Source organism: Agelaius tricolor, unplaced genomic scaffold (genome assembly GCF_023055355.1).
Source record: "Agelaius tricolor isolate 1412-34295 unplaced genomic scaffold, bAgeTri1.0.p SCAF_20, whole genome shotgun sequence".
NCBI lineage: Eukaryota > Metazoa > Chordata > Aves > Passeriformes > Icteridae > Agelaius > Agelaius tricolor.
The window spans coordinates 9,902,606-10,041,931 of NW_027269280.1; the positions used below are offsets into that span (position 1 = coordinate 9,902,606).

A 139,326-nucleotide genomic window follows, 5' to 3' on the forward strand; every position below is an offset into this window, starting at 1 on the left:
GTGCACAGTGAAGAAGCTCTTCCTCATCTCTAGGTGGAACTTCCTGTGCATGTTTCTGCCCGTTGCTCTTGTCCTATCTCTTGTCACCTCTGAGCAGAGCCCAGTCCATGAACACGAGCGCAGGTGGCCACAAATCGCTGAGGAGTTAACCCCCACGCCAGCACAGCCCAACCCCGTGCCACGCACCGGGCGGGGCCGGGACTCGAACGCGTAACCCTCGGACCCGCAGGGCCCGCGCTGGCCGGGCGGGGGCGCGGCTGCCCCAGCGCCGCCCGGAAGCGGAAGCGCGGCCGCGGTTCCCGCCGCGGTTGCCGAGCGGCGGCCGCTCCGTCCCGTCCCGCCCGCGGCCATGAGCGCGGCCGGGCTCGTGTCCGCGCCGCCCGCAGCCCCGCCGGGGCCGCCCGCCCCCGCCATGGCCCCCGCGCCCGACTACTACGAGGAGGAGGAGCTGGAGAGCGCCGAGGAGGAGGACGGCGAGCGGAGCGCCCGGGCCCGCGACTCCGACGAGGGTGTGTGGGGAGGGGGCGGGTCGGTGCCCGGGGCCGGGGGGATGGAGCGGGGGCTCTCCTGGGGGGATGTGAGGGAAGCGCTCCGCTCCGCACGGTGTTTGGGGAAGGGCTGCGGTCTTCAGGGGTTCGGGCGGCGAGAGCAGCCGAGGGAAACACGGAGCTGTCAGGGGGCAGCGGCTCCCCGCGGAACACTAAACCAGAGAAGCCGCTGGACAGGCGGAGTTGTGGCTTCCCAGGTGAGCAGGGGACAGTGGGACACGGGGAGCGCTGAGCAGGGACTAAGTGCGACAGCAGAGGGAAAACAGCGGAGAAATCTGGTGTATGGGTTCTGACTCCGTGGTGTGAACGGGGAAGGACAGAAGTGTAGCAGTGCAGGAGGATATGACAGCGCAAGAACCAGAGAGCGAGGGAGAAGAGCAAATTAAAAAGCCAGGGTAGCCAGGAGTGCAGAGGGCATGAAACGACAGATAAGGGAGGTGTAGAGGACTCTTGGGCAGTGCCTGTTACTGGCAGCAGAACCCCCTGTCCCTTCTGGCCTGGTTAAAGATGGGATAACATTAAACATGCAGAGGGAGACAGGGTCAGTGGGGGCTCTCCCAACAGAGCATGGAAATCCTTTGTGGTGGCCCAGACATTGAAGTATATTTCTTGTAGTTAAAATCTTGGTTTATTTTTGGTGCTTTAAATTTTACCTTAAGTTTAAACTGTTTGTATTTTAAGAAAAATCTGAGAAAGGTTTGATTTAAGGGGCTGGGCTCCCCTGCCATGTGTAGGGAATTAGCTGTGGTTCAGGTTTCTCAGCTCTACCCTGTAAAGTCTGGAGGCACTTGCCCCTCTTTGGCAAGGTAATGGATTCTTGGCTCCTCACATGTTACAAATAAAAGCCTGAAAAGTCTTAGCATCAAGCTGGCAATCCCACAGTGATTTACTTTATTTACAGTTTATGCTATTTATAAAGTGCAGCTATGTTTATGGCAGTGCTGGTATCTGAATATTGCAGTACCAAGTGAAGGATAGGTGAGAAGTTCAGGTCCCAGGCAGTAACTGCTCTCTTTGGTGAGAGCTTTGTGGTCAACCTGAGCAGCACTGAGTGGGTGGAACTCCAGTTACAGGTTTGTGAAACGTCTTTCAGGTCTTTAGGCTGTTTGTGTCTCACCTGTGTGTGAGTATTAATGTAGAGCCCCTCATCTTAAATGAGAAGAAATTCCCAGGCTGAGGTTGAAGCTGTTCATGCAAAACTCACAGTTGTAGGAACATGAGATGTTTCATTTCCCTCCTGAATTCATCTCTCAGGTTGTCTTTGATGCTAAATTGCCTGAGGTTTGGGGATTTCTTTTTTGCTTGCCTGTTTCCTTGTTTTTAAATAATTTACTACTGAGCTTGGTTTTTCTTTTTTAAATACTTTTTTCAATTTAAACAAGTTGTTTTTTGCCTTGTTTAGACACTGAGGATGCCAGTGAAACAGACCTGGCAAAGCATGAGGAGGAGGACTTTGTAGAAATGAAAGAACAGTAAGTAACCCATTCCAAATACAGATAAGGTGATGTTCTATTTATTTGTGGGTTTAGGGGTATTTATTGCCTAAAACTTGGCAAAATTTTGGGCCAAGACTGGGAGTTTTAAGTGCTTACCCCAGTGAAACAGCTCATGAGTCCATACACTTGTATTTCTGCTCTCCCAGTAACTTTTCTCTGTTCTGTATAAATTCAAGGAATTAAGGGCTACTGCTGTTTTAGGCAAAGAAATAATCATGAGTTCTGAGATCAGCTGCAAATGGATCCTGCTGCAGATAAATGCTTCAAATAAAATAAAGGTTCTGCTTTAGATAAGCTAAGGAAAAGTAAAATGCCTTTCCAAATGCCTTAAACAATAGAATTCTAGTCCTGAACCAGAAATGGACCTTTGGGAGACTTGAAACAGTCTGCCCATGCTGTGTAGGAGCATTTGCAGTATTTTGAGTTCTTGCTTACTGGCAGAGACCTGTTTTTATACAGGTCAGGAAGATTTGGCCAGTGTTAAACCACAGATGTGTGGTAAAAGAAATGCAAGTTTGCAGCAGCACCAGGAATAGACTTGAGTGTGTTTTTAAAATAATGTGGGGAGCTAGTACACAGCTAATAAAACTTGATATAGTACAAGAATGATTCTGCTGTAAAGCTTCTGATGTTTGTAGATCTAAATGTCATTTTAGGTTACAACAGCAACAAAAAACCCCTATTTTATCCAAATTTTAAACCCATTCTTAAGACAGAATGAGAACCTTTCATGGGAATAAAGTTCTTTAAGTTTGCAGTTCATTTGTTTCCTGAAGTTCTGAGAAGTTTTTGATTCCTTGTAAACATGAAACCTCAAGAGAATATGGAATAAGCGATGTGTGCTTGGTGTTTAAAGTTTCCTGCTGTGCTTGCAGGATGTATCAGGACAAACTGGCATCTCTGAAGAGGCAGTTACAGCAGCTGCAGGAAGGTAAGCTTAGAAGAGTGGCTTTGGGTTTTATTTTCAGCACTTTTCAAATGTCATAGAAGGATGGGAGCAGCATCTTTCACTGCGTGTTGGTTCTCAGCTGTGCTGCAGAGTTGAAAATGTCAGCTGCTTCCCATCCACTTGGAGTTAAGCCTCTCTGCTAAAACACTTCTTAAAAGGAGTAATCCACTTCTTACAAAAGCAGGGAATGTGCTTTGAGTGGTGTCTGACTCCTTAAGGATATTTAATACTTGTGAAAAAAATACAATGGGAATCTACAATTTATTTCCACTAGGTACTCTTCAGGAATATCAGAAAAGGATGAAGAAGTTGGACCAGCAGTACAAAGAAAGGATAAGGAATGCAGGTAAGTGGAATTTCTCTCTAAGACACTGCAGATAACTTAAGTGTGTGTTTTGTGTAACACTGAAGTAAAAAAGAGGTAATTCTATCCTAAAAAGAAAAGGACCTTGCTGGAGCAGAGGGATCTTTGGGTACATTGCAGGGTTTTCTGAGAGTCTACCAAACATGACAGGATTTGCCTTGATGATTTTCTTCCCTTGATCAGCATTGTTTGCTGCCTGATAAACAGTTTTAGCCTTCATTTGTGTGAAGCAGCACAAGGAGAAAGATGATTCCATTTCTGTCTCACCCACAGTGTCCCACTTTGGTTTTTTGTTTGGTGGCCCCAGCTGAAGCCTTTGGCTGCCCTGTCTCCTTCAGTTTGCAGGAGTGGGAATGAGGAGCACAGGCTTTCCCCAGGATCTGTCTCTGAGCAATGAGCCCAGGGGATTTGCTGCTGGAACTGTTCTTCTGCATGGCTGTGGCATGGAATGGGCTGCCTGGACTTTGGGTACTGCTCTGTTTGAAGGAGCAAAGTTAATTTTTAAAGTGCCCAGTGCTTGTCCTTCTGGGTGTTTTGTTATGTTGCTGCAGAGGAATGGCTTGGGAATCAGATCCAGCTGCTTGCCCTCTCTCTTTCATCTTCCCTTTTCAGTAGTTCTTACCTTGGATATTGAATCAGGGCCTTTAAAAACGGCATTGTGTGGATATAGGAAATACAGCTGCTCCTCCTTTAGCAAAAACAAGCAGTTCTGTATTTCTGAAAGTGCCTGGGAAAGGTAAAGGATTTGCTTCAGGAACTGAAGTGCTTTGAGCAACTTCTTGTTAACAGGAACCTGTCTCCTGAGATGAATTTTACTAATGATTTAGGTTGGAAAATATCTCCAAAAAGACCTTTCATATGCACTAGAGCTGCATCCTGACAAGCCTGGGCTGTTCTGATAAAATTAAGCCCCAGTGCAAACTGGTATTTCTGGCTGGCCACGAGCAGTGCTGCAGAGGCAGAGTTCTTCCACAGGAGGGCATGTGGTGATCACTTGGAATTTCATGAGTAAAAAATCCAGCTGCCTTGTACTACAGGAATAAAGCTCTTTTATGTTTGTCCTTGCCAAGCTGTGGTTTATTAAACCAACAGTTTCCATTTACCTGCATTTGATTATCTACATAATGCTGCTTTCATGCTTTGCAAATAGAAAGTTTGATTTTATTACAGAAAGTTTGATTTTTATTGCAGCATTCTTATATTTGGTGTATATCTATTACTGGTTTTTAATTTTTTTTTTTTAAATAATAGAGTAGTACAGTGTTGCTACTACAGCCTGAACTGAACTCAATAGTGTGGAATAGTGGAAGTTTTTTGAGGTGACAGTCTGTAAAAAAGCTCTAGTAACAGTGTATTTTTGTGAAACTTTTTCATAGTCACTTTATTTTCAGCATAAAGCTGTGAAGTCAGAGTAGAGATTGGATAGGTACATGAATTATTTGCTTCACTGCCTGTCTTGGCTGCAATATTCACTGGCTTAAAATGTTAAGGAAGTAATTTTGTGCAGCTTTGAAGGTAATAAATTAAGTCTTTCTTGTGTTTCAGAACTGTTCCTGCAGCTGGAAGTAAGTACTCTTAATTTATCAAAAATATGCATTAATTAGATGGAAGAGGCATAAACCTTGTTTCATCAGCCAGTGTTTGGGCTTGTTTTCCCAGAAGGCTTAAAGAAATTTTCTTCCTCTGGCTGCCTTGTTGCACTTGAGATGTAGTAGAGCTTACTGCTGGTATTACCTCAAGTAACTTCTGCACTTTGTTTTTAAAATAGAATTAAATTTTTGCTGTTGGGCTCTTGTATCTGGCTGTGCATTGGGCTGGCCAAAAAGGGGTGTTCAAGGTGATGAGTGCTGTTTATAAATCAGCAGAGCTCTCAATTTGTTGTGCAACATTAAAATGTCTTTTTACAAATCATTCTTTTGCCAATATAATAGCACTAAGTGGTATTTGGATGTTTTTCTGTAGATTGTGAATATTGATAATCTTTAGAACTTGGGCCAGTTGTGAACTGAAAAGCTGCTCAATAAGGCATTTGAAAAGCTGTTGTGATATCATTAATTTGAGTCCTTAATTAACCTCCTTGCTCCTTGGGTTTTGCATTAGACAGATCAGGTGGAGAAAAATTATGTGAAGGAAAAGAAAGCAGCAGCAAAGGAGTTTGAAGATAAGAAAATTGAGCTTAAGGAAAATCTGATAGCAGAGTTGGAAGAGAAGAAGAAGATGATTGAGAATGAAAAGCTAACCATGGAATTAACAGGAGGTAAACAACATAAGCACCTGTCATTTGTGTTATCCACTCTGCTCCTGCTTAGGAAAAGAGCTGTGAAGATGTCAGTGCTGGTTTACACAGCTGGTGGGAAATGCCAAGGGGTGCAGAGCATGAATTGATGGCCTTTGAATGGAGAAAGCAGCTCAAAATTCAGTGAATTGTTAACAGGGGAATCAAGCAGTGCCAGTGGAGCAGCAGAGGGGATGATGGCCTTGCTGATACATGGGAGAGAGGCTGCTTTGGTTGCCTGATGTAGCAATAAAACTATTGAGATATGTCACAATACTGACTGAACCAGTGATGCCAGTTTGTAAAGCTGTGTCCTTTCCTTGCTGCAGGACTGGGTGGTCAAGCAGTTGAAGAAAGCCAAATAATCAAGTTGAAACCTGCTGCTTAAAGCCAGAAAACAAAGATTTGTGGGTTACATTTGTGTCCAGGCTCTAGAAAATTTATACTAAATGGACAGACTTTTTTTGAGACAGCTGGTACCCCTGTTGTCATCTTGTTGCAGGGGTTCCATACTGTTGTCTCCTTATCACAAAAGTTTCACACCTTTTGGTGTTTCTCATGGGCATCTCCTCACAGCACTGACTCTTTCTTCTTCACAAAGCAGCCACTGACCCCAATTCCCCTCTCAAGTACCCACCCCATTCTTTTATAGCACTCTCCTTCTCATTGCTTACAGCTGTGGCCTGCTGAAGGCAGGCTGTTCCTAATCTTTGATAATTGGCCCAGCTGCAACTCCTTAGGGGTGAGATTACTTTCTTTTGTCATCTTATATTCTATCCCCCTATGCCCCTGCTGCCTTGCAGTGCTCTGTGGCAATGAACACAGGGGGGCTAAGTCAGGGTTGATTATTCCTGCAGAATTCTGTTGCTGTGGTACTGAACCAAAAATCTGGTTTGATGTTCTTTGGGAGCAGCTCCCTCACTTCATGGACTGATAATGTGGTTTGTTTGCTGAGTCCTGTCCATGAGTTATACCCTTCCTGTATTTCTTGCATAGTATCTACAGGTTTTATATTAACTAATAATGTAGTTCATATTCAGAAGTGAGAATTAAATCTTGTTTTGGTGTATTAAATGGTGCTCTTGGCTTAATATAAACTCTTCGGGCTGATGTGGACTGGAAAGCATCTTGAGTTGTGCTGTTTCCCTGGTAACTTTTTATTTATTTATGAAATCTGATCTCATGGTCATCCTTGTTCACCCTTGAGATGAGGAGAGAAGGAATTTGGTGTATTTGGCACATGCAGAGCTGCTCAAGGTTTTTGTGTCTAGTGGAATCCAAAGGAGCTTCCCAGATGGAAGTGCTTCCCAGGGGGTGATGCAAGGGTGCTTAGAGATGAGCCAGTAAATCTCAGCACAAAGAAAGGAAGGTGGGATGATGTGTTTGGCATTCATGGTGTGGTCTCTTGGCTGCCAGTTCAACATATCTTGATGAATTAAGGAATGAGTTGTGAGAGTTTAGTGCAGTTGTTCAGTAAAGGTTATCCTGTAGGCACTTGGACAAACCTAAGTTCAGATAATTACTTAGTGATGAGACTGGTGTTGAAGTTTTTAACAGACTTTCTTCTTTTTCCCCAGTGCATATGCTGCAATTTACTTCCTGTCAACTGCTGCTCTGTGTGTTATTAATTAGGCTCATTTCATTAATCATTCTTAGGTAATCTGAATTTAAATACTGTTTGTTTGAAATCACTCCAGCAGACTTGTATCAGTCTTCAATGCAGAAATTTTTTCTAATCTTTTGACAAAGCTGTTTTTCTGCCTTGAAGATGAGAGAGCAATTGATTTGTAGCTGATGTTTTACATGCTATTAATGATCTGAGTTGGGCTGGGAAAGAACTCCATGAGCTTGGCCTTTTAAATCTGTTCCCAAGCAGATAGGCTGAGCATGAAAGGAACTTGAATTCTTGTAGCATCATTGTGCTGCTTATCAGTACCTGGAGCAGCTGTAACCATGGCATTGCAGCACTGGCACTGAACAGTGACCTGATGGGAGAGAACTTGGATTCACTGTCAGCACTTCCATGCAGGGAGCTAGCACACAAACACACCCAAAAAAAAAAAATCCAATTTGCTGAATGAAAAAGGGAAGATTATTTTCTCTGTGCTTTGTGTAGAAAGCTGCTGCTTCTTACTCCTTTCTCTCTGGTCTTATCAGCTCTCCAACTTCATTTCTCTGCAGATTCAATGGAAGTGAAGCCCATTATGACAAGGAAACTGAGACGGAGACCAAATGATCCAGTTCCCATCCCAGACAAGAGGAGGAAACCTGCCCCTGATATCCTTTCCTGGAGTCACTGCTGGCTTTGCAGCCCCTGTGCTACCCACACCTTGGCTGTTTTGTACAGCAAAGAAAAGGAAATGAAATGCCAGGATCAGATTTTAACCTGGGAAAGAAATACAATTGTCATGTGTAATGTGTGCTAAAGCAATACCAGCAGTTACACAATTCTATGTATATATATATTATATATATATATATGTTAGAGATCCTTTGGTATCCTAATTTAATCCTTACTGTATCATGAGATAAATTATTCTCACTGACAAAAAAAAAAGTTGAATTCTACAGGCAATTTATTTCACAAAAGAAAAACTTTAGGAGAACGTTAGATATAGATATATATGCTGAGATAATTGATTCCATAGATAGTAAATGGCTTTTTACATGAGCCAGAGCTTTTCTCATTTCAAGACGTGACAAAGCATTTACCAGAAAGATCATATTTGTCATATCCAAATAGTTTTTCCATTTCTGATAAAAGCTTCAGATCTCTAATCCAGAGATGCATAGCAAAAGCAAAGATGCTAGATTTGTTCTTTGAATAAGAAAAGATGAAGATTCATCTTGTTTTCATGTATCACAAGAGACAGAAAAACATGTCTGTGTAATCCTTAGGATCTGCCTTGCTGCATGTCTCAAAATTAAAATGTTCCTTGGCTTCTGGAAATATGTTTTTAGCTCCTCTGTGATGATAGGCACTTTTTCTATTTGTGTATTAAATTCACCTGGAGAGGAAGGCAAGGATATTTGCTTTGCAGGGGTTTCTCATTAGATTCTAAACCTGTATTTCTTAGATTAAAAAAACTTATCTGAGTGACTCTCATTTTCTGAAGGCAATATCAAACCTTGAACTTTTGGAGTTCATGCAGGATGGTCATGAGCATCTCCAGTTTCAATTAACCTCCTTCTGGTTGGAGATTCTGTTCACTCTTTCAGGAAAAAAAAAAGTCATTTATTAGTGCCCCTATCTCATCCAAAATAAATGAGTTTCATAGTGAACATGACCTGCTAATTGAGCATGATACAGCAACCACACAGTAAAAATCTCTGCCTTTGCTCACTGGGAGAGGATTAAAGTCCATCAAAACCAAAATCCTTGAAATGCAGCCCAGCAATTGTTAACTTTAGTGTAATACTTTGAATACTTTTGGCTAAACACTTGTTATGAAGAAACAAAAGTACAGCAGAGCTCTTAATAAGACTGTAATACACTAATTTCTGTTTTCAGAAGTTTTGGGCTTGTTTTCAGGTGCATTGTAGGCTCTTATTTATCCCCAATCACACAAAGTTTTATTTAACTAGGTTTAGGTGGGATTTAGCTTCACTGTAGAAAACCTGAAGTGAGTCTTGTTTCAGCTCACAGATTCTTTTCCACAGAAATAAAAGATGAAAACCACTGAAAATGCTGGTGCTTGATGCTTCCATGAAGTAAATGTCAGTGCACTAAAGTCTTTTCATTGATGATTGTTTCTGAATAAATTAAAATGATTTTGCACTCTGCTGCTAAGATGGTGGGGATGGACTTGTATTAATTCCTCTGACATAAAAAACAGCTCAAGTAAGACATTTATTAAAATCCTGGAAACCTTTTGGCTTACATTTACTCGAGTGAAATGTCATTGACCTTTAATTTTTAGCCTTGCTTGTCAAGAGCTTATGGAAACCTTAATTCTGGATACCTCAGCTAAATTATTTGTTGACTGATGAGCAAATAATGGAGGACCTAAGAACGCTGAATAAGGTAGGGATTGTTGCTTGACTGTATTTCTTCATTTTCAAGAGAAGGCAAATGCTTTCTCCTGAAGAGAACAGAGCTCTCTTTAATGTTCATTTTTGAGATGTGGCACTATTTCATCCCTGTAGGCTTTCTGAAGTAGCACAAGAAAAGATTTAGCAAGATGGTATCTCCTCTTTTTTTATTGAGGTTTAATTAACCTAATTTAAATGACTGTCACCTAAAAATGTTACCTTTTGTGGGAACCAAGGGATGAGCTATGTTAAGGAGTTTCTTCCTCATGGCTGAGCAGATGTCAGTGCATTTTTTGGGAGATCACAAGCTGCCTTTGGATTAAGCCTTAGTGTGGGGTAGGATTTTGTCATTAATTTTGTTTCTCCCTGCTGTCACAAGATTTCAGCAAGCTGGATAGGGGGCAGTGTGCATGTTTAGAGCTTTTCTGGGTTTGATTAACATATTGTTTTCTTGCTGAACACTTGAAGGCTTATCTAATTTCTTAGAATATAAGCTGCTCATTAAGGCATTTTGAGGATGCTAGTGGAACATTGGTTTTGTGCCAGCTGTTGAGGTTTCTCTAATGATTTAGCTCCTGTATTTTGTGTACCCTGAGAAATGTTGTATCACATTCAAAAATAGTGTGTTAGATGGGTTTGACTCACTGAAGTGGGTTGGCTGAATGCTCTCAAGTTGTTTTTTTGGCCTTTAGGATCATTATACTGATTATCTGCACCTTTGGCTGTTTAGAGCACACTGGTTATGTGTTATGCCACTTAACAGAGCATTTAAAATAGAGAATAAAATATAATAATAAAATAGAGAATAAAATAAAATATTCAGAGTGTGGAAAGTAAGATACCTGAAGTTATCAGTGCAGCTCCTGTGGCTCCTGCCAGATCTCTAACACTGCTTTTTTCTCTTCCCATGTAGCTTAAATCACCCAAGAGACCAGGTGAGTTACAGATGCAGTGGAACTGGTTCATGGGGGGCTGCTCTGAGCAGAGGATGGTACTGCAGATGTTTGGCTGTGCAGTTGCTGTTCTTTGTGTGGTGCTGATGTTTGTCAGGGATGGGAGGGGGGCATGAGCATCTTTGGTGGCTGAAACATTTGGGCATGGGACAATCCAACTGGGAAATGAGATTTTCCATGATATTCAGGTGCATCTGGGCACCTTGTCTGATTGTCAGCTCCACTGAGGGATTGACCACTTGTGGTTTTATGTCTCCAGCTCTCTAGATGTGCCTATACACTTTGTTTCAAGACAGAGTGGGACTAACTTCCCTCAGTAATTTTAACCATATTTAACTAATTAACTGTGGATTATAACTAAAACAAAATCAAGGACATATTGTCCATCCCTTACCCATGAATGTTTTTTCACATAAATGCTGTATTTCAGTGAATATTTTAATTCAAGGCAGAGGTCACGTTACTCATCACAATATATAATATTTCCCTGATGGATATTTGAGTTTGCGGTTTTCTCTGCTTGCTATTTCTGCACACACAACCTTATGAACTGCAGTTTTGCAGTCAGATGTGCTGCTGTGAGATGGGCACGTGCTGATCTTTAACCAGAATGTCTCTGCTGTCCCCAGCCTCCCCCTCCTCTCCTGAGCACCTCCCAGCTACACCAGCAGAGTCTCCAGCACAGAGATTTGAAGCTCGGATAGAAGATGGCAAACTCTACTATGACAAGAGATGGTGAGACCTGGGGAGCTTTTGTTTCCATCAGTCTGTTCTGTGTTGTGTAGTGAGGAGGCAGAGGCTGCAGAGAGAAATGGCTTTGAGCTAAGAATTGGTGGGCAAAATGCTTTAGGGCAGAGGTTTGCTGCTCCCTCCACAAGCTCATCATGGGCCCAGTAAAGCAGAGGGGATGGATGATGGAATGTTCACACCCTGCAGGCTTTCAGAGATAACTGGTGCCTCCAATAAAAGGAGACTTGAATCTTTTCATGGCCCACTGTGGCACTTAGGAATTCAAACCTAATAAGAGATAGGAGAGGCAGCAGCAGCCACAGTGGGATGTGACTGAAGCTGCCCAGTTTGGACACGGCCACTCCATGATTTGCTGTCAGCAACACTCCCATTTCTGAGCTTCACATTTCTGCCCAGCATTCCACAAGGTGGCAGAAGAAATGTCATCCACCAGCTGCTCAGGATGAAAGATGCTTCTAATAAATCCAAATAACCTTTAAAGATCAAACCCACCTGGGAGAGGCAACTTCAGAATTGCTGATTGGATTTATCTCTGTTGAGTTTTATGGCCATACAGCTGTACAAGCTTCACAAAACACAAGGAAAATATTAAATTCTGCAGAGGAAACTTAGATCTTACACTTAATCCATGAGACTTGCAAACCTGGATAATCTAGGGGGCAATATTAAACTTGGGCAGAAAACAATTTGCTTTCAAAAAGTCATCTGCTTATTTGTAGCCTACTTCAGTGTTCTGGTGGCTCAAAACAAGTGATGAGGCTGTAATTTTATCATAGAAGTAGGTGTGAAGCTGGGTATTTTTACACAGCAATCCTCTTGGCCAGTTGGTCAGTTTTTCTTTCTGCCTGAAGTTTAATTGAGGGTTCAGTGTACACAGCTCTCATAAAAGCTGCTCCCTCAGTTTAAACATTCATGAAGTGTAAAGCAGATAGGAACTGAACAGGCTACTTATTCCACAGATTCATCAAGGTTTTTAGAGGGTTTTTTTGCTTTTATAATTTTTTGGTGTGTGTAAAGTGACTGTCCACAGGATATATTTGGATGAATAAACTCTTCTTAGAATGTTGAAGCATATGGAGTACTTGAAAAGTGTTCATGAGTAAAAAAAGAAAGGAAAAAAAAAAGGCATCTGAAGTAATCTGTCAGTAAAGCTCAAAACTTCTCATTAAATTTAAACCTGGAAGAGCTTCAGTGAGCCCAGAACCTCAGCAAAGCACCAGCTCTCTCTGAAGGGTATCTGGCTGTGGCATAAAGCACTTAACAGATATTTTCACCTTGCTGAATTCACTTGTCATGGGGGTCTTGCTGTCAGGAATTCCAGCTCTTGTCTTTCCTGGCTGCCTTTTTCTTATGCTGTTTTAAGATCAGTATCTTTTTTTTTTGTTGTTGTTGTTGTAGTAATAATCCTGCTTAGATTTTTTTTTGATTGATAATAAGTAACAGTACTTGTGCAAAGTAGCTGGTGCTTTAATAGAATGAAGTAACTGAGTTGGTAGTGGGAGGGTAATTCTTCCTAAGGTGCATAAAGAATTCTGGCATGCACAAAAATCCTAAACCTGACAGCCCAGGAATGACTTTCTCTGTTTCCTGATGCAGCCCTGCATGACAATTACCTGAAAACAGGGAATGTTTAATGCCAGTAATGAACCCCCTGAAGTCTTGCAGAGACATTTCAGACATCTCCAGAGTGGAGTGTTTCAGGTGAATGTGGAATTAGACTCAGTTTTTTAATGCTCAGAGCTCTGTGCTCCCCATCAAATCCTAAACCACAGTTCACTGTACAGCAGCCATCTTTTTGCTCTTAGCTTTGCTGCATACAATAATGCTGAGGGATTTCTTTCAATCTTCTGATGGAGTTGCAGTTGGAAATCTTGGCCTTTCAGTAAAATATTTTATAGCAGGAAATAGAATTATTTCTGCTTGCCTCCTTGGTGTGTTTTACCTGCTGCAACAGTGAGAGTTGTTTGGCTCTGCTTTCTTGAAAGCCAACTTAAACCCCATTGCATTTTTCATCTGAGGTAATTTCCTCAATCCTATCCCTCTGTGGATATATAAATTTGGCAGAAGGGTGAGACATGACCAGGGAACTGATGCCCCAGGGTGCTGTGCCTCCAGCTGCCCTGTGTGAGTGTGAGACAGGTGAGACAGCTCTTCAGGGAAACACTGCTGACTTGGCTCTTTGCCTTTTCTGGGCACAATTAGCATTCATTTACTGATGGAGAATCATTCATGGGGTGAAATCCAAGGGCTGAATGAAGTCTCTGACACGTGTGTCAACAGCTTTGGAATTCACTGGTAATCAGAAATTCAAAGTGGGGGAAATATTTCCTTGTCTGTGTGGGCACAGCTAACACTTGAGAGCTGTTGTTTGCCCTGGCTTCTCCTGCACTCCTGCTGATTGTATCAAGATCAAAACTCTTACCTAAGTACTCACAGCATGGCATGGTAGGGCACTGCTGGACTGAGATTCTTGTCTCATCTTAGTGAGGCCTGGGGTTTGCAGCAACTTATTGAGTTCCTCTGTATCATTTAATGACATCTGAGCTTCCTAAACTGAGATTTTTTTTTGTTGCTTTGCATTGCCCTGGAACCCACTGACATTGTTTCTGTCAAAATGAGGGAGAAAGACACCTGTGTCCAAGCATTGTTTTAAAGGTTGCAGGATTTGGGGATTTTTTATTCCCTCATCACCCCCATGGGTAATGAGTATGTTTGGAAGGCTCAAAGCTGACACTCATTCCAGCTACTGGCAAGCACTAAAAGATCTTAAAACAGCATAAAAAAAAAGGCTGCCAGGAAAAACAACAGCTGGAATCCCTGACAGCAAGACCCCCATGACAAGTGAATTCAGCAAGGTGAAAATATCTGTTAAGTGCTTTATGCCACAGCCAGATACCCTTCAGAGAGAGCTGGTGCTTTGCTGAGGGTCTGGGCTCACTGAAGCTCTTCCAGGTTTAAATTTAATGGGAAGCTCTGAGTGCAGAATTTTCCAGTAGGAAGAGATTGTGGAATAAACCATTGGAAGACTTCCACATGTACAATATGGTTATTGTAGAAACAACTGTAAAGTTTCAATAAATCCATGTATTTTGCAAATGGCAGTCAGGCTGCAGGGGGTTGCACTGGCTGGCTACTGAGGGAATATCTGTGCAGGGATTCTGCAGCTTGGATTGCCCAGATAAAATCATGATTAGGAGAAAGGTGGAAATACAGTCATGCTTTTATAGCTGTAAAGTATTTTGGTGTTTGCTTGATTAAGATGATTTCCTTGCAAATCACCTGTTCCAGTGTAATTAGTTCTGCCTATGGAAGAGAATGAGGCAGAATGAACAGAAAGTGGGGGTTTGGGGCTGGCACACTGCAGCACTTGGAGAAATGTGAGCTGTAAAGAGGGGAGTCCACAGAATCAAATTCAGAGTTAGGAATTTCAAAGTCTCTGTTTTATACACAACACATTAAGAACAATATAGAGCTTAAAAATATGATCTAAAATGGGATGAAATGGATATGTTTAGTTATGGACTCCTTATGGCAGATATTTACAGCTCATTACAGAGTCAGGTACCCATTAGTTACCATTTTGGGTATTTTCACACAATAGGGCAGCATTAGAAATTTGAGGTCTCATTAAACAATGCACAGGCTGCACTGATTGAGGGTAATTCACTTTTGGTGGTGCTCTGGTAACTCTGTATTGGGGAACAACTTGAGTGAGTATCTGTGATTTGCTCTGTTATATTTTGTCAGGCAAAATAAGGAGTTGCCTTCTGAAATCCATCCTGAGTCTGAAATGGGAAAGGCTGCTTGGATTAACCCTTGAGGGCTGGGTGTGTTGTCACTCACTGTTCCCCTGGCCTGTGGCTGGGGCTCTGCCTCTCCCCCTTGCAGTTGGGAAATCTGTTTTCAGTACCCTTCAGTGCAGAGTTAATGTGAGTTAAGACTCTCCTGCATTTCAAAATACCATTAATGCAGGATATGTGTGTGTGATCAGCTCACCACTGTCCTGCAAAGCCGGAGAAAGTGGTGTGGAAAGAAAGGCAGACTTCAAATTTACTCTGTCCAGCTTTATCAATAGTGGATTCATGCATTTCCTTTTTTTTTTTTCATTTTGCAGGTACCACAAGAGCCAAGCTATTTACCTGGAATCTAAGGAGAACACGAAGATCAGCTGTGTGATCAGTTCTGTGGGGGCCAACGAGGTTGGGGCTGCTTTTATTTATTTAGCAGAGGGGGGAGAGACATGGGTTTAGTAAGGGCTGAAGATAAGATACCTGTCTGGGGTGTAAAGAAAGCTGAAGTCAAGATAAAACTGATTTGAGAAATCTCTTTTTGAGATAGGAAGAGACTTGCTTTGTTTCTGAAGGATAATCCTGTGTTTTGCAAGCTCCTGCAGCAGTTGGGCAAAGGGAGCACTTTGGTTTTTGCTTGCAGATTCCAGACACTTCAGGGAAAGAAATAATAGATTTGAGTGCACTTCTCCTTAATCAGCCAATAAAGGAACTTTAATTTGTTGTGGCAGCTAAGGGAAAACACTTTATTTTCCCCAGAATGAGTTGCATGTGGGATCTGTTTGTGCCACAGCTGTTCCCTTGCAGTGGCAGTTGTGGCACTCACTTGTTAGATAAAAGCAGTGGTAGTGTACTTATGGGTGCATTAAAATTTGTTAAAAGTTGTTATTGTAATTTAGCAAAACTAATGTATCATTCCATCCTACTGTGGTAGAATATAAAATTGTACATGTTTGTTTCCTACAGTTGCTCAAAGTTTATGGATTTTTGAATTATTTTGGCAAGCAAAACATGCCAAATCCTTGGAAATGTTGCAGTTGGGAGATGATTATCAATGAATGTTGATTTTAATTTCTCTGGAGAAATAATTGAAGTAGAAATCCAGGCAAATACTAAATTCATTTTGTATTAAGGGGTCCTGTTAATAAAGTCAATTGATATCTAAAATAAATAGAGTTAAATCAATTTACTTGTCAGGCCTGTAACTAATATATGAAGAAAAAAAAGTTTTGGGTAAATCACAGGCCAACACAGCTTTATAATCCTTTGCATTAGGAAATATTGGACTTCCCTCCTAAAATACTGCAGTACTAAGGAGTGGATAATTCTTACTCAGTGTATTTATTTAAGTATGTTGAAATGCATTAGAAGGATATAATGCAGAGGAAATTGCTCAGACTTGATTTTTAAAGTACAGGTTTTTAGATCTAAACACCTTGAAGGTGATTTCAAAAACTCTCTGGAGTGGCTGCCTTGGTGGCAGCAATTTGTCTTGTGGCACGTGGTGTGAATCCTTCCGTGCAGGTGTTAAAAGAGGCCCTTTTATCTCCAGACACAATTTCTGTGGTACATTGTGGGGAATGCTTCATGGAACAGAATCAGAATAAGCTTTTCATTTGACTAATAGTTACTTGTCTGGGCAAATCCCAGGATAGATAATTTTATCATCTGTGGATCTAGAGAGACTTAGTCTTGATTAGGCAAAGCTCAGTGCCACGGCTCTGTTGTGAGCTGTGGCAGGAGGAACCTGCTTTCCTGATGGTGCTTGAAAGAGTCATTTTTCTCGAGGACTGTTTTGAGCAGGAAGTTAAGGAGGTGAAGTTCAACACCTTATTTCATTTTCTACTCAGGTTGCCTCCCATGGGGAGGGAGAGGGGATTAACCTCATTGATCTGTGCCCCTGGGGGGCTCAGCTCCGACACTAAGACACGGAGTTAATTTGTCTGTTTGCTGCTTGCTGTGAGTTTTCCATTTTTCTCCCCTAATTCATCTCTCTATCCCATTCTTTTTGCCCTTGCTGTCCTGCAGATCTGGGTGAGGAAAACCAGCGACAGCACCAAGATGAGGATCTACCTGGGGCAGCTGCAGCGGGGCGTGTTCGTGATCCGCCGGCGCTCGGCCACCTGACTCTGCTCTGCCCTGGCCTGGTTTCTGTCACATCACCAAACCTCTGCCAGGGGCTCCCAGGCTGCTCACTCCTCCCAGCAGCAGGGAACAGTCCTGACCTCTGATGAAACACTTTGTGGCTGGCCACATAATCCCCAGTAGTCCTTAAACCTTTAGTGATGCCCAAGCACTGCCCTGGACTATTTCTGGATTTTGCATCAAGCTTCTGTACGCTCTCTTTGTATTTTGGGTGACTGTTTGAGAAGACTTGGCATCATCCTCCTTTTTGTTGTTGTTTTGTGGTGCACAGATGGGACTCATGTGTCAAAAACATCATCATCATGTTTCTGTTGGGAGTCAGACCAGTGGAAGAAGCTTTGCTTGTCGAGACCTGAGGTTATTTGTGTTTTTTGGCCTTGTTTTCCTGCAAGGCTCAGGATTTTGGGCAAAAGATGAATCCTGCCAGATTTCAGCTGCAGCTGAGAGATGCCTCCAGAATACCTGGTGCACAACATCAGCTTTATTGGATGGACTCTTGAAAGACTGGAGACTTTTTTAGGATGGTGTGAACAGCTCAGAAACTGCAGAAATACAGTGATTTTAATGTAGCTCAGAGTCACGCGTGGTTAGTCAGAAGCTTCCGTTTCTCTTCACATTAAAAACCCCTTCAATGAACAAGCAGAGTATGTCTGTTTGCTGATATAATTAGCTGGGATAGGTGGATGACTAAATTAAAGGACTAATTACCTGGATTTTGCAGAATAGCAAGGCTGTATGAACTCTGTGTGTGTCTATAACCACTCAGAGATGTAAAGATGCAAAGGATCAATTTGACTTTTTCCACTGATGCTCAGAATCACAGGTTATGGTGGGATCCTGCTGACAGGAGATCTGTAGTATCCTCCCAAGGATCCTGGTACAGAGTAGGAAGTGGCCTTGTCATGCTGCTGGAACCTTCATTCCCTGAGATGTTCTGCAAGGAGCTCCTTTTGAAGGCTGTTTTAATTGCTGGAGGTAACACTGGGTTTCTACACTTGGCCTCCTGCAGCACAAGTGAAAATGCCCAAATAATGACATTAAAGTGCTCCCTAGGTGTTTAAAGATCTGCCTCTGGCATCCCTTTATTATTCCCAGTCCTTTGCTGATGGCTGGAAGCACCAATGCCAGGTATCTGCCTTGGCAGGAGCCACATGGTGCCCTGGCAGTGCTGTCACACCTCCACCTTCTGTGCACAACAAATTAGTGCTCCTTTCAATTACTAGTCAAAAAGTTGTAAATTCTGTCTTTCTCAATTTCTCTCACTTGAGGCATCTTCTGGTTTTGCTTTTGAGCTGCCTTCCTGTTAACACCCATCCAGCCCAGCCTTTCTTTGGTGTGTGGATCAATGGAGTCCCAGGAAGGGAGTTGCAAGGGCTGTGCCCATTCCTTTCCTGCAGTTGGGTGGCAGTCACATCCCAAAAACTGCTGCCTGTACGTGGGTCTGGAGTGGAGTGTGATGGCTCCTGATGTGACTGAGCCACCTGACTTGATTTTTGCTGAGTTTTGAGGATCTGGAGCTCTGGCAAGGCAGGAGAGGGTGTTTCCCACCCTTGACAATGTGCCATCCCTGCTGCAGCTTAGGCAGCCAAATGCAGCAGGCTGGATTTTGTCAAGTTAACAGCTTACTTAATATAACTTAACATTCTCTGCACATGTCACAGGTTTTTGATAAGGTGATGATGTAGCAGACAGGATTTGTCACTGAGTCTTTAAATGAACATCGTTCTAATAATAAAAAGTGCTGAGGAAGTAGCAGGATTTATTTCCTGTCTCCATCACTTTATCAATACAGATATTTGTGGGAATTGCTGGTAACTTGTGCTCAGTGTTGGGGAGGTGCTTTGCCACCAGCACCATCTGCTGCTGTGATGTTCCCTGTTCTGGGGGAATTTTGGGAGTTGACAGAAGTGTGAGATGTCGGTGTGGGACAGGAGAGGGGCTCCATGAACCCATGGTCAATCAGGGCACAGCCTCCAGGAGGGATGTGAGAGGTTTGTACAACTTCCTTCTGTCAGAATTCCTTGCCAGTTTCCCCAGTGCCCCTGACTCAGCCTTTGAACTGGTAATTTCTGCTTCTGGCAGCCCTGAGTAGGAGTTGTACTGCTGTAAATGGCTCAAAATTAACTGCTACACTGAAGGAATTTTGTTTATAGGCTGCTTCATCCTCAGTTTCTTAATGAAATGAAAGTCTGCCTTGGCTCTGTCGATCACCATAAAGAGTAGCTGTGTCTCACAGAGTACATGAATATTGTATCCTGGATTTTTTATCCTGGCAGGCTGTTCTGTAATGGCCTGAGCCATTTGTGAGGCTGGAAGTGATAAAGTGCACTGCCTTGCTGTGCACTCAGGGAAGCAAGTGCATTTTTATTTTTTTTTTAATCCTAAAAGGATGCACAAGTAGTTCTGTGGTGAGGATGAGGCATGTGGAGATCAAGAGTGGAGACATCAGCTGTAGAACTGAAGATTTCCTGCCACCGGTTGGAAAAATAGAGACAAGTTACTCAAGGAGATGGACAAGGTCTTGCTTGAATTCTAGGAGAAAATTGGCTTTTCTGTCTGCTCTTTGCCTGCTTATCATCAGTCTTGAAGGATCCCAACCCTCTGAACAGAAACAGCTTTGCTGCAGGTATGAAACAATTTAATCCTTGTTATGAACAGCATTCAAAGCAAATTCAGGAAATGGCTTTAACTCATCGTTACAGTAATTTTAAAGAAAGGTGAACCTTCTGCCAAAAATAGACTTTTATTGAGGGTTAAATTGCAGTTGGCTGAGTCATATTAAGCTTTTCTGGTTTTTATTGCCTTGAGAAATGGACTGTGATGTTGATATGTGCAAAATAAAAAAGACATTTCCCCCCCAGCCATTAGATGTTCCAATGGAAGGAGGCCAGATCAGGGAGCCAACTTCCAGGGGTTTTTTGACATCATTCTCAACAGAAAGGTTTCCAAAGAGGCTTTTTCCAAGGACAAATGCTAATACACAAAATTGGCTTTTTAGTTTATGTGCTCTGCCTGGAATTTTGTAAAGACACAAAAGGATTTAATGACAGAAACACTAATTGTTTGCCTGTTTTTTTGTAAATTTCTGGGGAACTTAAAGAAAATAAAGGCTAAAAGAGCAAGGAATAGCTTTGTGGATAACTGAGGTTCTTCCTCCTTTAGAAAAAAGGAAAAGCAGCATTTGTGTTCTTGTTCCACAGAAGCAAACACTGAAATATTCAGAAATTCTGAATGGGCGTCTCAGGTTTGCTGTTACTATTTTTAGTTTGTCCAATCCTAAAGCTAAGAATTTAATACACAGTGAAGTATTTAGAAAACACAAAAATGCATGTTTCTATTTTTCTATGATTTATTGAAAACCTGTTGTCACTGAAACCTCAAATTTCAAATAGTTAAAGAATTCCACTATTGTAATGTTTTGCTGAATGTGAGAAACTCCATTACTATTTGACATCAGCTCAAACTTAGGGGATGCCAAAACATCTTGTAATACTTAAGTGCCTATCACTTTACAGTGGAGTAATTCTGTTTATTTAGATTCCTCCTTTTTAAGCAAGACTGCCTTTCTGTAAAATATTGATTTCAATTTTTAAATAGGCATGAAGAACAGCTTGGGTTTATGAAAACCAAAACCCTCTCCCCAAAATATTTGGGAGGGTTTTTTTTTCCTCCAATGTGATGCTAATAAATAAGCAGAATGGGGAGAGTGCCTCAAAGAAGCCTTGGGACCAACATTAAAATAACATTTAGGTGACAACAGAAATGCTAAATATTCTCCATGGTGTATATCTAAACAGGATGGGTGTCTCACCTCCCCTCACATAATTAAAATGCTGAACAGCAGCACAGGAAGAGTTACTTAAGCCTTTGGTTCTAAAATAGCAATGCTCTGAGCAAAGCCAGGCATTTGTAGGGCTTTGGAACCGAGAGCTGTAACCCACAGGAAGCAGCTGCTGATTTATTCCATCAATCTCACATTTGAAAGCTATCAGTTCTCTGGATGCCTCAGGTAGCTTTGTCATTTTTCATTTAGTTCTAATTTGCATCCCCATGTTCTGCCCTGAATCCTGAGAGGGGAGGAAAAAAAGGCAGAATAATGATGAAATGTACATTTTTCATTTCACTTTATTAAGGCTCCTTATTTTTATTGAATTTAGGATTCTTTGGAGGGTGGTCACTGCCTGCAGATCTCTGCAGGTTTAATGGCCAGCCCAGGTCATGAGAGCTAACAAGCTTTAACAAAAAATAACTACAAATGCAAATCCAGGGGGAAAATTGGTATCTTCAGTCAAGGTTTCTGCTTGGTGGTTTCAATCCTGTTTGGAATTGGTGACTGAAGGGTTTTTAAGTGAACAGTCTGGTGCCAATGGCTCACATAGGTTTGGAGGACAGGCTCAGGACACATGGATGTCTGCTTCCATCATTAAATGAGGAGGTAAGTCAAGTTGTTTGTTTGTTTTGGGCTTTTACCTTTTTTTTTTTTCCAGAGTGTTTGATAAATGATTGATTTCTGTCACACAGTTGAAGGCAGCTGCTGATCATGTCAAGTTCCTGTTAACACTGAAAAATTACTCATTCTGGAGAAGAAATAGCCTTTTGCCCCTGATGTAAAATTTACAAACACTGCCTAATGGCCACAGGAATATCTTTTTTTTTCTGATGTGATTAGAGAAGAAACATTCCAAACCTCACACATCATGAGGCATCACATAATGGGGAAGGCTCTGAATACTGATGGTGCTAAATCATGTAAAGCAGTTGCAGAAAATGAGTAGAAAAGCAGAAGACAAATATTCTGTTGGAAAGGATTTCTGGGGTGGTAAAAATCTCATCCATTGAGATTGGAAATTGCTAAAACAATTGGTTCAAGGCTGCGTGGAAAACAGAGACACGAAGGAGAGTTTGACCTGGAAGCTGGGGTGCTCAGTCTGTAGTGGGATCTCAGCATTAGAATATTGATTCGGTCTCATTTTGGACCAAGCCTGGAGTTTTGCAGTCCAGGAAAGGGAAATAAAACATGGCAGGGTTGTTACCAGCCCTGCATCAGCCTCTTGGTCTCGTTCTTCCCTGAGAGAATTCAGAACTATGGATTTGTTTCCTCTTTCAGTGAAATAACAGCTTTGGGAAGAGCTTTGAAAGTCTGGGTGAAATACAGAAATACAGTGTCTGTCCCCTGAAGATGATAAACCCTTCTCTGTTCCAAGGAAGGGACAATTGGTGACAATCCAGTGAGAGGCTCTGCCACAGCAGGGCTTTGCTCCAGGAGGATTTAATCTGAGTAGACAGAGGTGCTTCTCTGCCATGTCCAGGTGCTATGAAGGGGGTATTTAGCAGATATTTTGGGCTGCAAAGCTACAGTGTTGGTGCTCTCATACCTGGGCTGCCTGGGTGGTGTCTGGGCAAGGCAGGTGGGGCGTGGAAGGCAGATCCTGGACTGTCCTTGGAGGGAATCATGGAACCACAGAATGGTTTGGGTTGGAAGAGACCTTAAAGATCATCTTCCAACTCCTGCCATGGGCAGGGACACCTTCCACTGTCTCAGGGTGCTTCAAGCCCCAATGTCCCACCTGGCTTTGGACACTGCCAGGGCTTCCCTGGGAATCTGTGCCAGGGCCTGCCCAGTGCAGTGAGGAATCTCTGGAGCAGTGAGCAGGGCTGAGCACCTCTCAGTGCTGATCTGGCTTTCTCAGAGAAATCTGAAGGTTTTGTGTGCTCTGAAATCCTATGAGGGATGCAGCAGGATGTGCTGGGCTGGCTCCTGCCAGCCTCTGCTCCCCCAGTGCTGATTCCCTGGGGGAATCTCATCCATGTGCCTTGAAATGGATGTGAACAGCCTCAAACACTGGCTGTGGCCTTCCTGAGGCCTGCAGTGCCTCTTTATCTTGTCACCCAAGCAAAGGTATCAATAACCCACCCAGAGAGCATCCATCCTGCCTGGCAGGTGCTCCATCTCGATTATGCCTCAGCTCTGCTCGATCTGTCATGTTCCTGGCCTGAATGACAGAGCAGGAAGGTGCTGCTGGTGGGAGCATTTCCTGCCTGCCTAATGGGGCTGTAATTAATGGCAGCAGCCAGCCAGCCAGCCGAGCAGAGGCACCAGGCCTCTCCTTCAGCACCCAACTGTGCCGTGTTACACACCCTGCTCCATGGTGGTGCTGCAGATTCAGGTAAATTCTGAGGCATTGCTACGTTTAATTAATGTGTCATAGTGAACCTTCTCACTGTTTCTGCAGCCTTTTATTGCCAAGTACCTGGCTGGGTGGATGTGGTGTCTCAGATGAAGGGGAATGTGCTGCAGGGCCAGGCAGGCTCTGGGTACATGGCATGTCACTGACCCGGAGGTGTCCCAGCCTTCCTCTCTGCCTGTCACTTGTTCCCTCAGCCAGCTGAGTGTGCTGCAAAGGGGCTGCAGGGACAATCTCAAAAATGGGACTGTTCAAGGGGCTGCTTTGGCTTTCACCCTGCTTCCCCCACGGTCTCCTTTGGGAGCAGACATGTCCCGAGGTCCTGCTGGAAGGCAGGCCGTGAGGGCGAGCTTTGCTGCCTGGGAGTTTAACCCAGCCATCATCACCATCATCATCATCAGAGCACATGGAGAGCCTCGCTGCCCATCGAAAATTGGGATTTTTACCATCTGTGTTTTTGGGATCTCCCCCCTGGCATGGCCTGGCTGAGGTGTCCCTCAGTGCCCCAGCCAGAGCTCGGGTCCCCCGGGTCGCTGTTACAGATGAAATTCGGCAGCCATTAACTGGCTTAATGAGCCTCTCAAATGGCTTTGGGGCGGAGCACAGGCTCCTGCTCGGCCTTCCTGCCCCTGTTCCCGTCTGCTCACACGGCTCGGCTGACGGTGGGGTGGGACTGCAGCACCGGGGTCTCATTTTGGGACAGCAGATCACCATAGCTCAGCCCTGTGGTGGCGTTTGGGGACAGAGGGGGTGAGCAGCCACAGCTCTGTGTGCATTAGTGACAAGGTTCCCTGGGCGCTGAGACTCTGCAGGGCTCCGATCCACAGCTGCCTCGGGTGTCCCATCCCCTCCATCCCCTCAGGTGCTCCCCTCCCTCAGGTGTTCCCATCTTCCACCCCCGAGCCAAACTCCTCCCGCGTTTCCAGCCTCACACCGACCTGCTCTTGACGTTTATAAACAAACTCTCCCATGTTCATCCACTTAAAAGCAACTGAATCCCTTCTATAGGAGCACTTTTCTCCTCTTTCCTGTTGCTGTGGCAATCGCCGCTGCTGCTGAGCAGGGCGGGCGGGAGGAGCCAGCCGAGCATCCATCCTCCTTTCCTGCTGGGGCTCTGCTGCCTGTCTCGCCGCTGGTTTTACCCCTGTAGTGGTTTTGAAATACGAATCTCAAAGGTTTCTACAGAGAGAAGTAAATGAGAACAAACACGATGACTCATTTGGGGAGGCTGAGGCATAGGAGAGCAGTGATGAGCCAAAGGCTGAGAGCTGGCTCTGGATCTCAGCTGGAAATTACATTCTCCTTCCTCAACTTAGCTTTTACTCTGGGCTTGAGGGCAACTTAACCTTCCTTAAGGCTTTGAGTAGGGTTTTGGCTATGTCAGAGCTTCACCCACACCTCTGAGCGTGTCATCTCTTGGGTGTCACGCTCTTGGCCCTTCTCCCTGCAGCTGGCCAGGCCAAGGCTCCCTCTGGAGCAGGTCACTGGCTGATTTCTGGATCACCAGCTACATTTGGTAGTTGAGTGTGAGAAGCTGGTTGCACAAACCATTGCAAGAGAGCACGTTTTCCTTGGCAGTTGGTGCAGATCAGGGGATGTTCTGTTAATCACATCCACCCGAGAGCAAGTGCTGGCAGATGGCAGCTCCCTGGGGATAATTAATCATTTGTTTGTCCAGGATGTGGAGTGTGGAATGGCAATGTTCCATACAGATTCTAGGTGAAGCTCAGAGAGGACCTGTGGCCCTTGGAAAGGAGGATCTTCCTCTCCAAGGTGGAACTCATTAGCTAAAGGCAATAAAATCCACCCTGAAGGGATCAAGGGCTTTCTCCCTGCCACCTTTGGCTCCCACAGGGCATCAAGCAGCTAAAGGATTGCAAAAGGAGAGGAAGAGAAACTGCCTGACATCTGTGGGCTTGATCTGTTGTGGAAGATTTCTCCCCTCAGCCTGGGGGGAGAGAGGAGTATATTCAAAAACCAAAAAGCAAATGCTTGTAGGTCGGGTCTGTAAGGAGCAACACCCTCAGTTGAATTTCCTCCTGGGGAGTGAGCAGCAGCAGAGTGACAAAGCTCTGCTGGCCACTGTCACTGGGCAGCTGAGCATCCTCTGCCATGGGCTCTGCCAGGGGGACACGTGGCACAGGTGCCATTTGCAGACAGCATCACTCTCCCAGCAGACAGGAAGGAGGGGAGAGGTCAGGCAACCTCCCTGTCGTGTTTGTTTCGCTTTTGTTTGTTTTTTGTAAGGCTTTTCTCTGGATATCTTCTCCAAATCCTCCTGTCCAAAGGCAGCTGGCTCAGCAGGGAGGTGGGAGCACAGGCAGGATGGGGATGATCAATGAGGGGAACCCTCTCCCTCCCTCTGAACTCTGAGGCCTCTGTGTGCAATTTAAAGTGGGGAAAGAAAGACATCTGTACCGAGGATTTGTCAGGCTTGTTCCTGGCAGATAAGCTGGTTTTACCAAGTGGCTTGACATGTAATTCCACACAGTGTGTAGATGTTTGTCTTATGTTTACCTAGAGGAAGAGATTTTCTATCAATCCTGAAAAAATTAACCTTGTGTAACGGTGCATATCCTCGGTGAAAAAGAGTGTGAGGATCTGTCAAAATGTCAGGCTTGCCTGGAATGAGGGTCCTGTAGAAGACAAGTGGCATTAATGTCTTTGAAGATGTTTCATTTAGGAGTAATGGAGTCCCCAGGCTTTTGGGGGCCCCTATAATTGAACTGAAGAGGTTATAAAGCCTAGAAGGGAAATGCTGGACAGGCAGAGACACTCTCAGAGGGAGAGGGTCAGATAGGTTATTTCTACTGTAAAACAGCAGCAGAAGGAGGTGAAGAATTGTTCCTAAATTAGACTCCTCTGCCTGGATCATTTTAGGGAAGTCAGTAAGACTTGGAGGCTTGCTTCTAAGGGGGAAAAGGGCTTGGGGTGAGTTTTAGTTTAATGGTGCTCATGGAAGGAAACACAACCCCCCTCTAGTCTCTGAACCATCAGGAAGGTTTGCAGGACCACAATTAGTAATTAGAAATTATTAAAAAAAAAAGAAAAAAAAGTCAGGAAACTTCTTGAAGCTTCCACATCTGTAGTGCTGCAAGTCAGCACACAGTGTCTCCTCTCTGAGGAAAAACCTGTGTTTAGAAAGTGCCTCCTTTCAGGGCCTGAAAATGGATCCTTTACAATGTGTATTTTTCCTACCAGGGACAGAGTGTTTGGATGGAGCTGTGTTTTCTGCCTCAGACACTGAGCAGAGTGTTCCTCTTGACAACTTCATGTTGGCTTTAAAATGCTTTTTGAAATAATGCCCTTTCTCTTCTGAAGGCTCTCCAGCTCTTACAAAAGTGGAGAAATTACCCTGTTTGTGAGGAAACAGCCACAGAGCTGTGCTGCAAACAGCTTTTTGCTGTTTGCCCCAACTTGCAAATAAACCAAATAAAACACCACCTGTTAATTGCCCTTTCTTTACAAAATCCACTTATTTCATAAGCACTGGGAGGGGGACTAGGAGGGTGAGTCTGCATTGCTCACGTAGGTTTGACCTTGTAAATCCAGGTTTCTTGCTGGAGACCTGCTGCTGGTGTCGGGTACCAGCAGCGTTTAGAGTTTGCTGTTTCATGGGAGGGACTTTCTGTTGTGGGAGATGTTGTTTTGGCCTTGGACACCTCCTCTTAACAAGCTCCTTCTCCAGAAAAGCTTTGAAACCCGCCTGAGGTTCTGCATTGGCTCTGAATAAAAGGTGTTGTGTGTCTGAAGTGCCCGGCCCAAGGGCTCTCCAGCAATCCAAACAGCCAGCACACAAAGCCATTCGAGCTCAAGTGCCTGGCCATGATTACCTGGAGACAGTTTGCAGCTGAGGCCCGCAGGAACCGGCTTTGTCTGAAAAACCACCCGCGGCAGGTGGGAAAAGTCCAGGTAGGTCTTGTTGATTCATCAGGGTGGGTGGTTTAGTCCTTCAGCCAGGGTGAGTGGGAACAAGCACAGATGAGATCAGGCAGGCGGCAGGGAGATGGTTTAAAGAGGATTCTGTGCTTTCCCCCTCTGCTGAGGCGCTGGAATTTCCAGCTCGCATGACTAAATGGCCCTGGTGTCTTGTATCCTGAAAGCAGATACACGGCCTGGAGGAGCCAGACCTGACCTGCTCGGGTCCATTTGCAGAGTGAAACCCCAGAAGTGCAACTCGTGTGCTGCCTCGGAGCTCCTCCATCTCCTGGCACCTCTTCCATGAGGAACATGGAGCTTTTATTTTTTATTCTTCTTATTATTATTTTTATTTTTTAATTTTACCTCTTGGTACCACACCAGCTGGAGCAGCTCCTTCCAGGGTGGGGAGTCTCCTGTGCACGCTCTGCTGAGCCAGAAACTGCTTGGAGTTGAACATGCACTTCTTCCCTCCTGTGGTTTAGAAAGCTGTATCTACGTTTTTAGGGATTTTTTTCCCCTCCAAGATTATGGCACTTGATGATTTAATCAACATAATCTCTAGATAAAACATGCTTATGTTATACTACTGGGAGATATTAATTTATGCTGGTTTGCTTCTCGAAAGGTAAATTAAATCATTAGTTTTTAGACTGGATTAGTTGCACATGTGCCCTGCCTCTTAAAAAGGCAGTTTAGGAGTTCTTAAAAGCTTCTTGGCTCGGCATTTCTCAGGAGTCACGGAATCCCTTCAGTGCAGGTGCCATGAAAAGTGGAACTGTGGTGCAGCACCTAAAGGTGGGATATGGGGACCTGCTCCTGCCCAATGCCCCCTTCTTGCCCAGGAGTGGTATTTGTCCAGCTGGTTCATTCAGAGAGAAGGCTTTCCCCAGCTCTGGAAACCAGAGCTGCTCCTTTGAGCCAGCCTGTGCTGGACCAGACCTGCCTGGAGCAGTGTCCACATCCATCTCTCCCTTGAGGGAGCACCGGGACACCCAGGAGGTGTCACCCATCCACCAGGCTGGGTGGGCTTGGAGCAACCTGCTCTGCTGGAAGGTGTCCCTGCAGGGAGAGGAGCTTTAAGGTCCCTCCCTACCCAAACCGTTCTGGGATTCTGTGTTGGTGTCCTTTGGGTGACCTTAGGAATTCAGGCAGCACCTCTGAACTGCCTGAAAATTCCCCCCAAATGTATCTCTGAAGCTCCATGAGGGCAGAGCAAGAATTAAGAGCAGGAGATACTCACCGAGGTGGCTGGAAGGTGTCACAGCTCTTCCACACATGCAGGGAAACTGAGGCACAGGGTGCCTCTCCTCACAGAGGGCAGCAGCAGCGTGCAGCGGTGAAATCTGGGTTCCTGATGCCAGAGCCATTGGATTTGGAGCAGATGTGCTGAGCTGAGCCAGTCTGTTCCCCTTGGGAGTGGCCGGGATGGAGGTGCCCCGACACTGGCTGCCCCCGACCCAGGGGGACAAGAGCTGCCAGAGGCCCTCCCAGCAATTTCAGGGCTATTAAGGATGTGCTAATGAGCTTCCTGCATCGTTTCCAGCACTCCACTCTGCCAGCTCTGCCCATGCATTAACACCTCCATCCCGGGAGGACAGCAAACACTCCGCTGGAGCTGTAACTCCATTTATCATGGATCTGGGCATCAGCAGGGCTGCTGCAGCTGCAGGGCCGAGGAGAGCACTTTTCTCAGCCCTCCATCAACACAGAGAGCAGGCGCTCAAGGCACCTCAAAGGAGCAATTGCTGTTCCCCAAGATCTGGGCAAAACCCGACAGAATTAATGAGCTGGTGCAATGCTGCTGTGGGTGAAGGGAGAGGCAGAGAGGGCTGCTGCAGGATGCTCACAGGCATCCCTGGGCTCTCTGCTGCAGGGTGCTTGTCACTGTCATATTTCCTGAAAAATCCCTTCACCAGGATTTCTTCTCTTGGGAAGATGAGAAGCCTCAGCTTCTCCATGTTTTGCTGCTCTGAAATGTGGTCTGGAGATTGTTTATCCAAACATGTGAATTGTTTTTAATTAATGACCAATTACCATCAGCTGTGTTGGATTCTGAGGGGTCAGTCACGAGTTTTTCATTATCATTCTTGTTAAGCCTTCTGATGGATCCTTCTCTTTCTTTAGTATAGTTTTAGTATAGTATAATATCATATCATATCATAATAAATCAGCCTTCTGAGAATATGGAGTCAGATTCTCATCTGTCACCTTGCCCTGGGGAACCTCACAAACACCACAGGTGCCCTCAGGCATCCCTGGGTGTGGTCTTTGTTGGGGTCCCCAGGATGAGGGAAGAGATTAACCTGACTTCATGTTCTCAGAAGACATATTATCATATCATATCATACCATATCATATCATTGAAAGGATAGAGACAGAAGGCTTAACAAGAATGATAACACAAACTCATGACTCCCTCTTCCAGAGTCCCGACACAGCTGGATGTGTTTGGTCATTAAGTTAAAACAATTCACATGAAACCAGGAGAAGCAATCAGATAATGATTGTTTTCATTTCTCTCTGAGGCTTCTCAGCTTCTCAGGGGAAGACTCCTGGGCAAAGAGGATTTTGCAGAAAACATGACAGTGACACCTGGGCTCTGTGCTGTGTGGGATGGTCTCCATGCTCCCAGGAAAGGCCACATCCATCTGCTGTGCCTTTGCTGTGCCTTTGCTGTGCCTTCCTGGTGCTGTTTCCCTGGTACAGTCAGTCCTTGGGGCTGGCTCTGCACGGCATCTCTGGGATGGTTGGTGGGATCTTCCCCTCCTCTGCTCTGCCTCTCTGCATCCTGGGGCCATCTGCTCTGCCTGGGGTGGGTGTGCTGGGGGCTGCCAGGATTGCTGTTCCCTGTGGGACAGAGGCAGAGCTGGGGGAAGGAAACGTCTGTGTCTCCATGGAGGTCAGGACAGGGATGAATTCACGAGGTTGTACCTCACATGAAGAGGGGGAAACACGTGTGGAGCTGCCCAGAAGCTTTTCCTGCTGTAGCTCTTCCGATTGCACTGCTGGACGTGGGTGCCTGAGCAAAGAACACAGAGAGCCCTTTTTGCTTCACAACTGCATTTCTTCCATTTGAATATTGAGAGGCATTTTTTCTTCTTGGCTATTTAGAGGTGAGTGTCTCCTCCTGTGTCTCCTCCTGTGCATAATTCCACCTGATTTACTGTGTGGAATTAAATGTTAACCAAGGGGGCTGATCCAGTCTGCTCTGAGCTGGACACCTCCTGGAGCTCCAGAGGCATTTCAGGAATGAAATCAGCTAATGGAACCTTTTCTCACCCTACAGGTGTGTGTGATGCTGTGTTCAGTGTCACCGTCACATTTTCTGAAAAATCTCTTTGCCCAGGATTTTCTCCTAGGAAGCTGAGCAGCCTCACAGAAAAAGGAAAACAATATTATCTCATTTACTTCTCCTGTGTTTTGCTGCTTTGGAATGTAGTTGGAGATTGTTTATCCAACATGTGAATTGTTTGACTTCATGACCAATCACAGTCAGGCTGGGTCAGGACTCTGGAAGGAGTCACGAGTTTTCCTTTAGCATCTTTTAGCCTTCTGTAAGTATCCTTTCTCTATTCTTTATATAGTTTTAGTATAGCATAATATAATATCATATATCATATCATATAATGAAATAATAAATTAGCCTTCTAAAAACATGGAGTCAAATTCATCATTCTTTCCTTCCAACAACAGGGGTCTCAGGAAATACCCCAGTTCAGCTCTTCTCCAGCCCCCTGGCCACAGGCACCCTTGAGAAGCATCCCTGGGGCTGAGCTCTTGCCCCTCAGTTCCTGTGTGACTCTGTGTGTGTGCAGCTCCTCAGGGGCTGAGCTCTGGGGCTGTGCCTCTCCCCTGGGTGATGCCTGGGCAGTAAAGCCCCACACAAGGTGGAGATCACCTCCCTGCCGCCATGTGGGGGCTGTCTTACCAGGAGAGGAGATGGAAAGGTGCCCAGCTGATACTTGTCACTTCTGACTGCAGGCAGCACGGATGTGTCACCGGCAGAGCAAAAGGGGAACAATGTTATTTTTGGCTGGATCAGGCTGTGTTCTCTCTCCAAGTTCCACAGGCTGACACGAGGTGCTGCTGAACACTCAGTCTGGTTTATCTTTGCCATGGTGAACAAGGGGGAAAAGCACTTTTTTTAATTTTAAAGAAAGTATTTGTAGCCTTTCATGCTGGCAGAGCCTTGGCAATGAATCTGGTGTGCAAGGTATATTTTGACTTGGTTTAATGTCTCTCCTGCATCTCCCATGCAGCCATCCAGGACTTGTCCTGCAGCCACAGAGGATCCAGGTCAGTGCTGGGGAGCAGGGACTGTGCTGCCACAGGGATCTCCACACTGCAGTCCTTGCTCTGCAGCCAAAGCAGGTGGGTTTGGAAGGACAGGAGAGGTGGGAATCCCTGGCTCCCAGGAAGGAGCAGGAGTGAGAGAGGGGGGATCCCACTGCTGCTGAGCCATCCTGCGCTGCCTAACACAGAGAGATCAAACCCAAGACAGCGGGATTATTTATTGAGGTGTTTGTTTGAAGTTGAATGGACAGGAATCACATCTCCAAACTGTAAAGAATGAGCTTTTTAGCCTCTTTCCTTTCCACAAAACAGCAGCAACATCTCGGCAGGGATGTCAGGGCGAATCTGTTTCACTGACAACAAGATTGTTCTGTCTAGACGGGGAAGCGCCGCCAAACCGAGGGAGGCTGCGGAATAATTTAAAGCCAAAATACTTTACAGACATTAAATTTAAAAATAAAAGCTGGCTTGACACACACGATGCTTGATGGATAGCTGGTGTGAGGGTGGGATGGCAGTTGGCTCTGACACAGAGCGTGGTGGCAGGGATTGGCAGGTGTCCCTCAGGGTGACCCAGTGCCTCTTGACCTGCCACCTTTTCTGGATCATTTCCACCAGAATTAGTCCTTGGAGGCCTCTGAGTGGCCTTTGGAGCTCAGTGCAGGGATTCTCTGCCACATCTTGAATTCTGTAGCTCTGAGGCAGCTGCCCAGCCCCCCTGCCCCCTCAGTGCCACCTCCTGAGTGGCACCAGGGGATGTTGGAGCAGAAAGGTCTGGGTGGGTGGGAGATGAGCCTGGCACTCTCTGTCTGCCTGGAGGAGCTGGCAGCCAGGGCTGTCTGAGGCTCAGGGCTGTGGTGGTGAGGCTGCAGCCCAGCCAGCATAAGGAATTTCCTTTCTTCTGGCAGAAAAATAAAGATGAAATATTAAAAGCATGGCTTAAAGGCTGCTGTATATACATATATATATATAAAAATATTTTTTTCCTTTCTGCTCAGCAGTGCTTTGGTGCTGCTCAGAGACAGCAGCCAGTCAGAGCAGGAGGGATGCCAGACTTCAGAAGAGAGCAGGGAGTGGGGCTGAAGCAAGGGAGAAAGAGGAGGATTGGCTCAGGTGGGTTGATTTCAGAGCTCAGGGTGAATGCTGACCACTCCAACTCCACCACAGCCTTCAGGACTTCAGTTTCCTGTTCAGCATCAGGAAACAAACCTGCTTTTTTGTCTGTCTGTACAGGTGAGGGCAGTGCCCTCTGAAGCAGGAGGACACCTCCATGTGGGCCACTGTCCTTGGATGAGGGAGGATGGGAGGAGAAGAGGGCCAAGGCATTCCTGGAGAAGTTCTGCAGGCTCCCAGCTTGCCATTTGTGCCATCCTGGTGAGTTCAAGGGTCCCTGACAGGTGTCTGACATGGTGTGAGGTTTATGTGAGGTTTCTCCAGGGCCAGGCTATTCCATTTGCTTCTGCTGGTGCCCTTGGGATCCAGGCAGCCAGGCACCCTGGCAGCACGTGCTGTGTCCTGCTCTCAGGAGATTGGGAGGCTTTCCAGCAATCCCAGCTGCTGGGTGGGCAGCAGGAGCCAGCAGCATCCCACAGTCTGGGACTGCAGGAGGAGGCTGCAGGGAGGGAAAGGGTTGGGTTGGACTTGATGCTCTTCCAACCCAGTCATTCTGTGAATTCTGTCCAGGTGGGGTTGGGCTCTTTCTCCATGCAGCACTGACAGAACTAGAGGACACAGCCTCAAGCTGCACCAAGGGAAATATAGGTCCTGTATATCCTAAATATAGGATATTAGGAAAAAGTTTTTAAAGAAAGGGTGATAAAGTTCTGGAATGGTCTGCCCAGGGAGGTGGTGGTGTTTAAAACAAGGTTGGATGTGGCACTAGGTGCCAGGGTTTTGTTGAGGCGTTGGGGCAGGGTTGGACTCCATGATCTTGAAGGTCTCTTCCAACCTGGTCATTCTGTGAATTCTGTGAGGGCTGAGGGCTGTTGTGTGCTGAGGGAGGAGCTGGAGGGATCCAGCTCAGGGTGTTTAAAGCTGTTCCTTCCTTGTTTCTCCTGCTCTGTGTCAGCAGGTCTTGATGCTCAGGGATGTGGGAAAGGGAAGATGCAGGGAGTGGGCTTGGAGCAGGGTTAACTTTCCACCTCTGCAGGCACTGCCAGCCAGGGCTGTTTAACTGCTGACCAAGGATGTGCCCAAAGGAAGCAGGCTGGGGACACAGTCACTTGCTGGAGCTCACAAACTGGGAGGAGCTGTGAAACACAGCTTGACCTCCACTCCAGCTCCAGCTGCTGCCTGGCCTCAGCCCTTGGCTCCTGTGTGCTTCTGGCAGGGCAGGGTGGGGACAGGCAGCAGAAGGGGGCCCTGATGTCCCTTTTCTCCCACAGCCTCGAGCATTCCCCTGCCTCCTGCTGCCTGTAAAACACCCTGTGATTAATTACAGCACTCTGTAGCTGCCGAAAATTTATTTAGAGTGTTGTGTTTGCTGCTGCTGCCACTTACACAATGGCAAATGTGCCGTGGCTGCTAATGGGTCACTGAAGGGGATCAGACCATTGGAGCTGCTCTGGGAGCAGGGCAGGCAGAGGGAACACTGCCAGGAAGGTGAGACAGATCTGTTCCAGTAGAATGGTGCTTGCAGGAAATTGCTTGCTTCTCTGATAGCATCCAACTACTTTAATAAATCATTTTTTCCACTAGTTTGTTTAGCTTAAGCCTTCTCCTCCCTGCATCCTAAAAATTAGACTAATAGGACGTTTTTTATCTCTGAGAGGTTTGGAAATTATTTTCCTTCAAGGATTTCACTCTCCTTGGAGTGCTCAGAAAAAGAGGGGCTGAGGGAGTTGTCAGCTGGAGAAAAGAGCCTCAGAAAGAGCCTCCCTAAAAATGCTACCAAAGGCATGCAGAAATCAGCCCAAGCTGAACCAGCTGATGGCCCTGCTGTTGAATTTTAATGTTTCTGTGGAGCTGGTTTGTGTGAACTGAAGCAGGCTGTGTTTATTCTATAGAACTCTGTGGGTATCTTGCACTGCATGTCACTCCCTCGGTGCACTGAGAGCAATTCAGCTCGAGGAACCATCACCGCCACCACTGTTATCTTTATTGCCAGTCCTGCCTGATAAGTCTGCTCCCTCCAGGATGGCTGAGCCCAGTGAGTAGCCCAGACCCGTGTGTGTGTGTTCAGGAGAAAGCAAAGCTCGTGCTCAGGAGCTGCTTGCTGAGATCCCAACAGCAGGAGCTTCAAACAACCCCAAGGGCTGCTTTAAAAACATGGAATTTGCAGAGCTCTGCACAAGCAGTCCCTGGGTTTTTCCAGCACATTGGGATTCAGGTGGTTCTCAGCTTGGAGGGGCAGAAATGTGCTGTAATTCTGTGGGTCCTGCTGTCCTTTCTGACATTACACTGCAAATTCATGGCAAAACTCAGCATGGAGTCAGTGACTTGTGCTGGGCTTGGGCTTTCTGACCCAGGGTTGCTTTCTGAGCTGTGTCCCACGTGGGAGGTGCCTGGGGTTTGGTGTCCTGCAGGGCAGGGCAGAGCTGCACAGGGTTCCTGGCACAGGGTGAAGCTGGGCTGGCAGCCTTGGTGCACAGATCCTTGTCCATGGTGGCAATGTCCTTGCATCTCAGATGGCTGTGGGAGCCAGGAGCCCTTGTCTCCCCCATGCCAGCTCTGGCTGCCTGCTGGCAGTGGCAAACAGCCATTCCCCTCCCTCCTGCTGAGCTGCTGGTGCCACTTGTCCCCTCCATTTCAGCTTGCTCAGGGACTGGGATTTTCTCCCAGCTCTGGGAACTGCTGGAGCTGGGATCGCAGCTGGCTCCTCGTGGAGTACCAACAGCTCCCAGGGCACCAGCAGCTCCCAGGTTTCTATCTGCTGTGTCTGGTGGCACCCCTGAGCTGTCCAGAACCACCCAGGTGCTGTGGATGCAGCCTTGGCTGGGAAAGGGAGGGCTCCTGGCTCCGAGCATCTGAGGAGAAACAGTTCCGGTGTTCACAACAAGTCAGTCATGGCTTCACCTGCTGTGTTGGCTCTTGCTGAGGGGTGGAAACACTTGGAGAAGGTCCCCCTTTGTCCCTCTCTCTGGGCAGAAGGGCCTTGGGGAGCCTGGCAGGGCTCTCTGGTGGTGTCCCCAAGCTCCTGGCCCTGGGATCTGTTGCCATCCTGGTGCTGCAGGGAGGGGCTGTCCCTGCCCAGCAAGGCCCTGGCAGCAGTGGGTGCTGGAGGGGCACAGGGCAGGCACTGCCAGGCTCTGAGCAGGCACTGGGGAAGGCAGAGAGCTCCTCCCAGCTCCCTTCTGAGGCCACAGGATGTGGGAAAGTGACTTTTAGAGAAATAAAGGAGACTTCCTTTTGGGTCAAGTGCTCTGGAAGGGAACGATTTTGAGATGAAAGGCTTTTTGCTCTGGTAATACAGACTCACATTGCCTAGAGGGAAGTCTGCCTTATGCCAGGCTGCTTTTCCCTCTGGGGGCATTGAGATTGCAATTGAAGATGAATTTTCAACATACAAAAGAGAAGAAGAAAGCTGAGAGAAGACTTTAAAACATATCAGGGGTTCTCGTGGTCTGTTTTAATTTGTCAGCTTGTCTCTCTCGCTTGTAACATCCCTGTTGGGGGCAGGGATTGTTCCTCCTCTTCCCTTTGTGACTTGCTCCTTCCCTCTGGCATCTTCATCAATCCCAAGCTCTGTTTTAATATTTTTCATTTTTTTCTTTTTTTCTTTTTTTTTCCCTTTTTTGCACCCACGGCTGGTTGACAGAGCAGCAGGAGCTCCTGTGTGCTGCCCTGGGTGATCCCCGGGCTGGAAGAGATCAGAGAATCACAGAATGGTTGGGGTTGGAAGGATCCTTAAAGGCCATTTAGCTCCAACCCCCTGCTATAGGCAGGAATGTCAGCCACTGGACCAGGGTCTTGGTTAGCAGGGGGTGAGGAGAGAGCAGCCCTCAGCCTTGGGAGCAGCCAGGTGAAACCCCCTGAAAGGCCTGGCATGGACCCTTTCACTGTCAGTTTATGATCTGAAGGGTCTCTTTTGAAAGCATGGTACATTTGGCTTTGGTAAGGCTATGGGAAGCCTCAGAGTGTTTAATTTCTCTGCTTTCTGCTGGTTTCTCCCCCCCTGCCCTGCAGGGATGAGGCACACGCTGGGCTCTGCTGCTGCTTAGTGTGAAGTGCTGTAAAACCCCAGCATTGATTTCTCAATCAAAGGTGTCTGTTTGCTCCTCGGTCTGTCCTTTAATGCCTGAAAATCCATTTTTCACTCCCCAACAGTTTGCTGTAAGGTTTTTAAATCAACTGTTGTGCTTCAGAGCTCTGGGAAGAGAATGGATTCAGTCGAGTCGGCTCACCAGTGAGTTTTGAACCAGACAGAAAACAGCCAGAGGCTGTCGGGGCTCTCCAGTCTCAGGTGAGACCTTTCCCTGTGCATCACTGTGGTTGGTACAGGCCAACATTGTTCTCCTTGTTCAGCTTTCTCTCTTTGGAAAGCTGTGGGTCTCCCTCCTGCCCCAACAGTGACCCTGGCTCAGCAGCTCTGTGCTCCCCAGGCTTTGGGGATTGTAGGCTGAAGTTTCAGGTTGTCCTGAAAACAGATGCCAGAAAAACCTCCAGACTTTTATATGATACTAAAAAGGAACAGCATGTTCCCACCTGTGCTTCCCATATTTTCTTGGCAGTCACAGCATTTGCTCACTGTTCCCAGAGCTGTTCCCACAGCTCTCCAGGGGCTGCACAGCTGCCCCAAGCCCTGCTGAAATGCAGCTGCTTTTGGGGAGGAGCAGAGTGGCTTGGGGCAGCAGGGAATGCTGCTGGCCTGGGCTGTGCTGCTGCAGGAATTGCAGCTGGAGACTGGGCTGGGACAGCTGCAGCAGCTCCTGCCTTGGCCTCTGCCCCTCCAGCAGCTCTCCTGGATTACAGTAATGTAGTAAAGGTGTTTAACCCCATCTTCCCCCTTGCTACAGGAGGGAAAATGCCATGGAAAATCTTTTCCAAAGGTGGGAGTGGGGTTGCTCTGCAGCCTGGGAGGTGCTGGTGGAGGCAGGAGGGAAGGGGAAGGCTGGTGAAATGCAGGTGATTCCTGGTGCTAATTGTATGCAGCAGATTTATCTGGAAGGAGCTGAAGGATGTGCATCAAGGATGTCTCAGCTATTCAAGTGAGAAATCAAATTAAACTTTGCATCAAACAGAGGAGCTGCTCTGTGCTGGGAGTTGTGTCGGATCCATTAAGGTTTTCCTGTGCCAGGGCCCCAGAGGTTGGTGGAGAGGAAAACCAGTGCAGGGGCTGTGTTTGCTGCTCACCTGGATGTGTTAATGATGTGGGCAGCAGGAAAGGGGATCAGGACAGCTTTAACCTTCAGGACAGCTGTGTGTGTGTGGGGAGGGGGACAGTTCTGTGTGCCCAGCAGGCACTGGGGGATCCTCAGGGCTCAGCCCCAGGGAGCTGGAGCTCTGGAAAACACTCTTATCCCAGTTCTTATCCCAGTTCTCTTCTCCTGATCTCCCAGCAATAGGCTGGGACACAGAGCCCCTTGGGAACCCTGAGGTGTCTGGGAGGCAGCTGGGAGAAATCTGAAGAAAAGCAAAACCATCAGCACCACACAGAAGCGTGGCCCTGCCTTGCCTCTCATCAGGCACAAGTGCACATGTGCTGCAGGCAAGGGGCAGATCTGGACAGCACATTGCTCCCTGCACAGGGACAGACTGCTCAGAGGCTGGGTGGAGCAGACTGGGCATGGCAGAGGTGGCAGCCCAGAGGAAGCTGCCAGCCTGGTGCCAGGGGAATCGTCTGCTGGGAATCTGTGCAGGATTTTGGCTGCAAAGTTATTTCCCCACACAGCACCAGAGGCTCCGAGTGCTCCCAGGTAACCAAAGCTCATCCAGCTCTCACCATGGTGATGGTGGGATGCACCAAAGAGCTGTCAGGAGGAGGAGAGGAACACTGAGCTTCCTCAAGTGCTGAGTGCCACAGGGTTCTCTGCCTCATGTACAAAGGCCCAGCTTGGCAGCTGCTGTCTGGTTTGGTCTCTCTTCAGCACTGCTGCTCTGCTTTGGAAGCTCTAGCTTGGTATTTTAAAGCCATTTGCAGCACTGCTGCTCTGCTGCCAGGAGTAAAATTGGTCTGACCTGGGATGTACAGACACATCCTGGTGCTGGAGCACAAAAACCCCCTGACAGGCAGGGCTGAGGCTCCTTGGGTGTCCTGCCTACTGCTGGGGCTGGATTAGGGCTCTCCAGCCAAGTAAATATCTTCCCTTCTTCCTTTTCTGTCATCTTACAAGGATTTTCAGGAATTTAAGATGCTAAACCCCAATTAGGCAGCACTTATTAATTTCCGAGCTGTAATTTATTTACAGAGTGCTGCCGTTTGCAGCAGCGAGCGCCGGTAATTGCTGCAGTTTTCTTTCCAGGCTGGGAGCTGAGAGCCTTGAGAAGCCTCAGTGTGGCAGCCAGGGCTGGTTCTGGGTGCACCCTGCCTCCCAGAGATGTTGGATTTTGGCCTTTTCTGACCCAGAGATGGGGCAACTTCGAGGTGTTTTAAAAACTTTTATTCCATTTTCAGTCTCATATGAAGGGTGGGACAATACAGATGTTATAATTCACATCATCACAATCAGAAGCCAACTATCTCCTAATTACAAAACATTATAGGTGTTTCTTGGCCTATCAGCTTTAGCCACGCCATGCTGTAGGCGCCTTAAAGCCAATCATCTAAAATTACCCCTTGTGGGTCCCACAACAATACAATTTTCACAGTTCTATTTCTCTAAAGTATCCAGTCTTATTAGCTGGGCCATCCTTTGAAACTTGCTTCTAGTTCCATTTCTCTCCCAACAATGTCTGTCTATTCCATGGCATTTCTAAGTCAGCATTTCTTATCTCAAAGTTTGCATACAGATGCACACTGCGTGAGCCTTCTTTCAGGCTTTGAGAATTCTCTACAAATTCATTTCCCACATTTCTCCCTCTCTCTTGAATGGAAAAAACTTTTTTGATGGGATACAAGGAGCTGAGGAAGGAGCTGATTCTCACCCGGACAGCCCAGCTTTTGCTGAAGGCAGTCCTGTCCTGGGGCATGGGGACAGGCCAGGGGCAGCAGCTCCATCCTCTCCTCTTTGCTGTCTCAGTGGTTCCCTTTCGTTTGTCCTGGAAGGATATGGGTGTCCTCATCCTGCTCCAGAGCAAGGCTGGACCAGGCACCTGGCTGTGGGTGTGAGGGCAGAGCTGAGGGAAATCAGTGAGGCCAAAGCAGATGAGACCCCACACGCTTGTGCTTGAGGCCGCCAGCAGCAGGGATGGATCTGTGCAGTGGGATGGCTCCAGGCTGTGCCCTCCCCTTCTCTCCCTGGCACAGCCTGCTGCTCAGAGCTGCAGAGGTGCTGAATCCAAGCTCTGCTGACATGTGACCAATTCCTCTAGGGCTGGCTGAGCTGTTTTCCTGGGGCACTGGCTCCTCCAGGATGAGCTGGAGGATTTTTCATTCAATTTTGTCTCCATTTTGTCTCCACTGGGGCTGGGTTGAGAGAGGGGAGCAGCCCCCTGTGGTTTGGGGGTGGAGAAGCTCTCCCTGCTCCAGCCACTGGGTTGTCTTGCCATCTACACCAGCAACACCTTCAGGAGTCTCCCTGATGGCTCTTTAGGGAAATAAGCTGGAGGTTCATCAAAGTGCCAAACCACTGCCTTCACCTTGTTGTGCTTCCCAAGGACCCCTGGAAAATGGGGGAACAGAGCTGCTCCCCTGCCCCTCCCATGGGATGGGATCTGCTGGGGCTGAGTGTGTTTGTGTGGGACTGTGAGGTCCTGGTTTTGGTTTGACTCCAGAGGCACTGCCAAAACTCCAGTGTTTCCTGCAGCCTTTGACAAATGACTGCAAAATATTCTGGTTTTATCTTGTAGCAGCCTCCTGAGAGGCTCCTCCTCGGCCCTGCTGAGCTTGCCAAGGAAGCAGTTGTACCGAGCCACCATCTCCAGTTGATCCATAGTTCCTGTTTGTGGGCACAGGAAGTGTTCCAGGCTCCCAGGAGGGGGTAGGGATGGGAGCCTGGATGGATTGGCCATCTGGAATGCTGCTGGGCCATTTGGTACGGAGGATCTTAGAGGAAGAGCCTCTGGTGCTGCAGTGAGCTCTGTGCTGTTGGGATAATTTCTGGGAGCTTGTGCAGGCAAGTCCTGGCTTCTGAAATGCCTGAAACCAGTGAGTTTGGACCACTGCCTGCTGCTGGGATGATCCTCTTTAATATCCCTGTCCAAGTATCCATGGAGAAATGTGACCTGCTTCTTCCTAGGCTGAGCATACCAGGATGCTGCCAGAGGGTTCCTGGGTTTGTTTCTTGATCCTCACCTCTTCCTCAAGCACTTGGTGATGCCCCATGATGTGTGAGGAAGGGCTGCAGGGAGCCTCTCTTCTCTCTCCATGGCTGACCTGCAGAGCAGGAATCTGGCCCTGGAGCATCCCCTGCCCTTTGTAGGGCTCGAGTTCAGCAGTCCCCAAACTTAAAATGCAAATGAAATGGAAATTGAAGGGCAAAGGGGCTGCTGACTCCTTCACTGCTGGGCTCTGCTCCTGCAGAAGTGTTCCTTGTGTTCCCCTTCCCCAGCTGGCCTGGGCGAGGCCCTGGCAGGATAAAGGAAGGCAATTTCCTCAGCTCCTGCTGAGATCTTACGTGTTTCTGTTAAGGCAGAGAAGAGAAGGGAGCACCCCGAGCATCCTGGAGCTGTGGTACTGTGGAGTTGTGCAGCACTCAGCCAGACTGAATGATCATTTACACTGCTCTTTCCCAGCTAACAGAATAAATAACACAGCTGCTGAGCAGCAGCAGAGAACCTCTTGGTGTGACAGCTCCAAGGGAAGCCAGACCCTTTTCCTCCAGCCCTGTGCTGTGACCCAGGGCAGTTCCCAGCCAGCCCAGCTGGGTGTTTGTCACCATCAGGGGGGTGGAAGGGAACAGCCAGTGCCGTGACACAGCTCTGAGCTGCTTGTGGAAGGAACGTCTATTTCAAGGAGTCAGAGCCTTTCTAACCTACCTTCCTTTGAAAGGAAAAAAGCCCACCTAAATATATCCTCCCAGAATTAGAGCTTTTAGCCTGCCTGCCTCCTGCAGCCCATTGTCCGGAGCACCAAGAGCTGTTTCCCTGGAAATGGCAGTGCAGGCTAATTGCTGTTTGAAGCCTTTCCTCCCACGGAGCAGAGCTCAGCCTGGAATACCATTCCCTTCTCTAACAGCTCTCTGGCAGAACAGGCTTCCCAACCTATTTCTCCCTGGTTTTCTCCCTGGACAAGCAAGATTTCATCAGAAGTGTTTCCCTGCAGAAGCCACCCGAGGGTGTGTGAGCAATGAGGGAGCTGCTGGGGACACACCTGGGGACTGACAGCTCCAGGGGAGCTCAGGGGACCCTCAGCAGTGAGATGAACCTGGAGCCTTCCCTACAGGTGAGTCAAGGCAAAAAAGAAATGTGAATAGGAGGAAAAGCACATCTGATGTATGTGGTTTTTTCACTTAAGCTCATGAAGAAGAGCAGGCTGTCAGAAGGCAGGACAGGCATTGCAGTGACAGCTTCTTATTTAATATAATTGCTACACCTCAGAAAAAAAAAGAAAAACAAAAAGCCTTCTTATGAGCTAAGATGATTTTTCCCTCAAGAAATCCTCGAGGTGGGGTGTTAGCATTGAACTCTGCAGAGGAGAGCCCTGCTCCCAGTGAGCCCCTGGGGCTGGGAAGGCACTGGGTGGGAAGGGAGGATGCTGGGGAGGAACGTGGCCCAGCAGTGCCCTCTTTGGGCACAGCACTGCAGGGTGTGCACCCACATCTCTCCTTCATTGCCTGGGACACAGCAGGACTTTGCTCCTTGTGCAGCACGGCCGGGCTGGAGATGCTCACACACAGCAGGAGTTTGCTGCTTTGGCATACCTGGGCCTGCTCACTTCCCCAAATCTTGCTGCTCTTGGTTACCTTGTGGTGTCCCTGCTCATGACAGGAGGGTTGGAAGCAGATGATCCTTAAGGTCCATTCCCAGCCAATCCGTCCTGTGTTTCTGGGAGCTCCTGGCAGCTGTTTGTGTCTCCCTGAAATGCTCCTTCCTCTGAACTCCTTCCACTGATGCTTGTGTCCCTTCCCTGCTGCTGTGCTTGGCCTGTTCTGCTCCCTCAGGTGTCCCCAGCTCAGCCATCCTCTCCCACAGCTCTGCTGGCCAGCACAGCTGGTTCCCAAGCTGGGAAGCTTCCCCTGGAGCAGACCCCCCCTGTCACACTCTGCCCTGTGGCTGTGGGGGCTCTGTGTTTGTCCCCCTTCCCCAGAGCAGTGGGAAGGGCACATGCTGTGCAGGGGAGGAGGAGCTGGGAGGTGGCACCAGGGTCCCTGTGACTCAGGGATTGCCATGAGCTCTGCACAGGCTTTTCCAGTGGTCCTGGGGAGGAGCTGCATCCTCTCTGCCTTCCCAGGAGGGCTCAGAGCAGGCTGCTGCACACCTTCCCTCCCCTCTGAAGGGTGGGGAGAATTTATTGAGGTTATTCATGTGGCTTTTGTAGTGTTTAGGCTGTTTGGCTGTTGTTTGCTCCTGTTTGTGCTCCACAAGCATCACTGAGGCTCTTGCTGCCCTCCACAACCCCTGTGCCAAACTGCTGCAGGGACAGAGTGAGCTTTGCCCTGGCAGAAAGGAGCCCCTGGCACTGGGTCCTTTCCCTCAGCTCCTCTTGGCTGTGCCCAGCACGAGTGGTGTTTGTTGGCCGGGCTCCCTCCCTGCACTGCTGCCTGCCTCGTGCTTGTCCCTGAGAGGAACCAGCAGCACATGATGGTTTGGAGACAAATCAGGCTCCCAGGTGTCAGGGCAGAGGTGAGGGATCTGGAAATCTGAGCTTCACCTGCCTGCAATTCATTCTGGGCTTTGCTGGAGCGAGCTGCTGATCAGCTGCTGTGGTGCCCAATTCCCTTTGCCATGGAACAGAGAGGTGGGAACAAACCTTGGCAAATCAGCTCTGCTCTTCTGGGGAAGCAGCACAGGCTGGGAAAACGCTGGGCATGGCTCACCAGCTGCACCCACGGGGCTGGCAGTGGGAGCTGGGGCTGGCTGAGCCAGGCTGCAGGGCTGGGAGGTGCCATGGCTGTCCTGGAGCTGTCCCTGTCCCCCATGTCCTTGGGTGAGTGAGGGGCTGGCAGGTTCAAACCCCAGCTCTGGCACTGCTGAGTGCTTGAGCAGCTGCCAGCTCCGAGCTGCCAGGGGCTGATCTGTCACCAGTGACTGTGGCCAGCCCTGGGGACAGGGTGGCTCGTGGTCCCTTGGAGAGGGGGCAGCCTGTCCTTGCTCCCTGCCCCACAGCAGTGCCCAGCCTGCTCACCCTGCTCACTTGGTGTGCTTGTGGAGGGTGAAGTCACAGATATTTCTGGGCAGAGATAGGATCTCCAGCCAGCTCTCCTTTAATAAGATCCCGGGCACTGGAGGTGCCCCATTCCCTTATCTCCCCTCTGCAGATGTACAGGGCCCCCCTCTCCCTCCAGACTGGGAGGAAGCAGCTGAATCACTGCCACAGCCCCTTCTCTACCCCTAAATAAAAGGAGAGGTTGGATGGATGGCAAAGGAAGGCATGAACACAGCACTGCCCCAGTTTTCTGTGGCTCCCAGCGCTTCCTGGAAGCTGCCTGCTGGAAAGGGAATGTCCCTAACCAGGGAAGTGAGAGCCAGAGCATGTCTCCTGGCCAGAGTGGCCACCATGAGCCAAAAATGTGGAAAAAATAGATAGAAAAAGGGAATGGGCATCACTTCATCTATTACAGAGCCTGGAAAATGCAGAAGTTGGGAAGGGAAGGGAACAATGGGATGGGAAACTTCAGTGGAATCACTAGCAGTGAGGAGGAGGAATTGATTTTTAGCATATGAAAAATGAAAGGGGGAAAGAAAAAAGCTCTCAGCAATGCTGTTGAACTTGGAAAAGCTGAGTGTGTGGTGTTCTCTGTGGAGAAGGGATGATGCCTTCAGCTCATTTGACAGTGACCCTGTGGGAATCTGTCCCCATTCCTGCCATGGCCCAGGGCAGCAGGGTTTGGGAGTGTGGGGGGCTCAGGGCAGGCAGGGCCCCAGCTCCTGCCCTGGGCTGGAGAGGAGCAAGGAGTGAGGAGCAGCTCTCTGGAGGAGCCCTGAGCCCTGCTCTGGGGGCTGGGCTCCTGGGAAGAGCTCGATGGAGGTTTAGTGTGAGGTTATGCAATGATTGACCTGACAGGAGCAGGTGTGACTGAGCCAGCTCAGCTCCCAGCTGGGTCAGGCTGTGGTGCTGATACCATCAGGGCTTAGAAATGGAGTTTTCTTTGATCAGAAAGTCTTTAACGTGGCACCTTGCTGTGGAAATTGGTCTGGGAGAAGCTCTGTGCTTCCCCAGGGCCCATCCCCACTCCCCAGGCCAGGCTGAGCTGTTGGAACAACGCTTGCAGGGCCATTTGGGGTCTGTCCATTTGGGGTGTCAGGCAGTGCCACCAGAGGAGCAGACCTACCCCTCCCTGCTGTTGGAATTCCCTGTTGCTATGGTGACTCCTCAGGTGTGATGCTCTGGGTGCTGTCTCCCTGCCAGGTCCTGCATGCCCAGCAGAGCTGTGTGTGCACCTCAGGGTGTCCACGTGCTTGTCCCAGCCTGCAGAGGTGCTCCATAATCCCCTTGGAGCATGACTGGGATCTCTCCTGAGCTGGGGAAGGGTTTACTTGGAAGGTCTGATCAGAAGGTTCAGGAGAGGCCAGCAGGGCTCACCCCACTGTGAGAGCTCCTCAGCTAAACTCAGCCCTGAGTCACTCGTGAGTCAGCAATTCGGGGGCAGGGAATCTTAATTTCTCTTTTCTTCCCCTTTTTTCTTTCCCCTTTTTAACAATGATGCCTACCCAAGGTAGGCTCCAGATTGGATGGAATTTGTTCCTAACCCAGCACGTTGCCTGCCTGCAGTCCTCTCCCCTGGAGCATCCCTGAGCCACCCCAGGAGAGTGAGCTCCATCCTGTGATGCCTGCTGTGGCCAGGGCCTGTCTGCAGCTCAGCAGCCTCCCTGCCCATCATTAGTGGCCCAAGATGTGGAAAGCTCTGCCTGGCCAGTGAGGGCTCGTGCTGGCAAAGCTCTGTCCCAGGCTGTGGGCAAGCAGAGCATCCCTGGAGCTGCTTGGAAACACAGTGAGGGAAGATCCACCCAGATGCTCTTATCCCAGCATGGTGCACCAGTGCTGCAGCACTGCCAGCAGCAGCAGAATGCTCTGAGAAAACCACGTGAGGGTTAAAACAAAGAACACCAGGAGATGCAGATGTGCTGGGCCTCCAGACCAGTCTGAGTCAGAGCCTGAGACAAGAGATGCAGGACTACAGGGGGCTCTTCAAAATGCAGTTTATCGTATCCAAGATGTTACAGCAGTCCAGGGTCATGGGTGACAGAGCTACAGCTGTCAGCCACAGCTACAGGCAAGCCTGAAGACATTTTAATTTTGGTTACAATGCATTATATACTTTTCTTCACTGTGCATCTTAATGCATAACAACCAATCAGTACCTTTACTATTACCTACAGCCTATCATAACTACTATCATTACCACATTATGGTCATTACTAATCACATGAGTTAGTATGGTACAGTTTAAACTTAAAGTTGTTTTTCAGTTTTCTTGCAGTGCAATATTCTTAGACCTTTTTTCTACTTGCCACATGGACACATCTTGTTTGCCTGTGGTAGCTTTCTGCTGGGTAAAAACATCTTTTTGTTTGTGGTCAGCTTATCCTTTGCTCTAAGTCATAAAATCTCTTTCCAACTCGACATAACCTTGGCTTTCTTAGCTGTCCAGTAAGGCTGGCTGAGCAATCCTCAATTTACACATATCAAATATATATCAAAACTTGCTTCCATCTCTGTTTTGTTCTCAGGTTCTACATTCAGAGATCCTTCTGCCAAGCACACATATCCGTGAGACTTTCCTGTCAAACTTTCATCCTTCCCAACCAGTCTGTCCCTGTGCCATGTGTGCCACCAGCCAGCCCTCCCCAGAGGAGCTGCCTGGGGGCTGAGATGGAGCAGAGCTCTGTGCTGAACACCCTTTCCCAGGCTGGAGCAGCCTGGCCAGGCAGCTTCTCACAGTCCCTAGAAGTAAATCCTGGGAGCAGAGTCCCCACTGTCGGCTGTATTCATTTGTGTGAGATCCCACTGAGTGTGTTTTGCATAATTTGTTTCCCAGAATGAAGTGTTTTACAAGTGCAGCGTTTAATCACCTTGCAAAAAGGGGACGAAAAACCATCCCGGTGCCTGGGGCTGGGAAGTGGCTGGAGAGGAATCTGGAGGAGGGACCATGAGCTCACCCCAGCGTGTGAGCTGGGCTGTAGAGCCCAGAGGAGCGGGTGTGTGCTGGCAGAGAGCCTGGGGCTGGACAGGAGAGCTGGAAACACCAGACATGGAGATACCTGCAAGGAGCCAAGCCCCAGCATCCTGCCCAGGGGCTGGATCTGCTCCCCAGCCTGCCGTGCCTGCCCTGACTGGAGGAGGAGATGTGGGTGCTGTGTACCCCAAGCCTCTGCAAGCCAGCCCCATTGCAGCTCCTGACACACAGCTGGGGCCTTGGCACTCCTCCACCTCTGTTCTGGGTAGAGACACCCCAAAAGTTGGCAACTCAAGTATCTTCCCAGCTGAGTGTGTGCGTTTCTGGCAACAAGGGCAATCCAAGCAAGGCTGACAACACCTGAGCCAGGAAACTACTTCTGGTTCCTGCACAGAACCTGGCCCTTCTTCGAGGCAGAGGTACCTCTGTTTTGGTTAAGGATTGCTGGCCAGCATCCTTCTTTTTGGCCCTAGGGATAAATCAGGATAAATCAGTGGCTTGGTGGACTGTGTAGGGCACAGTGAGCAATGGGTGCTCCTGCTCTGCTCTGGGGATGGCAGTGGGTGTTGGCCTGAGGGGCTGCCGCTCTCACTGTCATTTATTTTTTATTCACAGCAGGTGAAGGATGAAAAATCAAAATAATGGCCAAGAATCCAGCATCCAGCATCCACTTGCCTTCTCTTGCCCATGGCAGAGCAATAAATCCAGTTAAGGCATTGCAGCGGGCGAGCACAAGGTTACCCAGCCCAGAGCCGAGGCTGATGCTGCCCAGCAGCCTCAAGGTGCGCTCTCCTCCTGTCCCTACCTGCCTTTGATGCGCTGCTGGTGGCGATCGCCTCAGCCGGGCTGGCAGAGCAGCAGGAGCCTGCCCATGACTAATGAGCCGTTTGTGCTGCTGCCCGGGCCGGTGGGGCTCTGAGAGCCGCGCTGATAAACCGAGTGCCTGCTCCTGCTGCGGGCATGGCCCCCGTGCCCTCCTATCCAAAGGAGCTCTGCTGCGAGTGCTGCTCCTCCTCTTCCATGGCCAAACAGCCTGCTGAGGGCTGAGGGCCCCGGTGCTGCTGAGGGCTGGTCCTGCTGAGGGCCGATCCTGCTGGCCAATACCACAAGCAAGCCTTCGCCTTAAGTAATGAAAACAACTAAATTACAAAAGGCTATCACACCACATCCATTTTCTAGCTAGCGTGGCAGAGCTTGGAAAATGCAAAAGGCTTAAGTCCTTTAATTCAGAGGTTTGGATCCTCTCCCTAGCTTAAATCATCTCCCATGACTAACTACCCTCTCTTAATCAACCTTAATCAACCTCATCATAGGCCTCTCCTATGCCCTCCCAGTCTTAATTGCAGGAGGCTGAGGGCCAGTCCTGCTGAGGGCTGATCCTGCCAAGGGCCGGTCCTGCTGAGGGCCCTGGTCCTGCTGAGGGCCATGGTCCTGCTGAGGGCTGAGGGCTAATCCTGCTGAGGGCCGTGGTCCTGCTGAGGGCTGGTTTTGCTGCTCGGCATTGTAAGGTGGGGATGACAGAGTGTGGGTGGTCCTGAGCATGGCCATGGGCTCCAGGAGCCTTCTGGCCACCCCTGTGCTGTGGGCATGACAGCCTGGTCAGAGTGAGAAAATGAGCTAAGTTTTCCCAGAATCGGCCTGAAAGAATTTAGGGAGTTGGAGATAAACAATGATGTCCAATTATTAAAAACAACCTGCAGTTGTTTTCCTAATGTCTGTTTTCTTGTTATTGTTTATAAATGAGCATCTTGTTAATTAGCCCATCAGGTGTGAAATGCATTGATTAAATGACCAATCAAGTCCACCTGTATTGGACCAGTGTAATAAAAGAAGTGGTTCAAAGTAAAGACTTGTGCTTATGCTACTCAGCCTTCTGATTGTCTTTTTGTCATTTCTTACTAAACGGTGACCCTGGTGTGGCTGTCAGCTTCACGGAGAGGGTCTGAGCTTTGAGCTTGGGCTCTGGGAGATGCTGCAGGAGCAGCACCATCCCTTAGGGAGACACATGCCCCTCCCTTGGCTGTGAGAAGAGAATGAGCAGCAGGGAAGGATGGATTTTGTTGGTGCTGCTGAACAGGAAAGGGAAGGAGCCTTGGGAGCAGGACCTCCTGTCCCTCAGCCACGTGTGGGGTGATGCCATCCTGGCAGGAGATCTGCAGGGTTGGGTTGGAGCAGCACAAACAGTGCAGAGTGGATGGGTGCCTGCCTCTGCCCCGTTATTTATTGTGCCATAAATCCGAGGCAAGGAGCAGCAGTGAGCGCTGTGAAGGGTTTCACACATGTCACATGTGTTTGTGTAATGGAGCAGATGCTCTTCTGAGCCCAGGGGCTCTGTGAGCAGCGGCTGCTGATGGATGGGGCAGCATTCAGCTGCCTGTGCAGCAACATGGACCTGCTTCCACATGAGCTGGGACAGCAGGGACCCTCCAGGAGCAGCGTCCCACCTGTGAGGGCACCTTCTGTGAGGGTGCTTTGTGGCTGATGCCATCCCATGGAGGCAGGGACCACTGAGGGGTTTTCTTTGAGGAGCTGCTGTTGATTTTGTGTGTGTGCTCATCTGAGAGCCCCTGAGCCCCTCGGATGGTCCTGGCCATGTGTGACAGGAGAGCTGTCACCAGTGCTGACAGGAGATGTTCCTAGGACGTGCAGCCAGCTGGGAGAGGCTGGGGTGGCACCTCTGCAGGGGGACAGGCCAGCACACAAACCCCCAGGACGTGCAGGGATGAGTCTGATGTGTGTGGCCCACTCGTGGGTGAGAGGCTGAGCAGGCACTGACAAGCTGGACATCAAACCTGGGTCAGCCAGGAGACATAAATCCTGGTATTTGGGATTAGTGCAGGTAATTTGTTTTAAAGACAGACAAATCCCTTTCCTGGAGGTGCCTGCCTGTCACGGGAGACGTTCCTTGTCTCCAGAGGAGTTACTCCAGCTGAACAGCTTCTGCTCTTTCAAGGGCAATGGACTCTGGAGTTGCTAATCACTGGGCTGAGGGATTTTTTCCCCTAACACTTGTTGGTGATTGCTTCCTCCTCCTCCTCCCTTTTGTGTTTCTGCAACACCCCAGGCTTGGGAAGAACCATCTGCTGATTTGATTAATGGCCCTCTTCTGAAAAAGCAACGGAGACAAATGTCCTCCTGAACATGGCAGAGAGAAATGAAGAAACAGGCTGGCTAATTTTCAGCCATTATTTTGGAACCCAAACTCCTTCCCAGTATCAATTTAGCTATTATTTCGAAAACTAATTAATTTTCACTCAGGCAGCTCCAAGAGACCTCAGTTTAGATAATTAAGAGCCCATAGATTATGAAAATTCCTGCTTTTGGATCCCACTGCACTGCTTGCCTTCAACAACACTCCCACCATCGTCCTGCTTACCAACTCCTTTCATCAATCCCTCTCTTTTTTTTTTGACAATCAAGAGTAAATAATTAGCTATGATGGATTTTGCTGCTTTCTTGCAGCTCCATTCCCTTTGTTTTTTTGGTTTTTTTAGTCCTTAAATGTTCTCCAACCAGGCAAATTTTGAGGTGGTTTTGCAGCTAATTACAGCAAGCAGAGAAAATTGCTGCTGCTGCCTGGAAGAGCTGGGGAAAGGTTGGATTTGGCTTACAGAAAAGTTGGGAGATAAGGTATGAGAAAGTAGATCCTAGAAAGTTAGCGATGGGATATTTTTTCTCTCTTTTTCAGTGTTGCATGATGTAACCTGAATTTAAAACACGAATTGCTGGGCTGGGCTGACCTCCCCTGCTGGCCTCTTGCTGTCACAGCTCTGGTCCTCTGGGACACCCAGTCCCTGGGAGATTTATCTCACCTTTCCAGAGTCAGAGTGATCTATTTCCCAGGCATTTCCCGGGAACTGAGCCACAGGGAGAAGGCTTCGGGTGTGGGAAGGGCAGAGAGGTGCTGGTGCAGCGAGGCTGTGGGGTGGGGATGCTTCTCCCACACCGGCCGGCGTTTATCTCTCCAGACCGCGGGTTTAACAAGGCCCTGCCTAGAGAGGATCTCTGACAATTTCATTTCCAGCGAGCTGTGAATTAGGAGACAGCCTGCACAACAATGCGGAGCAGGAACAGGCTCGTCAGCTAATTACTGTCCCCGTGTCCCCGCAGTGCCACCGCTGCTGCCCCCGACTGCTGCCTGTCCTGGCCGCATTCCGCTGCTGGCTCAGGCACAGCTCTTGCCTGGCTCTCAGCGGCAGCTCCTGCTCTCTCTGCCTCCCCCACCTCCCTCAAGTTTATTAATGAAAACCTTATCTGTCTGCGCAGATAATGCCGGGAATAATTAGTACTCAGTGAGCTCTGTCGGGCTCCTCAGCTCTGCCACCCCCTGCCCTCACCTCCTTCCTATTTGCAGTTTCCCAGGTGCTTGGTTAGTGATGGGGATGTTTTGGTTTAGAGTTTTTGGGCTTTTTTGGTGGGGGAAGGAGGGGTTTAGATCTTCCTCACCCTATGCAGTTTTCAATCTTCTTGGCTGCATCCACAATCCCCATTTAAAATCTGTGACAGTGGGATTGGTGTCTGTGCTCTCCACCCAGTGCACCCTGAAGCAAAAGCAGCCTCGTGGCAGGTTGATCCTTAAAGTCCTTTCCAGCCCATCCCACGATTCTGTGGAAACCATCTGAGTTTTCCTTGCTCAGGGCACACCTGGTGCATGTGGGGAGCTGCAGCCAGGGATTCTGGAAGGGCTCAGCCCCCAGAGACCCGGAGGGCTCACAGCTGCCCCCGGGTCCCATCCCTGCAGGGGAGCAAGGGACAGCCCCACCTCTGCATCAGGGACCCGTCCCAGCTCTGCTCCAGCTTTTTTTTTTTTTATTATTGTGCTTATATTCGTTGTTTCTTGGCTCAAATCTTTCAGCCTGATAAAGGATGACAGCGCTTCTCGAGTGCCTGGGATGGCATAAATAATTCTGGTGCTGAGAGCGAGATTTACAGTGATATAAATGTCAGGAGTGAGCCCACTTTGTATTAATGGCCTTATTAGTTATGTTGCTGTAAAATACTGATACTCCAGTTGTTAAGCAGCCATGGCTTTGCTCTGCAGCATTAATTCAATAAATTGGGCCTTTTTTGATATAAATCTTAGAGTCTGCTGTGCCCCATTAGAAAATCCTTCATGACGTGTGGGAGATCTTGAAATGGCTTTGGCTGAGGCACACCTGGGAATAAAAAAAGCTGCTTGGTGTGCAAGTGTGAGGTGAAGACACTGAATCCTGTGCTTGGGTCGCAGCTCAGCATCTCCTGTGGGCTGGGGATGTGGCACAGGCTGTCACACAAACACCTCAGGGGCAGCCCCTGGAGGTCTGGGGGTTTCCAGCTACCAGCTCCGTGTCCAGCTGTGTCCCCAGAGGCCAGGGCTGGGTGTCACCTGTCACCCAAAGCTTGACTTGGCTGCAACCCCCAGCTCTGGCTCACCCAGGCACCGAGAGCAGGTCCCTGGAGGAGAGGGGAAAGGAGAGGAAGGGCTGGGAGGGTGGCACTGGAGGGAGGAGACGCCCCTAGCACTGCTCTCATCGCTCTTTGTGCCCTCCCTGCCGTGTCCCTGTCACCGCCTCTGCTCCGCTCGCTGCTGTCACCTCCTGCGTTAATCCGGAGGCGAGCTGGCAGCCGGGACACCTCTCCTCGCCTGACCCCAGCCCCGGGCTGTCCCTCCCTCCTGCCAGCCTCCTCCGTGGGACAGGTGCCACTGCTGTCCCCATCTGTCCCTTCTCTGGAGCCGCCGCTCCTGCCAAGGCTCTTTTGTAACTCTGCAAACTTTCCACCAGCGAGAGGCGCAAGGAGGGGGGAAAGCACCACGATAATTGAAAATAAATGATGCATTCTATGAAAGAAATGTTCTGGTGCAGCCAGCTTGCTGCAGACGGGGTATTTATTTATTTATTTAGTTAGTTAGTTAGTTAGTTAGTTAGTTATTCTTTCTAGAGGTCAGAGGTGCCTGGGAAAAGGGGGTTTGGTAGGAAAGGAATGGCACTCCCAGGCTGGTGGGGATTGGATTTCCAGTTGTGGTTTGGGCTGTGGCCTGCAGTGGTGGCCTCTGGGAGTGGGATGTGAGCCTCAGGTGGGAGTCCAGAGCAGGAAAAGCATGGTTCTGAGCCGTGCAGAGGGGCCTGGGCACAGTGCCCACGTCAGGATGAGGCAATGGCAGTCCTTTCTCCTCCTGCCACTGCTTGCATGTGAGCATTTCCCAGCTCTGACACAGTGTCCCTGTATTTCATGTCCATCCTCAGGCCATGGCCATGCCTCTGCTGGGCCTCCTGCCCCTGCAGCAGCTCTGACCCACCAGAAGCTTTCTCCAACCCACTGGTGGGAATTTGGGGTGGCCTTCAGTGACCAGAACTCTGCTGCTGCCCTGCCCAGGGTTAACACAGGTGAAGCAAACAGCCCCTCTGCCCCAGGTGAGTTTGCTTTGAAATGCTCCTCTGGTGAGGATTGACTCTTGACACAGCTGTTTGTTATGGGAAGAGGCTGCATTTTCCTGGGAGATGTTGGATTTAACCAGGAACATGAAACTTTCTCCTGCCTTGGATCCTGCACATCACTGCTGACCATTTCGTGGTTCTCATGCCTTGGTAAGACTTATCCTGGATTATTATTTAGCTGCTAATTAATCTGGAGAGCGATGTAAAGGCTTTGAACTGCTGTTTGAAGATTTGAGTGGATGGTTTTTGCTCTTGTCAAGGAAGGAGGGATTTGGAGGTGAGATCCCAGCTCTGAATGACATTAAGTTGCTCTGCCCTGACAGGTGGGAACAGCTCCTGGCTCCCTCCTGCCAGCACCTGTAGGGGCCCTGCAAGACAAATCCCCTTGGGAATCAGGTGCACAAAGGTGCCTGGGGAGGGATGGCAGCCAGGGTGACACTGCCTGGGGATGGGACACTCCCTGTCCAAAGAGTCAGTCACCAACAGGAGCCTCCGGGAGAGGTCTGGAGTTACCAGCCCAGCCCATTTCTTCTCCCACAGGCATTTCCCCTGCTATCTCTTGGTGCTGAAGGACAGCTCAGACGTCTCGTTAATCACTGCTGATGACAGAGCTGTGGCACTCAGGCCCTGCTGGCTGCTGCTTTCCCAGCCAGGGATGTGTTGCCAATGCTGCTCCCTGAAAACTCCAGCTGAAAACTGGGGTAAAAATTGTGTCCCCCTCAGAGCTGTAGCTTGTGGAAGATGCTCCTACTCTGTTCCAGCCTCTCATTCCTGCCCATGGGGCACACAGTGAGTTGTGCCCTTGCAAACCTGCATCTTTTTACATTTTTCTTTTCTCCGTGCTTGTCAGGATCGAGGGCAGCTCCATGGTGGGCTGATCTGCTGCTGCATTGATCTGGCAAAGGCTGGGGGTGAAAACCCCACAGCCTCCAGACGAGGCCATAGAGCTTTTAGGATGCAGTTTTCCTGAATCTGTCCATCACAAAGCAAACAAACACCCCCAACCTGGAGGCAGCTGGCTCGGGTGAGCATCGATCGCTGGCTGCTGGGTGAGACCCACCCGAACCCCACCGGTGTCAGGAGGCAGCTCCAGCCCTCCCAGCTTCCAATCACAGGGCTGGGAAGGAAAGCCAGCCTGCTCAGGAATCAATCGTTTGACATCTGCTGTCAGCCTTCTGACACCCAGCCCCGCCGGTGAGGACCCCAGCAGGAAGCCTGGTGGATCTCAGCTTGTTTTGGTCTTAATCTGACCTGGTTTTGTGATAATGTCATCATCCATCACTGCCCGGGCTTGTGGGGAGGGGAGGTTAAACTCCTCCCTCACATTCCACTGCTCCCCTGCCACTGCTTTATCTCTGCAGAAGCTGCATTCGAGTGCAATTCACTTCGTTATTAATTTCTTTTACACAGAGGCTTTTCAAGTGCCCGGCAGCGGGGCTGGTGTCAGGAGAGGCTGCACAGCCTGGCAGCTGCAGTGCTGGAGTGGTTTGAACAGCCAGCTCCTCCAAGGGCAGCAGGCAGAGAGCTGAGAGCCTGCTGGGGCAGCCCTCCTGCCTGCATGGTGAAACTGCCCCGTGGAGATGGCTCTGGACTGCAGCAATTCCTCCTCAGCAGCTGCAGGGCTGGACCAGGATGGGATTGCATCACCCTGGCACCCATGGAGATCTGCTGCCCCAGGGACAGTCCAGCTCAGTGGCAGGGGCACATCAGGGCTGGGTGGCCGTGGCCCGTGGGTGTCCCTTCAGCAGGTGACATGTCTCAGTGAGCCCAGTGCTGGAGAAGTGGCTGCAGGGCTGCTCTGGCCCTTTCCCAGCTGCACGGATCCCCTGCCTGCCATCCCCAGGGAATCCACACACACGGGGCTGCACTCCCAGCTGCAGAAAAGCTCCTGGAGGACCAGCAGCCTGTGTCCCCCTGTCCCCTCTGTCAGCCCACCCTGCCATGGCTTGTGCTGCTCTGGGGACTGGTGTGCTGGGACCCTTCCCGTGGGTTTGATGTACGTTTAATCTGGCAGTGAAACTATATTGCAAAATGTAATAAATCAGACGTTTAATCAAATCCAGCCAGCCAGCACTGATGGAAACTTGGTGGCAGAAGAAAATATTGCATTTGTGTTTGTTTATCTCCCCCTGTGCTCCTGGGGCCACGTCCTGAGTCTGGTGGAGAGCTCCCCCTGCTTGGTGGCACCGGGGGGCACAGCCTGGATGTGAGGCCACTGCAGTGGGGTCACTGCCAGCCACTGGCTCCCAGCAGTGGGATCTTCCTCCTGCCACTGCCCTCCACAGCCCCTTTCTCATCAGAACAGGGTCTCACAGGGTACCCCCATTCCAGGAGCTGGTGTGGGGCTCAAGCCCTCCATCCCACGTTTCCTATCACCCCTGATGGCACCAGGATCCAGTCTTAGGGTATCTCCCGGTCTTGTCTGCCTAAATCTTGGGCATCACAAGGGAAGATTGAGCATCTCCCCAGGGTGGGAACGGCCCTGCCCAGGGTGGGAGTGAGGATAAAACCACCAGGTTTCTCTGGCTCTGAATTGGGTACAAAACATCCCAATATGCAGCCAGTTGACGCGGCTGGGGATGAGGAAAGACTCCGCATTTTCCCTGTGCATCACAGCCCTGGGAACGCAGCGGATCCCGGAGCTGCGGAGCCAGCTGCTCCCGGCGCCGCGGCTCCGCTGCCGCCTCTCTCCAGATGGCTTTTCTCAATGAAGCCTCTCCCAGAAATAGCTGCGCACTCGCTCTGCAAATAGCTCCTCTCCTGAGCAGGGGAGGCAGCGCGCTCGGAGCAGCGTCCTCTGTGTCCCTTCCACCCTCCGGAGTGCCTGACTCTGACTGCAATTCCCCTGCGGCCCCTCTGCCTCCGGGGAAACGGGGATGTGCTGGACCCTGCCTTGGAGGAGCGGGCAGGCTGCTCGCTGAGCCTCGGGCATCCCACAGCACACAGGGAGGGATGGCTGGTGGCCTCCAGGGCAGGGCAGGTGGCCCTGGGGACACAGCACATGGCCCCTGTGCCCCTGGCCAGGCACCACCACCCGCGGCTGCTGTGCTGCCTTACGGCCCTTTTCATGTGCTTATTGTGCCATGGGGGGGAATACAATCTTCTCTGTAGGTTTAACCGATTTATTAATAGTCTGTGATGTCAGTTATAGCTCATCCATAAATCTGATCTTAAGAATTTATGGGGCAAATATTCCAGCGCCGTATTAAAGACACAATTCATAAATGCCTCTAAGTACCAGCTCGGAGGCAGCAGGAGAGACTTATCCTGGGGGAGGGAAAGGCGGTGAGCTCAGCCCACCACACAGAGCCTCCACAGTCTTTGAGAAGAAAATTATGTGAGGGACTGTCCCCTCCAGCCGGGAGGTGCCTGTAGCCCCCGAGGGTCCCATCCCTGCAGGCTCCCGGGGACCCCAGAATGTGCCCAGCCCCGGGTGATGGTATTTACCCCTGAAGTGTAATTGCTAATCAGCTACAGGCAATCAATCCCCGCTGCCGCCGCTGGGGAGGGGCTGCTTCCCTGCTGAAGGTGACTCCTGCGGGAATTCAGATTTAAAAATAAAGGCGATAGTCATCAGCAGTTCATTAAATTGGCATCAGGCTCATTTGCACTCAATGAGGGGATGAGGCAGAGGTGGCTCTGCCGCCTCCCCTGCCCTCCCTCTGGGCTGTCCGCCGGCACAAGGCTCCTGGGAGCCCTTTCTGATTTATTCCTGCTGTCCCGGTGTTGCTGCAGTCATGAGTCAGGAGAACGGTGCCTTTAGGTGCAGACCACCATGATCCCCCATTAAAAGCTCTGTCACCCCCCAGCCTGCACGGAGGGGGTCACGGTGCCACCCCGGTCCGGGGACACGCGGCATTCCCGGCCCTCCCGCCCCGCAGGGATGTGCCCGGGGGGGCCTCTCCAGGTCAGGAGGTGACATCCGATTGTCCCTTCGTGCTGGCTGCAGAGCTGGGAGCGCAGGTGCGGGGGAGCAGGCCTGGAGGGCACGGGGTGCCGTGGGGCAGGAGGGATGCGGGCAGCGAGGGATCCTTAGCACCACACGTGCCGAGGATGCTCGAGGGTGGGCTGAGATCCCGGAGCCGGTGGGGGCTGCAGGGCCTTTGTGGACTCACAGCCCACCGTTCCCAAAGATGGACCATTTCCAGCAGGGTTTCCCTTCCCTGAGAGCGGGCACAGGCAGAAGGGTGATGCCTCTCCAGCTGCCCCATGTCCTCCATCAGCTGCCAGGGCCCAAACTGGCTGAGAAATCATCCCACAGCATCGCTCCCTGCTCCACACCTGAGCCTGGGGTTCATGTTTCCTCTTCATGAGCCCTGCAGGATGCAGCCCTTGTGTTCTCATGGAATGCCAGCATGAGCAGAGCTGCTGTTTGCCTGTCACTCTTGGCGGTTCTTCTCAGAGAAGGAAAGTGAGTGAGGCAGAGCAGCTTTGGTAGTGGTGTTGATTCACGGCTCGTAATTTAATTAAGAGAGAAACGAGATCAAAAGGGGACGGTGTTAAAAAATAAATCAGGTGAAAGGAGTGGAGTTCCTTCCTTTAATTACAGCGTGGATTTGTAACGGAGAGAGACTCAATCACAAAGGAAAGAAAAGGTGTCAAGTGGAGAGGCACCTTCCCTGGGTTAATTACTGCTAACGGGGCGGGGATGCTTGGGCTGCGTGCTGGTGAGCTGGACATCCCCAGTGATGCCCACGGTGCCTGGGGGTGCAGCCCAGGATCCTCGGGGTGCTGGGCAGCGAAATGGGGGGGAGAGCTGAGAACTGTGGGGGCAAACAGCTCCCGGCCTGGCCTGGCACGGCTTGGGGCAGCGGTGGCCAGGGCTGTCCTGGTTTTGGGGACCACGGGCTGTGCCACCGGCAGCGCCGGCAGGGACAGGGGCCGGGCTGGCAGCAGCCCGATTTGTGCAATAATTAATTCTCCTTTGATCATCTGCTGTGTAAATCATCAGTGGCCAGGAGTTAATCATGCATATGAAATGAATCCTTCTCCTGCCTTAATGAGCGCTGAATCGTGACCGGCATCTGTTTACTCCTGACACTTTCATCTCTTTGACAGTCTGAACAATCAGTTGTTTCCAATAATCTCCTTTTTATTCTATTAAATATATATATATATATATATATATACACGTCTGAGAGCAAGCAGCCTTTTACTTCATACTCCTGCTCCCACCTTTGTCCCCCTAATCTTTGTTTTTTATTTTTGTTTTTTTAGTGTCAGGCAAGGATTTATTTCTGGGAGCAGTGCAGGGGCTCTGCAGGCACCCAGCTCCTCGCTGTCCCACCGAGGATGATGCTGGTGGCAGGACTCCTTCCTCCCCAGCTCTTCGAGGCCGGGCTGGGCACAGTTAACAGCAAACAGAAGCCAGTTTGAGCGTTTCCACCCCCACCTACCTGGAACGAACCGCAATCAATCCACCGGTTGCGCCGCCAACGCAGTGTTGTAATTGGATTAATTAGAGCGGAGCTGGCGGCCGCACTGGGGAGGTTTGGCCTGGCTGCAGCTTCCAGAGCTGGGATCTGTGGGATCGATCCATGGGATCCGAGCCTGCGGGGCGCTGGACCGGCAGCACGGGGGATGCCGAGCATCACTGGCCGCGAGTGATGGAGCTGCCTGAGGCTCAGGAACGACCTGCCCGCTAATTGGAGCTGATGAGGCGCGGCCTGGTTAATGGGGCTTGTCAGAGGCAGCAGGAGCAGAGGGGTTGTGGGTGGCTCTGCTGTCACCCACCCCGGGTGGGTGTTAAGGGAGCACAGAGTCGCCTTCCCCACCAGCCCTGGCTGTCTGAGGGGCAGTGGGTGCTGCTCCCTCTGCCCCAGGGGTTGGGGAGAGGCACCGAGGAGATGAAAGGGGAGCGTGAGTCCTGCAGCAAGGCTTAGCAGGACAGCCCTGGCGATGCTGGGCCCTGCCGTGCTGCTCCTGTGCCAAGCCTGCCCATCTGCCTGGGGCAGAGGTGGGGCACAGATCTGCAGGGACACGGTGCCCGTAGGCACCAGGAGCATCCCTAAAGGCTGTGGGAGGATGCAGCCCTGCTCTCCCTGAGCTGAATTGGGTCTAACCTGGCTCAGCTGGAAACCGGTGGCCACAGGGGATTTACAGCAATTGCCTAAATCAACTGGAAAAGCCCTTGGGAAAGCAGCAGTTCCTGTGCCGGGGGCTGCAGGAGCCCTGAGCTGGCTGCTGGTGCTTTTGAAACCCTCAGAGCAATCCTCACTGGGCAGGGCCACCCTCAGCTACTCAGAGCAGTAAAAAGCACCCCCAAACTGCTGAGAACAGGCTCTGCACCCTAAACCATGCAGGATGTGGGGCTCCATCCCTGCTGAGGGGAGCCAGGACCCAGCAGTGCAGCCACCAGCTCAGGATGCTACTGAGGTGATATCAGTGATATCAGCAGGCACGACACAGCCTCTAGGTATTCTATTCCTTCCTTTACCCAAAATGAAATGCTCTTTTCATTCTCCAGAAAAATCTGATTTTTGTTGTGGTTTTTTTGGGGTTTTTTTTGGGTTTTTTGGGTTTTTTTGTTTGCTTTTTTGTTTTTTGTTTGTTGTTTTTTTTTTCCTGAGGTGAATCAGCCTCCCCAGGAGGCAGCTGGGGTGAGGTGTGGGATGCAGCCTGAGCATTCACCAGGTAATTGGGGTCTAAGGAGATGTCCCAGGAAGGACACCAGGGCTGCTGCAGGGGGGAGTGGGGCTCTCTGGCCAAGCAGGAAGGGTTTGCTACAGCCCTGGGCTCATCCAAGCTCCCAACAACAGGGAAGAGGACCTTTCCACGATCCAGGCACATCCAGATACCCCCAAAAGCTCTGGACCACTTGCCCCACCCTGGCTGGAAGATCCCACTGTCCTCAGGGATCTGCCGTGACTTTTGGGTGAGCTCCAGGAGCTGTCAGTTCTTGACCCAGCCTGCAAAGCAGCCTGAATGGTGACAGCAAGGTCAGCAAGATTTGGGGCCCCTGGACACGTCCCTTGTCACATCAGTTCCTGCAGTTACTTGGCTGTAATTTAGCCTGGTTTAATTGTGCTTAAATTAGCCACAAATGGAACAGCACTGCAGCTGCTCTCAAAAAATATATAAAATTACAGCACACTAAAACATTTTCACGTTTCATTAGTGCATCTTAATGGGAAGTGTCTGCTCCCCAAACTCTCTGTTTACCCTCCAGAGCAGTAAAAGTTTACACATTAGCAGTTGTGCTGCCCATTAACACTGCAAAATGCTCTGTGTGTTTTACAGGGGCAGTGCTGCTCCCCACACCGGTGGGAAACCTAAAATTTAGGGTTCTCCTGAGGCCCCTCTGCATGGGTGGGAGGGAGCTGAGCAAGGAGCACCCTGAATGCCAGCTGGGAGCAATCCCACCCACAGGAGAAGCACCAGAGCCCCTTTCCCAGGATGGGGCTGCCTGTCCCCCTGGCTTTATCAGAGTTCCAGCTTTCTCCCAAGCAGGGTAATGCCTCCAATCCAAAATAGGGAGCTTTTTCAGTGGAAGCAGCATTTTAGCAGAAGCCTATTTAACGCTTAGGCTGACGCCCTCGAGTGCTTTATTTTAAAGCCTTTTTGTTCTTCTCCATTATCAGTAATAGTCTATAAAAGCCAAAATGCAGCACTTTGCTCCCTCCTGCTCCATCCCCCTGTGGTGTGGGCAGCCCTGCATGGCAGGGGCTGAGGAGGCTCCTCTGTCCACTGCTCCCACTGACCCAGCACAATCATCCAGAGAGGGAAAAATCCAGGGAAAAAACTCAGTCAGAGGTGATTGCACGGGGTCAAACCACTTGTCCCATGAGTGTTCCTCAGGCAGATTTGATTAAATACCTTTGGTCTTCCTGGGGGCTCATGAAATGAGTTTTAAGATCTGAATCCCAAGTGAAATGGTGGGGATTTTGCCCCTTGTCTCTCTCCCACCTTACCCAGATCTCAGCTTCCCCAGGGAGATGGGGAAGGGATGCAAGGGTTGGTCAAGGAAGGGTGAGCTCGAGCAGTCTGGGAAATTCATACTGACTTGGTTCAGTGCAGGGAGGTGCTGGAGAAGGGAAGCAGGAGCTGGGCTGAGCCAGGAATGGCAACATCTCAGTGCTGGCTTGGAGGAGGGTGCACATCCTGAGTCTGACCCCTTCCACCGTCCCCAAGCCAGAGGCCAAAGCCCGCTGCCTCCCTGCTCTGCATCCCAAACTTGTGCTGAGCCTCCCCAACCTGCCCCCTCCAGCCAGACCCGAGCTGAGCCTGGGACCCGGCCGAGCTGCCAGTGATTCCTGCCCCATCCAGCGGTGCTGTCCGTGTGACTGGAGGCTGCCAATTGCCAGTGGGGAGGGCACAGAGAGCCGAGCAGCCTCCCCAGCTCCGGGGGGATCATCCTCGGGGCCCCGGCACCCTCTGCCCGTGCTCGGGGGCTGCCTGTGCCCCCTGCAGCCCAGCGAGGAGCCCTGCAAAGCCGAGCCCTGTCCCTTCTGCTCGGACACGTGTGGCTGCGGGCTCTGTCCCCTCGGTCCCCCCGTGCCAGCCCTGTCTGGCCCTGGGCGGTGGCGCTCGGGGAGCAGCGGCGCTGAGCAGCTTTGCTGCAGGCTCCCCGGGGCCACTGCCGCTCAGAGGGGAGGAATCATATTTTCAGCTCCAAGCCTCCATCCCCTTTTTCCAGTCTGGAGCTTTTTTAGAGCCACGGGGAAGAAAAGGACATGGCCTGGCTTCCCTGCCTCCCTCTGCTCCTGCTCTTTCATTCCGTTCTTCCCGGCGGCTGCCAATGGCTTTGCCGGGGAGCGCTCACAGCGCCTGTCCCTGCGCCCTTTTTTCTCCTTCTGCCTAAATACCCGGGCCCGGCGGCTTCACTGGGTAAGCAGGGAGGGAAAAAGGCTTTTGTTAGAGCAGACGTGTGGGCAGGTGAGCTGCAGAGCCCCCTCCTGCCCACAGAGAAGCCGGCTGCTTCCACGGAGGCCAGCACAGAAAGCCAGGGTGGGACACACCTGGGCCTGGGGAGGGGGACACAGGCTTGGCAGGTCCCTGATGTCCACCTGGAGATGATGGAGAGGCATCCAGTGTCCATCTGGAGATGATGGGGAGGTATCCTGAGATCCAGGGCCTGGCTGGGGGTGTCCCATCCTGTGCTGGTCCCTCTCCCATCGTGGCTTTTCACACTCAAACCCCACAGGTTTCCCCTTTCCCTGCCAGGCACAGTGGAGCCAGTGCTGATGGAGGGGATGTGGGCATCCCCATCCTTCATCAACCCAAACAAGGGGAGCACAGGTCCTCACCCCAGTACCAGCCCCAGGAGCCCTGTCACACCAGATGCAGCATCCTGAAGCTCCCAAGCTGGGCACTGATGGATGGCCCTTGTGGGCAGTGGATGCACCCACAGCCTTGGCACTCTGCAGGAAAAGCTGCAGTCCCATTTCCCACTGCCTGGAGAAACTTGGGCAGGGTGATGGAGGGAGGGGACAGGGTGCTCGCTGCCACCATCCTGTGCCCAAGAGACCAGAACAGCCTTGCAGCTGCTCCAGGGCCATGGGCTGCCCTGGGTTTTCAGTGGGTGGAAGGACAAAAAAAAACCAAAAAACAAACCAAAAAACACCTCTAGCGAGCACCTTGACCTTGAGTGCACCTGGATGTGGGGATGGGCAGAGTGGGACACTTGGGTGCTGGGCTCTGCCCTGAGGGGTCAGCCAGGAGCCTTGCAAGGAAAAAGGCCATAAAATAGGTATTTACCCCTAGAAAGGTGGTGAATTCCCTCTTGCAACAGTTTGATTCTCCTAAATGCATTTACCAGGCTAAAGGTGCTCCAGCAGCAGCGTCCTGCCCCCATCTGAGGGTTGTTCCCAGCTTGGCACACAGTGCACATTGTCCTGTGGCTGTTGCTGCTTCTTCACCCTGCAGGCAATTCCCTACTCATTCCTTTCTTGGGAAAACCAGCTTGGATCCAGCCCTACTGGGGTCCATGGCCAGACCAGTTCAGTGTCCATCCACATCTCCCACAGCTTCCAAAGCAGAGCATCACCCCTTCTTCTTCTCCTCCTCCTCCTCCTCCTCCTCCCTGTCCAAAGCAGGCAGTGTCTTGCAGGCTCCCCCTCCTGCCAGGCAGGGCAGAGCCAAGGCAATAATTGGTAGGTGCTTCTGGAGTGCCACGAGCAGAGGGCACTCACAGCCTTTGTTTATTGACTCTTGATGTAATGAATACTTCCAGAGATAATTACTGACTTTCTGCCCTCCCAGTAAATCTGTTTGGGGAATGGGTGGAGTGGTACCATGCCAATGGCACGGGGGAGTGGGAATGGGGTAGACTGAGCAAAACCAGGCTCTGGCTCTTCCCACTGGGTACAAGCCAAATAAGAAGAAAAACCAAACCAAAACAACGCTCGACATTTATAGAAAAATATTTATGTAGCTCCAGGACAAGCCCAGCTTTCTTCTCCCTACTAGGGGGAACAGATTAAAACTTAATCCTAGCTAAACACATTTTCTCCTTTCCCTCCCTTGGGGTACCTCCTGCACAGACACAGCTTCTTCCTGCTGATCCCTGCTTCCCTTGGGCTTGTCCTCCTCAGCAGCAGCCCAGTGGGTGTTCACCAGAGCAGGGACCCCTCTCTTCTCTCCATACCCTCAAAATCAAAGCCTGTGTGTGGGAGGGGGTGAGGGCACAGGGCCCTTTAAATGTGGAAGAGGGAAAAGCAGGAGAAGACATGGCTGGAGTTCCTCTGTCCCTGAGCCAGGTGGGTCCCTCTCACATTTCCCAGGGGTTTGGATGCTGAGGGGAGGTTTGGGAGGTCAGGAGGGTTCTGGGTCTTTAACTGTGGGGTACAGTGGATTGTAGAGCTGCAGAGCCAGGTGTGGCAAGCAGGGCTGGGGGCCAGCAGCCTTGGGGAGAGCCTGGTCTGCAGCACCCTGTGCACAGGGGGAAGCCCTTTGTGTCACTCAAAGAAACCCCAAATAATGAGAGCAGAGCTCTTTAATGACAGTTTTTTATATTTTATTAATAGGTCCTGATTAAGAGGAAAAAGTGCAATTATCCTTTTAGGCCCCAGTTTCCCTGTTCCCATCCCAGGACTCACTCGCTCTGCTACAGTTTATAGCAAACATTTGAACCTGGCAGAGCCCCACGTTACTGCTGCAGCTGTAAATAACCCAGGCTGGCATTTATGGCACTCCCATGGGTGACTAACTGAGGGCTCTGTGCTGCTGGCACACAGAGCTCCCACAGGGCAGGCAGCACCTGCGGGGGCTCCAGGGATGCTGTGGCCATGCCCACCCCCACGGGACCAGTCCCACAGCCCCCAGAGGGACACCAGCCCCAGTTCCATGGCTTAACAGACACACCAGATGCACACAGCATCCTTTCTGCCTGTGATATAGTGCTTTTCCTGGGTATCTTGTAATGCTTTCTCAGGCTGTTTATTTATGAGACAATTTATTACTGCGCAGTTATTCTATAGCAGGGGAGTCTATTCCTGGGAGCCTCCGTTAACCAAGCCAATTGCTTAATTGGCTCGCTGATGTCTCCACAAGGTGTGCCAGGAGAGAGGCTCTTGTAATGATGGCAGCCTTCCTCCTGCCCACACACCACCCGTGCTGCTAATTTAATAGTGCAAACATTTATTATTCCTTTTATTTGGGACTTAATGTTAGGGTGATTCGATGGAGCGCTGGTGGAAGGGGTGAAATGCCCCGGAGTGCAGCTGGGGGTTGGTTGGGCTCATCCTGCAAAGCCCAGGGGATGGTGATGCCTTGCAGGGTGTGTGGATAATGAGGCACCAGAGGAGGGTTGGGGCTGACAGTGCCGGTGGGGCTCCTGCCTGACCCTCACCCCACGATTGGGTCACTCACCAACAAATCAGAGCAAGACTGGGGAGTGTGTGTACTTAACACCTGATCTCTATTTATTGACTTTAATGTGCTCTGAAGGGGAAACAGGTTCCTAATGAACAGCCTGTGTTCTGTGGGAATGACTGGAAGGGCCAGAGGAAAGCCAGGCTTGGATTTGCTCGGGTGGGGAGTCCCTGTCTGTGCCCAGCTGCAGAGAGGAGCGCTGGGCCCTGGGGCTGCTGTGTGTGCCCTCCCCAGCCGTGCTTTCACAGCCTGGCAGCTCTGGCCTCTCAAACCCTTTCTCCTGCTCCTTCTGCCCTTCCCTGCCTGTGGCTGTCCCTGGAGGATCCCTGCTCTGACATCTGCCCACGGCATGTGCAGCGTGCCCTGGGCTGGAGCAGCAGCTCCGAGCCGGCCTTTCCCTTGGGCGCTTTCCCGGGGGGAGCAGCCTCCCAGCCAGCATCTCTGCGCCGTGCCTGAGCGCTGTCCTTCCCTGTGGGGCTTTTAGGCATTGTTTGGCAGAGCTGACAGTGTTTCTATAAGCCGTGCTGGATGCGTGCCCGCTCTCGCTGCTGCCCTTCCCCAGCATCCCCGTCCAGCCGCCCGTGCCCGCGGCACAAAGCCCGGCCCGCGTGTGCCGCCGGTGCCGCTGCGGGGACACCGCTGCTGACCCCGGCTCCCGGCGGCGCACACGGGGCAGGGAACGAGGAGTTGGCAAACAACGCCGCCAGAACGAGCCTTCTGCTGCTGTTGTGTTTGTCGCAAAGAAGCGATTAAGTTTCCCCATGATTTTCCTTCTTCTCCGGCTCCCACCGCCTATTGTTCCCGACTCCATTATCCCCCCGCCGCTTACATAAGCGCATCGTGCGGGTTTCTGAGGCACAATAGAGACAGTCTCATTCATCCAAGGTCACCAGCTTTTACTTGCGCTTCAAAGCATGTGGTAGAAGAAGCGTTTTCTCCTAAAGACGTTTTTATTGTACTCAGCGCAGAGGCTGAGGGAAATCGCAGCGCTGCACTTGCACCGCCCCAGCTCTTCCCTCCCCACGCGTCCGGTCCTGGCGGGTCAAATCCTGCCTGGAAGGAGAGGAATTGTTTTCTGCGCTGCTTGGGACCCCACTGTGGGATTCCCAGCCTGCCACTGCAGTGGGGCCGAGGAACTGCATGCTCCATCCCTGTCCCTTCCCAGTTAAATGGGAAGAGAGGTGGAGAAGGGTGGAAAAGCGGTTGTATTTCGAATTCTCTGTCTCATATGGGTCTCGGTATGGACGAGTTACAGAGCGGTCTCTACGGCCTCCTGCTGCTTTCTCCCTCAGCTCCAGGCTCTCCCGGTCGGGGCTGGGCAAACACGGAGGCTGCTGGCAGCCTCTGCGGGGGCCGGGGACTCGCTGTGCCCTGGAGGCTCTGTGCCCCACAAAGGGCAAAGTGCAGCGGTGATCCCGCAGCGAGCTGGAAGCGGCCTCTCGGCTGGGGAAGGAAATGATGGGGACGGCACACGCACGGTCCTGGGGGCTGCGAGGGGGTGGAAGCCCCCTCAGCTTCACCCAGGCGGGGTGAGCGCTGTGCGGGGGAGCGGACACGGCCCCAGCGGGTCGCGGGTGCCCCGGAGCCGCCCCCTCCCCGGGCTGGGCTCCGCCGCTCCGGGCGCAGCTGCGGCGGGGGCGGTACCGGGGAGGGGACGGCGGCGGGTCCGGCCCCTGTGCCCGCCCCGCCGGCACAAAACGAGAGGCGGGGGCGGCCGGGGCCGCACTCCCCGCAGCGGGCCGGGCTGCGGGCCGGGCCGGGCGGAGCGGAGCGGGGGATGTAGCGCTCAGCACCGCGGACAGCGGCGGGGCTGGCCCTGAGTCTCGGGGCCATGGCCGGCGTGCAGCAGGGCGAGAAGCAGCTCTTCGAGAAGTTCTGGAGAGGCACCTTCAAAGCCGTGGCCACGCCGCGACCCGAGAGCATCATCGTGGCCAGTATCACCGCCCGCAAGCCGCTGCCCAGGTAAGGGCTACCGGGGCAAGGGAGGGGGGTCTGGGAGGTCCCACATCCCTCTCCACCTCTAGTCCTCTTCCCACCATAAGGGGAGTCCTGAGTGTGTCTCCCTGCCACCGGCAGCAGTTCGTGGCTGGAGGAGCCGGGGTACGCTCCCCATGCCTGAGGCTGGGGGTGCTGGCTGGCTGAGCCCCCTCCCTGGGCAGGTGCTGTGCTCCAGAGCTGAGCAGGTTTGGGAAAGTTTGGACCCTGGGAGCAGGGCGAGGGTCTGCAAAGCTCTAGCTGGGCTACAAAAAGGGGGCAGTGCTGGGAGGCATCAGCTGGAAAGTGTGACCAGCTCCATCCCTGCTGTGCAGAGCCCTGGGCTGTGTGTCCTGCTGGTGGCCTTGTCTCTGTGTCAGCCCTTCACCTTCAACCCTCGGGAAGGTGAAGCCTGGGGAGGGAAACAGCCCCCTGGGGCTGGACCCTGCCTTGTCACTGTGGGGAGGCTGGTGACCCCCAGGGACACACAGTGCAAGCAGCCTGGTCACTGCTGTGGACAGGGACAGCTCTGGGGATGGTGTCCCCCACGTCCCACAGCCAAGCAGCCTTGACTTTGCTCACCCAGTACCTGTTCTGTCCTCCTGCCCCAGGAAAGTCGATGCCCCCATGTTTGCCAGAGGCTGAGCAAAGAGGCAGAGAAACCTGTGAAAAGAGGTGAGGGGGCTGCAGGTACCCCTGAGCCTCTCTGCCAGGCTGTCACACAGGCAAAGGTCCGTGTGGCTTCCTCACAGCCATGCACACTCTAATTTAGACCAGCTTTATTTTGTTGATTGTTTCAGTATTTGTTAATATATCCTATTTGTGCTGCTTTTATAAACAAAGGACTTTTTTGCTGGCTCTCCTCTCTCTTTGCTCTGTTTTTCCTCTGCTGGTTTCTGCCCAGCTGGTGTGGGGAACCAGCCAAAGTTCGTGGAGGTGCTGTGTCTGTAGGGGAGAGGGGCTCAGTCTGCAGAGGCTGGGTGCTGGGGGCTCAGCCTGTACTAGGCAGGAGAGAGATCCTTTGCAATGAGCCATTTCGGATGCTTCCCGTGCCAGTGGAGGCTGTGAGCCACAGCAGCAGTGGGGATGGGGGTCCCTTCTGCTCCTGCAGCCCAGCTGCTGAGTGTGAATTTTTCCAATCTCTCTGATTTCCATTAATCTGGGTAGGAAAATGGGAAAAGCATGGGTTTAGCTTCCAATTGAGAAGAGCAACTCCTGTTTCCACAGGCAGTGTTTGCAGGGCTTCAGCCTTTGTGGCAGAGAGGAACCTCTGTGTTTTTCTCCATCCCTGCATCGGGTATGGTCGGCACCTGAAGGGCTGAGGGCTGGCTCACACACACACTCCTGCCTGGAGGTTCCTGAGTGAGCTTAAATATCTTGCAGTTGGAGGTGTAATAAGGCAACAAATTCGGGTTTTGGGGAAATACAGCCAGCCTGGGTGCCAGGAATGATGCTTGGCTCTATCTGACCTGCAGTTTGGATGGCACAGACATCGTGGTGGGGTTGAGCACCGCTGCTCGGGGTGTTTGCAGATCCATTAAAAAGTTCCCAAATGTGAGCACCGCTCTGTGCCGTTGGTAGTGACAGCTCCGGTGGCAGTGGAACAGTGCAGGAGCTCTTGGCACAGAGCAAAGCAGCCCCGCTTTGCTGTGGTTTGTGGTGGGCACCAGCTCGGCTTTGCTGTGGTTTGTGGTGGGCACCGGCAGATCCAGGTGCCCACGCCGGGCTGTGCTCCGCTGCCGGGTCAGTGCAGCCCGGCTCCTTTTGTCCCCTGCTGACATGTCCTGCCGGGCCCGGGGCTGTTCAGGGGTGTGGCAGCTGCACGGAGCGGGGCCAGCCCGGCGGGGCTTGCCCGGGCTCCGCGGGGCTCTCGCTGTGCTCGCCCTGCCCGGGCACGGAGGGGCTCTGCCGCTCCAGGGGCTGCCACCAAAGCTGCAGGGACAGAGATGCTGCAGTTCCCAGCTCTTCTCATCGGTGCTGCCGGCTCGGCTCGCATCCCACGGGGCTCTGCCAGGAGCCCGAGCTGCTGTCTGGGCAGGATCACACCTCTGAGTGCCAGATCTCACCCCCCCAGGGGCTTTGCAGCGGGTCCTTTGGCTGCACGGTGATGTCCCCAAGCCGGCCCTAGGCTCGTGGTCCAGCAATAGCCAGAGCCAGGTTCCTCCTCTCTCTCCATGGAGAGAACAGACCCAGGGCTTGCAGCAGCTCCTGTTGTAGTGGTCTCTGTGCCTGGCTCCACTCTGGGTTTGTTTTTCGGGAAGGTTTCGCTGCGCCACTGCTTGGACCAGCCTCTCTTCCCTGACGATACTCCCGACTAATTTAAGAGCAAATGACTGTGGTGCCAGAGAGGAGATGGGGAAACCAGTTAGCCAAATGAAATATTAAGATGACCATCTGGATTCCTGTTTTCTCCCACACTTGACAGCTGGTCCCCTGCAAACACCCTGCCCTGGATCCGGCCCCGTGCTTCCCACAGCAGTGGAGACACTGCCATGGTTTCTAGGCCAGCACTGCCCACCTCCCATCAGTTTTCCTGGCTGGGCCTGTGCCCTTTGTGGAGTGTCAAGGGGCTGCACCATGGGGGTCCTGCCAGGGGCCCTCCACAGTGTCCATAGCCCAAAGCATCCTGCAGGGTGCCCTGGGAATGACTAAGGGCCCAATCCTGCATTCTTGTGGGGCAGCAATGGGGTTACCTGCACAGAAAGTGATGCTTTTCCCCCTTGCCCCATCCCTCACCACTCCCTTCCTGCTGCTTCTGCAGGTAAAGCCTCCTCCATCTAAATTCCCATCAAGCTGTCTTGGAGGTTGGGAGGGTTAAAGCTTTGCTAAACCCACGGTTCATCCTGGAACAAAAGAGTACATTAATACCTTCCCTCTGCTGGGGCTGGAGGGGCATGAAATCCAGCCCCCCAGACAGCTTTGTGCCCAGAGCAGAGCTCTGCCACAGTAAATGGATTATTGACCAGTTTGCAGAGTGAAAGGAAAAACCGAGGTGATGGGGAAAGGGGCTTTTCCAATTAACCTTTGCCCACACAGGGCCTGGTGGGTGCAGGCTGCTGTGCAGCTGAGGGTGAGGGACTGCGTGATGAGGGGAGGCTGGGGCTGACCCAGAGCTTGCCTTTGCAGGGGAATTGCTCCAGCATGTGCAAAATCCCAGTGTGGCATTTGAGGGGGTTTTGTGCCCAGTGTGGAGAGGGATGGGGTCAGGGACGGGGGTGACCTACCCTGCCCTGAGCCCCTCAGCCAAACCAGGGTGCCCTCAGTCTCTCTCACTGGGCCCTGAGGATGGGGCTTTGGCTCTGGTGAACTGAAAATGCTTTTAAAATCTGCTGTGTTAAGGTGCCACCAGTGTGGGGATGAGTATGAACACCATGCTGTGGCCCCAGCCCCAGAGCAGGATCTGCTTCCCTCCTTCTGGGCTGGGCTTTTGTCTGCATCTCTTCCCTGGCCGTGACCTGGGGCACAGAGCAGGGCTGGGAGCCCTGTCCCACTTGGAAGCCTGACTTCTCCAGCACTGCTGAGAATTCCATCAGCACCAGTGCCGGGACCTGGGGGCATCCAGGCAGGAGATGCTCCAGGCTGTCCCAGGAACTGGAGCTGGTGGGAGTGTGGGTGCTTGTGGGACGATTCTGTGGGTGGTTTAGTTCTCTGCTGCCACACTGCCAGCCACGGCACTGTTGTCATGAGCTGCCCTGTCTCTGCCCTGTCCCCGGAACTCAGCCAAAATCCACTTTTGGGCACTCTGGGGCCGGGCCTGCAGGCGCTGGTGTCAGCTCCTGGGGCAGCCGGTGATGCCGAGTGAGCGCTGGGGAGGGAGAGGAGGCTCCTGCATCCCTCCCTGCCAGATGGTCTAAGTGGGTCACATCAGGGCAGCGCTGGGGATTTGTGCTTTAACCCTTAATCCCCCGGGATGCGCCGTGCACGGAGGGGGAGGGATGTGCTGCTGAGGTGGGATTAAGCCGTAGTTTGCCATCGCGGGTGATCTTGGAAAGGAGTCTGGGACAAAGGTGCCGTGTCCTGGGTGCCGGGGACAAGGGTGCCGTGTCCTGCCCGCTGCACTGGGACACGGCAGGAGCAGCCACGGCACCGCAGTGTCGGAGGTCTCGGTATCCTCCGAGGATGCACAAAGCAGCTGCGGATCTCCTGTGGCCTCTGCAGCGACTTTTGGCCATCCCAACCTCTGGCTCCCTTTGGCGGCCGCGGTTCCCCAGCGGGCCGGCAGCCCCTCGGCAGGGCTCTGGGGTGTGCTGCCGGGGAGGGAGCCCCGCTGGCAGCCCTGCCGTGCCGCTGCCCCCCAGTCCCGGTAATCTCCCCCTGGCTGGCCGGGCATCTGTTCCGCGGGGCCGCCTGGCTGCCATCTGCTGCTCCATCTAGCGAGCCCCAGTGCTAATGAGCCCGTGGCCCCGGCCCAAGGAGGGGGGAGAGGGGCTTGAAAAGAAAAGCGAGGGGGAGAAGAAAAGCCCCTTCCTCGGAGGGGCTGTCAATAGCGAGGCTTTTGTCTGCCCCTGCCCTCCGGCTCCAGCTGGACGGCGCTGGGAGCAGGGAGAGCTAATTAGGCAGCTCGGAACTGCCGGGGGCTGGGGGCGGCTGAGTGAGGGGAAGAGCTGGGAATGCCCGCAGGACCCACTCCCTGCTGCTCGCAGAGCCTTCATCATCCTCATCCTCCTCCTTTCCATCTGCCTCTGCTCTGGGCTGGTGCTGGGCACCGTGACCCTGCTGGCCTCCCTGCTGGGAAGCGCTGTGATTTTGGGGACAGGTAATTTCTGACCTGTAAAAGTCCCCTTGAGAGCTTTGCTGAGCTCTGCTTGGGGGCCAAGCCATGGCTCCTGCTCCCACACTCACCAGCAAGAACACGGGCATTACCTGGCCCTGCTGCTGAGAGTGAAGGGCCACAGCAGCTGCTGAGTGAGGAAACACAGGATGAGGGTCTCCCTAAATCCAGGATTTGCTGCTGCCCCACCTCTGGCCAAGGGGGAGCCTGTGGTGTCCACACTGTGCCAGGGAAGCACCGTATCCGATCTCTTTAGATGAGGGATGAAATCAGGTGGAAGGAAGCAAAAGGGAGGACAATTCCACTGGCTGGCTGGAGGATGGGTTTGTAGAAATATTTGATTTCACCCTTGATCAAACCCACTGGAGACATTGGCCTGGCTGCCAGGCAGCTCCCTGCCTGCAGATGTTGGGGGTGCTGGGTTTGTGAGGGGAGCACTGGTGGGGTCTGTGCTGACCATGGGGTCCCCTCCCTGCCTCAGCAGCATCCCAGCACTCATGTGAGGCTGTTTCATGGAGTGTGGAAAACCAGGCCAGGGTGCAGGATAACAGTTTAGGGTCTTGCAGGGCTGGAGTTCATCCTCACCTGGCTCAGGTAGCAGCACCAGCTCCAGCCAGTCCCCATCCCTGCTTTTATCCCATCCCTGGAGAGGCAGGACAGGCAGGAGAGCAGGACATTTGAGCCCCATGCACGTGTTCACACCCCTCCCACAAAGTCCTGCTAATGAATATTTAGAGCTGTGAGGCCTTAAATAATAAATAGCAGTGATGACCTTGATGACAGGGATTGCTAAGGAGCTTCTGCCCAGCGCCAGGTCCTGTGGCTGCTCGTGTCTCCTTGCTGTCACCATCCTGCCCCCATCATCTGGGACAGCCTCCTGCTGCAGCTTGACCCCAGAAAGAGCCTCTGTGCTGTGTCAGGGGTCCCTTCTCTCACCAGGCTCCCTGGGCTTGGGAGATTTCCCTGGCCTTCTCTGCTCAGCCCCATTCCTACCCCTTCCCACATCTTCATGGCTGGTGACTGTACCTTTCCATACCTCCATTTCTCTGTAAGTTGGACTTATCAAAGACAACCCCCATGCCAATGAAATGAAATAATTTCATGCATGACCACCCTTTCTTTTCCTTTTTTCTTTTTTTTAAATTTTTTTTTCTTTTCTTTTTCTACCTGTGGGCACTGAAACCTCTTCATCACTGACCCAGGTCAGAAAATCCCACCAGTGTTTCAGTGCAGAGGGTGCCAGAGATTTTGCCACATCCCCTGCTCTAGCATGAGCCCCCAGAGGCTCTTTGTTGTTCTGAGACTGGGTCTGCTGTGACCCACAGTTCTTCCCTGTGACCCACACACAGCTCCCACCCCCTTGGGCCCTCCTCTGGCCCCAAATCCCTGGTGGTGCCATCAGCTGGAAAACAGGCCTGGGTTTGATGCCTGGATTGGCATTCCCAGCAAAGGGCAGGGAGAAAGGGAGCCAGCTTGTGTTTGCAGCCTTGCTTGCTGATTTCATAGGTGTCTGCACAGAGGCACAGAGGTTGTACTGCCTGAAATGTGGTGGCAGTGGTGGGTCCCAGCAGCACAGCATCCCAAACAGGCTTTGGGGTGTGCCAGGGATGCGCGGGCTGGAGCAGCAGCCCTGGCAGCGTGGCCAGGCACAGTGCCCAGGTCTGTGCCACCATCTCCTGGCAAAGGCCACACGCCCCTCAGCGGGACAGCGGGTGCTGCAGAACTGGCTTCTCCAGCAGGCACTGGAGCTGAAAGCGCTGACAAACACGGGCAGTTTAAAAATAGCCGTTTCTTTCGCACGCGGCGGGAACGCTTTCCCTGCCAACGCAGCAGGGACTGCAGGAAGGGCTTACGAAAAATAATGCAAGTGGCAAAATAAACTCTATTAAAAACTGTGCTGGTGTTTGAGGCGGGCTGAAATGAGTCTCTGGTCTGGAGGCAGCGAGGCTGGGGCTCCACTGATGACCCATTTAACTCTGCATGTTTAATTTATGAATTGTCATTAATGGAAGAAGAAGCAGCTGATGCCCAGCCCCAGCTGGGGCATCTCCGTGTTCACCCCTGGGTGGGCAGAGGAGACACTGTGGGCAGGGTCCTGCTGCCTGTGGGGCTGCTCTGCTCTCTCCTCCATGGGGCAGGGGAGGCTGTCACTTGCTGGCATGGGCTGTGGGGGCTTTCTGCTGCTGGGTTCCAGGGCTGGGGTCAGGTGCCCGTCTCACAGCCCACAGGGTGGCTGAAATGCTCTGAGACCCACAGGAAACAATGAGAAAATAGGTTTGCACTGCCACTAACATCAAATTCCAGCAGGAACTTGATGGCACTTTGGCAATGGGCTGGTTGTATTGGATTTATCTCTGTGCCCACGTGTGTTGGAGGGTGACTGGCACAGAGTGGGGCAGGAGGCTGGGATTTGAGCTACATTACCGTCAGGATGAAGAATTAGCTACTGCCCAGCAAGAGAAATATTTTTGCATTAAGAGAGATTTCACAGTTAAAGAGCTCCTGCTGTATTAATCTGTGGGTCAGCTGGAGCTGCCCTACAATCCCCTGCCCACCAAAGCTGTGCAAGTGTAATACCACTCTGTAAGAGCATGTAAATATAACAGAAGTCATTCTCCACAGCTCCATCAGCTGCAGCCAGCAGAGCAACCCTGCTCTGCCAGGGCATGGACATGGCCCAGAGGGTGCAGGAGGCAGTTTGGGATTTGGGCAGATCTGCTCCTGAGGCTGGTGCTTTGACTCAGAGAACTTATTTCCCATAAAGCATTTGCCCTCTTCAAACCCCCCTGCTCTGATCAGAGCCTGGTCAGGATTGTTACGATGAGGACAAGCAAGACAACTGGCTCCAGCACTTCTTTGAAGGGATGGGGTTTTTATTCTCCAGAAAATTCCAAGACTGGCAACTTACAGAAAATAAAACCCCAAAGCAACAAAACGTGTCATGTGTCACCTGCCCTTCCCTGTGTGTGGGACAGCCTCCATGGTTACCCCTCACCTCCACCCCATCCCTGCCTTTGTCTGCCCATCAGCCACACCTGTGCAGGGTTAGAGGGTGATGGTGCAGGGCCAGCAGAGCAGAAGGGCAGGAGGATGATGCCATGGAGAGGGAGGTGCAGGGGGTCTGGGTGGGCACCACCAGTGGAGGGGGAACAAAGGGAGCCTTGGTGTAACCCCTGAAGTGGGAGCTTTGCAGCCTGACCTGCTGGGGAGCAATGGGACCCATGGGCTGTGGGCCTGGCTCTGCCCTGTGTCTGCTAAGCTTGGTCTCCTGGTGACCTCCTCTGGCCCCTGGGAGTCCCTGTGTGGGGCTGCAAGCCACAGGGTGTGTGGGCTGCATCTCCCCTGGGATCCCTGGACATCCCCACATGAAGGGATTCAGTTCTGTCTGGTGGCTGGAGAAGTTGTTGGTGTGGCTTTAGACCAGTCCTTGTGCTCTCCCAAACACTTCCCACATGTGGGTCAGCAGCTAGTGAAGGTGAAGGGGTATCTTTTGGATGGGTTTTGGATGTTTTGGTGATTCCAGGCTGCCAGGGTCCCTGTCTCTATCCCTACCCTCACTGTGAGTGTGGAGCATCTCTGTACCTGCAGGGCCAGAGCCAAAGGCACAATGCTGGCAGCACATGCCAGTGGAAGGTTTAGCTCCTGCTACGTGCTGCCTTGTGGCAGTATTTACTCCCCTATTGCCTCAGGAGTTCACCACAAGTGCTTTTTTCCACCCAGAGCCCCAATTTCCCTGTTCCCCCAAGAGGGCTCAGATGCCCAAAGGCCCTGGGCACAGGAGCTGTGCCATGGGGATGGGTGGGTTAATTTTGCAGTGGAGGCTTGTGGTCCAAAGTGCTGGCTGCCTGCTCTCTGGGCTGTGAATGCCACCCAGGACACATCCATCCCTGATTAATGGGATCTAAAAAGCAGGATCCTAGGGACCTGTGGCTCCCTCCCCACTGCTGGCTGCCACAGCCTCATTGGCTCCCTCAGCCTGCATTGCTCCAGGTTTGTCCTGCACAGAGCAGAGAACAGGGGTCTCACCTTGCCTGCCCATGGTGGAAAAGCAGGCAGTGGAGCCCCTGGACACAGCCTGTGCCCTGCCTGCAGAGCTGGCACTGGGGCTCAGCCAGTGCCCTGCTCCCCCTGCTCACCCTCCCCAGCACTTTGCTATTGATTTGACCTGAACTCCCTTTAATGTGCTGTGATTTCTTTCAATTAGGCTTTGAGCGAGGTCTGTGCCACGTTCAATAGAACTGGACCAGTGCCTGGACTAGCACTGCCCAGAGGGAGATGCTTGCAGATGCTCCCCCATCCCCAGCAAGAGCATCCCCCCATGCCCTATTTTCCCCATGTCCCATGAGGATAATCCCACTGTTCAAGGTTGTTCCTTGTCCCCTCTGCATTTCCTGGCCCGTTGCATCCACTGGACTGGTGGCTTTGCCAAAGGGCAGATTCAGGGTGATTCCTGCTGTGTGCAGGAGCAGCCCCACTGCAAACAGGAGCTGAACCAACCCTGAGCACTCATTTTCACCTGCCCAGCAAAGCTTTTCCCATTCTCCTTGGTGGCTCTCATCTCCTCAGGGCTGCACTCAGCTAAGGCAGAGCTTGGGTCACATTGTTTGCAGCAAACTGATGGGCAGGGTGCTTGTTTCCAGAGATTGTGTGGAGCAGAAATCCCTGCCCTTCATCTCCAGCTGCAATTACCGAAGCCAAGTCGATGCAGTTGATGGTAATAGGATGGTAACACTGTCTGAATTTGTATTTAATGCTGATTCCAAGGGTCTATAATCTTCATCAGCACCACATGACTTTTTATAGAACAGAAAAATGTGAGAGCGGTTAATGAGCTGTAATTCTGGAGAGCTTCTGCCTTGATTGGGACTAATTATTTTCTTTATAAAAATAATTAACCATCCACACAACCTATAGAGTGAAAGGCATGTGGCATTAATTAAACCATGCAGTATTTTCACTGCACCTTTATCTCCCATTTCCCAGCACATCCCAAACAGATGCCAGGCTGGGCACAAGCTGGCATCGTGTGAGGGCTTGTGCTGGGCACAGAGGGCAGGCCCTGGGTGAGGGGGCTGCCCCAGATCCCAATCCCACAGCCTCTTGGCCCTGCATGTACTGTGAAAGGCCTCATTTGGGTAGGGAAGGCTGGTTTGGGGGGTAAGGTGATGGTGCTCACACGTGGGGTACAGAGGGGACACTGGGGGTGCCAGTGGGGGACCCTGGCAGGACACAGAGCTCTGTGCTGTGTGCTCTCATTTTCTGTGGGGCATTAGGATATCCCAAAATTGAGGTGGTGGCTTTGTACAGGCCAGACCTTTGTTCTCCAGCCCTCTGGGATCCTGGGATGAGTCCCAAGTGAATGTGCCCCAGCACCGGGGCTGTGCGTGCTTACACACACACTTACATAATTGTTAACAAAACTAATTCCCCTATTTTCCTGGAGGTATTCTGAGAACTAATGAATATATTTGCATAATCTTGATTTTGTTTATGAATAATTCTGGATTATCCAAATGTGAATAACACCAGGGCTTTGCCACTCTAGATTGCCTTTCAGCTGAGGATAGCAAAGCATTTTACAAATATTAGTTCAGCCTCACAAATCCCAGCAAGCAATAAAATTATTATTACACCCAATTAAAGATGGATGGGATGGAAACTGAAATGATTCTCTGCAGCCCGTCCTGGCAGGGTCTGCCACAGGGACTCACCTGCCTCTTCCAAATCTTCCCCCTAGGAAGCAGCAAGTGGAAAAATATCCCCTTTTTTCTTTTTTGGGATGATTTAAAACAGTGGCCAGAGTTGCAGGGTGGTGTGGATGGTTGGGGACCTGAGAGCAGACAGGAAGTTTCTTTCTGGCTCTGACTCCCACATGGCACTGAGCACCCCACACCCCTGTGTGTGGCAGGGATGGCACAGCTATACCAACCTTTTCCACCTTGGAGCACAGTGGGAGGACAAAAGGCCCTGTCTTCCCTTCCAGAAACTCTCCTTTACCCAAAACCTCCTCACCAGTCCTTCCTGGGCAGGCAGCCTGACCACTGAGATGTTTCCCACAGGACCAAGGGGTGTTACAGGGAAAGAGGATTGGAGTCAAACAAACACTCCCACCCATGATGCTGCAGTTCAGGAGCTTCCCAGCTCAGCTGTCACTGCACACACAGGGAGGGAAAGGCCCTTTTTGGCCATAAAAAACCCCTGTCAGTAAGTGAGGGTGGGAGTTTAGAGTCCACTTTCCACATCCCCTGCTGGGCTGGGATTGTTGCAGGCTCTTTGCTCAGCAGCAGAAATCTGTTGGTTAATTCCTTTCCACGGGAGCTAATTCCTGCCCACGCTTCTCTGTGTGGGGACATCTGCTCCTCACGGTGTCATGGAGCCCTCCTGGCCCCAGGGTGGCCCTGGCAGTGCAGCCCTGTACATCACAGGGGCCTGGATGTTCAGGAGACAAGTCCCAAGGAGAAGGGTGGCCAGGGAACCCCTCCTCACCAGACCCTGCCCAGGTGATGCCCTGGCTGGGGACACCCATTTGGCACCCAAGTTGGGGACATCCATTTGGCTGCACTCCTGAGTCTGTCCTGGGAGATTTGAGCCATTTTTAATGTTGGAGTCATTTCAAGCTGAGCCCTTGGGAATCTCTGTTCCCTAGGGAGCACCATGCCTGTGTTCTGGCACATGGGGTGGCTCAGGCTTTATGAACAGCATCTGGTGACCTGGGTGTCCCTGTCCCCAGCCTGGGTGGATGGATGGGGCAGCAGAGAGACTCAGCCAGGCATTTCCAGGGCAGCTCTGCAGGCAGGTGGCAGCTGCACGAACAGATTTTGTTCTTGGAGTTACCTGAGTGTTGGGACCTCCAGTGTGTTCTCCCCTTTTCCAGTGACAATTCAACGGAAGAAAATTAAGGGAGAAGAGGAAAAACTATATGTGAGTGGCAAAGAAAGCATTGCTGCTCCAAGTGGATCTTCTCCAGCCACCTCCTTGCTGCTTTCTAAGTGCCTAATTACTAATTTATTTTTAAAGTGATCTCTCAGTGCTCCCAGGAGCTTTGGGTAACTGTGTGCTTACCATTCCCTATTTGATTAAAATTTAACGAGTTGTTATTGGCAAATTCACTATTTCACTGCTGTTTGCCATGCCAAATAGCACAGGGTTTGGACAATGGGGAGAGCAGGCACATCTGATGGTCCCAGGAGCAGAGGCTGGCACTGTGCAGCCCCTTGGGTGTGAAGGTGCTCTCCAGCCTGACCATATTGCAGGTAATGCCAAAGCACTTCTTTTCTAGGACATCCATGAGTTGTTTGTTTTTTTTTTTTTTTTTGTGAAACCCTTCCTAAAGCATTAAGCATCATCCTCAGCTTCTGGCTCCCCGTGCTGTGTTGAGAAATGCCCAACCACAGCTGCTGGGCTCCCTCCAAGCCCCTTGGTCCTGACCTTTGCCCAGCTTGTTTGCCCTGTGCTGCTTGTGGGCGTTTAATGGGAAACGTGAGCTCAGATCCAGACTTTTCCTAATCCCAAACTCTGCAAGGGCCGTTCCAGGCTGTCCCCATGCCTGGCTGTCAGCTCACCCCTGCTGCAGGCTGCCTGGGGGTGATGGCAAGGAGAGGAGCCGGGAGTGCTGTTTGGGGCCAGCTGCGAGGAGAGTGGCTGTGGGGTTATGGTGTGGTTTAGCATAAGCTCTCAGCCCCAGGCCTCTGGGTCACCCAGGAGCCAGGTGACCCCCAAAACATGGATCAGGGACGTGCCAGATCGCTGTGCCATGGGGCAGCACGTCAGCACTTCCATCTGCATTTGCGGGCGCCCGAAATAACCAAAACTCCTCTCGTCGTGTTTCCTGATGGAGGAGAAAACTGGCTGCTGTACAGGCATGGGAACGCGCAGGGTGTTTGTGTAAGGAGGAGGATTTGAGGACAGGAAAGGCACAGGATTGTCCCCCTGAGAGCCAGGCTAGCCCGGCAGTGTGCAGGTGCTGACGGGCAGGAAGCTCCGCAGGGACCCCGAGCCGAGCCGGCAGCGTGGGAGGCACAAGATGCCGCAGGAACCGTTCGAGATGGGGCAGCCGGCCAGGTTTTCTTTAGAAACAATGTGACCATGTGCCATATTCCTCAGGTTTCTCGCTGTTATCGCTGGCAGGCAGTCAGCAGAGCCATCCTGGTCGCTGACAGCGAGGGAAAGGGACAGCGAGCCCTGCAAGGAAGGGGGACAGGGATGAGGCTCCTGGTGCCCCTAGGGAGGAGGGGACCGAGCCGTGGGGAGCAGGGAGAGGCTGTGCTCACCCTCCTGCCCGAGGATGCCGAAGAAGGCCATTCACGGAGGCATGGCTTTCCCCGTGGAGCTTCCCCTCTGCAGGGATTGTCCACCCCCTGCTGCACAGCAGGAGCCGCTGCCAGCTGGTGCCCGGGACAGAGCCCTCCCCGTGGGCTGCCACCTCTCAGCATCCCCCGGAGCATCTGGCACCGATCCTGCGCCGCCAGCGGGGCCTCTTCCAGCAGGGAAGCTCCTCTGTTCTGATCCAACCATGCATAGTAAATCAACTGCTGGAAAAGAAAGAGCCAAGCTGCTTTTTTGGCCCGGGATGTGCTGAGAGCGGTCGTTAAACCTTTCTGGAGTGCAAGAAGGAAAAGGAGCCACATCCAGGCTTGTGCCAGGACACAGGGTTCCCAGGAGCAGGAGGGGGAGGCGAGTCACAAGTGGCAAAAATCTTATGAAAAATGTATAGTACAGAATTGTGTTTCTCTTGTGCGTTTGAACTGCCTCAAGAAACCCACGTGTCTTTCTGCAGCTGGTGCCTCTGCTGATACACAGAAAAAAATAGCAGGGAGAAGATTAAAATTGAACTGGCTTGGAGTCTGTGTAATCAAGGAAAATATCTCGGTGATTTGCTATTATAATTTTCAATAACAAACTGCAGGGCTCCTGCTGCACTAATAATAGCGGGTTGAATGAGGTGGGCAAAGAACCTGCCTTGGGTGTTTGTGTGTGTGTGTGAGTGCTTGTGGGAAGCACTCACAATATTCCCCATCTCCTAATTTTGAAGAGGTATTTTTAGTGCGTATTTCAAAGAGCTTTACATAAACACATCTGCTGGAGTTTTTGCTGGGAAATGTCTTTACAACAGTCTTTTCTGTCCCCTCCCTCTTGGGGGACAAGGGAATGGTCTGACCATTTTCTTTTTCAATCAGATAAGCAAAGCCAGAGAGCAAGAGAGAAAATCACAGGCTCATTTTGCCGGTGCCAAAAAGCTTCTCAGCCCAAAGGGTGGATTTTAGAAACACTTTGAGCAGCTCAGATCACCCTCACTAGAGCCCAGGGCAGAAGCACACATGATGTGGCTGTGGCAGAGAGTGCAGGGATGTGGGAGAGCGGGGATCCTGACCCACCACTGCCTTCTCTTGCACAGTCAAAACCTCCAGGTGAGGAAAGGAGAGGAAAGATGGGATATTCTGTCACCTGTCCATGCACTTTCTGCATGTTACTCAAGAGAAGTGGCAAGAACATCCCTGGTGCAAGCAGCTGCAGGCACAGGAGTTTCTCCAGCCTCCCCTCAGGATGCCATATCCTGATATTCCCAGTTCCATCCTTCATCATTTAATGCCAGTGAAACATTCACAGCTTTTAGGCTCATCAGAGATGCTTTAGCCTATTTTATTTGCGGGGTTTGGTTGGCTGAAGCTGCTCCTGCCTTTTCACTGAGGGGTGTAAAGATGATGGGAACATGAAGCCAGCTAGGGCTGAAGCAGGGAATGTAGTAAAGTTTCTGTATTGGCTGTCCCAAATCCTCTGACCTTGGAAGTGCTGCCAGTGCAGGTCTGCCAAGTGCACTCAGTGCCCAGGGCCTCTGAAGTGCTTTGCATCCAGCACCCAACCCAGCTGCATGTGCAAAGGAAAATAAAGGATAAAAAAATCCCCAAAAACTGCTTGGTTAGCATGGTCCAGCCCCAGTTTGCTTACACTGCTGCTTGCAGGGCAGCTGGGAAGGACACAGGGGCTGCACAAGGCCACCGATGGCTGGAACTGCTGGGGTCCATCCCGTGGAGGTGAGGGACAACACAATTGAGTGGGGAGATGGTCTGGTGCCACAGTCTGGCAGCTGAAAGGTCACTAGGGAGAAAATTTTCCTGCTTTTGTCTCCTCTTGAGACGAGTTACTGCAGGGAAAGGCTGACTGATGGAAGGTTTGTGGCAGGAGGCAGCTGCAGGGCCAGGGGAGCTGGGCTGGGCCAGGGGAGCCTGTGGGCAGGGGATGGCAGCACCCAGGGAATGTCAAGTGCACAGCAAACCCCCCTGAGTGCTGTCACTGAGGGCCGGGGGGCACGGGTGTCGCTGGGCTCAGCTCCCCGAGCAGCCTGTGTCACCAAGTGCCACATGTCATGGCCTGATGAGATGGCATTTGGCCGTGGCAGGCAGCATGGCAGCCCAGGATGGAGGGATGGACATGGTCTGGGAGTTTGCTCCCTGAGGCAGCAAATGCTTTGTGCCTTTGTCCTGTCCTCTGTGGGCAGTGCCAGGATCTGTCCATGGGCAAGGGCAGTCATTAACTGGGCTCCACGGTATCCCCACACACTGGGGGTGACATCCCTTCCCCAGGCAAGGGAGGCAGAGTGGGTTGGCCTCAGGGCACTGCCAGCAGCAAAGAGCCACCCATCCCTTCTCCTCCATGTGGCCATGGTGGTTTATGGTGGTTTCATCCACCTTCAAATAAGGGATGTTGAGTTCCTTCCCACCGGTGACCTTTCCTGCATCATTGGTATTGGGATAGGCAATAGATCGTGACCCTCTGCTGCCAGCACATTCTGTTAGAGAGGGAATACATGTGAGAGCCCAAATCTGACACCACAGTGTGAAGGTGGGCAACCTGGGCTGTGAGAGGCTTGTGCTGGTGCAGAGTTGAGGGCACTGTGTGCCTGCTGCTTCTCTTCCAGCCACTGCAATGTTGGCAAAAATTGCCATGAACCCAAAAACCCCTCCTGGACCAGAGCCTGCTGGGATGGGAAGGGACAGGATGAGCCAGCTGTGGTGGGTGGTTGCACAGGACATGTTCTGCACTGAGTGGGTGGCAGGCAGCCCACAGGTGCCCTGCTGTGGAGGGTCTCCCATCAGGAGCAGCTGTGCTGCTTCTGGACAGGTCTGATGGACAGGCTGGGTTCCTGCACAGGAGAAAGAAAGGGAAGAGAAAAATGAGTGCAAGGGATCAAATTGCCAAGTGGAAATGGAGAAGTTTGGAAGGCAGGTGGGATGGGTGGGCAGCTGCCTTGTCCTGGCAGCTGCCTGTCCATGGCCAGGAGTGAGTGCATCCTTAGGGACAAACATGCAACCAAACAGTGGGGAGAGAGGCTTGTGCCTCACTAGGAGTGCTGGAGCAGTGCTGCCCCCCAGCAGGGCACCCTCCTGCCTCCTCTGGCACAGCCCCGGGCTGAGTGAGCCCCGTGCTCCCAGCAGCATCTGCTGAGCATCCCCGCTGCTCTCCCTGGGCCAGCTCCAGCAAAAACACCCACAGAGGCTTCATCTTTTCTGCTGCAGGCACAAACAGCAGGGAAGGTGTGATAATCCCTCCTTTGAGGCCACAGAGATCATTCACACCAAACTGCATCACTTTTATATCAGTCATGAAAGACACGAAAGACAATAAGAAAATGTATGTATATATATATATATATATATATATATTCAATCAATGTCTATGGAGCTCCACGCCAGGGGATTACCAGCCAGTTTAAAGCATTAGTGACTCTCAGCATCCATCAGAGGAGAGCATTTGGTTGAATGGAAGCCAGCCTTTGATGGAATTGGAGAATAATTATTTCCATCAATAATTACTTCCAAGCCCAGAAGAAATGGCTCCTGGCATGTTGCAGGACAGGAGTCCTTGATTGCCTCGAGGCCAATATGTTTTGACCCCAGGACCTGGAAATCCCATTAGAGGCTGGGTGACAAGGATGTCACCTGCTGTGCCTGGCTCCTGGCAGTGGTGTTCCAGCCTGCTGCCAGCCTGGGGAGGATCCCCCCTGCCTCTGCTGCTAGAGTGCATCCAGCTCAGACTTTGCACAGGTCATTAATTTGGGGACGTTTTTAATGGATCCTAATGATTGAGCCTCAGAAGGCTGTTCTTAAAAGGGGTTTGGGAAAGGCCACGAGCCAATTAGCTGGCACACAGAAAATGATTAACCATGTAGCTTCCTGGATGGTAAAAAATAATGGAGATGTTGGGAAGCGACTGGGGGATTTATTACAGACTTTTTAAAGCCAGAGGGATTATTCACCCTCCTGCATGGTCTGGGCCAGAAACATTTCACCCAGCTTCCCCCCACTGATCCCTGTCCCTTTTGTTTGGCTGTGCGCACCCTTAAATGTCAAGGCATTACAAAATGGGCTTCAAGGAGGAGCTGGCTATTAGAGAAAGTGGATGCTTGTAGAGAGAGAAAAAACAGGTGGGAAGAGAGGGGTGACCCTTCTGCAGGTGCTCCTGTGCCAACTCCAACCCCAAGGAGTGTTGTTATTCATGGCTGAGGCAGGCAGCAGGATGTTCCCTGGGGCATGCAAGGCTCTGGCCATGCCTAACTGGGGCTTTTTTAATGTACCATTGCCCTTTAACCACCTTCTTGTCCCCACTTAACACCCAGATGTACAGCACACACCTGGCCCTGGCCTTGTTCCTGTCTCCACAGCCCATGTGTGATGGCTGTGGTGGTCTCTGCAGCCAAAGCATCTTTCACTGTGGCTGCAGGGCTGGCAGGGGGACATCCCAGCCTCCCCCTGCTCTGGTGGGATCCACATGGCCTGAGGGCTCCAGAGTGTTGCTTTCCAAGGAGAGGAGCTAGGCTTGGTGACAGACACAGCCACGGGACAGCAGAGCTGACCCTAAAGTGGCACCCACAGCCCAGTCCTGGGATCAGCTTTAAAATGGTAATGGGAAGAAATGGGGACACTTTTAGTGCCAGCTGAGCCCAGCCTACCCTGGGTACCACCCCACAGCCTGGCTGGGCCTGGACATGCCCACATTTGCTTTATCTCTTCCATAATGCTCTGGATGACACTAAACCCCAGCGTTTTCAGCACCCCTGCTGGGTATGGTTTATGGCTTTTCATTAATCTTTTCATTCTTTGAAATAAATATCTGCGGGGCCTAGAAACCTATTTACTTTCCTCCTGAGTGTCTGCACGCAGACTTGTTTGGGTTTGTTTTCTCCATTCAGTAGCTTCTTTTCTCCATTTCAGCTTGCACAAGCCCCAGTGTTTCTTAGAAACCACTCTCTCCAGGCTTTCCCTGCCTTTGCTCTGCTCCTTGCCAGCTCCAAGGGCTCTTGCAGGCACTCAGCTGGCCCAGGTGGTTCCCCTTAACTCTGCTGGGCTGTCCCAGGTTCTCAAGGTCGAGCTGTCAGCGGGACCAGGTGTGTTCATAAGCCCAGCACTTTATTTGTAGGAAGTTTGCTGCCAGTTAAGTATGAGAGGCAAGGTGGTTTTGAGGCATTAGCAGGCTGGGAAAACTACATTTGAAATGGGAAAGGGTTTTGTGTTTTTTTTCCTATCAGAGTGCAAAATCTGTGCTGTCTCTGCAGAGCTGGTGATCTAAACCCCACAGTTCAGGCAAAGATGTCCTGACTGGCTCCTGGTTTTTGTTCCCATTGGATTGGATCTGGCCCTGTGCTGTCCAGCTGCACAATGCTCGTGGCATCTCTGCCTGAACAAGGAGCAGAGCATGCCTGGGCTGGGGTGCAGCTTGGCTCGGGAACGGGGCATTCCAGAGCCCTGTGGGAGCACTGAGAGCTCTCCTTCACAGCTGCACAGCTCCCACCTGCAAAAAGGAAAGGAGATTCCCCAGGACGTGGGAATGACCCCAGGTGAAGGCACAGCTCCTGATGGCTCTTTGTCACCTCTTGTCCTGGCAGTGGGACGCTCAGCTGCCTGCCGTACCCTGCGGAGGACAGACGGCCTGAGAAGCTGAGCAGCTGCGTGGTCAGGGAGCCTGCCAGCACCAATGGCTGTGCCAAGGGAAGGGACAGACGGGACCATGGCCACCACAGGTCACGAAGGTACGAGCCAGGGCTGTCAGCAGGGCCACCCTGGGACACGGGGGTGGCAGGGGAGGTGTCCGTGGGTGTTTACTCAGCCCCTCTGGGGTCTGTGAGAGCTGGGGGTGGCTCCAATGACTCAGTGTGTGTGCACAGAAAATGTGTGCAATGGCACGAAGTGCCTGTTTGAGTTTGCAGGGACAAAGCTGTGGATCGTTTCTACTCCAGGGCTTGCTCCTACAGCCTCCTTCAGAGTCTTCCAAGACCTGCCAGCACTCCTCTGCCTACCAGGTCTGCTGGGAATCGCCCTCAGCAATTCCCCTCTCCCCATGCTAGATCAGCTCAGCAGCACTGCCTTCATTAGGACACAGCCTTGTTATCAGCTTGTCGTTAGTCCCCGACCACTTGAGAGGAGAAAAATGAATGAAACGTTGTAAATGAAGCAGCTGGGGTCTCTGAGCCCTGCCTGCTCAACCGTCTCTGGGATTAAAGCCTCTCTGCTCAGTTAAAGATGCTGGAAGGAAAGAGCAAGAAAGCACATTTCATATCTTCAGATTTCAGGCCAACCAGAACAATAATCTAAAGCACACTTTTAATTAGACTTTGATTATTATCACGGAGGAACAATTGAAGTCAGATCAGTGCATGGGAGAAAGCTGCCACATCAAAGACAAAAGACTTTATCTGGGGAGAGGGAGAAGGGCTCTGCAGAAAGCGCCTGGGGCTGCATGGCCAGATGTTGCTCTCCTGTGGCTGTGGCAGTGCCCAGCCGTGTCCCTGGGTGTCTTTGGGCAGGTGTCCGAGCTCAGTGACAACGAGACATCCTGGAAAATGCATGATTTCTGTCTGCATTGAGGTGGAAGGGCCACCAAGGTGTGCCACATCCTCTCATGGTGCTGCTGCTGATCCGTGAAATCCTGAGGAGGAGGATGTGGGTGCTCCATGGGGCCATGCCATGCTTGCACACTGGATTTACTGCACCAGAAGCACTCAGTATTCACAGCTCACAACTGAAGCATTAGCCTGCAGTTTCATTTTGCAGAGCTTTTATTTTTTTTTCCCAAAGTGTATTAAAAGCACTAAGCAATTGAGTTTTTATGATAGTGTAATTTCAGTGGTAATTCAAGCCCTGGATGATCAAGTGTTGAGGGGTGGTGGAGTCTGAGTGTCCCCCCCCAAAGTGTCGTTTGCTCTGCATTAGTACTTTCATTAGCAATAATGTTTGTTCTTTCTGCAGAAAACTGCTCAATTTCTAGCCTGTTTTGTAGTGAAGATCTCACAGCATTCTCCAGCCATGGGGCTACTTCCACCCATCCCTTGCTCTTGGCTGTTCCCAGGGGCAGGATGAGAAGTGGGGAAACTGAGGCGCAAACCCAGCACCCTCAGTGATTTTTCAGAGGCCCTGGGGAGCTTGCTGTGCCCCCACAAACCTTGGTCCTGGATCCATTTGGGGCTTCAGAGGGACCGGTGGATCTGTTTGGAGATGCACATGGCTGATTTGGGCTGATTTAGGGATGCCACCAGCTGCCTTTGTCTTTACAAGCATTTGCTTTAGTTAATGAGTAGCCACAGAGTATCTGTCATTTTTTTCAGCCCAATGCTCTGAATTAATTAACCACGGTATTTGCTTTTCATTGAAACATAACACGATTCAGCATCATATGTTTAAAGAAGAAATTAATTTGCAGGAGGGTTTATTTTCAAGGTTTAACAACTGTATAAGAGATGCATATCTCCTTCAATTACCATAGTGTCTCAATAAATATATATATATTTCTAATCAATTGCTACTTAACACATGTCAAGTCTTTATTATAGTTAGATGCATCTGGTTGCAATAATTACTGTATGCAAATTAAATGCCAATTAATTATTTAAAGCATATTTACAAAGAGCAACAAAACCTATAAATCTGTTTTGGAGTCGTTAACCTCAGCAAACACGTTTTAAATAATCAGCATTGCTGTGGTGGAGCTGTCTTGTTATATCTCTATTAGACAGTTCGTTTAAACTGTGACTAAATAATTTGTTAGAGGGTAATGAGGCAGCACCCACACCCTTGGCCTACCATGAACGCTGACCTTGCTGCCCTCTGTCCCTGAGGTGGTGATGCCAGAGAGTCCCATGTGAGCCCATTCAGGGTTTATTTTTATTATTTTTAATGTTTATTGGGTCTTGTCCCTCATCCTCAGCCCTTCGTGTGATGGGGAGCGGCCGCTGCCAGCTCGGGGGAAGAAGAAGAAAAAGAAATCTGGCCGCAAGAAGAGAAGGAGGTGAGGAAGCCATGGCAGCGTGAGAGGACAGGCAGGGCAACCCTTGGCTGGCTGTGAGGGGAGAGGGGCATGAGAGAGCCATGGTGGCATGAGGGGACAGGCAGGGCAGCCCTTGGCTGGCTGTGAGGGGAGAGGGGCATGAGGGAGCCATGGCGGTGTGAGGGGACAGGCAGGGCAGCCCTTGGCTGGGTGTGAGGGGAGAGGGGCATGAGAGAGCCATGGTGGTGTGAGGGGACAGGCAGGGCAGCCCTTGGCTGGGTGTGAGGGAGGAGGGTCATGAGGGAGCCATGGCGGTGTGAGGGGACAGGCAGAGCAGCGCATGGCTGGGTGTGGGGGAGGAGGGTCATGAGGGAGCCATGGCGGTGTGAGGGGATAGGCAGAGCAGTCCATGGCTGGGTATGAGGGAACCATGGTAGCATGAGGGGACAGGCAGGGCAACCCTTGGCTGGGTGTGAGGGAGCCATGGCAGTGTGAGGGACAGACAGGGCAGCCCTTGGCTGGGTGTGAGGGAGCTACGGTGGTGTGAGGGACAGACATAGCAGCGCATGGCTGGGTATGGGGGAGGAGGGTCATGAGGGAGCCATGGTAGCATGAGGGGACAGACAGGGCAGTCCTTGGCTGAGTGTGAGGGAGGAACATCATGAGGGAGCCATGGTGGCGTGAGGGGCCAGGCAAGGCAGCTCTTGGCTGGGTATGAGGGAACCATGGCGGTGTGAGGGACAGGAAGGGCAACCGTCGGCTGGTTGTGAAGGGAGAGGTTCATGAGGGAGCCATGGCAGTGTGAGGGGACAGGCAGGGCAGCCCTTGGCTGAGTATGAGGGAAAAGGGTCAGTGTAAGATGGAGGAGTGAGGGCCTGGGGGTTCCACAGCCTAGGAAGGTGCCGCCATCTTCTCGCCCTCCCCTCAGGGCAGCAGAGCTGGGTTGAGGCTCATCCCTGGGTCCATCTCTGGGCTCATCCTGCTCCTACCAGGATCCCCTAGCCACTCTCTGCCCTGGAGATGCCACTGGGGGGGGGGTGAGTGTTAGGGTGGCTGGCACGGCTGTGAGCAGCCCTGTGGTCCCTAATGCCCTTTGCCTCCCTCAGGTCTCCCTCCTACAGCCCATCACCTGTGAAGAAGAAGAAGAAGAAAAGCTCCAAGAAGCGAAAAAGAAACAGGTATTTTTTTCCTTGAAAATGTAATTCCCGTCTGGCACTGGCTGTTGGGTGTTTGGAGAAGGGGTGGAAGGCGCTGCTGCCTGGGCAGCTGTTGGTCCCAGTGGGCAGAGAGTTATGAGGCTCTGGGCAGCCAAGGGGAGGCATAGCCCGAGTCCCTCTGGGCTAGGAGGGTGTGGAATGGGGTGTCCACCCAATGCAAACAGGGAAATGTGAACCAGGGGACACAGAGGTGGACAAGCCAAATCACTGAGAGGTCTGTGGAGCCTCAGCCTGCTGTCCTTGCTGTCCTATTCACGTGTGTCCATCCTCTGGAATGCCAGTGGGATCAGTGCTCAGGGTTTGTGCTGGTCCCCATCCCTTCCTCCCCAGCCCTCCCCAGGCTGCAGAGAGTGTCAGGACCAGAAAAAGGTTCAGACCAACTCCCCACACGCACATCCCAGTCTCCTCTCCCAGCCCCAGTGACTATTTCCACCTTCCCCTTCTGAAGTCCATTTTTAATTCAAAGAGCATGATTAAATTTTAAAATTGCAAATATTTCACTGTTTTCTCTCAGCTGTTAAACCAATATTTGACGAGAACAGTGGATTCCATCTCCCTAAGAAGGTTCATGTATTTATAATATATTGAACCAAAGAGAGAAGCTACCATAAGTGAATAACAGGGTGAAAAGTTGAGCTTGAATCTCCAAAGAGCAAGAGAGAAGGAGAGACAAAGATATAGAAACTTCTCTAAAAGACTTTCTTCCCAAGGAGGAATTCTTACGCTCTTTTGTGGATGCCATCTTCTGATGGAAGTCCAGGCTCAGAGACTCGGGCTTTGAACCTTTGGTAACCATTTAGGTGTCTCCCATGTCATCCCAATGGTGCTCCAGAAGGCAAGACAGGGCCACGGTGCTGGTTTGGCTGTGAGACTGCTCTGGAGTTACACAGAGAGGATTTTTCCCTTGACTGCTATTTGGTCTTTCATACAGAAAACCAGGCAATGGACCCACCTCTACATGCAGTGCAAAACTGGAGGCAGTAGCAGAGAAAAAGGACCCACCAGAGATAGGGGATGTATCTGATCTCTCTAAAGACTTGTTATCCTGAGGACCATGTTCTCAATTCCTTGTAGGGTGTGCTGGTTCCTTCTGCCACAGCAGCATTTCTCAGCTGCTCCCTCACCAGCTGCCTAAAGGAGAGGCAGGACCATTCTGCCCAGGTGCTGCATGAGGTCTTTTCTCAGTGCTCAGTCTGAGCCTAAATACATTGTCTTGGACTCAAATTTCCAATTTTGTGAGACCCTGCATTCAATGTACATATTTGTGTCTTGCAGGTTGTCATCAAAGAAGAGAAGGCACAGGTAAGAGTTAAGCAAGTGTGGGGTGGTCCCTTAGAAATAAGAGTTTAATGGTCTCTTCAAGGTTGATGTTCACTGACTGGGGGCAGAAGACATTTAGAAGAAATGTTTCCTTGTGGAATCCCCTTGGGTCCCCCCCATTCCATGTGGTTTTGGGGTCAGTGCCTCCCCAGCTGTGGACTGGAAGAGCTGTTCTGGTTCCAGTATACATTATCAAGAAGTACTCATTTTCTCTATGGAAAAAGGCAAAGTCACCAAGTTGGCTGATCTCTTTGAGGGTTTTGGCCAAGCCCATGAAGCAGATTTGTCAGCAGGCACTCAGACCCCCTGTGCTGTGACAACCATGAATCCCTTTCATTTTTACTGCATGCTCTCGGGCAACTGAGCTGTAACATTGATGTGTGATTGTGCAGCTTTTTATCGGAACAGAAATCTCCGAATTAATTAGCCATTTCTTATTTAGTTCTTCAAGCCCCAAAAGTAAGAGAAAGGAAGAAAGAAAACACAAAAAACAGTAAGTAGTGGTTCATGGAGTTCTCTGCCCTGCCTGCACAGTGTGGGGCTAGGAAGTGCTTGATGTGGTGGGGCCCCTGGAGCTAACACCTGCGGCACAGCTCTGAGCATTTCTCAGGATAATTTTGAAGCTAAAACCAGCAATTCTGGTTTTGCTGGAATGGAAAAGGGCTTGTAGAGGCTGGAGATCTTTCCTCCACCTTTCTTTTGTGACACCTCTTTCTGCACTTTGTGCATTGTGCATGGATGTGCAGAGTCTCGTCCACCCAGTCCAGAGAGAAGGCTCCAGCTTTTCTGGTGGGGGCAGCATGAGAGGCTGAACACTGACCTGCCAGAAGGGCAGGCTGGCACACCCTTACTGGGAAGGGCCTCAGCAACTCCTGGTTTGCTGCTCTAGGAGGTTGCATTAGGACCTACCCATGAGGTACAATACAGCCAAGGATCTGAATGGGGTCAAGGGGAGGAGAAGGGATTGCTTGGAGGGGATGGAGTTTGCAAAAATCTGGTGTTGAGGTTCAGCCCTGGAGTGCTAGCAGAGCACAATCTTTGTCCTGAGGGGCAAGGTATAAAATGGGGGTCCTCAGGACTGGAAGGACTGTAAGCTGCCTCTGTTTTTCCCTTCGTTCTCTGTCTTCTGGGAACTGCAACTTGTGGCTTCTGACCTGCTTTCAGAGCAAGGTAACAGTCCTGGGGCTGAACCTTGGGCACTGAGCCCCTGGTCAGCTTTTCTGGGCCTTGTGATACTGCCTGCACAGGCCATCTCCATTGTATGCAGAAAGCCAGTCTCCTTTTCACTAAGATTTCTGCACATTAAGTGGCACAGTTTCAGCTCAGTTTCCTTTCAAGCTGGGCTGCCCTGCACCTAGAAACCTTAGTGGTAAAAGGAGAGGCTTCCTAGGTAATCTGTAAAAGGGGGCATCTCCCCAGCCTAACACAGTAGTGCCCTAACAGTGCAGTTAAAGCCAGGATCCATGTCCTGCTGGTGGGCCCTGACCTCAGGGAGCCAGAGCTGCTGGAATTGCTCTTTAGGGATAAACCAGCCAAGGCATTTTAGCTTCATTTTTCTGCTGGCAAATCAGAGCTCAGCCACTCCCAGTTTCTGCAAATCTTTTGCTCCCAGGCGTGGATCAGATGGATCCCATGAGGATTTTTGTATAATCACACTGCTTTGACTTATCTTTGCATCGAGCAACTGGTTATCTAAAACACACAGGACCAGCTTTCCCTTCTGCAGGAAGGGAAGACAAATTGGAAGGTCTGGTGGAGGGGGTGAAGGGCAAACACAGGGATTTTCACACAAATCCACCATATGAGTGAAAGATATTCAGTGTTGCTGATTTCAGCTGTATGGAAATAAGAAAGGAGGATCCCGAAATGTGAAGTTTAAGAAAAACAGAATCATTGGGTGTGAAAAGCATCAAAGAAAACAGCCAAGCAGAGTTGAAGGAATTGCCCTGGAGGTTGCCCTTTTGTCTTAAAGGAGATGCTGTTCTCAAGCAATTATTTGCTGAGTTTTTATACCAGCAAGTTGCTAAATGCTGTCCAAGCAGGTTGTGTTTGTGCTGTCAGTGCTTGTGTAGTGTGGCCATGAAGTCAGGCTGTTCCCACCAGCTCACCCCACAGTTAGCTTTGCCTGCTGGCACAGCCATGCCAGCCTGAGCAGATGGAAACGTTTCCAGACCTAAATTAACTGCTGTGGTGAACAAAGATGGGAGGGATGGGGCACAGATGGTGGCAGCTAGCCTGTCACCCTGCTCTCTGCACCCAGGACTTCAGCTGTTGGCATGGACAACTACAGCCCTTAGGTAACAGGGCCAGGTAATCCATGAGAAACAGCCTGGTGGTGCAGAGGAACTGCAGCAGGGCACTGGCCCTCTGTGCCCTACACACAGTTTGTTGAGGACTGTCCTCAGGCCCTGTCAGAAAAGGCAGCACCAGTGACTGGGCACCTGTCAGAAGCCAGGGAAATGGTCCTGTCTCTCAAGCAGGAACCGTGCACGAGGCAGGCTGTGCTTGGGAGAGCTGCCCACAGCACTGGCTAAATGCTCCCACCTGGAGAGGGTGGGAAGGCTGAGTGAACTCTGTCACTTGGAGCTTGTCCTTCTGTACCTGCTCTTTAACAAGGAGCCAACACTAGGGCGAGGGCTGGAGCTTTGTGATGGCTTGCACACAGAGATGGTGCTTCCCCCAAGGCTCACAACAGGAAGGTCTTGGGCAGCTGCCTGGCTGTTACAGGGTAAGCTGCAGGATGAAAGGCAAGCACATGGCTCTTTAAAATGTTGAAAGGATTGGTGCTGGCTACTGTACTTCCACATGCTTGTCCACAAATCTTCCCCCAGCATGCTACAGAGCCAACCTAATAGCCTGTGTGTAAAATGCTAGCAGAGATCTCAGGAAGATGTCACTGCAGCGATGAAGGGATGGAGAATTTCTCATGCCTTGATGTTCTGTGCCATGTTTCACACACCCATCTCTTCGGTTTAAAAGGCATACCTCCCTCCTGATTTGAACATTATCGACCTCAGCCTTCAGCTGCTGGCTCTTGCATCCCCTCCCTTGCTAACCTAATGCTGCTTTTCTTTCTCTGCTTCTTAAAGCTCTCGTGGGCGCACCCGGAAATCCCATCGGCATCGCCGCTGCCACTCTCGCTCAGAGAGCTCCGACTCCCACTCCCCCAGCTGCCGGAGCAGGTAACAACACTGCTCCCGAGCTCAGCGTCCTCAGCACTGCCTGCTGGGCTCAAGGATGTGGCTGCCACAGCCTGTGTGACCCGCAGGCTCTCTGTGCACAGCCACTTCCCATTCTGGCAGCAGCAGTGTCACACACTGGGGGCTGAGCTGTTTCTGGTCTCGGCCATGGAAGGGTTTTGCCTCAAGAAGCAGTGGCTGCAGCTTTTTGATCTGACAGTCACTTCTAATCCCCATGGCTGATGCTCAGCCCATGACAGCTGATTCCAGTCTAGTGTCCCTTCCCCAGCCCAAGGGTTTTGTACTGCTGATGTCCCAGGAAACCCTTAAACATGGTCTTAGCAATGGAAATATATTTGCCCATGGCAATCTGTAGTCATTGTCTTTGACCTGATTAAAATCTCTCCTCTGGATGACAGATGCGTCCTGGGGCCGGCTAAAGTGGATGCTGGTGCTAGACCCAGCATTGCTGCAATAGCAAGTCATTTATACACATCATAATTTCATTTTTCATGTTCTCTGAAAGCACTTGAACAGCCCACCCCCACTCTCCTACTTCACTCCTCCTAAGTACTGGGAATTTTCTTATGAAAAGCTGAGGATCAGTGGGGGGAGGAATGCAATCAGTAATTGGAGGGGTGCTCACGCAAGAGCAGAGTGTGTTTTCTCTTGGAGGTGTGTCACCATAGGAACATTTTATGGTGCAGGAAGGTCATGGCTTGCCTCGAGCCACCATAAAATCATGCATTGGAGCTGAAATTTGAGGTTAAGGTCCAAAACCTGGATGCAAAATTATTATTTTTCTTTTAAAGTAGAAAAGCAAAACATCCCTTTTCTCTCCCTCATGACTCCACAGAGCAGTCATGTGGAAGGACATTCTCCCATCCGCAGAGTCCTAGCACAGACCTGCCAGGGGTTGGTGTGGAGCTGGGAAAGGGCACTACTGCAATCCTAAGGAATAACATTTTGGCTGTTCCTGTCTCCTGGAGGCACAGAGCCAGGTCTCGGGAGGAAGGGCGTAAAACACGGCGAAGACGCTCCTGGCACCACTCAAAGATCACAGCAAAGAGAAGCTCCTCTGCAGAGGTTCAGGCCAGTCAAAAAGCCAGCCAAACCCTCCCACTCTACAGCTTCCTGTCTTCTAAGGAAGTAGTAAGTATTATACACTGTCCTTCTTTGCTTGAACTAGCCAGAGGAATCTGGGCAAGAACTCTGATATGAAATTTTTATAACTCAATTATAGTGATGTTAGACGAACTTGGTTAAACTGTATTATTAATTCATGGTGCTGTTTTCCAATGTATGTAAAGTCATTCCTTCCTTCAGCACTTTCACACCAAGGGTGGGGCTGGAGAGGGGGAAAACTTGAAAAGTCTTTAGACTATGAATAATGAATTGAGGACATTTAACCAAAAAAAAAAAAAAAAAGTGGCCTCCAGAAACGATATTTTAAAGGGAAGAGTTTGTTATGCAGTCTTTGCTCAGCTGGATGTGAACTTACTTCACTGGTCTTTACATCCAAAAGTTTAGTCCTTCAGGCTGAAAAAGGGTATCAAACATATACAGAAGGAACATTTACATTTAATGAGCTGGTGATTATTGGCATGGGATGTTTTCTGACTATCAGGATCCTTCTAAGATCACTATTTCTCTGGACTGACAAGCCCAGGGGCCAAATTTGGAAGTTATGAGCAGCCCTCATTGATGCTAATGGGAACTGCATGTGCATCTGAGGGTAAAATCAGGCTCAGTGCCTTGGGATGTTTTTCCATATACACAGAAAGAGATGATATAATACGTGAATTGAGGGAGCAAGAGATGGAGAGAAATATTAGATAGAGATTGATATAAGTCTTCCTTTTCTGTGGCATGCTTCCCCTTTGTTCCTGGCAGCAGTAAAGCAGAGGTGTGATGCCCTGACTGTGGTGTTGGTATCAGATAGGCACTCTGGAGAGAGAAATTGCTACGTAGGACTGGAGGTAGTGCAGGATCTGATAGTCACACGTGTGGATGGCTAATGCTAGAGGTGTTTTGACTACAGAGTCCTCCAAGCCCCAAAGTTGTTTTCTCCTTTAGGCCCAGTCATCAGTTGGAAATAGCTCAGCCACACGCAGGAGCTACATCAGATAGGAGAGAGATGGTGCCAGCAAGAGGAGAGACTCTACCCACTCACCCACACAGACAGCGTGCCGATCAAAATACCCAGGGATTGTACGTGGGTACAGACAGGCACAAGCTGTCTCTCAACATTATAGATATGCATATTTGCTCTCGTTATAGAGCGTGTGGGGCCATGTGAGTCACTGCTTGTAAAGCCTTATAAGGCAGTCTGGAGAGCAGAACCTCACACCACACGCTGGTGTGTGCACGCACACGCAGAGGAAGAAAAACAAGGTATGAAGCTCATTGTCATGAACTGGGGGTGTTGCTGAGTCCAGAGCTCCTCCCCCCCCAAAAAAAAACCAGCCAAAGACTGCATCATGTCACCAGGGTGTTGTTGAGTTCAAGCAGCGTATTTTTCATAAATGCTTTTGAGCCTAAGCCTAGTTTTTAATTAGTGCTAGGTTTCCTCTCTCGGAAGCCAGGCTTCCTAAGTCCTGTGAGGCCAACTGCCAGCTGTTCTGTTTCCTGAGAAAGAGTAAACTCTAATTTAAAATTTTAAAAGCTTTAAAATGAGCTAAACTCAAGCATCCTGCACTTGTTTTTCCATTTGCTTCACTTGAGGTAAATGAGTGAAGCAAATGGAAAAGCTGCAGGGAAGGAAAGACAAGAGCTTGATAGTTCCAGATGCAGGGGGTGGATGCAAAGTAAAAGTCATCAGGGTACTCCTGTGTTCTTTCTAGTAAGGGTTAATAACTTAGGCAAATATTTTAATGACTAAGAGGCATAATGACTCATGAAAGCCACTACTGTCCTCCTGTCCCCAAAAGAAGTACATTCTCTTGGGACACCATTCAAGAGCACATTTAAGACTTGTTCAAATTGAAGCCCCTGGTTAAGAGCTGCCCCTGAAATTTTGCTGAATAAGGTCATTAAATATCATGTACTCAAAACTGGCAAGAGAAAAATGGAATGGGAACCTTTAGTCTCATTTATTAATGACTATACACAACCCTTTGAAGCCTTTCCTTTTCATGAGTTAAATGGTTGTTCTATGAATAAGCTTCGTTCTGTCAGACTTTGAGAGCAGCCTGAAATGAAAATGTGCTCTTGCAGAATATGTTGATCATACATTTAAAAAAAAAAGAAAAAGCTGGAGAATAAAAGATTTTGTGAAAAAAATCAGAATTAGGATTCAAAAATGCCATGTTTCAGTCCTCTGTGAGAGTTGGTATGTTACACTCCCTATCCTTCCATCTGGCATGGGCTTCCAAACAAAACCATCCTTACCTGGGGAGATGTGCTGTCACATCTCCATAGAAAAGGGGCTGTCCAAGGAGGATCAGGGAAAAATACCCAGAGATACAGGGAAATATGAGATAATGCTATAGCACTTCCAAAGCAAAGGTTTTGCTTTTCACAATTTTTTTATTCTACATTATTTTGCTTCTGAAAATTTGAAGTGCTTTGTGGTAAATTCTGCTATGCTCCCCACCCTATTTGTCTTCATTCCTTTGTAATGAAACGGCCACAATTTCTAACTAGGTCTGCCTGGAACTGCTGGGGGATAGAGCATACAAAACAATGCCCGGCCTATGCATCTACCTTGCTGCTTCTTTCCCTCTTTATGCAAAAGCTGATGCACCCACACATGCATGTACACATGCAGAAACACCTCAAAGTTCCCTGCTACTTTTCTTTATGGCAGTGAATTTCCAAGCTTCTCCCTCTCCTTCTCCTTTAACCCCGTGCAGCAGCAAGAGGAACCTGTGGAGAGCAGGACTGTGAGCCTGTGCCTCAGCAGGCACAGAGAAGCTGTGGGTAATGTGCAGCATTTATTTCCGTACAGAATGCCCCTGCCCAGCTGCAGGCACTTTATTCCACACCGACACAGATGGATGACTGTGCCACTGTGCTTTCCTTTAGCAGTGCAATATAAATACCTGCAGGGCATGGATCTAATTGCCTTTGTTGTTGCTGATGAAGATAACTGCACCGTGCATACACTTTCCTTGCCAGCTCCTTTGCTTTCACTGTAACTCATTTGTGATGCCACAAATTATCACAGGCTTGAGCCAGATTTCCAGTGAAGCTCAGTGGGGTACAGCTGGTCCAAATGATGCTGTTTGTCTTTGTGCTCGTGTCTGCAGGAAAGTAGAATGGGGAAATGCTGTGCAGGGACTGGGATAGAGTGTGCTGGAAGGCTGAGGAAACCTTATGGCAGCTTGCTGCTGCTGCTGTTTTCTAGCCTGGGCTTTGGCTTACATAGGAAGAACTATTCTTTTGAGTGCTAGGCAGCATGTTTTTGACAGCAGACAGGGCCCTTCAAGAGCAGAAAGGCAAGACCTATAAATATGGAAGTTGTACTCTTTTTTCTTTTCCTGTTTTCCTCTCCCAGCTGGGGGACTGAGGTTACCCCTGGTTATTGTGTGATAAATCCACAGCTCAGTGCTGGGAGCAGCAGCTGGAGGGAAAGGATCATTGCCTGTATCCATTGAAGGGCTGGGCTGTGCACCAGGTACCAAAAAGAGGTGGTGGAAGACAAACCCTTGCTCCAAAGCAGTGCCAGCCTGCCTCAAGCTGAGGTGAAGATACAATGCCAGCACCCCAGCAGGCTAAAAAGATCCTTGAAAAGAAACAAACCTTTGTTTGGCATTCTCTGGAGTTTACCCCAGCAATGTATTGGTGAGCCAGGCTGCTCAGCAGTGTCACCACCCAGCCCCAAATAACCCAAGCTCAGGGCTTGCAGGGACAGCTGTGTCATTGCCTCCCTGCTCTGGGACTCAGCCCTTGTGGCACAGAAAGCCTCGCCCTGAACTCCCCCATGCAGCCAAAAAAAGGGGGAACTTCCCACTCAGTGTTCCTTGAGTCAGGGACTCGTAACTGCGCAAAAATACTGAATTCCTACAGAACTTCTGGTTTTTGTACTCAGTCAGAAGTTGGCGTTTCAGCTGAGGTAGGCTCTCAGCAGAGGTGAGGCCGTGTGCCCCGGGCTCTGGCAGGTGGAGGGGCCCCAGGGCAGGCGCAGAGCCCCAGCAGGTGCTGGCCCCGTGCCGGCGGCTCTGGCAGATGTCGGCCGGGGTCACTGACACAAGTGTTTTACTCCTTTCATTAGCACAGTGCCTAGAAAAAGAGAGAAAAGCAGACGTTATGCCCCTCTGAAAGAGAAATTAACTCTGCTTTGAAGTGAGTTGCAAAACAAGAGAAAAAAGGCCCACAGATGAAATCCTGCAGCTCTGAGTGAGGCTGTGCCACGCTGCTGTCCCCACATGCCTGAGACAACTTGGAGCATTGTCATCTCTCGCCCTGGGGCTGTTTGTGGCACAGTAAATGGAGCTGTTCAGTTTAATTGGAAGAAGAGCAGTGATTGTATTTTTGTAACCTATTAGGCTGCGCTGCCTCTTGGTCTGGGATTGCACTTGGAATTACAGTCTGGAATATGAGTGAGTGCCTCATTTCTACTCCCCCCTCATCTTGATTAAATAATGATTTGAAACAAAAAAAATCCAATAAATACATATCTTGGGTTCCCTTGAGGGCAGCAGTATGTTCCCTGCTGAAAGCTGGATGAAACAAAGTTCACTGAGATTATTTGATTACTTATTAGGGGTTGTGTGTGGGGGGAAATCCAAATGTTCACATAGAGAGAATTAGATTTGTAACAGAGCAGGCTCTTTGAAGCCACCCTAGAAAAGTAAAAAGCCATTAGAATTCAGAATCACACAGAATGGTGTGATTCAGTTGAGCTCCGTGCAGTGTTTTTAGATGTGGTACTCTGTTTCCATCCTGGGTGACTGGCAAGACTTCCAGTAAAATGGGACCACGAGCAAAGCCAAGATCATCCAGTGGGGAATATGGGGAATTGGTCTGAGCAGGCAGGCAAGCTGAGCACCCTGAGACTTGTCCTGGCTCTTGCTGCAGGGCAGAACCTCCCCCAGAGCCTGCAGGAAGCCACTGGTTACAGCCTGGTGCCCTAGGGTGGTGGGGCTGAGAAGCTGCTGTGTCCCCCATGTCCCCCCTGGCACCTCCCTTGCCCCATGCAGACCCTCCAGCCCTCACCCAGTCAGCTCCATATTTCACTGATATCTACACTGCCTCTTCCCAGAGTGTTCCTGCCACAGATGTTGAACTACAGAGGAGCTTGTTGATCCTCCCGGTCATTTGACAGATTTTGTGATATGCTGACAACAGTTGCTGCTTTGAAGGTAGATGTCAGCCAAGGCAGAGCAGAAGCAAGGATGCCAGGTCCTGGAGTCAGTCTGAAAAGCTGGTTTAGAAATGCCAAGAAACTGCTGCATTTCTTGGCAGCAGTAATAGTCTTTCAGTTTAAACTGGGAAGGAACAGAAGGAATGTATTTCTGTGTGTGATGCTGGGGTCAGTGTCCCTTGGAGCAGCCCTGTGCCCACTCCATGCACATCCTACCCCTACAGCCAGGGAGTACCTCACATGCTGATTTTATGCCTGCAAGTGAAAGGTGATAAAAAGCTGGTTGTCTCTGGGTTAGGATTCAGCTTAAATGTGAACCAAAACCCATCTTAAAAAAAAAAAACCTGGTAATGTATTTGAAAGTGCAATCCTGTATCTTCTGGAATGTGGCTGGGGAGAGTGCAGTGGTCCATAGCACAGAGGTCAGATCTCTTGGGGCTCTGGATGTGGCATCAGGGTTTCAGCAAGAGCTGGTGAAAAGCAGAGCTGGCTATTTGGCTCCCTTGGGCTCCTGTGACATTCCAGTTTCTGCTGGAGTAAGCAAGGACCAGTAGAGAATTGCTGGAGCTGAGAAGAAGCAAGGAGAAATTCCAGATGCTGAAATGAGGATTTGCAATGTGTGTCTCCACTCCTTCCTAGCTGGGAGCATTTGGGAGACGTTTCTCTCTGTCCAGGGCTTCTGCATTGAACGTGCAAGTTGGCTAATGAAGAAGGATCACTTAATTTCCCAGGTTTGCTGCTGGGGCTTCTGATTCTCTGATCTGGCACTGAGCATCAGTTAGAAGTTATTGTGAGGTGGAGATGGGGAACTCCATTATGGATTTGCTGGGATGAACCAATCCCTTATCCCAGAAGCAGTAAAGCTTCTCTCCCTGGCAACACAGAAAGTACTTGGAGATCCTCCAGCTCCAGGTGTTTTCAGAGCAGCAGAGTGCTGTGGGCAGCCATCCTTGTGCAGACTGTGCTGAGAGCTGCTGTGGGTGTTGGTAGCTCTGCTCTGGTTTCAGTCACTGCTGGTTCAGCACCTGTGTCCGAGTCAGCTGTCCCTGTCCCAGTTAGCACCTTGAACTGGGTCGGGAGCAGCCCTCCCTGGGGACACAGACTGAATGCCACAGGCAGCAGTGTGGATATGGAGGCACCATCTGATAGGATGGAGATCCATGTGAAACATGACACAGGCTGAGTCTGCAGCCCCTCTGAGGATGAAAAAGTCATCCAATCCAGAGCTAAACTTTCCAAAGGGACTGGCCCTATGCCTGCTGTGTGACAGCTGATCCAGGTCTCCTCTGCTGCCTGAGATAGCACCAACATTGCAATGTGGTTTTTTGGCTCAGAAGGCCCCAGATTGGTGAGGGCATGGCTCAGGTCCCTGGTGTGGAGAGCATGGCATAGATGGGGGCATTGTGTGCCCCAGAGCGTGGCACGAGGGCATGTGCACATGTTTGAGGGAGCACGGCTTGCTGGGAACATGTTTGGAGGACTGTCCTGAGTGGGGGGAGCCAAACCTCTGTGTCCACACTCTAAGAACCCTGCACCAAACCTGAGGAGAGTGGAGGCTCTGAGTGAAAGAGGAGGAGGCCACATGAGAGTGTAGATGTGTGCATTGGGCCCTAATTCTCACCCCATTGCAAGGGCAGATGTTAGCACTAGCACAGCCTCACTCCCAGTGCTGCCACATGCCTGAGCTGGCTCAGGTAAATGCCAGTGCAGTTAGAACTGAACTATAAAATACTGAAATTATGTAAATCCCCTTGGTGGTGCTCAGGGTCCCAGAGAATAGCCCTGCCCAGGTCAGTCTGTGTGAGTTTGGGGTCCTTGCTTGCCTTGTTGTGCTCAGCAGCCCAGCCAGGGTGTGGCTGGACCCCCTTGCAGAGGCTGGCAGGAGCAGGGCTGCTGTCCCCTTCCCCACAGTCTCTGACACACAGTGGGGACACTTCTCCTCCTCCATTCTTTTGCTTCTTCCCTCACTGAGTTCCCTTTGTCATTTCCATACAGCTCAGGGGGATTCAGTGCAAGCTGCAGCTTTCAGCACAAGCCATCAGCCTCCAGGAACTGGCTGGACAGGCTAATTTAAAGCAGAAGGAAACAAAAATGAATAATAAGGGAGACAGTCGAGCAGACAAAAAGCAGTCATGACATTTGCATAGAGGAGGCAGCAAACAGTTGGCAGTGTGGATTGAAGAGAGGGTTTATGTTTTTTTCATGTAATTTGAGACTCTAATGATGGACTTATGTTGCCCGCTCTTCCTTTTTTCTTACACCTTACCTACTAAAGGAGGAGTTCTTGATGGGTAAGTGGATGCTATCCGCAAGACACCAGGGAATTTATTAGAGGTCACTTGAGCGCATTAGCTATATCTTCTTCAGGGGGTAAAAAGCACACAAAGAAGTATCTGTATATCTTTTATTTCCAAAGGGATTTTTCTTTTTTCCCCTCACCCTCTTTTTTCTTTTTATTTTTTCTTTTTTTTTTTAATTTCAAAGTGATAAGCTTGTTTATTTGCCAGTTTTTGCTTTGTACCGAAGCCCTTAATTTGATTTTTTTTTTTTGTTGCTTATTTTAGTGACATTGGTTCAGCCACTTTATTAAGGAAGCTTAAAAAAATTCACTCATCTAAGTTTTTGTTTCATTTTTGTTTTCTTTGCAAGGATTATGTAGGTTTTTTATAAGTATATACCCCCTTTATTTTCCTCCCTTTTTAAAGGTTAAATAAGGGCTTTGTCCTCTGTTACATTTTTTATTTAGTTAGTTATTTTAATTCTTTGGTTGCCCACTTACTTTGTTGAACTCTTTTGTTTAACATGAACCGCATGCTGATACTCTTTGCATGATCTCTAAATCTTCCCGTTATTATAGCAGGGGGAAAATAAGTTTCTTCTTACTGTGGATTTCTTTTAGGGATATGTGCTTTTGTTTTCTTCTCCTTTCTTCTTTTTTTCTTTCTTTCTTACTTTCTTTCTTTTCTTTCCTTTCCTTTTGTTTCAGTGCATCATGATGGTAAAATTTCTGGGTTTATTTGAAAAAAAAAAAAAAAAAGCAAAGTAAAACCACAAACAACCCCCCCAAAAACCATTCAAACAATGCCAAATGGCTTTTTTGCTTTCAGATCTCTCAGTCAGGGTCTTCTGCTGACCTCTTTACCAAAACAGACAGCCCGCCTGGCAACCTAGCCAGCCAGAATGGAGAGTATCATGAATATGACTCAGGAAACGATACTTCCTCCCCTCCCTCCACTCAAACGAGCTCATCCAGGTCAAAGGACAGCCAGGAGAAAAGAAGTCTAGTCCATGATGGCTTTGGCCATGCCTTCTCGTCCGGGAAGCCCAAACTGGCCAACAGCGATAACAGCTCTGATTCAGGAAATTCCTTCACCAGTTGCTTTTCCCAGACCAAGGGAACAGCTTTGGAAAATCTGTCTCCAGATGCCCAGGGACAAGACCGAAGGTCAGTGATTGCCAGTAGCTGCTGGTACGTTGTTGCTCTGTGTCTCCTGCCTGCTCCAGTTGCCCTGGAGAGCTGGCAGGGAGCTTTCTGTGCTCTGGAGGCAGGCAGGTACCAACCAGACCCACGGTCTTGCCAGTCTGGAGTCCCAGAACTCAGCAAGGGCCAGTACTGTAGCCTGAGGAGGAAGATAAACCCAGCCATCACATCCCTGGACATTGCTTGTGGCAGTGCTTTGGCATTGCTGTGGCTCATTCAGGGTTTGGGCCTGGGTCAGGCCGTGGTCACAGCACATCCCTGCTCACCTGGGCATGGCCATGTCAAAAAAAAGTCTCTGTCCCTTCTAGGCACAATCTGAAAGGAGCATCTGGGGGTTGCCATGCTAATTCTCCCTCTCTGCCTACTGTGGGGAAGGGAAGCGGGGCTTGTTTCCACTAAGATCACTATGGGCTGTTCTTTCACCTGTCCAATGAGCCAGATCCAGCATGCCCCTTCCTCTTCCCAGCTCATCCAGCACAGCTTCAGGGTGACAAGCTAGCATCTCCTGCCAGTGGGGAGCACAGGGAGGGGCAAGGACTTGGCTGGCTGCAGGATAACACAGCAGCAGCTCTGCACTGGGGCCACAGGGCATCCAACCACCACCCAGTGCCACAGGTCATCTTCACGAGAGGGGAGTAGCTGCCAGCCTCCATCACCGCCTCCCATTCCTAGGTTTTTGCCAGGGGATGTTGGAAATGAGGGCACTGAATCGTGGTGGCTGGTACCCAGGGCTGTGCTCAGGCTGTGGTTGTAGGGAGCTCTTCCAGGTCTCAGGCCCTTGGGTCTTAAAGGCTGAAAGTTAGAGTCAGGACATACTTTGGAGCACTGAATGTGACAGGAGGGAGCCAGGGTAATGGGGTTTAGTAAGAACAAGCCTAATTTTTCAGTCAGAGGGTAAAATTTTAGGTCTGTCTGTACTTTCCACATGGTGACTCCAGTGGGGTAACTCTGCCTTCACATGGGTGGAGCTGGGATTGCAGCTGGCCCCAGTTCATTCCAGAGCACTTCTGGAAGAGGAGGAATTGACGCAGCTGTCCAAAGGCAACAGGACATGACTGCTCAGTGCCCACTCACGCTGCTCCACAGCCAGGCTGGAGCACAGCCCTTGCCCTGCCATGCTCTGCCTTTCCCCTGCTCCAGCACTTTTTACTTCGCTCCCTGCCCAGCACCAGCACTGCTTGCTGGCCCCACCAGGCTCTGCCAGCCTGACAGCTCTGCTGTGCTGGGCATGGGGCAGAGGAGCTGCTGCTTGTGCCACAGTGCTCTTCCACACCTCTTCTCCCTGGCAGAGCCCGGAGGGTGAGCTCTTGTATTCTGACACACACACATGGGGGTCTTCTGCAACAGCAGCCTGGGGAGCTGAGAGGTCCTTTTTACCTCCAGAGAGGGAATGGAAGGATGGGAATATTTATTTGCTGGAGCATGCTGCTCCCCTCAGCCAGGGGGTTCAGCCACAGCTTTAAAAAGTGTCCAAATGTCTGTTCACAGAGCGTGCCTCCCCTCATGTCTGGGCTCCTCAGAGGAGAAGAAGCGAATCCGGCTGCCCTCGGCGGCGCGCAGCTCCCCGCGCAGGCCCGGCTCCCGCAGCGCCTCCTGCAGCAGCACGGGCCGCTCCTCCCCGGCCTCCAGCCGCTCCTCGCACCGCAGGGCCTCGCCCAGCTCCTCCCGAAGCAGGTCCTGCTCCTCGGGAAGGAGGTAAGGCCAGCTGGAACGGTGTCTCTGTGACCCGGGGCAGTGGCCAGCTCTTGCCAGCCAGCAGGCTCCTTGCAGGGGGAGGTGTAAGAGTTTGGGATCCACAACTGGCCACGCAGAGCTGGGCTGAGACCCTGGGGAATGGGACATCTCTTCCCCCTCATCATTTGGAGTGGTCTGGTGTAGCCTCACCCTCCAGCATCTTTAACTCTTTTGTGTTTCCTTCCTGTCTCCAGGTCTTCCTCACGTTCCCCCAGCTATTCCTCCAAATCCTGCAAAAAAAGTCCTGGGAGTAGAAGCTCAAGGCCTCGCCGGAGCCCCAGTTACTCCCGCTACAGCCGTAGCAGGTACAGCCGTCTACTTATGGCATCTGCTGTCCACTCATATGGTCCCTGCTGCCTCACACTTCCCCTGCCTCCATCACTGTCATGCTGCTGTGAGGGGTGGGCAGAGCCCGAGGCTCCAGCTGGGTCTGCCCACACAGCCAGCAGGCCTGTCAGACAGGGATCTGATTGCAGCAGGGAAAGACACTCTACTTTTTAGAGTCACAGCTCTTACAAAGAGTTGTCAGGCTCGTGGAAGTGCCCCTGCTCTGAGGGCAGATGCCAGGTACCCTGAGGCTGATACTCACAGCCTTGCAGAGAGAAACACAGTCCAGGCACCTCTACTCCCTCCACAGACCATAGGAAACAGTCTCACAGTTCAACCCTAGAGATGCCTTTGGCAGGTTTTCCTGGTAGCACCTGTGCTGCTGTGAACATTTTGCAGCCTCAAAATCGTACATTGCCAGGGTCGATTCTTGCAGGCTTTGACAATCCCCGTGCTGGTGAGGAGAACACTTCCTGCATGCAGGGATCAGGCAGGCCCTTGACCTGTAGCGTGTTGCTTTGCAGATGGCACTGAGCAGGGTGTATGAAATCAGCCATGCTGCACAGAAGGGCCTGTGCTGACGTGTATGGGAATTTAACAAAAGAGAAAACCATAGCAACACCGGCACTCCTTCTGGCAAGGCTTGCGGAGCCCTGCAGGGCTACCAGGCCCTCAGCTCATGTGGGGCCTGCTGGCAGGGCTGCTCCTGCAAGCAGTGTGTATTTAGCTCCAGCAAGAGCTAAATACACACTGCACCCACTGACACAGGTCCCTGGAAGCCATCTTAGCTTGGCAGTGCAAAGCCACTGGAAGGCACTGCTGGATGCAATTAGTGGTGCCAGTCTCTTTGTCCAGCTGTGTGAGCTCTCAGAGGTGACACCACCAGAGCGCTTAGAGTTGTCCCTTTTGGAGCTGAGCATCCTCGGCCCATCTGTGCCTCCGTAGGTCGTTGTCTGTCCATCCCTGACCCCCCCCAAGCCCCTACAGTGACAATCCCCCTGCCGTGCCTCCGCAGGGACCGCGAGCGGGAGCACAAGTACAGCTCCAGCGAGAAGGAGTCGCACCGGGAGCGGCAGCGGCAGCGGCGGCGCCGCTCCTACTCCCCCCTGAGGAAACGCCGGAGAGACTCTCCCAGCCACCTCGAAGCTCGGCGCATCACAAGGCAAGGGGATGCTGTCCCGTCCTGTGGAGGCAGGCTCAGCTGGCACCCCCCGGGGGGATGAGGGCTGTCCCTGGGTCCCAGCCCTTGCCAGAGGAGGTTTCTCCAGGAGACCGGGTTCCCTGAGCCTGATCAGCAGGCCCTTCCACCTCTCCTCTAGAGCTTGGGGATTTCCAGCTGGAGGCAGAGGGAGGATGGAGAGGGTCTCAATTTACAATAGCTGAAGGAAAAAAGAAGATTAAGTAAGATTAAGAGCAGGGACTCAGGTGCCAAGAGCATTCCCTCACAGGTTTTTATTTCACCCTGCCCGGTGGCAGATGTCCTACAATGGAAAGAGTCAACTATTGACTCTTCCCTTCATGCAGAGGGCTCTTTGGGACATCATCAAGTAGAGCCCAGCAGACTTAGTGGCTGGGATTTCCCCAGGGCTGTGGGGGTGGGTGGTTTGAATCCCAAGGCCCGTCAGCTAGCTGATCTCTTTTTCCTTTTTAAACAAACACAATCACATTGCCCAGAGTGAACAGCGCTTTTTGGAGATCTTGGCAGTAAGTGTGTCCTTGTGCTGCTGCTAACCCGCATCTCTCTGTCCCCACAGTGCCCGCAAACGCCCCATCCCCTACTACCGTCCCAGCCCCTCCTCGTCCAGCAGCGCCGGCAGCTATTCCTCCTGGTACAGCAGCTTCAGCCGCTCCCCGAGCCGCAGCCGCAGCTACTCCAGCTACCGGACGAGCCGGAGCCGAAGCTGGAGCAGCAGCCGGAGCTCGGGCCCCAGGAGCAGCCGCAGCAGGAGCAGGAGCTATGACTCAGGAGCCAGCTCCGACAGCCTGCGTCGTTAGGGAGTGCCACTGCTGGCTGACACCGGGTGCCGGCGTCACCGCCACATTCCTGGCATTCTCCGCTTCCTTCCCACCTACCTGGCCATCGATAGCAATCATCCCCGATACTGACGCGGTGGCATTGCCGGGTCCCCCTTCCCCGGTTGGGAGTAAGAGCCCAGGAGCGCCTGGTGCAGCCCCTCCTCCCCAGCGCGGAGCGGGTGGGTCAGTCCCAGCTCCCCAGGCCAGGCTGGAAGAAGGGTCGGTGCTTTAGAGAGGGTCTGTCAGCACAGACCTGCTCCATCCTCCCCGATGCTCCCATCTCCCCATTGCTACTGCTCTCCAAAGCACTACCAGCGGGTCCAAAGGAAAGAACTCTGCTCCTTGCTCTTCTGACAAACCAGGAACCAACAAATTAACTTCTGCTGGAGAGACAGACCCAGTTGGGGAGGAGTTTGCTGGAAAACTTGGGTGACGGCTGGGGGGATGGCTGTCTCCACCAGGGCAAATACCAGGTCCTTTGGGTCTCTCCTCCAGAGCTGCTGCCCACTCTGCAGAGAAAATATTTATTTTTTGCCAGTCAGCCAGTCCCTGCTATAAATAGAAGGCTAGAAATCCCTCCTGATGTACTTCCTGGGGAAAAAAAAGGCTGTTTGCTCTTTCTCCTGCCCTTTCCTACCAGGTAGCAGCACTTTTTGCAGGGTTGTTTTATCCCCCCAGCACTGAATTGCTTGCAAACCACCTGCTGATGTCTGAAGCAGACCTGGGGCTGGTGGGGTACAATGCAGAGGGGAGGTTGTGCCATGCTGTGCTCCAAGGGCCAGGCCATGCAGGGAAGACAGGGGCTGTGGGCTTCCCCTCTTGGAGGAAGCCTCAGGCTGGGTTTAGGTTCTTCTTCAGGGAGCATTGCCCTTGGAGTGCATTGCTGGTGGGACCAGAGTGAGGAGCAGAGATAGCAGTTGTGGGGTGCAGTCAGAACACACAGGATTAAAAGGGCATTGCAAGAGCCAGGGGACCCCATTCCCCTTCCTCAAAACACACAGCAATTTGAGGCAGGATTCCAGGCAATCATTCCTCCTTGAGCCCCTCTGGCTGCCCCGGGGCAGGATCAGCAGCACAGCTGCAGGGCCAGTGCCAGGCTGCAGCAGGATGCACTGGTGCCCCAGTTTGTTACTGGGAGGCTGGAGCAGTGCAGGGGGACAGGAAGGGCCCCCCACTAATTGCCTGTTTTGCCAGGGAGCCACAGGCTGCTCTGGGCCCTGGGGTTTTGTCTCCCTGCCAGCCCAGCTGCCTGTGCAATTACTGTGTTTTGCCGGGTAACAAAGGCTTCTCCCAGCACAGGCTGAGCTGGTGCTGAGGAGTTTATTTCTCTTACAACACCTGGGTGCTTAGAGACGCTAATTTGGGCTTAAGACTTCCCTCCCTCCCTTTTTCCATCCCCTCCCCTTCCATCCTGCATGATTATTAACGAGTTTGGGCTTAATGAGTCAAGGAGGTGTGTGTTGTTTAAGTGTTACAGAAAAGGGCTGAGTGCAGCCACCATCTGCAGGAGGAGAGGGGCTAGAAAGGAATGCAACCCACCCCCCATCTACAGAATTACCTACAGGCCCCTGGCAGCTGGAAAAGGGACAAAGCAGCAAGGGGAAGAAGGCTGAGTGCCACGAGCTGCTGTGGTGGAACTGGATGATTGCCTCAGCAAGCCTATAAATCTGTTATCTGTTGGAAAGTACAGCAGCACAGGCAAGGATTCCATCTGGGTGGTACAGGAGGAAGTTTTATGTCAGGGACTCTTTCCCAGGATCTTTCCTGGTGCTGGTTCCCCTTGTCCTGTGCCTTCAATGGCTAAAGCTCCCCCTTTTCCCAGACCCTCATCCCTCACCTTGCTTGCTGCAGGCAATGTGAGGATGAGGGGGCTGAGGCAGAGAGCTGGGCACTGGTACGGTTGGTGGCTTAGTGAGGATGGGTCCATCCTCTGGAATGACCCTTTCTAGGATACAGAGAGAAGTGCTCCTGGTAGGGCTGAGCAAATGCTCCAGGGATCAAAGACAGGATGCCACTGCCTTCCCTCCTGTGCTGGCCCCAGCAGTGGCCCCTTGGCCGCCTTCTGCAGCGAACTCCCTCTCAAAAGGGCTGAAAACCTCATGCTTCTTCCCCAAAGAGTCTCTCCCAGTTAGATGCTGAAATGCCCCATCCTTCTGCTCCCTGGGAAGATCCAAAGGCAGTGATGGGATCCCAGACCTCCCCAGCTCTCCCAGTGTTTCAGGAGCACCTCCTGCCCCTTGGCACCCCGTAACGCACACGCGGAGCTGCAGCAAGGAAGCAGCGAGCCCGAAGATCCAAAACCAGGAAAGGAAAGAAGAGGGGCTGTGTGCAACTGGTGTAAATACCAAACTCACACTGACTGGAGTCCTCGTGGCTGGGGACAGAGGATGGAAGCACCACACCAGGGTTGGCAGCATCCACCCCGTGTGGGTCAGGAGATGACCCCAAGGGTTGTGTGGGGCAGCTCCTGCCCTCGTCCAGCTGATCCCTCCATCAAGGACTGCCTCTGCCTGTACAGTCCGTGGCAGCTAAATGCTCCTGGGGTTTTCCCAAGCAGACTTGCATTGGAGTAAACCTCTCTAAATTATTTATTTATTTATTTATTTATTTAATATTATTATTCTATTTTTAATTGTATGTCAGAATGGACCAGTATTTATTTATTCTAAATTTTTTTTTTCCTAACGTTTAAGTTATTTTTGGATCTGTTTGTTTGTTCAAATGTATCCACGCCGCCGGTCTGGTGTAAAGGTTTACAGCTGCGGCCCCTCTCAGTGAGGCGGCCGGAGGAGTGACAGTCCCTCCTGTTGCCACCGTGTCCCTGTGCGTTCTCACGGGCAGAGCTGCGCGTTTCCACCTTGGAATCTCGGGTTTCTCATTAGATTCGAGCAGGAATGCGATGGGTGTGACTACAGAAGCGGGTCTAGGACGTGTCGGAGGTGACAGCGAGGGTCTGCCGGCCGGCCGAGCCGGGCTGTTGGCAGTGCCACCAGCGAAGTGTCGCCTGCGCGGGCGCCGGCCGGGAGCCAGCTGGCCCTGCGCTGTTTGCCTTGGCTCAGCCCGAAACCCGCCCGCTCCGCGCAGCCACCGCCGCCTTCCCGGGGAGGACGCCGTCGCCAGGACTCCCCTGCCGTGTTTATCCCTGCGCGCTGACCCACCCATGGGAAAACAAAAGAGATGAGACTGTGAGAAAGCGATCCCCGCGGAAGGTCCTTGCAAAATCCAGCCTCTGGTGACGGATCTGATCAAGGCTCTGTGTGTATGTGTGTATGTGCACATGTGCATATACATGTGAGTTTCTCTCGGTGTTATTTATTTTTTAACTTATTTAATATTTTTAGTACAAGCTTTAGTACACCCTTCCTGTTAGTGGACAGATGGGGTTTCTGTGGGTTTGTGTGAAGCTGTGAGTTTTTCTGTCTCTGTGCCTTTTGCCAGTGCTTTTTAAAATTTTTTTAAGTTGTTTCTCTCATTCACTGCTTTTATGGATTTTTGCTCTGCATCCAGCATCTCAGATTGCTGCAGGTGCTGTCTGCAAAGAGCAGGTTCACCTGGAGGAAAGGCAGCTTGGTCATTTTGGTGTTGGTGAACTGCTGCTGTGGTCAGGCACACAAGGGGTGTTCAGGGCTGGCCACAACATCAGGATAATATCTGGGCTGGTTTTTGGGAGCCCTGTCCCACACTCAAAGGCTCTTTCCCAGATGATTTTGAATCATCCCACAAGCACCCCTGCTGCCTTTCCCTGGCAGAGCCCATGTCACAGCACCCACTCCCAAATGTCCCTTTGACCCTGGAGCCATCAACTCTCCCCATTCACTGGACCTGCCTTGGCTCTGGGTTTGTCCCCCTGTCCCAACCCCACGCTCCAGAAAATCCAACACCATTTTTGCAGGTTTGCTGGGAAGCAAAGGATAAGAGATGTTTCAAATCACTGTTCTTCTGTTCTTTCTTCATTGGTTGCAGCACCTGGCTGAGCTTTGCTTTATGTTAAATGCAATTTTCTCAATGTTTTTGTTGTTTTGGGGACTGAATTTATACCAAACTTGTCAGCAACAGCCAATCACTGTTATTTTGCTATGCATTGTACATATATTGAACAGGCTGAGAGGACTTGGCCTCTATTTAATATTTATTTCTTCTATTTATTGAGCATTACTTTAAAAAAAAGCTATTTGGGTGATGCTGTTGGGTCCATGAAGGCAGGAACCCTTGAAGTGGTGCCAGATATGTTGGAGAGAGGAAGGCAAATTTGGCTCATTTGGACCTCACCACCAGTATTTAGAGAGGAGCCTCATTGTGATGGAGATGGGCAAGGCAGGGGAAAACTCTCCATCTCCTTGAAGCAGCTTCTGTTGACAAATGGCATCCCCCTGGAAAGGAGTGGGGAATTCAGAGGTGACAGGCCAGCTCTGGTGGAGGAATAACCCTGCTCTTCCTCTGCCACATGGCATAGGGCTGCCAGCACCCAAAATCCCTGGAGTTCTCTGATCTCCCACTGCTCATCCCCTCTTCCCTCTGGAGGTTGGGGACACTTGTCACCCTTTGGATCAGTGATCAGGAAGGGAATAGGATGGAAGTGACTGGCTGTGGTCTCCACCAGGAAGGAAGGATGCCCACCCTGCCCCATCCTGAGACCCTCGTGCTGTGTCCTGCTTTGCCCCTTTCCCCAGGCTTTGTGCCAGTAGCTTTTCCCTGATGTGAGCTCAGTAGCTAGCAGGGCTGGGAGGCCTCCCCTGTGTGTCCAACACGAGCAGAGCTTGCTGCAGGCATCCTCCCCCAGCTTTGAGAAGAGCTAAAATGAGATGTGCTAAAAATCCCACCCTGGCCCAGCATTGCTCCACCAAGGCTGCAGCCACTGCTGTGCTCAGCCAGGGGAGGTGTTTGTGCTCCTGGGGCAGAGCTGCCTGTGCTGCTGCAGTGTGGACACAGCTCCAGTGCCAGCCAGTGAGTGCCAGTGCTGGGCTGACCCCACAGAGCTGGCCCAGAGCTGCTGGGTGCTCAGCCTGGGACTCTTGGGGTATTTGAGAAAGGGGCAGGTTCAGGTGCCTAAGGGAAGACTTTGCCCTATAGTGTCCAGTGGGGTTTTATTACCTCTTCATCAGAGAATAAATAATTCTCATGACTTAAATAATTCTCACGACTTTGCTGCTACCTGGCAGTTTGCACATGACTGGGAGGGTCTCCAAAGCAACAGTGTCATGGTCGAGCACCCCAGCTTTTGGGTTATTGTCTAGAGAACAGCACGCTCACCAGCCCAGGGCAGCTCTCCACCTTTGAAACCCAGGGATGAGCAGAAGATGTAGAACAAAAGCCCAGATGTGAGAAAAGCCACGAGGGAAATGGTGCCTCTGTTCTCTGCCTGTTGGTTGATTCCACCCCCACCGACACCGGCATATCTGTTTGAGTTCACTGTAAAGCTTCCCTTGCTCTCCATCCACATGTGTTCTGTATCCTTTAGTCTTCCTGGGTGTTTGAGTTGTTAGCCTGGTTAGAAAAAGGTTCCAATAAAGGATTGGACAGTATTTCCTTTGCATCATGTTCCTTTTGCATACAAGTGCGTGTGGTGGGATATTTCGGGTTGTTTCAGCTGCTCTGCAGGGAAGGGCATGTGCCTCCCCTCCCAGCTGCTGAGGACTGGCTCCTCAGGGCACTGGCTGAAGCAAAAAAAAGATGTGGGCTAGTATTTCTGGCAGCTCTGCTTTCCTGCTGGGCCAGGCTCCTGCTGCCCTTTGCCAGGCCCTTTGGATCCCCCCACCCTGTTCAGGCACTGGGAGCCCAAGCCAGAAACGCGTCCATCTGTCCCTGGAGGTGCCACTGGGCTCACCAGTGCTCTCCTCGGGGCTGTGCCCTTCCCTTCCTGCACAGCCCTTGCTCCAAGCCCTGCACAGAGCTCCTGTGCCACAGGGTCCTTGCCATTGTCACCTTCTGGGCAGGAGCCAAGAGCAATGGGGACTCTCCAGCACCCTGGAAGTCCCCCAGGGGAGCAGCAGCACTGGGCCATGTCCCTGTGCTCCTCAACAGGGCTCAGATGGGCAGCCAGGAAAGGTCTGGGCATGGCACAGGTGGGTCGTGGGGACACGCGGCAGCATCCCCAGGTCACTCAGAGGAGAAGGGGGGCTGCAAGGGCACTTCAAGCTTCCCAGAGCTGATGTGGCAGGGTGGCTCGGGGTGGGAGGCAGTCGGGAGGATTGGAATGACAACAGGAGCTAAATTGGGATGGCCCAGAGAGGGTGACAGCAGGCGGGAGGAGGGGACGTGTGACTAATGGGGATGAACAAGGCGACAGAAAGAATTCCTGGCCGGGGAGGGAGGATGGCCTGGAGCTATGTGGGAAATGTGGGATGGGGGATGTTATGAGGCTCCTGGAAACACGGCAGGATCCTGGGACTGCCTGAAACCTCCTCAGGGCTTGTCCCTCTCACACGTGCGCTGCTGTTTGCCCAAGGGGTGGCAGGGCTGGGGGCTGGGGCGATCCTGCTCCCCAGCCAAGCTGAAATGTGCCCAGCTGAGCTCAGGCTGTGTGTGGCAGTGACCCCAGGACTGTCCCAGTACTGTCACCCATGGGCACCAGGAGTCCCCAGCCAGGCAGAGGCAGCCGGGCAGGACAAGGGAATGGAGGGGGATGCTCAGTTCCTCCACCCGCAGCTGCCTCCCCACCCCAGGAGTACTCAGCTGGCACCTGGGACCTCCTCGGGCACCTCCAGGCATCCCTTTGGACCCCAGGGAGACCCCTGTGATGCCCAGGTGTCCCCATGCTCGGGGGGCAGCCCTGCCCTGGCCAAGGAGACGCAGCTCCCCGTCCCCAGCCTGATTAATGCCATGGAGCCACCAGCGGCTCCATCCCTGCACGGCCTGTGCTGCATTAAAGCCTTCCTGCTGCAATTACTTCCACAGAGTCCATTAGAAAAATTGCAGATGCTGGAGAGAAGGAGCATGATGCAGAGCCAGGATGCGGCATGAGGAAGTGGCTCCGTCGCCAACGTCACCCTCATCGATCACATCCCATCCTCCAGCACGGCCCGCTGCCCACCGGAGCCGTGCCCGGCCGCCTCCACGGGGACCCCGGCCGTGCCAGCCGTTCCCCCGCCCGTGGCAGGGCTCGGGCCGTGTCTCCCGGTGGATGCTGGCTGGGAGCTGCCCCTCCAGTGCTGCTGCCGCGCCCCTTCCCACAGCTCGCAGCCCGCTCCCGCCGCTGCCCTGTAATTACGGGCCCGGCCGCGGCTGTGATTAACGCCTCGCCCTGCCCGCACCGCGATTGCGGCAGGGCCGGGGCATGCGGCGGGGCCAGGAGGAGGAAGAGGAGGAGGAGGAGGAGAAGAAGGAGGCAGGTGCTGAACAGCGCTGCTGCTGCCCGGGGTCCATCTCCTTCCTGCAGTTCGGGGATGCTTCTCCAGGCCCAGCTGGTGAAGATGGCCAGAGAAGCATCGTGGAGAGGCTCATCCTGTGCCCCTGTCCCAAACACTCCCCACACACCCAGCCGTGGGGTCCCAGTGCCGGGGGTGCCAGCAGTGACCCATTTCCCGGCACGGCGGTGCCCTGGGGACACGCGGCTGTACAGTGAGGGGAGCAGCCTGCTCAGCCCCACCGCGGTATTTTTAACAGGTGACAGCAGGGTGAAAGCAGCCAGCCCTGAGTGAGCTTGGGGGCTATTTTGGGCGGGCGGAGCAGCAGGAGGGGGCGGCAGGGGCTGGGGCAGCTGCCGAAGCGCCGTGGCCCCGTGGCAGCCGGGATCCTCAGCAGAGGTCAGCTGCCACTGCCCAAATTCTCCTCGGCTGTTTCATCCTCTCCAAAATACTCGGCTGACAGGGCAGGACTTGCAAAACACACACCCCCCTCCTCCGAAATCCATATAAATAGTACTCGCCCAACGGCTGGAAGGTTAGAGAAGTTTCTGGGCTCCAGGCTCAGGCATTTATTGCAGCTCTCACCCAGGAGCAGCAGGGAAAGTTGCACATAAAGTGCTGGAGAGTGAGAAGTGAGAGAGAAGCTTTTTAATCTCAGGATATTTGGGTTTATTATTTTTTTTTCTCTCTCTCCTGACAAGAAGTTTTATTTTCCTCTCCCCAGTCCTGGGATCGCAGCCAGACAGGAAGCGTTTTCTCGCGGCCAGAGAGCTCCCTCCGTCCTTCCTGCGCTCCTCCAGCTCCCGGTGATTCAGCCCGAATTGATTTTCTCCTCGTCCTTCACCTGGTGCCGGGAAGGAGGGACCGTCCCCGCGCACCCGCGTCCCACCCGGGGTGGATGCGTCTCCTCCGGGACAGGCTCCCGGGGGAAGTTTGCAGCCAGGAGCAGCCGCACAGAGGCTGAGGCTCCGAGAGAGAGCCCCGGGGACACGCTCAGACCCCTCCGAAGGAAGCCATGGCCGATAGCCAGATGCCCTTCTCCTGCCATTATCCCGGCAGGCGCAGCCTCCGCGACCCTTTCCGGGAGCCCGGCCTGACCTCTCGCCTGCTGGACGATGACTTCGGCTTGTCGCCCTTCCCCGGGGACCTGACGGCGGACTGGCCCGACTGGGCTCGGCCCCGGCTCACCACCACCTGGCCGGGCCCCCTGCGCGCCGGCCTGGGCCGCACGCCCCCCATGGCCCCCGCCTACGGCGCCCACTTCGGGGGGTACCCCGAGAGCCGCAGCCCCGCGCCCTTCCCCCGCGAGCCCTGGAAGGTGTGTGTCAACGTGCACAGCTTCAAACCCGAGGAGCTGACCGTCAAAACCAAGGATGGCTACGTCGAGGTGTCAGGTGAGAGCCAGGGCACCGGGGAGGTGGCACTGCCAGCTCAAGGAATTGCTGCAAAATGCCCAAATCGCCTTTGTTTTAAGGCGGCGGCAGCAGCCCCGTGCTTGGGAGCTTGAGAGGGCTGCAGCAGGGCTTTGGGGCATCTCCGGAGGCAGTTTGGGTGTCACAGGGAGGATCTGGCTCACAAGCCGTGGTGGTTTGCTGCCAAAATGAGAAAGGACACGTGTCCTTTGGGGTAGATCTCCCTGCTTTCTGCCCTGGCTGGCAGCACCCTGAGCCAGCAGCCAAGAGGGGCCCCAGCTCTGCTCGGTTAATTATAGCCAGGGTGAGGTCGGCACGCAGGGAGATTCCCTTTAAAGGGGCCGAGGGAGAGGCTGGGAGGAAAGGAGCAGCTGCTCACAGCCCCCAGCCCAGCCTGGCTCTGAGTTAGCCAGAAACACATCCCTGAAATGTCAATTAATGTCGGGAACAGTGGGTGTGGGGTCCAGCACTTTTGGGGTGCCCACGACTGCCCTCAGTGTCCCATCAGCCTGGCGCTGACATTCCCCATTGTCCCTGGGTCTGCTGGGCTGGGATCACCAGGGAGGGCTGGGGGCTGCCACCTGCACAGCTCTGAGTGTTTGTTTGGAACTCACTGCAGCACAGGGGAAAAGCCACAGGTCAGGGGGGTCCAGGCACCTCAGGCTGATGCTCCAGGTACAGGGACCCCCAGCCTGACAGAGGGGTGCAAAGCAGCCCGTTCTGGGGAGTGAGGCCAAGGGGGATGCTGCCACCTACAATGGTTTTATTATTTGTTTATTTTCTTAAGCCCAAGCTCTTGGCAGCCTCTGAGACCCCAGTTTTCCACTGGAAATGTGGCTATGCTGTTTCTAGCATCTCCTTCCCCACAGGGAGAGGCTTCCTGAGCCCTCCCCAGAGAAAGAGTTTGCACTGGGGCAGGGAAACAGCTGCTCGGAGAACTCTCCTGTTGGGTTCAGTTGTTGTTGTTGTTTGTTGGGGAAAAAATAATCTCCTGCTGAGGTGCTGATGTGGGGTGTTGGCCTTCCCTGCAGGCAAACACGAGGAGCAGCAGGTGGAAGGAGGGATCGTCTCCAAGAACTTCACCAAGAAAATCCAGTAGGTACCGGCTGGTCCGGCCGAGCTCTGCCAGTCCCACACACGCAGGGACTGTTTCCACCCCAAAATCTGCCCTTCTGCAGCACCTGCCTGGCCGGGCCGGGCCACAGAGCGATTTCCCAAGGGAAGGGAAGGAGGACGAGGCCTTTTTTGAGGCGCTCTGTCAGTCTCTGCCCGCCCGGGGCTGCGGACAGGAGGGGAGCGGGGAGGAGGCGATCCCGGGGAGCAGCGGGGCACGGCGGGCGGGCTCCATCGCGGCACATCCCCGCATCTCCATGATGTCAGTGCGATCGCTATCGCGGTGACTCAGCCGCTTTGGCAACAACAACCGCAAAGGCGAGCCCCGACCGATGTGGGGGGCAGGTCCCAGCCGCGGGGCTCGCACGGGGTTAACAGCGAAAAGCATCAAAGCCCAGGGCATGGGAAGGGTTTCCTCGGCTGGCAGCGGCTCCGCTTTGCTTTTCCACCCTGGGGGAGCGCTGTGCGTCCCGAACTCCCACGGGAAGGCTGGGCCGAGCCCCGCTCGCTCCTGCCGGGCGCTCGGGCTCCTTTTACGGGCAAGGCTGGCCGGGATTTACTCCTGCCCCGCGCGGCGCTGACATCCCGTCAAACACATCTGCCGGGGAGATTAAACAGAGCTCCCACGGGGGCCAGGCCGGCCAGGAGCCCGCTCGAAATATCCCCCGCACATTCCCAGGCGCTCCAGTAATAACAGAGGCTTTGCCGGGGCTGCTGCCTCGGCACCGCTGGGGCTCCAAGGGTCGGCATCCACCGGGGATGCAGCATCCTAACCCATCCTGTCCTTCCTGCCCCCCTGCAGGCTGCCCTACGAGGTGGATCCCATCACGGTGTTCGCCTCCTTGTCCCCGGAGGGGCTGCTGATCATCGAGGCGCCCCAGATCCCCCCTTACCAGCAGTACGGCGAGGGCAGCAGCGGCAGCGAGATCCCCGTCGAGAGCCAGGAGGCCACCTGCACCTGAGCCGGCAGCCCCGGCACCCCCGTCCCTTTGTCCCCTTCCCCGCTCCCCGGTCCCTGCGGCGCGGCGTCCTGACAGCCTCGGGCAAGGGTGACGGGTGCCGCTCGCTCGCAGGGATGGCAGCACCCGCCACCCCCGCCGAGAGCCGGGGCACGCACCGGGTGCCAGGCCACCGCCCCCGAGGGCTTCTGGCACTCTGAGGTGCCGCTAGAGATGTTGTGCCCACGGGGCCAAGCAGAAAGGATGCTCCTCCTTATGGTCATTGTTTGTTCCGAGTCGCTCGGATGGGATATTTATAACAATAGTAAAAAAAAAAGGGCCTGTTTTTTTCTTTATAATTGACATGGAAACCTGTAGCTCTGTGTCTTTCCTCCTCCATGAGTTGGTGTTGTTTTTTTTTTTAAACTACATCTCTGCGAAGGACACGCGTCTGGCAGCGTGGCCTCCATCCTGAGAAACGGTCTGCGTGCTTTGAACGATGGTTTGGGGTTTTGGTGTTGGTTTTTTTTTCCTTATTTCCAAAGAGAATTTGTGCTTTTACTTGTCAGACCTGAGGAATAAAACCCAGTTGATGTTCTTAGCCTCTGCTTGTCTCGGCTGAGCCGTTGGGGCGGATGCAGGGCTGCGGGAGGGTGCTGGGGACGAGGGGAATGTCACCGTGTGCCACCTCCCAGCTTGGCACAGGTCATCCCCATGAAGGCAAGGACAAGAGAGATGTGTGGGATGCCTGCAGCAATGGGGGAATTCCAAGTCCCAGCTAACAGTGGGGCCTGGCAAGGACCATGGGCTCATCCCGGCCTCAGCCCCTCAGGGGGTTGAAAATGTTCTTCCTGCTTGGGGATGCTAAACCAGGCTGTGAGTTGGGAAAGTTGGGTTTGCCTCATCCCCACTTCCACCCCTCCATGCCAGCTCCCCACCTGTAGCTCCACAGGGAAGCACTTCCCAGTGGAATGGCAAATGGTGTCTGCTGGGTTCTGGGCACAGCCTTAAAACCATTCCTGGGGGCAAAGCCCCATTTGCTAACCCACTGCAGTGCCTGGGCTTAGCAAAGCCCAGCTGCCGATGGGAGGCAGGAAATTTTCCATCAATCTGTGCAGCACCTGGGCCAGGCACCCAGTTTTCCATGTCACCAGGAGCTCAGAGTTAAAAATACAGCCTCACATGTTTGCTCTGGCTCCTCTGGGAGGTGGTTACCAACAACACCCACCACGTGCTGCAAACCCTGGCCCAGCACCTCGTGCCACCAAGGCACCCACAGGCCAGGTCGTGCAGGGGAGCCTGGGCACTCTCACCCAGCTGTGCAGATTATATTTAACATCCAGCAGCTCTTCCAGAGCTGGGACCCTCCCTCTCCCTCAAAATGGTGCAGAGCACAGCCAGCCCCAAGCTCAGCCTCTCTGGCTCTGCCAGGCAGGGCTGTGAGCACAGCAATTTTTATGAATAAAATATAATCCCTGAAATGTGATACCCACACCGGCACGGAACGCCAAAAAGTCATGAGTCACTGCTCCAGCCCTTTGTCCTTGTGCCACTTGGAGCTGTCAGGCCCTGTGGGTGACACCTCCTCTCCAGCACAAATTGTCCTTCCTCTTCCTCACCCCTTCAGAGAGTTATTTTTATCAGACTTTTGAAAAAATATCCCCAGACCCAGCCTCAGTTTTTTTCCCCTTTCCCAGAAGGAGCCCAGGGGTTCCTGGGTACACACTCAGGCCCAGCACCCTGGCTGGAGGTCCCTGCACCCATATCCTGGCTCAGGATGGTTCCCTGAGCAGGGCTGCAGGTGCAGGGGATCAGCTGTGACTCCATAGGGAGCTGCCAGGGGGGAATGAGCCACAGCTGAGCCACTCTCCCATCCCAGGGTATTTGGGGAGGGCCCCAGGCTGATGCAACAGCAGTGCTGGGACAAAGGGAGCTCCAGGCTCAGCTTTGGGGCTGCTGCACTCACACAACAGCTCCTGCTTCTTGTTCCTGCTGATCCTGCAGTTTGTGGGTGAGTTTTGTTTTTCTTTAATAGCTTTTTGCTTTATTTGGTTCTGCTTTCTGATGAATTCCTTAATAGAGTCTTATAAAAGCTGTTGTCAGCTGCATTAGCAATAATTTCCTAATGGCTGGGGTTGGCATTGGCAATTAGCACTAAGGACCTCTTCCATGGGCAGCGTGCTTGGGCCTGTGCAGACAGCAGCTTCCTAAGCTCTTGGATGGTCTGGAGTATCACATCCTAATGAAATAATTGTCACTGGAGATCCTGAGGCTCTTTTCAAGTATGATCTGATTATCCCTGCAAAGGAGGTTTAAAACAAATAATCCCTGGTGGTGTTTCTGCAAATGCAAAAATTGGTTTGGAAACAGTGGGGCACTTCTGCACCAGCCTCTCCCCTGTGTCTGAGGGGAGGGAGTGGGATCTGTGCCGTTCTGGGGTTCCAGGAGGAGCAGAGCTGGGGCTTCTGGGCACTGGGAGCAGTTTGCTCACCCTCCCTCGTGTGTGAGGTGTGGGTTTGGAGCAGTTCTAGCCCATCAGGTGTGTCAGATCACATCGTGGCTCATGGCTTAGAAGCAGCTCTAAGGGACAGGCCTGGTGCAGGCTCCTCCAGCAGGGAGGAGTGGGCATCCTGTGGGTGGCTCTGACCCTGGGGCTGCCCGAGGGAGCCTGGGAGGGGCTGAGATCCTGGCTCTGCATTTTGGGACCTCTGTCACTCAAGGCAGAAAGGGCAGGGCTGTGATTATCAGCAATTCACACTGGGCAGCCCAGCAGCACTATCCCACTCATTCCAGGAGGACAGTGCTCCCTTTTTTCTCCTGGAGCAGCATTAGACTCACCAAAATCCACATCATCCAAATGATTTTCACTGCTGAAGGAGACAGAGGAACCATCCTAATCTGGCCTTTCTCATGCTGCTCTTGGAGCAGCACTGATGCTGCCAACACAGCATCCTGGATGGAGGAGACAGGAGCAGGTGCTTGGAAGATTTTATTTTCTTTTCTTTCTAAGAAGCCACTTGAATGCTGGGCACTTTGTAACTGGTGGGGCAGGAGAAAGGAGAATGCCTGTTCCAGGAGAGCAGTTCTGGGCTTGGGGCTGAGGAGGAAATCCAGCAGTTCCTGGTGCATCTCAGGACCATGAGCTTGCAAGGTTCCTTTTGAGGAGTGCCAGCAAAGCTCTCCTGGGCAGCTGGAGGGAAATGTGGGTCCATGCAGCTTTTTTTGGTTTGGGTTAAATTTTTGGTGATCCCTCCCGCAGCACAAGCAGGTGATTCCCAGTGCTGCCAACACAGGGCTGGAATGGGCTGGTGGGGAGGGCTCAGCACCATGAGATAAGGGGCTACATCATGGGAAACTGCCCTTGCAGGACCTGCTGCTCCAACTGTGAGGGGCTGAAGGACGTGAGGAGATAAGGAAAAGGTCACCCGAGCCGTGGGAGAGCTCTGCAGGCAGCTGGGTGGCAGGAGGCTCAGTAAAGCTCCTGCCTGTGTCCTGCTGTCTGTCCCAAGCTGCCGAGGGAGCTGTGGAGCACCACCTGCCCCCTGCAAGGCAGGGACATGGGGCACTGGGCCCAAGGGGCTCTGAGTCCTGCTTGCATCCCACCAGCGCTGGGATGGGGAGCACGTGGCTCCCAGCAGGGCACCAGCTCCCAGCCTGTCCCAGAGGATTTATTTTCCTAAAATGGAAGCAAAAGCCGAATTGATTTATTTTGGTTGGCAGCATGTGGAGCTGGGTAAATAATCCACAAGGAGCTCCAGAGCTGTCCAGATCCACCAGGCACCTCCAGAGACCCGGTCCCTTCTCCTAGAGCAGGGTTGATCTGATTTTGCAGCTGCCCAGCCCCTGTGGCAGGAGCAGGAGGTGGCTGGGCAGAGCTGTGGCCAGCACAGCTCTGGGGAGCATCACCATCACTAACCCATGGTGCCCAGGGACTGGGACACCCTTGCTGGGACGCCCTTGATGTCTCTCATTGTTCCCTGGTGGATCGTGCTGTGGGGCCTTGGGGTGCCCACAGAGACCCCTTTGCTGTTTCATGGAGCTGTTTGTGCTTTCCAGCCCCTCTGGGAGCCTCTGCACATGCAGGAGCTCAGCCTGGCTTCCTCCAGCATCCTCCTCCTCAGTCCTTGGGGCTGCAGAGCCCCCCAGTCCACGTGCAGCTCTCCAGGCTCTCCCTTGGCAGCTGTTCCTGCTCCTGCAGTGGCTCCATCTGGGTTTGCACAGGGGATTTGCTGTAACACTTCCAGGAGTTTTTCCTTCCCAGGGCCCTCTGGAGCATCCCTGGCTCCCCAAGGGTTTCTCACTATTTCTCACACAAATCTCAGCTGCTTCAGTTCAAGCCAGTTCCTCTTCCCTGAGAAAATATCCTGTAACCACCCAGGTGTTTCTCTGCTGTAGCTGAAGCCATTTGGGGGTTTTCATGGTTCTCTTTGGGAGTTTTTCCTCCTTTGGAGGTTTTGCCTTCATGAAGTTTTTGCCTATACTTGCAAATCTCATCTGCTTTATTTTGGATGTCTCCAAAGGGAACTTGGCCACGTGATGCCCATGGGGACAGAGAAGCAAAAACTTTCTTTTTTTTTCCTAATGGAAGAACCCAATGTCACAGAAATAGCCCACCTGACCAGATGGCCTTTCCCTTCCTTCCAAATTAAAGGCTGGAAAGCCATGAAATAGCCCAGCCTCTCCTGGGAGCAGTTCAAGGAGTTCCTGCAGCTTCACCCATCCCAGCAGAGGGAAGGGGAGGAGAGATCTCTGTGGGTAAAGTAATTCTGATTATGGCATCGTGTCCTGGACCCTCCTAGGTGGGCAGTGTGGGTTACCCTGGTGTTGGGCATCCCTGACCTGTCCTTTGGGCAGCAGCACCTTCCAGGCCCAAATTCCCAGCTCCAGAGCTGCATGCAGCCAGATGAAGGAGAGTTTTCTCCTATTTGTTTTCTTTTGTCAATCTTTAAACCCAGTTGCAAATGCTGCTGATAATTAAGGAGACTCTTGCCATTTGGGTGAAGTGCTGAAGGGCAGCTTCCTGCTCCCAGCCAGATGCTCCCCAGCAAACCCATCCTGGAGGAGAGGAAAATTCTGCCTTAATTTTGATTCTTTCATACTCCAACAAAGACCTCCCTATCCGAGGCAGCCTTGGAAACCTTTCCTTATTAAAAGACCTCCTTGAAATGCATTGTAGCAGCCAAGGAGGGTAGTTATGAAGCACAAAAAGCCTGCAGAAGAGCTCATTAAAACAATAAATTACAACTAATTAGAATAAATCAAGCTAAATCATCTCCAGTGGGAAGGTAAAATGAGGTGTGAGTGAGTGGTTTTAATAAGGATGCTAATCCCCAGCCCCCCTTTAAAATGATGGTGAGTCCTGCTGCAGCAGTGATCCTGCTGCTGGGACCAGGGTGGAAAACACACGTGGACAAAAAAAGAGGAAAGGGGAGCTGGAAAACACACGTGGACAAAGAGGAAAGGGGAGCTGGAAAACACACATGGACAAAGAGGAAAGGGGAGCTGGAAAACACACATGGACAAAGAGGAAAGTGGAGCTCATGGCATTTTGAATTGTGTCCCAGCCTGAGCTGCCTGTCCCTAATTGCAGTGGGTTTGGGGCTAGCACAGCACCCACAGTGGCTCACAGAGGTCAGGGCGTTGGGTTTGCTCACTTTGGGGTTTATTTCTGTTCAATTTGCAATGCACAGAGTGCCTGTGGGGTTCTGCTCCTCTCATATCACTTCATCACCACAGCCACAGCAAAATGACTTCTCTGCATAATTAGCAGTGAGATCATCACAGCCGCCTTGGCTCCAAATCATTTCTGCTCCGGTCTCCAAAGAGAAAACTGCTCAAAACAAGGAGAGGAGGGAGGTGTGGGCTGAGTGCCCTGCCAGGGTCAGGCTGGATGGGGCTCTCAGCAGCCTGGTGGAAGGTGTTCCTGCCCATGGAATCAGAAGGTCTTCAAGGTCCTTTCCCATCCAAACCATTCTGTGGTCCCTGAGCAGATCTTTGAGCTCCAAAGCAGAAGGTTGGTGCTGGAGAGAGTGAATCACTGCTGAGAGCACCTGGCAGGGGGCTCAGCTCTGGGCAGCACAGAGCCAGCAGGGCAGTGGGGCTGCAGGGACAGCACTGCTCCCCGAGCCTTCCCTGGCTGCCAGCTCCCTCTGAGGGATCAGCACTGCTGCCAGTGCTGCAGAAATGTATTGGTTTCATTAAGCTTAAATAATTAGCTCCAGGCCTTGATAATGATACTTAATGGATCTAATATTTTTGGGGGCGATTATGCTGCTGTATGCAGTGTGTATATCATTAATAACCTTCTTTAAACCTCCTTGCTTGCACTGCCACTAATGATGTTCAAGCCCTTCTTGTGCCTAAGCCCAATTAGCTGCCAAGAAAGAGGCTTTGTCCCCTGGGGGATGCCTGGCTGTGCTGGGAGGCAGATGCTGATGGTTTGGGCAGGAGGATGTTTGGGTTTGCTGGCAGGAGCCAGGGGCTGGACCCTGCAGCGGGGTCAGGGCAACCCCTGGTGGGTGCAGGCAGTGGTTGAAGGCCTTGGGGTGGCTTTGCTCTGCTCAGATCCCCTTTCCCAATCCCACCCAGAGTTCTGCACAGGGGTTAATACCAGTCAGGCCTCCCCATGTCCTGGGTTTTGTCACCTCTTGGTTTCTGTAGCTGAGGGTGGTGATGGCAAACACCCCTCACCCTTTTCCTCAGGGGAGGATGACAGATGCATCGAGGGCTCTGTTTTCTCAGGGAAGATATCCCTAAGTCCAGGACACATCATTCCTCTGTGGTCCCCATGCTGGATGCAGCCAGGTGGAAGAAGGAATATCACCACTGTCTCCACACTCCCCCTGAACCTTTCCATCACCTCTGGGAGGAGGAACCAGGCTTGGCTGCTTCTCTGCTCCTTCTCACCCGAGCCTCCTTCCCATCCTCCTGCGGGTTGATTAATCCATTAGGATTAACCTCTCTTTAACTCCTTGATTAGCTGCATTTTAAAACTCCATTTGTTTTCCTTTTTACATCAAGCTGGAGCCAAAAAAAGAGGGCAATTTGCAGCAATACTGATTTAATGCAATTTCTGAAAATCAGGGTGAGCGTTGGGAAGGCGTGCTCAGCATTCCAACTCCTCCCAGCACACTGCAAGGGGCTCCATCCTGCTGGAGGCAGATTTGGGAAGAGCACCACAGAACCAGCATCCACCTGAGTCCCCAGAGCTGGTTTCTGATGGCACTGGGGCAAACCTGAAAGATGCATCCTGGTTCCAAGGTGTTGTTGGGGAAACTGAGGCTCTTGTGATGTGATGTGGGTCCCACAGGGGCAAACCCTTTCTCCATTGGAAATGTCCCTGATTTCCCTGGACTGTGTGTGGTAGAAATTGCTCAAGACAGGGCTTCTTGCTCTAAGATGAGACAGGATCATGGTTTAGATCCATCCAGGTTTGATTTGCCAGGTTTAGACCTGGTCCTGGGTTTACCAAACCCAAGTTTAGTCCATGCCCTAGGTGAGCTACCAGACCCCTCCAAATTTTGAGGGTTTTTGATGACAAAAACTTTGCTTGTCTGTGGCAGGGGTTTGGCTCAGTGTCAGCTCCAGCTTTTCCTATGGGACCCTCCTTTGCCATGCAGGAGCCATGTGGGAAAAATCACTCATATCTTCAAAAATAAGCAAACCTCTTGGCTATAGACCAAAATCTCTGCTGTTCAAATGCCTGTCTGTCCCTTCCCAGTGTGTCCCAGTGGGAGGGAGTGATTCCTCCATCCATCCTGGGGCTGTCCTGTTGCTGAGCTGGGGCTGTGGGACACAGGCCAGCACGGGGATGTGTTGGGGTGAGCAGTGCAGTGGCAGTTCTATGGTGGGGGCTCCTTGGACCCCCTGTTCTGGTTTCAGCCCAGCTCTGAGCCCCATGGTTGTCCCCATGCAGCCACCCCCTGTCCCAGCTCTGCCAGGCACAGCTCATCCCCTGCATCAGCTGGCTGCTCCACGGGTTCTCTGCTGGGTTTATGGGATTATTAAGCTCTAAGGTGACTGACACCAAACACCCCTGGCCTGTGCTAAGCTGTGTTAACCCATTCTTGGGGCACTTCCTGTGGCTGGGAATCGGTGTTTGAGTTTGGATGCTTTCACAGGTGGCTGGCAGGGCTGAGGCTCAGGGAGCTCAGCAAAGCCAAGGCTCAGAGCTGGGGCCTGGGGTGCCTTTCTTACCTGGCTGAGGGCTGGGAGTGGGGTGCTGAAGAAAATGCCTTCCCTCTCCTGTGGAGCTGGATTTTTGGGGCTGTCTGCTCAGAGCAGCTCTCCCTGCAGCTGTTTGGGGTCTCTAGGAAAGGCTGAGAGCAGCAGGGACATCACTGGAGCCTTTCTCCTCCTCCAGACTCCCCACTTGCAGGATGTTTATCAGGACCTTTGAGATGCCTCTAAGGTTTTGGAGCAGTTCAATGTGTTTCTAAGCTATTTTGGGGTGCATGAGTGGGAAATACACATGATGAACACGTGTGCAACCGCCTGCAGCTCCAAGTGTTCGGGCCAGATCTGCAAGGGAAACTTCTTCCCAGTGCTGAAGCAGAAATTGGTACAAAACCAAGCAGAAATTGGTACAAAACCAAGCAGAGAGCTTTGCCTTGTAGGACTGCAGCTCCCAAAGCTGGGCCCCCCTGCACGGGTAGTGTTGGAACAGGGAAATTCTCTCAGGAGCTGTCTGGGAGCTGTCAAAACATATCATAGCTGCTGTTGAGGTTTAAAAAGCTTCACGCTGATGCACAATTTAGGGGAAGCATCTTGCATTTCCATAGATGTACAACAAGATTTTCTGAAATTGCAATGATATGAGAAAACATCTTTTAAAGTGGAACCCAGATGGCGGGAGGAAATTGTGCTGTTTGAATTCTCTTCAGATAAATCGAAGCTAAAGGGATGTTAAACATTTTATAGGTTTTTCCTCCCCCCACTTCCACCACCTGCTACTGAAATGACATAAGAGGAGCCATCAAACAGTGAGATCCTTACAGCACATGGCTTGGGAAATGGCTTCATCTGAGGGCATTTAGCACCCAGAGATCCCAAACCCAGCAGGGCCAGGTCAGGGCTCCCTGGGAAGAAGGAGCCTTTTGGGACAGGAATTCCTGGAGGGGCTGCCCAAAGCCATTTCCAACGAAGGAGCCACAAGCAAACCTCAGCTGTCAGAGCTCAGCCTCGGGGGTTGCAGTGGGACTGCAATGCCGTGTCTGGAGCTGTATTTCTCCTTGGAAAGCCACCTCCTGCAGGATGCAGAGACCCTCCCATGCACGAATGGAGCGTCTGGCTGTAAATCCCCCTAATTCCAGCCGTGCCCAGAGCTGCACTGCCTTAGGGACAGGCTCTCCGTGCCTCTTGGAGGTGAGATTTCCGAGCTTCCCCAGCAGCAGGCATTTCCCTCGCAGGTGCTTTTTGTTTTCCTGCTCCTTGGCATTCACAGGCAAGCAGCATTTCCACTCCCGAGCTAAATCTGTCACTTTGTCTCCAGCGGCTGCCAGGCTTTAAAGCGCCGGCACCTCGCGGAAGCACCCGGAGGCCAAATGCCAAGGATTACACACCGTCCTCACTCGAGGAGGAGGAACTGGCCTCTGCGGCTCCTTGGGTTTGTTTTGAAAGTAAAACGAGCCTGTTTACCTGGCTGTTTACTTAGGCTGGGTGAGTCACAGCCCTGGAAACGTGTGCGGGCAGGTTTGTCCCCTCGGACGGGTCCCACTTCCCGGGGATGGGCTCAGGGGACACCGTGAGCAACAGCAGCAAAAATTCCGGCCTTGGTTGTGCTCCTGCAGGGGAGCAGTGCTGGCATTCACGGGAAGCCTCTTCCCTGTCCATCCCTGCTTGTGCTGGAGCGAAGCCTCGGTGATGGGGAGCTCCTGCACCCCCAGCTGGCTCAGGAGCTGCTGCTTCCATCCCCATCCAGGCTGGTCCCCCTGGAGCAGCTTTGCCTCCAGCCCATCTCTGGACAAGCTATTTTTACAGACTCCTTTTAAAATTCTTTCCAGCAGTTGTGGGGTTCATCCCAGCAGATGGGTCCATCAGCAGGCAGGGTGGTGCTCCCCATAGTTGGTGAGGTGGCTTTGTGCTTAACACCAAAGAGAGGTCACTGCCAGGGCATGTGGTTGTGTTTTTTTAGAGCACTTCCCAGCTGGGATCTGGCTTAGATTTTGGGAGAAGAGACCCTGGGCAAGATCCCAGCAGCTTTTTTAAAGGGCTGAGCCTGCAAGGAGCACCTGCTCATCACCAGCGTGGGCTTCCCGACTCCCAGCAGGGCTGCAGAACCCACGGGGGCTGGGACTGGGTATTTTTAAACAACCTTGGCCAGGCAGGCTCTGCCTTTTGCTGTTATGTTTCCCTGCAATTCCGGAGTGATTGGAGGGAGCCGTCCTGTGGCTCAGCTCCCGCAGCCGAGGGTGTGCAGCCACAGCACTGCCTCCTTCATCACAGCATGGGATGCTCTGCAAATATCCCACTCTTCGCTCCAAATTGCTCCCAACACCAGGTTATTTTGGACAGGGGAGGCTGCTGTGTTATCTATTATACCCACAAACCCAGGTAATAATAGTGATACTGTATGGTGGAGTGCTGTTAATGTAACGAGGCTGTCTTTTGTCCCCAGGAATGCTGCGTGTGGCAGCCTGCTCAAAAGAGCCACAACAAGGCTGGCAGCAGCTCAGGGATGTTCTGTACTGCTCAGCTCTGCTCCCTGGCTGCTGCAGCCCCAATGCAGTGATGTTCTGGCATGCTGTGGCTTGTAGGGACACCGAGAGCGTGGCCCCAGGGCTCAGGAGTGACTTGTTTTGGCAGAGATGCTTCCCTGAGCCAGGCTGGGCCTGCCTCGCTGTGTGAGCTCACTCCCTCCTCAATCCATGTGCTGCTCAGAGGGTGGCCTTGCCCAGTGGATCCCAAATCTGGGACCAGTGGATGCTGGGTGCGTCCCATGGGATGAGCAGCCCAGGGGCTCACACCCTGCTGCTCCCCCTGCACACACCCCATGGGATGGGCAGGTGCTGCATCACCCCCACACCTGGGCACAGCTGAGCTCCCAGAGCAGGCAGCATCAGCTTGTAGCTGGAGGCACTGGGTGCTTACCTTTCTCCTCTCTTGTTCCCTTAAAAAAGGTATTTCAAACATGAAAGCATTGTGAAGACAGGCACTTACACATCTGGAAATGTGTCATGAATGAAATAAGGATATGGGAGGGTTTTTGTAGGAATTCATCTCTGCTGTATCTGCTTCACAGCAAGCCATAAACTTCCTAAGAACATAAAAATCTCACTTTTTTTTCCTCTTGAGCACATACCCAGTGCCTGTTTCCCCCAGCTGCAGACCCTGTGCATGAGCAGAGAGAATGTTCTCTGCAAACACACTGAGAGCTATGCTGAACCTCCCACAAGCCTCAATAATTCCAGCGTTTTCTGTTTATAATGGAACAGGGAATAGAGAGTCTGTGGAAGTGAAATGTCTTTCTCAAATCATCAGGTTATTTTTATGTGCATCAATACTTTCTCATGTGTGTGTAAATACCTCCCCCACACATGTAGCTTTATCTCAAGGAGGGAAATAAAAATAGCTGGGGATTGAAAGGGAAGCGGGTGAGGGGGCGGTTGCTCTTTTGGGAAGAATCCCTTCAAGGTTCGGAAACAGCAAAGTCATGGTGACAACAGGATCTGACAAAAGCCCAGCCTCCCTGGGCCTGGCAGGAATGGTGTTCATGGAAGAGCTCCTCATGACTGTCCCTTTCTGTTTCCATGTCTCCTCACAAGCCGAGCCCGGCTCAGCGCTGCTCTGGGGGAAGTCTTGAGCAGCTCTGAGGAGCAGGATCTGTGCCTGCCAGGAGCTGCTGCTCAGTGGCTCAGATAAATTCCCCCCATCCCAGCAGATTCTGGGATGGCACAGAGGGATCCTTGTCTCTCTGGACTCCCAGCAGTGCCCACTTTGCCCAGCTGCTTTCCCTTGCCAGCTCCTGGCCCTGCTTCTTCCCTGCTTCCCTCATCTGCAAGCCCAGGCTGGGCCTGGTTGGGTTGGAAGGGAATATAAAGATTATTGAGTCTCAGGGGGAGGTGGTGCTTGACCCCAGAGGAGTACAGGGATGTGCTGCAGCTCGTACAGATGATCTCTAGGCTCTTATTTCATTCCCCCCAACCTCCCTGACAGGAGAGTAGCAAAGGGATTTCTGAGAGCTCAAGCTCTGCAAAGTGGGAAGGAAATTTCCCTAGGGAATGTAAGTAAGGAGGGTTATATCATGTGTGCCCTGGCTTAGTATCATTTATGGTCATTGCTTTTCTTATTTTTTAGTGATAACCAAAGGAGGATTAGGAAATCCCCTGCTGTAGGAAGCTGCGTGCCTGGGTGGTGGCACATGGGGGACGTGGTGACTGTCAGCACCAAGTGTTTCTGGAGGGACAGGATGCATCCAGTGCCCATCACAGCATCAGAGCTCAAACTGCACCAGCTGAACTTTGGCTGGAGCAGAAATAAAACCATCAGGTCTAATAATACCCGGGTGCAGAGCTCCAGAGAGCCTCTGCCAGCTGCTGCAGTGTCACGAGTCACCGAGGCGCAGCGTTGTGCAAAGTCACTGTTCCTGTCCCAGCCATCCGGGTCCCGCAGGTCCCCTCTCCCAGCCGGTCCCTCGGGGGCCTCACAGGGGTTGGAGGAACCCAGCTCAGCTCAGGCAACTCCTCCTCATCCACTTTGGGAAAGATCTGGGAGGATTTCCAAATGCCTCCGCTTGGCAGCCAATCCCCGCCATTCCAGTAATGCACTGGAAGTCAGGCTGGAGAAAGTTCAAGGCTGTATCCCTATAAACTTCATTTCTTGTCCCCCTCACTCTGCACAGCATCTCCTGGCTGCTGACAATGCCCAGTCTGGTAATTTCCAGTGATGCCAGTGCTGCATGCAGGTGGGAAATGGTGTATTGAGAAGGGATGACTCAATTATCATTTTTTTCCTGTAAACTTCCCAGCTCCTACAATGTCCCCACAGTGACCTGCCAAGGCTGGCACAGGGACTTGGGCATCCCCCATATATCTGTGCTCCTGGTGCTCCTTGCACAAACCAGTCAGGTCACAGGTAATGCCTGGCAAAGGCACGTGGTGTCCAAAGCCAGCTCCAGGGGATTGGCAGTGTCCTATGAACTTCTTGCTGAGCGAGTTCCTGGCATTCACAGGGGCAGGACAGCACCATGAGGGACAAGGTGGCCTTTGGTAGGAGAGCATTGTCCTTCTCTGTGTTTTGGGCATGGATTTGCTCCATGCACTGAAGGCCAGAGCTGTTCTGGTGGTTGGGACCAGGGCACATCAGACCTTGGCCAAGCCCCCAGGAGCAGTTTCACTGGTGGGCTCTCCCAGTCAGGAATCTGAGCCATGCTGCTGTAGCAAAGCTGTTGGCAGCACAAACTGAAGCCATTTGGGTGTTTTTCCCTGCAAAACCCACTTTGTCAGCAGCCCCTCTCTCCTCCTCACCCACACTGCAGAAGACACTTCTCACTTAAGTGGCGTGTGCCCACCACTCCTATGAGTCACGTCTGTTAGCAGGGAGCTCATAATTCTTCAGGATTTTTCAAGCACAAATGTCTTTGGAGAAGGGCATTAAATAAAACACTTGACTGAGGTCCCGCTGGTGACTAATTCCCATGGTACGCCCTGCTCAGCCTTAACCCTGCTGAGCTCCTGCAGCCTGGGGGTGCAGAGGGACCCTCCCAGGAAGAGGAGCAAAAGAAAAGCAAGAGAACAACTTGAAAGGGGCAGAGGCACAGTGGGCATGGACCCCAGAGTGCTCCCTCCAGGTGCTACATTCCCTGGAGAGCACATCTGTGTGAGCTGTGCCTTAGCCCACAGCCCAGAGCTTAGGGGGCAGCAAAACCTAATGCTAGTGCCCAAGACTGGCTGGAAAGGAGGGGGGAAATCAGACAATGGTTTGGGTTGGAAGGGAATATAAAGATTTTTGAGTTCTGTGGGCAGGGACGCTTTGGGCAGGACTAGACCAGGTTGCTTCAAGCTCCGTCCAAACCAACCTTGGGACACTTCCAGGGATGGAACATCCATAGCAACCTGAAAGAAACCCCTCTCCATGGAAGAGCTGGGTTTAGTGGTGGACCTGGCAGTGCTGGATTAACTGTTGGACTCAGTGATCTTCGAGGTCTTTTCCAGCCTGAGTTGTTCTGTGATTCCGTGATCTCCTTGTGGCCAGCCCTGGATGGCTGCACAGACCACCTCCAAAAAACAACCCCAGCTTTGTTTGCTGATTGGCTCCCTGCTGAAAACACAACCCTCGTGGGGACTTTAGCAAGGTGAAGCAGCTTTTCCCCCAGCTTTGCTCTCCCCTGTGTACCTGGAGAGCCCAGGGAGCAGGAGCAGCCTGTGAGCGCCGCAACTGAATGGCTGCGGGATGGGGCAGAACTAATTAAAGCCTCCACAAAATAACATCTCTCTCCACAGATGGGAAGCTGCTTCCCCTTTGTCTGCCTCCTTCAGTTAATTAGTTATCTAGGAGGTTGCATTTGCATTCCCCTCTTTGTGAAGTACCCTTTTGTTAACTACTTTTCATATACTTTTATGAAGTCGGCCCCTGAAACAGGCTCATTTATCTCACCAGCGACAGGCTGAGAGCCTTGCCCAGAGCTCTGTGCCAGATGCTGGGATTGGAAAATAATGTTTGGCTTGTCTGGTGTTTGGAAAGGAGACAGAAGGTGCAAGGCTGCGAGAAGAAAGTCCCAGGCTGCTAAAGCCAAGGGCTGGATCTTGACAACTTCTATAAAAATGTTCAATCTGTTGCTTTCAGGCAGCTTGCAGGAGCCAGGGAGGATGGTGTTGCTGCCAGCTGTGAGCTTGAATATCTCTATTGTTATCTGATGGGAGCAGGGTGTGAGCATCCAAATTTCTCAACATTTATCTGCTGTATCCCCCTTCCAGCACTGCTGGGTGTGAGTGTGTCCCCCCAGGAGCCCAGGGACACCTCAAAGCTGCTGCTCCACACATTTCTCCCCCGTTAGCAAAACCATGAGCAACAGCAGCACAAATCGATCCCTGTTGTTATTGTTAGGAAATGTTTGCAAAAATCAATGTTTCCTCTGTAGCATAAACAATCCATGAAGCCCTGCACCAGTGTGGGGAGGCATGGCTGGCTGGGTTTGGCTGCTCCAGGGCATTTTCCAGGGATCCCAAGGGATGTCATGTGGCAAAAAAGGGAATTCTGCCATGAATTCAGCCACCCCTCCAATCCAGGAGAGGGGTTTTTTTTTTGGCAAGGAGCAACCACACCTTTAAACTGAAACTTTGAAAATGCAGAGTAGAACTCAGCTACCAGGGAGGAAATAAAGCCCAAAATACATAAATCTCTTTATTTTCTGCACCAGTGGGTTTGTATTGGCCTGTTAGTTGACAGTCCTGGAGGTATCCACTGGGATGCAACTATTACACATCCAAGCTGTCACAAATGGAACCATCGCTCCGAGAGACAAAGGGTAATTTATTGAGAAAAGGTGTCATTGAGGTGGAAGGTTGGAAGGAAGAGAGACAGTCACTGTGGAACTGCCAAAAGAGAATACCAGATCCACTGATAGGCAGGGAACAGCTTTGAATTTCCAAGGCTGCCCTTCAGGGATAAGAAAATAAAAGCTAAGGACAAAAAAAAAAAAAAAAAAAAGTTCTTAAATACAGTGACAGCAGAAACCTGAAAGATCACAGTGAAAAATGGGACTTTCTCCCCTAACAATAACAGTGAAAAAGATAGGAATGTAATTTGTAAAGGCTGTTAAATTGCCGCCAAAATTGTAAGCTGGATGGAGAAATGACACAGAAGGAAAAAAGAAACAAATGCAGACCTGTTGTTATTGGAGTATTGCTTGAAAATGGGACTAGAGATGAACAGGGTGGAGGAGAAATGGAGCTGAGGAAGGGAAGAGCTGGGAGATCCCACCCAGCTCTGTGAACTTCTGTGGGCTGCAGGAGGAAAATAGGGGAAGAGTCTCCAAAACCATAAACCTATCAATCCATCTTTGGGGGTATTTTTTTTTTGTTTGTTTCTGAATAATGCATCCCCCAGTGTCTTGGAGGGAGCTCATTTCTGTGGATGTGGCACTAAGGAGCCAGGCACAGGCATGTGCTCCTCTCTGAGCTCCAGAGGGAACTCCTTGCCAGGAAGGAGTTTGCAAGGTGGGCTGCCCATGGAAAAATTTTGGGAGAAATGAATTGCAATGAGCCTGGAGACAGACAGAGTGATCTGTGCAGGAGCCTTGCCCAAGGCTTGCAGGCTGCCCTTGGGGTGCAGGTGCCACTGGATGGGGGACAAACTGCAGGAGGGAGAGCAGGAGGGACAGGGAGTGTCCAGCCCCAGGAGGACACATCCCTCCATCCCCTCTGGGACCTCTCAGGCTCCTGAACATGCTAAGCCCAATGGCACTTTGGTTGTCTCAAAGCTATTGACACAGACCTGCCAGGGAAGCAGAGTGAGGCTTGGGCACCGTTCCAGAGGGGAACAGTGTTGGTGCCTGCAGGGCAGGGCTGTGGGTGGCTCCTGTGTGCCCACCTGCTCCTCTGCAGCTCCAGGGGCTGCAGGGGAGATTCTCTCAGCTGGCTTCTCCCTCTCCAGGAGCCAGGGCCCCAGCAGGTTCCACCCTGCTGCAGGACAAAGGTTGCCCGAGCTGAAATCCCAGTTCCAGATGAGATGTCATCATTTGTATCAGGGAATTCGTTGAAACTGGTTCTTTCTCCAGTGTTTCAGTTGAAATCATTCCTGTATGCCCATGTCCAACACCAGCAGGTGCTCAGAGGCTCATTGTTACCAAGTTGTGGCTGTCTCAAACACTGGGTGTCAGATTATTCCCTTTCAGCTGGAAGCATCTATGATTAAACTGCTTCCAATGAGAAAAGTAGCAGAAATTGCATTTCCAGCTCCTCAGTTTAGCAGGTCAGTGGGTGAGCACCTCTGGCCTTGACCACCACATGCCTGAGGATTTTTTCCTGAAAAGAAAAGCAGATCAATGCAGGAGGTTTGAGGATAAAAATCAGCCTGTAGAAAATATAAAGCCAGAGAAGAAAATGAGGTGAGGGGAACCTGCCCAGCTGCAAATGCCCCCCACTTTCTCCTGCAGCCTCTGGAGCCCCACTGTGGCTCCCTCCTTCTCCTATCTGGCCACATCCCTCTAAATCAAACGTTACAATAGCAAAGAAGAATTGAACAGATTAAAATGCAGGGAAACGATACCAAGGGTGTTTTTTTCAGAGCTGAGAGGAAAGCCAGGGAAGGGGGAGGGAGGAATTGTTTTCAGATACCTTGTCCCTTTAGAGAACTCACAGGATTCAGAAGGTTGGAGTGATCTTGACAGGCTAAAAACCCAATCTGCTGGAAATCATATACCTCAAATAATGTGCTATTGCTGCTGATCGGCCCTGTATTTTAGGGCTGAATAGGTACAGTATTAAATTCATCTTGAGTTTTCATTTGCACCAGTTACAGCCTGTTTGACAAGGTTTGAGTGGGATTTAAAAGGCTTTTACAGAAAACAGTCGTGGGAGGAGTGAGGTTTGATGGGTTTGCTCGAGGGCTGAGCAGCACCAGGGGGTTGGGGAGGCTGAGGTTGCTCTGTCCTGTACCCCAAGCTGCCACATGGGAGAGAAGCCAAGGATTATAGTTAATTAATTGAAATACTGATTAATATTGCCCTTACTGTTATAATGACATTCAGGTCTTCTCCTTCCCAATGCTTTAAATAATGGGCTCTCCATCAGTGTTGTGGAGTGGTGAAGTTCTCTTGATCTAAAGGCAAAACACATTTATGGCCATGTCCCTTGGCCTCAGCTTGAGGCACAGGGACACCCCAGCTTGGGAAGGTGAGAAAATCCCTCTCCAGAGGTGACCTTGATGCTTGGAGAAACCAGCAGGTGTCCCCTGTGTGGGCTTGGCAGGAGGAGCCCCCTTGCAGCTCTGCCCTGTGGGGCACAGGGAGACATCAGAGCTGATTCCAGCACAGCTGCTGAGTTGGGTTTATTGGTTTATTCCTTATCTTGGGAGTTCTGCCAAATGACCCATAAATTCTGCATTCCTTGTGTTCACTATCAGTGGGCATCCATTTTCCTCAAGCTTTGTTGACCTCCCCCTAAACCTGAGATCACTGAAACATCTCAAGCCCTAAATTTAACAAGGCAATTCCACCAACTGCTAATTTGTTTGTTTGTTTTTTTTTTCCTAATCCATGAGCTTTGTTATTAGCTCATTAGTTATTAGTTATTAGTTATTATTGAAATATATAATTATCAAACATGAAAAGACCCTTGGCAAGTCTGTGACCACTTGTGCTCGTGCATGGCCCCCTTGGCCATGAGGAAACTTCATCCCAGTCCCTGGGATTTGGGTGATGGGAGGCCCTTGGCATGAGGGCTGCGGGCAGGGGAGGTGGTGCTGCAGCTAGAAATAGATATAAATATGTTTTATTTTACATATAAATACAAAGGAGGAGTTCTGGGTGGTCCCCAGGAGGCTGGTTAGGTATAAGGTGTCCTGGCCCCTCAGGATTTGTTTCTATTTTTGAGGGGTTGCTGAGGGGAATGAGACCTTGTGTAGTGTTAATTAGCTGCAGATCCTTCTGCTGGGCTACCCTTTAGAAAATTAAAAACTCTTGTTTCAGAGTTTGGGCAGCTGTGTGTGTTTTCATAACTGAGGAACAACTGGCTTTAATAACTTAGGGAATTAAAAACACCAAGGCTCCTGTTCTGGAACAATGCCAGTAGCAGATGCATTTAAAAACTGTAGACTCAAGGGACCTGAGATAGCAAATGCAGGTGGGAACAGCAAACTCGAGGTACCTGTGGTCCCAGATCCACCTGGGAACAGCAGAATAATGGTGCCAGCAGCCACTGAAGTGCTGAATCCTTGGGATTTTGTGCCTATTTAGGGTTTGCTTGGCTCTGCTCAGGAGGAAGGAAAGGTCTTGGCCTGGAGCAGCAAACTTCCAAGGCAGCAAGTTCTGGGAAAATGATCATTAGGAGGGAAAAATAATTCATTTTCATGAGGTGCTTCAGCCACTTGAGAAGCCTTACCAGGAGCTGGGAGAGATTCTCCACTAAGATCCAAGTTTTCCTGGTTCCCTTTTAAAGCAGGTGAGACTTTTCTTTGAAGTAACCTCTTGTTTCCAGGGAAAAGAAATCATTATTTCTGTTTAAATAAATGCTTGGAACATTCTTCCATGCCTTCCTGTGGATAATCACAGGAAATGTATCACAGGCTACAATATTTGATGGTGGTACAGAGTGTGTGTAAGTAAAGCAGGACTGTTTTGATGGGTACATTGGGGCTTTTTGAAACTGATCTTTGAAGTTCTTAATGAGAGCACTTAAAATGGAGCAGGGACAGTAGCAGGCTGAGTGAAAAGGAAAATGTGAGATGAGGATGCACTTAAGGGAAAATATTCAGGAAAGGTAGCAAGTCTTGAAAATGGAAGGAAAAGAATTGTAGCGAGAGTTTGAGGGTAAAGAATGGATTGAGAAGCAGGAATGATAAATGCTGGTAGGTGAGGGATGGGTAAACAGCTCAAAGAGTGAGCAGAAGAATGGTATAAAAAGTGAAGGTTTTGCAATACAGCTTAGATAAGTAGGGATGGCTTCAGAGATGGTGCATTAACTGTTTTACATTTCACTTCTGTGTTTGGGTGTTGGGGGCAAGCCAGGACTCTCTCTGATAAAACCCACACAAAAACCAAACTGATTATCCCCTGGTCTCCTCAGCCCTGCTATAGTCACTGACTTTGTGAGTCTTGCACTGTCTCAAGTCACTTCCAAGTCAAGCTTGACTCCCAAACCGCAGGGACAAGAGCAGTGTCACTGATCCCTGTCACTCCCTTGCAGTGTTCTGCTGCTTGTTCTCTTTTCCTCAGTGCTGTTGGATCATGTAGGGAGAGCTGAGGCTCTCCTGATGCCTTGGGAAGGCTGACCTGGAACAGAGGCTGGACAGAGTTAAAGAATAAAGTAGAGATTTATTAAAGGCCTCAATGGATCCACCTTGGGCAGCACAAGAGCCCAGCCAGGTGAACCCAAGGTGAACCCAAAATGGTCACAAAATGCACAACCAGTCATGGGGTCGCTCACTTTGATCAGTTCTGGTCCATTTGCATTTTGGAGTTAATTGTCCAATTACAGCTTTAGGTTATGAAGTTCCATCCTTCTTGTTTTTCTCTTTTCATTCTGTCATTGTTTATACTCTTGGGCCTGAGGTTTGGATCATTTGTCCTTGGTCCCTAGATAGAACAGGAATTGTTTTGTCTCCCTGCTCTGTGAACAGAGCTCACCATCCCTTACTATGAAGCTCAGACCCACACAATAAAGCAGCACAGAATCTGAAAAATATAAAAGCTAAAACCTGAGGCATCATTCTGAGGGGTCTGGGCTGGTTTGTACTGAGAAATTTTCCATGGAAAAGCAGAATGGAGTCTCTGCAGCCCCCCTGTGCCATCAGGCCCAGCTCCAGACAATGTCTGCATTCACTTTGTTTTTATATTCCACCTGAAGCAGCATCTGCCTGCCTGTGCTCATCCAGCAAGTGTTGCCAGTGTTCTTGCCCCTTAAATTCTAAAACATCTTTTCTGTTGAATATTAGAAGTTGCTATCAAGAATTTTTAACTGCAAATATGCCCTTTTAAATTCTGGCAATCCTGAAAAGACTGGTTAATTCAAGGTAATGATTGATGTTTTGGTATTGAAAAATGAT

General features: G+C 51.5%; 3 protein-coding genes and 1 long non-coding RNA gene across 7 annotated transcripts; all 4 read left to right on the top strand.

The window, feature by feature from the left end:
- Nucleotides 1–273: 273 nt before the first annotated feature.
- On the top strand, nt 274–17,939 carry SUDS3 (SDS3 homolog, SIN3A corepressor complex component). Its single transcript, XM_071445488.1, has 12 exons — nt 274–509; nt 1,951–2,020; nt 2,920–2,975; nt 3,268–3,339; nt 4,903–4,922; nt 5,458–5,614; nt 7,814–7,909; nt 9,595–9,656; nt 10,578–10,599; nt 11,247–11,352; nt 15,482–15,566; nt 17,184–17,939. The coding sequence occupies exons 1-12, from the start codon at nt 350–352 to the stop codon at nt 17,280–17,282; spliced, it is 1,005 nt and encodes a 334-aa protein (XP_071301589.1). The 5' UTR covers nt 274–349; the 3' UTR covers nt 17,283–17,939.
- A 6,783-nt stretch (nt 17,940–24,722) lies between these two features.
- On the top strand, nt 24,723–59,900 carry LOC139598745 (uncharacterized). Its single transcript, XR_011681996.1, has 4 exons — nt 24,723–32,812; nt 32,933–33,073; nt 42,000–42,119; nt 53,238–59,900. It is a non-coding gene; the product is annotated as an uncharacterized lncRNA (long non-coding RNA).
- A 7,034-nt stretch (nt 59,901–66,934) lies between these two features.
- On the top strand, nt 66,935–113,342 carry SRRM4 (serine/arginine repetitive matrix 4). 4 transcript variants are annotated; one of them, XM_071445481.1, is made up of 13 exons: nt 66,936–67,202; nt 85,865–86,008; nt 88,180–88,260; nt 89,346–89,417; nt 90,732–90,758; nt 91,219–91,269; nt 93,866–93,958; nt 94,951–95,107; nt 103,370–103,707; nt 105,232–105,438; nt 105,672–105,782; nt 106,820–106,966; nt 107,559–113,342. In XM_071445481.1, the coding sequence occupies exons 1-13, from the start codon at nt 67,072–67,074 to the stop codon at nt 107,797–107,799; spliced, it is 1,800 nt and encodes a 599-aa protein (XP_071301582.1). In that variant the 5' UTR covers nt 66,936–67,071; the 3' UTR covers nt 107,800–113,342. The 4 variants fall into 4 exon arrangements, with proteins under 4 accessions (XP_071301585.1, XP_071301582.1, XP_071301583.1 ...); XM_071445480.1 differs by having other exon boundaries at nt 66,938–67,202; nt 94,945–95,107; XM_071445484.1 differs by lacking the exon at nt 91,219–91,269 and having other exon boundaries at nt 66,935–67,202.
- A 2,361-nt stretch (nt 113,343–115,703) lies between these two features.
- Nucleotides 115,704–119,227, top strand: HSPB8 (heat shock protein family B (small) member 8). Its single transcript, XM_071445499.1, has 3 exons — nt 115,704–116,557; nt 117,607–117,670; nt 118,491–119,227. Exons 1-3 carry the CDS (start codon nt 116,179–116,181, stop codon nt 118,648–118,650), a joined length of 603 nt encoding a protein of 200 aa, XP_071301600.1. The 5' UTR covers nt 115,704–116,178; the 3' UTR covers nt 118,651–119,227.
- The last annotated feature ends 20,099 nt before the right edge of the window (nt 119,228–139,326 follow it).

Bases quoted from the DNA above. Each gene is read 5' to 3' on its own strand.
- SUDS3 (XM_071445488.1), top strand. From the start codon at position 350: ATGAGCGCGGCCGGGCTCGTGTCCGCGCCGCCCGCAGCCCCGCCGGGG. The intron at 4,923-5,457 runs GTAAGTACTCTT...GTTTTGCATTAG, and splicing joins AACTGTTCCTGCAGCTGGAA to ACAGATCAGGTGGAGAAAAA. The intron at 11,353-15,481 runs GTGAGACCTGGG...TTCATTTTGCAG, and splicing joins CTCTACTATGACAAGAGATG to GTACCACAAGAGCCAAGCTA.
- SRRM4 (XM_071445480.1), top strand. From the start codon at position 67,072: ATGGCCGGCGTGCAGCAGGGCGAGAAGCAGCTCTTCGAGAAGTTCTGG. The intron at 93,959-94,944 runs GTAACAACACTG...TGTCTCCTGGAG, and splicing joins TCCCCCAGCTGCCGGAGCAG to GCACAGAGCCAGGTCTCGGG. The intron at 106,967-107,558 runs GCAAGGGGATGC...CTGTCCCCACAG, and splicing joins GAAGCTCGGCGCATCACAAG to TGCCCGCAAACGCCCCATCC.
- HSPB8 (XM_071445499.1), top strand. From the start codon at position 116,179: ATGGCCGATAGCCAGATGCCCTTCTCCTGCCATTATCCCGGCAGGCGC. The intron at 116,558-117,606 runs GTGAGAGCCAGG...CCTTCCCTGCAG, and splicing joins TGGCTACGTCGAGGTGTCAG to GCAAACACGAGGAGCAGCAG. The intron at 117,671-118,490 runs GTAGGTACCGGC...GCCCCCCTGCAG, and splicing joins AACTTCACCAAGAAAATCCA to GCTGCCCTACGAGGTGGATC.